This window comes from Netta rufina (genome assembly GCF_964035555.1).
Source record: "Netta rufina genome assembly, chromosome: 3".
Lineage (NCBI taxonomy): Eukaryota > Metazoa > Chordata > Aves > Anseriformes > Anatidae > Netta > Netta rufina.
The window spans coordinates 66,791,055-66,935,233 of record NC_140125.1 but is presented as its reverse complement, the minus strand read 5'-3'; the positions used below and the strand labels follow the sequence as shown (position 1 = coordinate 66,935,233).

General features: G+C 37.9%; 3 protein-coding genes across 3 annotated transcripts; 1 reads left to right on the top strand and 2 right to left on the bottom strand.

The window, feature by feature from the left end:
• Positions 1 to 1,243: 1,243 nt before the first annotated feature.
• On the top strand, positions 1,244 to 2,503 carry GPR63 (G protein-coupled receptor 63; the record flags this gene model as incomplete). Its single annotated transcript, XM_084283364.1, has 1 exon — positions 1,244 to 2,503. One exon carries the CDS (start codon positions 1,244 to 1,246, stop codon positions 2,501 to 2,503), a length of 1,260 nt encoding a protein of 419 aa, XP_084139490.1.
• A 57,041-nt stretch (positions 2,504 to 59,544) lies between these two features.
• FHL5 (four and a half LIM domains 5) lies at positions 59,545 to 88,457 on the bottom strand. Its single transcript, XM_084284987.1, has 6 exons — positions 88,383 to 88,457; positions 70,487 to 70,668; positions 67,805 to 67,979; positions 65,467 to 65,636; positions 61,986 to 62,172; positions 59,545 to 60,978 (listed from the first exon to the last, which is right to left on the bottom strand). The coding sequence occupies exons 2-6, from the start codon at positions 70,643 to 70,645 to the stop codon at positions 60,827 to 60,829; spliced, it is 843 nt and encodes a 280-aa protein (XP_084141113.1). The 5' UTR covers positions 70,646 to 70,668; positions 88,383 to 88,457; the 3' UTR covers positions 59,545 to 60,826.
• A 3,295-nt stretch (positions 88,458 to 91,752) lies between these two features.
• UFL1 (UFM1 specific ligase 1) lies at positions 91,753 to 114,350 on the bottom strand. The gene is made up of 19 exons (XM_084284093.1): positions 114,237 to 114,350; positions 113,453 to 113,598; positions 112,667 to 112,695; positions 111,843 to 111,940; positions 110,875 to 110,989; positions 109,590 to 109,720; positions 108,975 to 109,033; positions 106,597 to 106,743; positions 105,241 to 105,416; positions 104,391 to 104,570; positions 103,900 to 104,020; positions 101,064 to 101,186; positions 98,621 to 98,741; positions 97,810 to 97,973; positions 96,268 to 96,398; positions 96,043 to 96,123; positions 95,210 to 95,295; positions 94,612 to 94,792; positions 91,753 to 93,893 (listed from the first exon to the last, which is right to left on the bottom strand). Exons 1-19 carry the CDS (start codon positions 114,311 to 114,313, stop codon positions 93,690 to 93,692), a joined length of 2,370 nt encoding a protein of 789 aa, XP_084140219.1. The 5' UTR covers positions 114,314 to 114,350; the 3' UTR covers positions 91,753 to 93,689.
• Between the last annotated feature and the right edge of the window lie 29,829 nt (positions 114,351 to 144,179).

Below are 144,179 nucleotides of genomic sequence, written 5' to 3'. Positions count from 1 at the left end.
AGGGGATTGAGTGCACCCTCAGTAAGATCACAGACACTGCAATGATCACAGTCAGGTGGGGCTGTCCATCTGCTTGAGGGTAGGAAGGCTTTGCAGAGGGATCTGGGTAGGCCAAGTCCAATCGAATGACATTCAAGAAGGGTAGGTACCGGGTCCTGCACTTGGGTCATAACCCCATGCAGCAGTATAGGCCTGGGGAAGAGAGCGTGAGCCAGCAGTGTGTCCAGGAGACCAAAAGGCCAACCTTGCATGCAGTATTGGTGAGCCTGCACCTCAAATGTCATGTCCAGTTTGGGCCCCTCATTACAAGAATGATGCTGAGCAGGCCCAGTGTGTGCAGAGAAGAGCAATGAAGCTGGTGAAGGGACTAGAAAAAATAAGTTATGAGCAACATCTGAGGGAACTGGGGCTGTTTAGTTGGGGGAAGAGGAGGTTGAGGGGAAACCTCATTACTCTCTATAACTACCTGAAAGGAGGCTACAGCAAGGAGAGTGTCAGTCTCTTTTTTCAGGTGACAGGTGCTATAGCATATGAGGAAATGGCCTCAAATTGTGGCAGGGGAGGTTTAGGTTGGGTATCAGGAAGGCTTTCTTCATGGGGAGGGTGGTCAGGCATCGGAACAGACTGCCTAGGGAAGTGGTGGAGTTCTCTTGCCTGGAGGTTTTTAAGAGATGTGCTGATGTGGCACCAAGGGTTTGGTGATGGGACTCATTAGGTCAGGTTGCTGGTTGGACTTGATATTGAAGGTCTTTTTCAACCTGGATGATCTATGATTATATTGATTTGAATTATTCACTCTTCATCAGTAAAGTTTTGGTTTTGAACGCAAGATTTCCAGTCCTGGTTATAGTAGAGAGAAGCATGGTGAGTCAGAGTATTGTACAGTATCAGCAAGGCTACAGGAGCAGGATCTTTAAGAAAAGTACCAAATAGTGCTAGACCCTGGCATGGGTTCATAAGCAAAATATCAGTCTGAAGTGTAAAGCTTTGCAAAGCTTAAATTGTAAGGATACTTTCGTCGCTGAGGAAAGCAAGTGATCATTTGCTTCACATTGATTTTAGAGAACCATATTTTGTTTCTTTATTTTTTATTTTTTAGATGGAAATACTGACATGAATTTAAGAACTTTGATGCTTTCGGATGTTGAACTCTGATTTGGTAAATGACCAGGAATAAGATACTGCCTGAACAAGCTGAAATGCCTTGAAGACCTCTGGTTGTGCTTTCATTCTTCCTGAAGCAATGGTTTTCTCAGCAATGTTGACACTGGCCAGTCCTGGGACCTCAAATGCTACTTTTATTGTTTATGAAAACGCCTACACGAATTTTACTACTCCACATTTCTTGCTTCGTAGTGGCACAACACAGCCATTGAGATATAGTTCAGGTGCCGTGCTAACCACTGAGAGAAGTACTTTTCTGGTAAATGCTACAGCTATCCTGCCATCACAAGAAATTTTCAGGAGCTTGAGTTTGCCACTCCAGATCATTCTTTCTGCTGCTATGATATTTATCCTATTGGTTTCTTTCCTTGGAAACTTTGTTGTCTGCCTCATGGTCTACCAGAAGGCAGCTATGCGATCTGCGATTAACATTCTCTTAGCAAGCCTGGCTTTTGCAGACATGCTGCTGGCAGTGCTGAACATGCCTTTTGCTTTGATAACAATCATTACCACTCAGTGGATTTTTGGGGATATATTCTGCAGAGTCTCTGCCATGTTTTTCTGGCTTTTTGTCATAGAGGGGGTAGCCATTCTTCTTATTATTAGCATTGACCGATTTCTTATCATAGTGCAGAGGCAAGATAAACTGAATCCATACCGTGCAAAGATTCTAATTGTGATTTCCTGGGCAGCATCCTTTGTTGTTGCTTTTCCGTTGTCAGTAGGGAATCCTAATCTGCAGATACCCTCGAGAGCACCTCAGTGTGTTTTTGGCTACTCTACCAACCCAGGTTACCGAGCGTATGTGATAGTTATCTTGCTAATTTCCTTTTTTATTCCATTCCTGGTAATGTTGTATTCTTTTATGGGCATACTCAACACCGTCCGCCACAATGCAGTTCGTATCCATAGCCACCCTGATAGCATATGTCTCAGCCAGGCCAGCAAACTTGGTCTCATGAGCTTACAGAGACCTTTTCAGATGAATATTGATATGAGCTTTAAAACTCGTGCCTTCACGACCATCTTGATTTTGTTCCTTGTCTTCATAGTCTGTTGGGCACCCTTCACCACTTACAGCCTTATTGCCACATTCAACAGCCACTTCTACTACAAGCACAACTTTTTTGAGATAAGCACTTGGCTCCTTTGGCTCTGCTACCTCAAGTCTGCACTGAATCCACTGATTTACTACTGGAGGATTAAGAAGTTTCATGATGCATGCTTAGACTTGATGCCCAAATACTTCAAATTTTTGCCACAGCTACCTGGCCATACAAGGCGGCGCATTCGACCCAGTGCCATCTATGTGTGTGGAGAGCATCGGTCTGTAGTGTAAAGCTGCAGTTGTATGACAATGATTGATTGTTATTTTCTGGGATTATTTGTTTTTAGGCGTTAGGTTGATTTTTGTTTTTGTTTCATATGGCTTCTTCGGTGTGGCCATATCTTATAACTTGATTAAATTTTCTGTGCAATTTTGGGAGGAAAGACAGAGGGAGGGGATGTGATCGGTTATAGTTGGGTTTACTACCAGAATACAGTCTACACAAAATAACAAATGTTACCTCTAGGATTCCATGGAAATCCATTCTTTTAAACAAAAATTGCATTTGTAACATTTTGTCAGGTTTATGCTTACTAGACCTGCAATTGCATCTAATTGTAGGGATTTTTTATGCTGCTAAGATACGGTATATTCGGTTGGTGTAATTTTTCTGAAAAATGTTGCTGCTGTCTGCAAATATATTAGAGCCAAAAAGTCTCATTAGATAACTTCTATTTAATTTTAACAATATTTCAGAAGTTTTGGTGGTGACACTATAAAACTTTTTTTCTTTTTTAATATTTCCACAAATATTTTTGTGCACTTTAAAGAAATTGCTATAGAATTTGTTCATTGGAATATTTTGTTCTGTATTGAAGGGGTATTATTGTTGTTATTATTTGTTATATTGGTGAATTTCAATGAAAGTCCCATGTAAGCTCTAGGAGGGCAATTTATGTTGGTATAGCTACAATTACAGTCATAGATTTGATGTTTTTCAAATGACTGATCAAAAATAGCATTTTCTGCTTATTTCTGAGGGGAGTTGGAAGAAGGAAAGAAAGCGATGGAAATATCGTATCCTGAGGTTTAGGCTAACAAAAGATTTAGAAAAGGGGAGTTCACTTGAAAATTGTTGGAGGGGGAAAGGGTAGCTGTGGTGTGGTTACCTGAGGTTGTTAGATGCTATCCAAGCCTAATGACATGCCTGAAAAGCTATAAGAAATTGTGACTGTGCTTTCAGTTCACAGTACGTTGGTATAATGCTGTTTCTGCATGAAGATCATTTAAGGCTAGGTATGCTCTATATGGCTGAAATCATGCTATAAGGTGTTCATTGGGATAGAATTAGGGATAGTAGGGGAAGCCTATGTAGCCTACATAGGAACAACTGTGGGGGACAAAAATCCTAATTGCTTGTTTTCCAGTTTAAGTGTTAGGTTGAAATCATAATCTCATAATAATGAATAACAGTTGGCCAGCAAAGTTTGCTAGGGATGGAGTAAAGTTCCCCTTTTACCCTCGAGACTTCTTTACATTAATTTTTCTTTGCCCCTTTCCTTCTGTAGTGGCTGTTACTTCAAGGGTTTGCTCTACTGTTCTCATGCATTAGGCATCAGGTTCTCCCCCTGAAATGCCAAACCACCCTTTTATTAGTACCAGGCTGTCTTGATACCTGCCTGGAAAGTAGAAAGACAAACGTCTTCCTTGACCGCAGCAATCCAGGCTCAGATTTTTTTTTTTTTCAATCAGCTAAATAAATATTTAATGAGAGGCAAGTAAAAATAAGAATTAGGTTTGGGCTTTGAAGTGAGATCCCCAGTTTTTCTGAGGCTAGGGAAGAATGCTTGCAGAACTTGTGTGTTCTTGCAGCAGGTTTTTGGGGCTGTCTGTGATGGGATACAGGAGGAATAAGGCACAACGAAGTTGTCAACCAGGGCTAGGGGTTGGGCTCCTCTTGGTTCCAGCTGTCTTTCAGTACTCCAAAGCATGGGGCCTCTTCATTGTTCTTGTTCCTGAAGAGCAAATAGGAGCAATTTTATCTATTGCTGCATGAATTCTGAACTGAGTGTATGAAGGAAATGCTCTGTACTGCATGGATGTCCAGGGACTGCGTGCTTCTGGAGGCCAGCTAAGCGTTTCTAGCACAGATTTTATTCAAGTCTTCAGTGAAGAACTACTTAAACTGTAATTTCTGTTCCTCTCATTGACAATTATTGGTAAAAGTGTTGGCAATTTTTACATTTTATGAGAATAAAAGAAATGATTCTGAATTTTAGTAATTTCATTTTTTAACAAAAAAAGGCTTGTTAATGCACTGCTAGTGGAAGTTCTGGATTGCGAAGGCACCCTAGCAAGGCTGATAATTATTGATGTCCATGTCAATAATTTCTATTCCTTGTCAACCTCACTGATGATACGGATTTTTCTGATCAAAATGATAGGCGGTAAAGGAGTTCTGCTGTAAAACAGAGTGTTTTAGTGTCTTTTCAGTATAGCTTTTATTTCTCAATTACATTTACATTGATGGCAAAAGTTTATGACCTGGGTTGTATGGATTTTCTGTTTCAGAGCTGTCATTCTTGTTTATCTCTGAAAGCAGCAAAATTGTGCTTACAGTTAATGTAATATGGTAAGAGTACACACTGTCGAAGATGGCAGAACAGGTATTTTTTGCTGTCTTCCAGAGGTATGATATAAGGGGCTTGAACAAATGTAAAATATTGTAATTCAAAAAGGAATGAGAATTGAGTAATACAGGAAAGTGAGATGGCTTTTTTGAAGGGGAAAGGGAAAAGATTGTTGGGGGGATTTCATAATCTCTGTTACGTACTTGCTGTGAAGTATAAATTGCAAACATCAAAGAAAGTTAATCTGTCTGAATAACTTGTTTGTTCATTACTACTCTAACAAGGTTTCTGCTTCAGAAAGGTTTCTGTTTCAGAGCTGGGCCTGCTGATACCTGGAGAAAAGAAATGCTGATTGTGTAGCCCAAATTCAAAAGCGACTGAAGTGGTGATACAATATTCACATTTAACCAGGTTTTAGAGATGATGAGAGCATGTAGTGAACAAAGGGTGTTCAAACAAACAAACAAAATGGTGTCAGAGAATAATCCCCAGGATAACTGTGTTTACACATTCATTTGGCCTGTTGTGTCTAATACACTGTCTTTAGAGCAGTGCCTTGATCATTACAGCTGAAGTTCTAGGACCAAGATAAATACCACTAGAACTGCTCAGTCTTACTGTCTGTGATCCCACCAAGATAAGCCTGACCTTGCAAACATCTGTAATGTTAAAACACATACGTTTGCAGAATTAGGGCTACTGAGGCATTTTGGTGGGCTTGATCAAGTCAGGATTTTAAAAAAATAAAGTTGATCGTTCTTGATTCTACTGGAAATTACAATAGTGTTCTCCAGAAATTATACATGTTACTGAACTGCATTCCCTTATGTTACATTTTCAGAAATCTTTCATATGGATGATCGAAATGAATGTATTTTCATTTATGTTTCAGTTTAATTCATTCTGTGAAAGCATGCTGCTTACACAAGGCTCATTTGTAGAAATCTATTGCTAAAATGATTCTTTTGTACTCAAAGTTGTGTATTTTTGACATTTGGTACTCATGTAAGAAAATTTATGTATATAGATAAGAAAATTGTTTTGCCTCTTACTGTTTTCTGTTACTTTCTTAATTTGTATGCCACATGCTTTTATATTTTCTTTTGAATTTGGGCACATGCATAAACAATTGCAAGACTTCAGTAGTCTTTATGTAACCATTTGAAACTTTCAGTTCTCAAATCATTCAACAGTGCCCTCCTAGAGAGAGATCTTGATTTATTTTTAAGTGAAAAATAAAAATTCGGAGCACAAGTTTGTGGTTGCACTGGTGACAAGTTTCTTAAGTCCAGTTTTCTAGGAGCCACCGCTTCACCTTTATGAACTTTTAATTTTTTTTATTTTTTTTTTGAGAAATAGTCATTTTCTGAAGAAAACTTGAATTACTCTTTTAAAACAACTTGTTTAGTAAAATGGTATTGTCTTTTCTGTGTCTGTGAGCATACCTGAGAAACAAACAACAAAAAATACAAACATTCTCAAAAAAATGTGGCAAAAGACTATTCAATTGCTATGTATTTGTATATTCAAAACCTAAGCAAAAGTTTTCTGTTTTGATGTCCAGCTTCCTAGTTTCAAGTATTGTATTTAGTTTGTAAATTAGAGTATTAGATTGCTTTTCAAAATTGCAGTTTAAAACCAAATATTGTTTAAAAAAATAGAAAGCTCTCTTAAGAGCTTGCGTGTCAACATAGCTAAAATAAAAGTGGTAATATACGGCAAAGGAGGAAAAAAAAAATCCAAAAATACTACCTGTACCATGTGCTATCTCTTAGCTGGGACTAAGTACTTTAAATAATCTTATTTTACAATAAATGAAGCAGGCAGTGGTACTGCATGGCATGATTCATTTCAATATAAGACAGTGACCTTTATGATTCAAATGCTGCTTGTTTGTATGTGATGAATTACTTCATGTATTAGTAGAATGAAAAATGTTCAGCAGCTTGGCTGTTTTGGGGAATTTTTTCAGTCTGCTAATGATTCAGCAGAAATTCCACTAGAGTAATGCAGAGAACAGTGTAAAGAGTCAAGGCGTATCCCTAGAGAACCCCTGCAAGGGGATGGGTATTCCAGGTGCCAGGGGATGGCCTTGCTCAGCTGGCCACACAGCTAATTGTAATGCTCCATCCCTGACTTCATCAACAACCAATTCTTCATATCATCTTCTCTACTTTTGCCTTCTGCCTCCCCTGCTCTGCTGTGTTGTGGCAGGTGTGGTGGTGGCAGGAGGTGCTGGTGTTTGGATAAGTGGAGGAAGCATAGGTGCCTGGAGCAGCTGTTGGACCACCTTGAGTATGGTTTGGAGCATATGTGACAGGCTGAGAGAGAGTTTTACCAACTTTACCAAGATTAGGGCTGTCAGGGAAGAGCTATTACAGGTCCACATATATTTGCTTCTAGTGTTAGTGCAGGATTCTGCTCATATCCCCAGTAGTTCCAGGTTTTATTCAGTTTTTGTCCTGTTCCAACTGAGCTGCAACAGTCATCAGCTCATTGCTGAATTTGTCCCTCTGTTTTTGTGAGTACCTTGGGCACATAATTTGCCAGTGAGTATTAAACAGAACTGGAGTTCCTACTGCTTGCTGTCGATCAAAATGGCATTAATGAAGACAATCAGGTCTGCTCTGTTATGAGGAGGAAAAAAAAAAGACTTAAGTCAGTTACTGCACTGTATGATGGGGGAAATTGTCAGCTGTAGTAGGTGATGCTACTTAATTCTCAGCTGCTCCTTACGAAACTGATCTGTGTTTGTAAAATGGAAGTTATGGATACTTTGGGCACAGTATGTCTATTTTACTTTATTGTGCAACAGTGAGTGCAGCTTGAGGTAAAATCACTAAGTGCTGCAAGCAAGTGCAGATAGTATTCATAAATATCAAAGTAGAACTTGTTCCTGTTCTATTCTGTCTCGGTAACTAACTTTGCTTGTGTGTGGGAGCAGAACATAGCAATATTGAGGCATGCTCCTTGTTTAATTGGTGCTGTGCCTTAAATAGATGACTGCAATTCGAACCTCTGTGGTTGACCTGGAATAAAGGTAAGCCTTTTCACCACTGTGAGTAGGAATTCTACTAACGCTGTCCCTTCTGTTGAAAGAGGAGTTCTCATCAAATAAATGGCAATAATTCCTCCAGGAGTGAATTAATCTGTTCTCCAAAGGGGCTGTAATCACTGCTGTGATAAACATCAGTGTTGTCTTTCGATTTAAGGGACCTAGGCTCTGTGTCAAAGATGGGAGATTTTGGTGGCTGTCAGTAGTTCATAAACAGCTGGTATGGCAAGAGAGAGACCCTGTAGCTTGGAGCAAAGTCTTGGTGCTGAAGTACAGCTTAAGTCCTGCTGTTCTTTGAGGTGCCCGTGCTGTCTCTCTGAAAAAGTCATGCCTTTCAAAGGCAGAGAGAGTGGCCTGTCTTCCATTATCTCCTGTTCGTTGACTCTTTGATGGTGAGAACAGTCTTAGAATTTGGTTCCCTGGATTTGGATGTCCTTCCCTTCCTTACAGGAGGAGATTGAACCTGTCATGTATTGGCCTGTAAACTGCAATATGTCCTAGAGCAGGGAGATGCTGTCAGTCCCTCTTGTGGATGCTATCACAGTGAGTGATTTCATATTTCTTGGGCCAGAGGGAAAGAGCTGGCGTATTCACAAGGAAATGGAAGGATGTGCTCCAGTCACCTTTCATATAAGGTGGAGTAGAGTTTTGCAGTTAGGTTTTCAACTGCTGGAAGCCCCATTGCTGATACATGCAGTAAGTATGAATGCCCCTTCTACTCTTACCATATATAAGGTAAGAATCCAGTGGTTACAGCATTCACGAGAGACAGAAGCTGTGGTTTAAAATCCTCTTGGGTCCTAAGTTGAACTGATACGGTATTTCCCTCATAAATATATTCACCACTGAATAACTAGCTTAAGGAGGTAGTGGTCTGCCAAGAAATTTGTCTTGGTTATGTTTTTTTTGTTTGTTTGTTTTTTTTCTCTCCAGTCTTAGCTGTTGAATGAGCCCTGACAATGCCCGTGGATAGAATTTCTCCTGATGTGGGTAATGTAAAGCCTGTTCTATAAATCCTAGTTTGAGATGGGCACTGCACTGTTCACCACTGTCAGTGCTGCAGCACTTATGGACGTGTGTAGGAGCAGATACATATGATGGGATGAATGTATTATTTTAGCTATCTCTGACAAAACCTTTGAAGGCAGATGACTTTGTTTTCAGTGCAAGTACTGCTAGTCTCTGACCCTCTGAATGAGAGTCTACAAATGGCCTGTAAGTTGAACCTCTGGATCTTAACCCCTCCTCCTTAACACATGACTTTATTTTTTATGTTTTATTTTTTATTTTTTAACTGAAGCAGGTCTCTAAGGGAAAAGAAAAATTCAAAAAGCATTTCATGTTTGAGATTTTTTTGGGAGGTGTTTGTGTTACAGTAATTAATTCACATGACTTGTACAGGAGGCCAGACTATATGACCACAGTAATTCTTTCTGACTTTTTTTTTCTGTATGAGAGGCTGATTTCACTTACATAAATCTTCACTTTACTAGTGCCATTGTCAAGGTGAGCCTGGGAATTGCTAGAAAGAATCTTAACTATAATTTAAGGGGTACAAATAAATGGCCCTTTCAAGAGCATTGCTAACCTTTGTAATTCGTCTTAGGTCAACGTTGGTGGTACTTGATTCTAGAAGGCTGGCTTTTCTAATCAACTTTCTCAGAGGAATTCATTATCTTAAAACCTGTGACTAACGAAAGATGTTTTGTTCTTTTGAAGTTCAAGCTAATTTCCATGAAGGTTACTATTACTAAGCAACAGATTCTGTTGAGCGTCTCTTGAGGGGCTGAAGCTACAGCATGTACAAAAGTAAAGCAAAACACAGTGAAAATATGATGAAACAGTATCCCCGGTAGAGTGGCCACAAGTAGTGCCATGCACAGGGCATTTCCAGGAGTTTCCGTGAAAGCTGCTGTTTGACCCACGGGAGCTGAAGATCAGTATAGACTGATCATAGCATTTCACCGTCTGCTGCAAACACAAAGCAAGATTCAGCCTCTCATCAGACAAATACACCACAGCATGACCATTCAAAAGAAAAAAAAAAAAAAGTCCACGATATAATTCAGCATGCTCGACTGTTCTGAGAAAAGGAATCAGATACAGTATGTTAGTCATATTCAAAGAAGAGCACTTATTCTACTTGTGTGAGGACAGAGCGAAATGAAATACAGGAATGCCTTCTTAGGTCACAAAAGATGCTATCTTTCAGTATTATTTCTGTGCAGCTTTGTGTCTGAGTAGAAATATATATTTGCAGCTTCCTTAAGTTAAAAATAAAAAGGGGGGTGGAGGATATTCAGCTTTTTGAGGGAAAAGATTTCACTCTTCCCTAGCTTAGTTAACAGTTTTGTTAAATACAAGGTACAAATGATAGGAGAGCCCAGAAGCAGATGTGTCCTCACTTCAGTTAAAAAAATGCCTTGGTGTTTAAACCCCTCCGAACTTTCCCATCCAGGGTTGTACAGGAGCTTCCCAGCTCTGTTTAAAGCTCTTGTGCATCTGCTTACATCTATCAAGAGACTGAATGGCTTTTAAAAATTAATGTGATTTTTAGAAATGGATTCTGTTCTTAAACTGCATCCTCATTTTATGTTGCAAGCTCTAAATCACTTTAAACAGGGGTTTGAAATCAATAAGTTGCATGAAGTCTGATTAGTTGATTACAGAAAGAATTAGTTTGTCTGCAGCAATTAAGATTTTATGATGTTGCCATAGGTCAATTACATTATGGTTTCTGTGGGAAATGCCAGTGTTTTGAGAATGTTTTGATTTTCATTCAAAGGGCAAGCTAGTGGTTTCAAAAATTCTCTCAGCAAACAAAGAATCAATTCCTTTAGAAAAGTAGGCAGCTTCTGTTTTGGCATTTCTTCAACAAAATGCTGCTGTTTTTCTGTTCCAGAGACTCCTGCACTATCCAGGACCCCAGGCAACCTCCAGAGAATCAGACTGGAGTGTGAAGGAGTCTCAATGTAAAAAGGGGTGTCAGTAAGCTTGAACTCTTACATTTCCAACTCTCTTAATGCTTTTAGGGGCTCTGTTGCAGGGACCAAGCCAAGCAGACAAAGCCTGAGTTGAGCCTGGTCTCCAGAGACAAAGTCTTTTATCTTTGTGTCAGCAAACCTGGAGATCCAACATCCTTAGCTTCACAGCACCTTGCATCAGGGTCAGCCTAAAGCTGCAGCCCCTGAACACATTAGGTCAGCTAGTCCCGGACATGGCGAGGGAGCTGCAGGAATGAATCTGCACCACTAGATTTAGCATATACACTGCTAAATGGTCCTGGGTATAGTGGCTACAGCATGGCTGAATTAAGGGACTGGAGCACCTCTCCTTGGAGGAAAGGCTAAGAGAGCTGGGACTCTTCAGTGTAGAGAAGAGAAGGCTCGGGGGGAGAATCAATGTTGAGAAATACCTGAAGGGAAGGTGCAAAGAGAATGGAGCCAGGCTTTTTTTAGTGGTGCCCAGTGCCAGGACAAGAGGTAGTGGGCACAAACTGGAACACAAGAGGTTGTGTATGAACATCAGGAAGCACTTCACTGTGTGGCTAACAGAGTGTTGGCACAGGTTGCCCACAGAGGCTGTGGAGTCTTCCTCCTTGGAGATCATAACGTGGTTTGGGTTGGAAGGGACCCTAAAGCCCATCCAGTTCCAAGTCCCCTGCCATGGGCAGGGACACCTCCCACCAGACCAGGTTGCCCAAAGCCCCACCCAGCCTGGCCTTGAGCACCTCCAGGGATGGGGCATCCACAGCTTCTCTGGGCAGCCTGTGCCAGGGCCTCACCACCTTCATAGTATCTATCACACTCCCCGATAAAGGGTCCCTCTCCAGCTTTCTTGTAGGCCCCCTTCCAGGCCTTTTCTTCAAAAGCTGCCTGGACACGGTTCTGAGCAAGCAGCTCAATGTGGCCCTGCTTGAAGGGACCAGGTGGTCCCTTCCTACCTCAACCATTCTGTGATGCTGTCAGCACCACTGCACAGTCCTTGCTGTTAAATATTTGACACGCTTACTTTTTTATGGGCCAGTAAGCCTTTTCCCTGACACGGCTCACAGGCTACTACAGGGCGAGTTCATTGCACTTAACAGTTTGGGTATGGAGATCATATTTTAAGGGAAGACCTTAATCCCTTATGGGGGAGAATGTATGCTGAGCCATGCCATTTGGTCTGAGAAATAAATCCCTGGCTTGTTTCATTCTTGATGTAAGCAGGAATTTTGGAATTCCTACTGACTGTGATGTTTTTACCTGCTAGTCCTTGAAATGGTAGGAAGCATTAAAATTTCTCATCCACATACTGATCTTTATGCAGTTTATCCATCAGTGTTTGAATAGATGATATGCAGATTTTTTTTTGTCAAAAAATATGTACTTAAAAAAATCCCAACCTCCTCACCCCTCATCGTCCTGCAATAAATCAGAGAGCATTTAAAAAACTATCTTTTCTCTGAGGTCATATATTTTACTATAAAACTGTATGTATGTTCTAGGTGATCCTGCTCGACAGGGGGGTTGAACTAGATGATCTTCAGAGGTCCCTTCCAACCTCAGCCATTCTGTGATTCTCTATTTAGGAAAGATGGCTTGCAAACATGATTAGTAAAGATACTGAGCTTGCTTATGTCTTCAGATTATTAATTCCAGATCATTCCGTAATACCTCAGTCATTTTTTGCAATTCTACTGATGTTACATGAAAACCATCTTGGAAACGTTTCAGATATTTAAAATTAATTGGACTCTCCATATCTTCACTTCCATGGGGAAGTGAAGATATTATTACAGGGGACCAATTTTTACTCTCGTTATAGCAATTGTAAATGTGAAATAAATCTATTCATTTCAATAGAGTTGCTCATAAGAGACTTTGCAATATAATTGCAAATCCCACAGTATTTGGCTCTACCAGACCAGTACAGAACATATCTGAAGAGGAAAGGAAATAAATTAAAATGTTATTTAAAATTTAATATTAAAATTGCACGATGTGTGTCCATTGTCACAAGTGATCTCATTCTGAAGTCTGGGGTAGAAACAAATTCTGTGCATTCAATTGAAGAATGGGCAAGATTACTTACCTCCCTCCCACCATCCCCCCAGGCTTTTTCAGACACATATTAAAGGTTTGAACCTCTTCGCTCATCCAGAATTAAATATTTTTTATGGAATTGTACTTCTGGGAGGGATTTATCATGTGTATGTGTACATATGTATCATCGTCATCCATGTATGCTTACAGACCTATCCACACATATCTCTGTATAATGAACAGCATAATTTGGAATTGGTCTTCAAAGATAGATGCAGCCACAGAATAAAGAGAAGGCTCTGCTGATGTATATTTCTTACTGCTTTTTATGTATGCAGCAATGATAATGGGATGACTAGCCCTTTGTACTGGCCTTCGTCCCTATTGCAGCTGCAAATGACCACGTTATCATTTGTAGTGCTGGCAAATACATATCTTGTCTCAAATAAGGTGGTACCATTTTCAGATGATTTGGTTTGCAATACTTGAGTTATTTTGTGGTGTAGGGTGAAGTAGTCTTTCAGCGCCTATATCCAGAGTCTTCTGATTGTTCAGTGACTTAGGAAATTACAAGACTTAAAGGGAAAATCAAGCATGCTTGCAACATAAATCTGGATGAATATTTTAAACAAATAAATATAATAGTTCTCATAGAGTACCAAGTTCTTCTATCTGCGATGCACTGATGACTCTGTGTCCTTTTTCATATCCAAAATTTGTTAATATTACCTGGTAAGTCTTTGATAAATCAGATTTTGACATTTTTTCCCAATAAAGTTATCTAAGCCAGTGGTAATTTATTTCCAGCCAGAAATCACCATCTTCAGTATGAGACGTGCCTCAAACAGTAAGATACCCTACTGAGCTCACAGTGCAATAGAAAACTTTGGTTTACTTGTTATAAAACAAATGTGTCTGTCTGTGAGTGCATATAGTAAAATCTGTTTTTATATGGCTTTTCTTAACCTTTCATTAAATTCTGGTAATGGAATCACTACAAATGCAGAAGGGCAATTATGGCTTAGGCAGTAATGTAGTTAAATTTTTGAAAGAAAAACTATTTCCTAAATATGCCTGGCAGAACGTGTGGCTGTCCAGAGCATCGTGCTAGTCCCTAATATTGCCACATGTTTGAAGATTTAGTTCAGAAGGGTTTGCCATAATTTGGGATTATTCTTTTTCAAGGGAATACTGAAAATAACAAATATGTGAGTTCTTTACCCAGCCAATCTTTCCTTACCACCAGCATCAGTATGGAACCAGGAATGTGGTCTACACTTGCTGTCTGTCTGTCCCACTAAAAGGGTTATATGGCTATGCAGACTGAAACTTCTTCCAGCTGAAGAAACAATTGGAGACGTATTGCTATGAAATATCCTCATGTGAAGGTAATATAGAGGATGTTTTATTTTGAGAGTGATGGCCAGTTAATTCCAGTTTCTGGCTATTATAATGAGATACTTCAGAAAACAAGTCATTCTAGCTCCAAGATGCATTATGAGCTGGGAAGCATCCACAGTTGTGAAAACTGCAGGAGGTATATCCAGTTCTACCATGCTGACATATTAGCTCAGCAAGGCAGTGAACTGAGCTTGTTTTGTCTCCAAAGTTTTTCTTTGTCTTCACATAGGCTGGCAGGTTTTAAAAAAAAACAGACTCTATGCTTCTTAAGCTTCTTGATGTCAGTGTCGTGGATCAGCATGATTTTTTTTTTTATTTTTTTATTTTTTTTGTTTTATAGCAAAATGCACATTGCTTTACTGGATTTGTGTTTGAAATGTAGTAATGGGACCCATTATGGTTTCCTGAACATAACTACACTTCAAAATCACTTTGTGTCTCCTTTCTGTAATAGTGATGTGAGAAACAAAAGGAACAGAAAAATGGTGCCTTGTTACTGCACTTACTTGCTTGGTGCATGTCTTTTCGTGGCATTTGCTTTGAATTCTGTCAAGAATAATCTATAACTATTGTCAGTTTTTAAAAAGCAATGAGGGTATATCAGAGTAAGCCAAATTCATGTATCTTATGTTGTATATTTTTCTTTCTCTAGATTCTGAGAACTATCAGGTAGTTACTGTATTAGAGATTCATTTTACCTAACTTTCAGCACCAATAAGATAGGCATCTAATCTGAGCTACTCCCATATGCTCTCTAGGTACCTTCAGGTGGTGAATCATCCCTTCCATCCAAGAAATTTATTTTGGGAGAATGAGTCATTCTCCAGAAATGCCTGCCTGCTTGCAGCGACAATAGAGGCGGGTAAACTTAGGTTGGGGGCCTGTCATATCTATAAAGTATGGTCAGATGAAGCTCATTCTTTTCTACTCTTATCTGATGTGACTTGTTTAATAGCATGGTCATGGCTGTTTTTTAAAGAGAGAAGCATAAAATCACACCATGATTATTCCATGACATTTACTGTATGGTTTTTGAATCAAATCCTTTGTGGGCAGATAAATTAGGTATCTCACATGGCATTGCCCCCTGCATTTGTGCAACAAACCAGTATATTCAGAGGTATAAGGAGGGAGTAGATTGTTTTAGCTCAAAATTTGGCTGGTGAGCATTGCGTCCTCTTGCTTCTGGTTAAGTGTATGAGTGATAGAATGAATGAGCACTTTGTTCCTCTCTTGTAGGGCATTACTTAAAACACACAGATTACACCCCAAGTTTTTAGATAACAATTCTCAGACTCTCTGGCATGATACATATGAAAGCTCTTGCAGCTACTCACCCTCCCCCTCTTTCCATGACTAGTCACATTTTGCATTCTTCCGGTAACATGCTCCATTAATTTTGCCTATAGCTAACTCATTGCACATTTGCATCATTAGCATAAAATTTTGACTTTCAAATTAAAAAAAAAAAAGTCAGCTTTTGTTAAGGCAGATATTCATGTGTGATTATTATTAATATTGCTGCCATCAAATTCTGAATTTAGTAATTGTATTGTTACTGCTTAGTTACTATTAGACTGCTATATATGACTCCCTGTTAAGGTACTGTTATATGATACTATTTTGGCTCTTATTTATTTATTTATTTATTTATTTATTTATTTATTTATTTTAAATAATTAGTAACATAAAATACAGCAGGAGAAAAGCTTTTCTAAAGGTTCATCTTTTTTTAGCTCCAAGCTGTGTCCAGCAGCATTTCTCTCTTTCATCTATTCCCTCCAAGGATATTTTTAATATCTTCAGCAAATCAGTCTTTCAATTCCTCTTTCAGAGAACTGTCCTTACAGTCTAGACCAAAGGGCCTGTGACATCTACAGTTAGGCACTGTCTGGGACCTAAATATAGGTACAACACACCTTGTAATGTACTGCGGTGCATGGCTACTGTGTTGTACTATGGGATTGTGGTGCTTCATCCAGACTATTGGTACTATGTTAAACAAGCAGAAATACTGTCAAATGTCATAGCATATGGTGTTGTTCCCAGTAAGCCCATGGGCTAGGCCAGAGGAATTTCTAAGAGCTCTTCTTAAGCTCTAAAAAGCTTCCATCAACAGTGGCACTTATCTGTCAGGGCGCTGCTCTGCACGGTCTGCCTGCAACACGGAACTGCTGATGCCTCTGCTGCTTACAGGCCAAAATTGGGCTTGCTGACTTCTGCTGCATTCCCAAGCAAGCTGTTACATCTGAATAAAATCCATGCCAGTACCACATCCAGAGTCTACTATATACCTGGGGCACAGGAATAAGAGAAGGGCATCTGCAGTAAGGCAACAGACTGAGGCAGTAAAGCAGTTGTTGCCTGTGGCAGGTCCTGGGAGGCAGGCTGGGTGCCGCAGCAAGGCCAGCTTGTCTCTGGGCAGGTAGCTCTCCCCAGGAATGGCAGAACTGTAGGCAAAGAGAGAGCTACCTGCAGCTTCCTTTCCATGTATTCCACTTCTTCACATGGACATCTTTCAATTTTGAATGTAGTGCTAATGGCTTGGTTACTTCTTCAACAGCTATTTCATTTTCTTAGCTAACCTAACTAACTGGAACTGGAAACCTAAATATTTTACCTTTCCTTCATTTTGTTTCTAGGTATGCAGAAAAAAAGTACCTTTTTAGCCAGGTCCATTTTCACCTCACTTAATACACTGGGTCATGGTGTACATTTCCCCTTGATTATATTTTCATCAGTAAAATGGTTGCTGTGATTCTATATGCTTTTAATACTTAAGCTTAAGATAATTTAATCATTTTTAAAGAAATCGGAGGTGATAAGTTTATTTGTTTCAAAGTAGATTTCTGAAGTTATCAAATAACAGGTGGTTCTTCAAAACTTAGCATTAGTCCATTTTTTAAATTAATTTTATATTGCTTCTACTATGCCAAACAGAAAATACAGTCATTTATTTGAGATGCACTCATTTACTACAAATGCAGTAGATTTATTTTTAACCTTTTATAAATGACGTTGTTTTTAAGAAATCCTGAAAGTTAGGTGATAGAATTGAATCTCTAACTAGGGCAATTGTTTGGAGTCCAAACAGGTCATTTGGATTAGAGATGTCAAAGTCCTAGATGAGGGTGGCCTTCAGCAACTGCTAATGTTCTCAGAAATAGATAGTAAGATCCAACTATTCTTTTATCAGAAAACTCCAGAAGTGGAGATTTAAGTTTTTTCTTAGAACATGATGTGGGGAAGAGCCAACTCATGCTGTACCACGTTTTGTTTCTGCTAAACAGCATATTGCAGGCCTCCCCTGATGAATGCAAATGATCACAGATTCTTTAGCCATATTGTAAGGCCTCTCAGTGTTGTTGCACTTGCAATCTCCATTAAGGATTAGAGGTGCAGAGCTATTTATGCACTTCCCTTTAAGCAATACATCATTTAACATCTTACCTTTTGAATTCTTGTGGAAAAGTATAAATGAGAGAGGGAGGACTATTTTGGGCTAAATTTATCTTTAGATGCATTGTAATGAGACTCCTTGCCTTTAGTTAACAAAATCTGTTCAAAATGAGAACAGAACTGGACATTACTTTACTGGGAATGTGCTAGGCCATATTTGAGATGGGAATAAAGGGGCTTTACAGAATTTTGAAAAAAGAGTGGAGGTGAACAGGCGGAATTTAGGCCTTAGACTTTGTGTAGGTAAAGGCCTTAATTCTTTCAAAATGTTCTCTAACATCCAGGCAAATTTATCCTAATGTCAACACTCATTGTCAGCTCTGTGAATCAAAACACTAGCTGCCAGTATGGAGGAACACAGCACAAAGATTCCAATATGCTCAGTAGATGAGTGAAAACAAGTTTTCTTAAGTATTTCTTAACATCATACAAATGTAGAATATAAGTTGGAAGGGACCCACAAGGATCACTGAGTCCAACTCCTGGCTCCTTACAGGACCACCCAAAAGATCAGACCATATGTCTGAGAGCATTCTCTAAACACTTCTTGAACTCCATCAGGCTCAGTGCTGTGCCCACTGCCCTGGGGAGCCTGTCCCAGTGCCCGAGCACCCTCTGGGTGCAGACCCGTTCCCTAACTCCCAGCCTGACCCTCCCCTGTCCAATCTCCATGCCATTCCATTGGGTCCTGTCGCTGTCCCCAGAGAGCAGAGCTCAGTGCCTGCCCCTCTGCTCCCCTCATGAGGGAGGTGCAGGCCGCTATGAGGCCTCCCCTCGGCCTCCTCTGCTCTGAGCTGAATAAACCAAGGGTCCTCGGCTGCTCCTCACACGTCTTCCCCTTGAGACCCTTCACCATCTTTGTAGATAAAACTATTGTATTCTTCCTGATAATATCTGACATGTTGTGCAAGTGTGTTGTGGGATTTCCTGTGCTTATGAAGCCAGATGAAACACAAAGTGGATTATTTTGAAATCAAGAAAGGGTTTTAGAACATCTATCAAGATTTGTACTTCAGAGAAAATGTTCTGTCAACTAGCCAGAAGGCCACTAGGATACGTTGGTTCACAAGACTGATGCAACTTGAACCCTGTATGGCTTTGCTTCATGTAGGGTAAAAAATCATAGAATCATCGAATAACTCAGGTTGGAAGGGACATTTAAGGTCATGTAGTTCCAACCATTCTGCCTTGGGCAGGGATGCCACCCACTAGATCAGGTTGCCCAGGGCCTCATCTAACATGGTCTTGAATGGCTCTAGGGATGGCACATCCACAACCTCTCTGGGCAACCTGTGCTAGTGCCTCACCCCCATCTGAGTGAAAAATTCCCTCCTAGCCTCTAACCTAAATCTCCCCTCTTTTAGTTTAAAACCATTCCGCCTTGTCCTGTCATTATCTGATTGAGCAAAAAGTTGCTCTCCATCTTTTTTATAAGCCCCATTTAAGTACTGAAAAACTGCAATGAGGTCACCTCAAAGCTTTCTCTTCTTTAGGCCGAACAGCCCCAACTATCTCAGCCTTACTTCATAAGAGAGGATCATTTTTGTGGCCCTCCTCTGGACCCGTCCTAACAGGACCACCTCCTTCTTGTGCTGGGGGACCCAAACCTGGATGCAGTACTCAAGGTGGGGGATTCATGACAGCAGAGTAGAGGGGCACAGTCCTCTCCCTCGACCTGCTAGCCATTTCTCTGTTGATGCAGCCCAGGATGCAGTTGGCCTTCTGTGCTGCAAGTGCACACTGCTGGCTCGTGTCGAGCTTTTCATCCACCAGAACCCCCAAGTCCTTCTCTGCAGGGCTGCTCTCAAAGAGTTCTTCTCTTCAGTCTGTACTCATGTCCAGGATTGCCCAGACCCCAATGCAGCACCTTGCACTTAGACTTGTTGAATCTCATTAGGTTCACGTGGGCCCACTTCTCAAGCTTGTCCATGTCCATTTAGATGGCATCTCTTTCTTCTGTTGTATCAACTGCAGTATTCAAAACTGCCTGTAATATCATACAGATGTTATGTTTTCTAATTAGAGAACCAGATATTAAGTCCCTTTTTTTTTTTTTTTTTTTCCCTGCACGTTCAATAGATGGTGGCATCATATGATGCTTTTTTCACTTGTGATACCTTAAATTAGTTTGCCCAGCAGCTAAACAGTGGATGGAGAATTTATACTTATCTGCCAAACAATGACTTAAACACCACTGTAGATAATGGCACTGTTTTTTCAGAAGAGATATTAGGTAGGGCTCTAGGGAGATTTTCTTATCTTTCTGAGAACTGCTACACAGGAAACAAATTTGATGCTATATTAAACCTGGAGTGAATACATTACTGTCAAAGTAGTTATTACTAGTTTACCCTGGTGTACTTCTGAGCAGAAATTGGCAGTATAGATTCTGTCTGGGTGGGTGCTAAAGATGAACAGATGGATGCTTTTTGCCACATTTTATCTTAAGCATTGAATAAAATGGTAATGACGTATTTGGCTACGACAATTTCTGCGACTGGAAGTTTCTGAAACTAAAAATGTTTCATCTGTGCATCTCTCTTCCTCTTTTATAAGCTATTCTGGTTTTGGTTCTTGATGACTGAACTTTTCTGCTTTATGTGCAACTCTAAATTTACTTGTTATTAATGCTACTGCCTAGGCTAGACAAGAAAAAGACTAATTTTAACTCTGCTTGACACCACGGGCAGCGTTTGGCATCATGTTGGAGTGATTTATATCTCTCAGATTAAACTGCATACTTCTGGTGAGAACTAGATTGTCACCTGCATCCCAAATTAAAGCAGTTGCACTGCCCTGAATGTTGGTGTTTTGTTTGTTTTTTGTTTTTAATAGGAACTAAGGTGCAGAACTTCCCAATGCTGGGATGAGAAAAGTAAATGCTCCTTTGTCAGGGAAACATTAAGTAACTTTTAAAGTGGATGAAACTATTCTCTGTTAAGGTTGTTATACATAAAAGATTTTCCAGTGCCTTGTTTACTTATTTTGTTTTCTTTTAATAGAACAGACTAATGATAAAATAAAACTGTACCAATTCACAGTCTGTTAAAATTTTCCTTAAAATTGAGTTCATCATTCAGAACGGCTATCATCCATTTTAAATTAAATTATATTAATGTAATCTTTTATGATTATGTTCGTGAGATAGCTCTTAATGGTTGCTTTCCTGGACTGCCAGTACAGTCTCTGTGTATGTCGTGTGTTAAAGTGTCAGACAGATGATACAGATGATGCAAATTGGGCAAAAACCGTGAAGCTGTAAAATTAGCGAACCTCTGCTCTTGATATTTTTATCTTTCATGTGTCGCATTTTTAAAGAGGTTTCTAGTCTTGTTAGAATTGGCAATGACAGAATGTGACACCATCACTGAAACAGAGACAGTGAAACATATATCTGCTTATTTTAGCTATCTGACTGTGTGTTTTTTTCTCTTGAGGTCCATCTGCTACCACTGGCTCAGCAATCTGATTTAGATGCCCCACAATGCCCTTCCATCCCAGAAACTGCATAAATGCAGCACTGATTCACAATCTTAAATCTAAGTGGGTGGAAAGTGCATTTCATTACACTAGGGCTTGAATTCTTCAATTTCTTTTCTCTTGCTTCTGGGAAGATTGAGAGCTTTGGTATTCTAGCAGTGGGATTAGATATAAACCTTAAAAAGCCTTCTTTCATTGAAGGGGGCACTATGGGTTTCCTGGCTCTCACTCTGGTCTGAACTTGCCTTAGACACAGTCATTCATCTCCAGCTTGCTTCAGTTTGGTGCAAAGCTTGGCAAAAGTAAACTCCATCTTTCTATTTCTCTCATTTTTCATGTCTCACCAATGTACATTTTTCTACTCATATGTCCCCTGGCTTGTCTGCATCACCTCCGTGACCCCTCTTGCATTAACTCTGCCTATTGTTGCCAGCATAGGTTACAAAATCCTCTCATCTTTGAGATGCTGTTCAGGGGGCTGGGATGTATGCTACAAGTCAAAATGGCTGTGGTCAAACTTGGGGCTTCCATTCAAACTTTCAGGAGCACAACGTCATTGTCTTGAGTTTGGCATCTGTCACCTCAGGGTGAACAAAAGAGTCGTAGTTGAATAAAGTTTCTGTAGCTCAGCAGGGGCCACTTACAGACCTATCTGCTGTAGCCCCCCCAGATGGGTGCCTGATTATACAGCAAGAGCTACCATGACAGTGCTAACACAGGAGCTGGTGGAATGTCAGGATGGGCTTGCTAATGAACACTAACAACCCTTGGGTAAGCATGAATCCTGTCTTCACAGATTCAGTGCCAGAAAATGACCTTGTCTTAGCAGCAAAGGAACACTGACAATGTCAGGCTATCAGCCTGTGATGTGCCAAATGTCACAGTTACTTCTTCCCTAGTTTCCAGTTGTGATAATACGAGCTCCACAGGCTCTCTGCCTGAGTATCAGCTCCTTGGTGTGGGACATGCATTTGGATGCTTATCTATAGATGGGTGTATTTTCCTTAATCTCCTGGTTGCCAATGTCCTGAATGGTATGCAGTATGCCACAGCCTTTGGGAGGCCTTAGGATGAAGAAGACAGGGTACTCAGATCTTCCCCAAACCCCAGAGCCAGCCCGCTGGCACAGGGCACTCTGTAGGGCCAGCATCCTGTGAGTGTCCTTTATCACCCAAGGGCAAGGTACCTCTCTTGTCTTTTCTCCCAGACTGAGTACTGGCTTATCACAGACAGACATAAGACATACACCTAGACAGAACCTTTTTAGTCCCTGCCTTCCACATATGGGAACAGGAACTATACTATGGTCACAGAAGTCTGTGTGAGGTGACTAGAGGAAACAAACTCCTGCATACCATCTCGCTGGGCAACTTTTATGAATTTCATGTCTGAATCAGGGGAAGGAGGTGTCCAGAGAAGCTGCAGTGACTGAAGCCTGGCTCTCTAATAAGAGTTTCAAAGGGATCTTGTAACAGAGAGTAGATGTCCTGTCAGAGACTTGTAGGGATTTCCTTGGAAGGGTAGCTGTGGTGTGTAACCTCAGAGTGATAAATGTAATCCTAGCCCTTGAGATAGGAGGTATTGATTTTTTAACGATTTAAATCTCTGTCCTGGTGTGCTCTACCTGGATTTATCCTAGACATGACCTCATGCTGTCCAGACATTTTATGAGAAAAAACACTGTGTTTGATGGGTTTCTTGTAGGCAACTGGTATAGTAATGGAAAAGAAATGCGTGTTGCTCTGTAGCTCTCCTCAAGTAACACGGAGCTGGGACCAAGTCCATGTGAAACCATGAAGCTTGTTGGAGCCAGCTCAAGCCATTTGGGTGCTCAAACCTCCACTTTGTTTGAAGTGTTGGGTCTAAATGCCAGCCAGAACTTACCCCAGCTGAGCCAGAGCTGTGCATGGGCTGTTTGGGCAGCTGGCTGTTACCGGCCCATCTGAGCTCTCCTTGCCCGCTTCTCAGTGGGGTCATTTTTTTCTGGGTTTCTTTCTAATATATCACGATGCTTTGTAATGTTTATGAGTTGAATTTGAGTGCTGTTTCCTAAAACGCCTTCAAGTAGTGAATATAACCTGACAGAACACGTAACACAGATTTTCTGAAAGAAATTGATGATGCTGCCTAAAGCCAGCCTAATCCTTCCTCTGCAGATATTAACCCCAAGCAAGTGGTACTTGCCCAATTGCTGTTTCAGGTTAAGCAGCTCATCAGAAACAAAAAGATAGCAGTAACAAAAGAAGATTGACAACTTAAAAACAGTGTCCTGCCACAAACTTTAAAGGCACTAAAACAACACCACTATGATTGGAAATAAAAATTATCATGGAATAAGTCCCCTAGAGAGGTGAGTTATCTTGAGGCTTAGTCAATTAGTGTTTGAAAGCAATCTGGGAAAATTTTTGAATATATGTCTCCGTTCACCCAGCTGTTCTGAAAACTAGGAGAAAGTGGCTGTGGCAAAAGACCACAGAATTGGTTCCCCTGTGCTCTCCTGAAAGCCAGAAGCATGCACCCATGCCTCCTTCAACTTATCTTTAAGCCAGTCTTTCATACTATTTTCTGCTCCTCATCTTTCTTCAGAATGAGCACAGGTGAAATTACAGATGCTGTACAATAAGTCCAAAGATAAAGTACAAATCACTTTCTGTTGTATGTCTAATTCTGGCTGCCTCACCTCCATGCAATCAACAAATGATTGCTTTTAATTTTTTTTTGCCTTTTTTTTTTTTTTTTGCCTTTTTTTTTCTTATTTCATTTATTTATTTTTTCCATCTGAAAGTGGCATGTAGAGTGGAGCTGTAGCCAGAGGTACATTTTCTGGAAAAGTTTCAATGTAATTGGGCAATGTCTGTTTTGCAGACAAGGAACCCTAAAAAAAATCACCCAGGTGTTTCATTTTTTGAAATGCCTTGTGATATTTTCTGTAAAAATCTTATCTCAGAATCAGCTCGACCTAGAAATGTCAGTACATTGGAGATGCTTGCTAGTGTGGATCTTGGCAGTCCAGAGTGTCTCAGCAGGCTCTAATGACTCTGCCAAAAAGTCTTGTGGAGAAAATTAATCTCTAGCAGAGCCAAGTTGCTTCAGAAAATGAACCAGGAACTTAGATGATTTGCCATAGTGAAGCATCTTCAACAATTATAAATAACCTGCCTTGCTCCCTCTCTCTCATGCCTCTCTGGATGTGCACTTGACTCAAAGCTATTTCCAGTGCTTGGAAAACCCGGCCACCATCATGCCTCCTGTATGCTGTGTGCAGGTGGTAGGAGGTAAGACCATGAAGATTTTTCTTCATTCACTATTCTTTGGTGCGCTAATGACTGGATTTAAACCAGGATTAGGATTGCCTTCTGGAGAAGACGGTGCCTCTTGTTTCCCAATATCTAGTCAAATTGAGTGCTTCTGCCTTCTCCTTGGGAAAACAGTGCCATAGGGCATGCTATGATGAATCCAAGGGTATGGGCTAAGGAGAGGGATATATGGAGGGAAGGAAGATGGTAGCAATACACTGAGAAATGGATTGAATCAGAAAACTCTGATGTCCATCCCTGGCTGCTGTGCATTGATGTAAAGGTGCAGGGAGTGGAGCACAGCGGAGCTGACTGCACGTCAGCCACTCATGACACAATTGCAGCCCTACTGCTGCCATGTGCAGCTTGGCAAGGTCTGGCAAGCCCTGGGACACCCAGGGCAAACAAACCTGTGCTGTGCTGTGAGCTGTCACGTATAGGAAGCTATTGGCACACAACAAGGTGCCTTCTATAAGTAACGGAAGGGTAAGGAAAGCTGATCCATGAGCCCTGGTTCTGTTTTGCTTCTTTGCCTTCATGCAGCCCAAGTACCGTCTTCCCAGGATTACTTAAGCAATAGATTCGTATTCTGAATAAATTTTGCCTGGTTTACAGGCTTTGCCTGGGTGTCAGGGGAGGAAATGTTCAGTGTGGGAGAGTCTGGGACCAAAGCTTTGTCTTTGGGTTTATCCTGTGTTCTTCTCCCCTCTGAACAGGGAATAGTACAGCTCATGAGGAAGGTTAAGACAGAACCTGCAGAAAGGTTACAAAATTAGGCAGTCGACTTTTAGCATTCAACAGAACCTGCTACAGTAAAAAAAGAAAAAAGAAAAGAGGAAATCTGGGTCCCATTTGGCAGCACTGGGCTTAGGGAGAAAGGTTGAGTGAGTCAGTAGTAAATAAATGGGGTATGTGGCAAGACAACAGGTGGCTGTATCAGCAAGAATATACATGACCTTCTGTTGTTCCTCTGAGCTCCTGTTTGACAGAAAGCTCTAATCATTTTGGGTAAACAGAGCTATAAGCTACAGATAGACAAAAAGGCACAAGAAGGAAATTATTCAGTAGGCAGAGAAAGCAAACCTGCTCTCTTCAGCTTTTTTCCATCTGTTGGTCCCCATTGAGAAATTGAAAAGGCAGTCGCTGGGGAGTCCTGATCTGCTGGCAATCCAAAGTGATTATTTGATTTGCTTTCACGCAGTTGCAGTGCTGAATCTCAGTGTTCCAGCAGGAGCCAGCTTTATTATTTCAAGGTATTTTAGCTTTCACAGTCACTATTTTTCTTGTAAAGCTTTAGTTTTCAAAATATGCTCTAATGTAACATAGTATAAATTTAAAGATTATCGAAATTTAGGTAATGTTAAACTGTGATGGGGGAAGGGCAGTGTACAGCAGTTTCCAATTTGTGCTATTTTTTTTTGCAGCTTTGAGTTGCAGAAATAATAACAGTATTTAAAGGAGTCAGCAAGGGGCTGTAATAAGAAGAATGCCTTTCATGGCTATGAACATGCTGTCCATGTAATGTGTGTGATTCATCTGGATTCACTATATTTTTTTTTCACTATATTTTTTTCCTTATTATGTTAGTTACGGTTTGCACTCTACTTTGTATCAGAAAAATCCACGTATTTACTTTTCCTGAGGTCCTCATTTCTGTGGACCTCCAATACTGACTTGAAGCAGACCAGCCTGGTCTGACTGATGTTAATTGGAGTTGTCTCCACTCATTTCTTACACTGCAATAGTTAGAGCACAACCCCACTACATATGTCAAGCAAGGAATTATTAAAGAGATATTCTTAGAAAGAAAATATTGCCTTCCCTTCCAAACAACACCTTCTCTCCTGTACTCATACTCCCAAGAATCAAAGTCAGAACAGAAACAAATGTTGGCCTCCACAGAATTCATACTAGAGGACACTGATGTCTTGGGGGACCTCCACATTCAAACTGGTGCAAAAATCTTAAACCTCACATGGCACCTCCTTGATGTTGCCTCTGACTCTGCTCTCAATACCTGAACTCAAAGTCAATATGCAGATTGTACAATGTATGGATAAGCTGTATCATTTTGAACATCAAGCTATTAACTCCATGACTGACTAGGACAATCCAGGCAATTACTATCATGACTAGCACAACTGTTCATATAGATCTTTTGAAGATGAGTAGAGAGAAGAAAAGAAACTTGAGAAATAGGTAAAAAATAAAAAATAAAAAAGGGAAAAAAAAGAAGAGAGCTGAAGAAATGAATTTTGCAAATATCTGCAGTAGAAGATTTCCAGGCCAGCGGATCATTCCTCTCAGAATCCAGAGACTCTGCCAAACAAGCCATAAAAAAAAGACGGAGGAGTTGCCCTGACAGATGTTTAGCTATTGCAACAGCATGTATAGTATAAATATTTAAATAGCACAAAATACGACAAAGATATCAATTATGGACCAAAGATTATTATACTTCTATATTTTCTTCATGGTCAAGATACTAAAACTGGTGTTTTGGTTAACTCTCTATATATATATTGTGATATGAGGAGAAAACAGTTTGAAAAAATGTATAAACATTTCAGGCTTTTCCTCTGAAAGTGACAACTAGTGGGGGTTTTTGAATATACATTATTCAAGGAGTCAATGGATAAGAAGCAGGGGTGTGTTTTTCTTTTCATGTTTGAAACACAAAAAGCTTAAGAATTCATCATCCATATCTGAGCTGTAAAGCCCTGAAACATTTAACTATCATCTAAGTAAGACAGGATGAAAATTCATGACAAACATCATAGTTATAAGGACTTGACAAAAAATAAAAAATAAAATAATGTATGGCTCTTCTATTAAGGTCTGGGATAAAGGAAGCGGAGAAAACACAGGATACCTCCTGACTGTGATAGCAATAACATCTTCATGACTGTCTTCACGTCTTGTCTAAAGGGAAGCCTTATGATACTTTGTGGGCTTTGTACAGGTGAACTCTGCACATATGCTAAGCTTTATTGGTTGAATTCACAGGTGGAGGTGCTGATCTGGAAGCTGCAATAGGATAAGCAATTGATTTGAGATGTCTATGAAAAGAGATGAAGTTCTTCTCAAGAAGGGCAGGCAACACTGAGTTTTGCTGTCCCCTGGCCAAGGACAAAGTAACTTGTCACTTACTGGCTGCGAGGTGGAGGTAAAGATTTTTGGTAAGGGCAGAGCTGCTTTTCTTACTGATGCCAGATATGCTGGTGAAGCAGTCAGCACCCTAGAAAACTGCCAGCTCTGTTTGTGCCTAACATCATCCTCGAGATGCCTGAATTAGAAGCTTAGTCACACAGTCTGCCAATTTAATCGGTGAAGAAAGGCAGACGCCTCCAGAGAATGAATGGCATAAATCTTTGTGCAAGTGCATCCTAAAAATAGTTGTGAGGAATCCACACCTGAGCCTCCTGTGTGTATGAGTGGCTTTCCTTAAGTGGACAAAGGAAATTTAGTGAGGAATTTAAAACCCCATGACTATTGCATATGCTAGGAAAAAGATAATAGGATAGTCAACAAAAAACAACATCTTTCTGCCTTGGGTAAATATATAGATGCACAATAGTTAAGAAATTAATATAAAATAGCAAATAATAATACAGAATGATACATTCACATAGAATAAATGTAAATAAACACATACATACATATGCAGACCAAAGGAAGGAAATAATATTTTGAATTCAAGAATTAATGAAGTATGTCAGCTGTACTAGAAATGGGTGATCACCAGAGTATAACATATATATATATATACCTGTGATCAGTGTGAGGGGGTATATGTATGTGTGTGAATTTACAAGCAGTTTTCCCTACTTCCTCACAAGGAAAACATACCTAAAGGAAGGCAGAATATAATTGTATGTGCAGACTGAAGAACCTCATAATTCAGGTACCATTTCTGTGATTCTTTGCAGACATAGTCCTCCACGTTTCAAGGTAAGGTCCTACATATATATGTATATATTTAAATAAAGTACTCAGACCACATTTTTCCTCTATTAAATATACATGAGTATTTTTATGTGCTGGTAGAGGTGGTTGCAGACGTGCCAATGCACATAAAAAGGCATAACAACAAGGTGCAAGAAGCCTCAGGAAATCAATAGAATGCTGTAGTTTTGTGTATGAAATTTTTGTGTTCTTGCAGCCTATCTGATTTCCACTGTTTCAAACCTTGGATCTCTTTTTGTTATGCCTATTAATAAGCTGTCAATCTAGTACCTCTATGCAGCCTTCAAAAGTAAGGCCTTAAATTAGGAGAGGAAAGTAGGGAAGGTGTAAATTGCAATTGGTAGCGTAACTCTGGTGGTGTGAAAGTCTTGCTAATACAGAGAATCTTTTTTTCTTCTTCAACTAAGAGAAATATACCACTTCAGTGCTTTTAGTTTGAGTGAGATTGTTAAGTCTGTGACTGACAATGATATTGTAAGCTTCTTAAAGCATATGTAGACTTCATAGCATCCAGGGAGTTAGCAGAGAAGATGAAAAAATTACCATGGCTTTAATGACATATTTGACATTTGTTTATGCATTCCTATGTCTGATTCACATGCAGCTATGCTCAGTACTCTTTTAACAGTTGCTTGTCTTCACTATTTAAAGAGGCAATAAACCTTCTCTTTAAACCAGAAGGGGTTCTAGTGAGAGCACAGTGGAGGAGGATTGGGGGAGGTGGCAAAGCTGGGAAACCCTCCCTAAAGCCTTGCCCAAAGATGCTTGAGATAGGGTCAAGCTTCAGTGGTTCTGAATGGCATTTTGAAACTGTTGTGCTTGTGCCTATCTTCAGGCCCCAGCCCTAAATTTGATGCTATTGACCTTGAAAGACATGGAGCTTTTGTGCACTCACACAGAAATCAGCTTCTGAAATCCACTTACCTACTTGCCACCTTGGGGGATCACCTCTCTCACACCAAGCTCAGAAGTGGTGGTTAATGAAGCCCCACTCTCTTCAATAATGATAATAATGATAATAATGATAATAATGATAATAATGATGATGATGATAATAATAATAATAATAATAATAATAAAAAAAAGATACCATTGACCACAAAGTCTGATCTTCTTTTACCAATTTTTAACATGATCAATTCACCCTATAAAGCTTTTCTACTCCTTAAATCTAGGACAGCATAGCTGCCATCCTGCCATCACTGCAGAAGTCAAATGTCACACTTAGAAAGCCATCTCAGCTGCTGGAAGGAACAAGGTAAGGAGAGTATGCAGTGAGCATAATGGCTTTCAGGTTGAAGTTGTTTCATACTGACTAGAACATAAATCAGTAATGCAGAGTAGAAGAACACCTCCTGAGCTGTTAAGTCCAGTCCTGTCCTCTGCTATCCCAGGTAACCATGCTATGTAGTTTCCTTCAGAAATGCCAGTCCGTATAGCTGATCTGTCTTAAAGCTATTGACTTGGAGGATACAACAGAAAACCTTCAGGCTAATGTTCTCACAAAGAAATGGCATGATGAGGTCTAAATCTCTAATCTGAAAATGGAAGGCATCAGGTTTGCTAACTCCAGAGGAAAATAAGCTATGTCATGTGGAAAAGGAGAGATAAAGCAGAATGTTTTGATGAATGTTATGCAACTCCAGCAGTTTCATTCAGTGTATTATTTTTAGTCATAGCTGCAGTACACAATATGTGCGTATGATCTGCAGAGGGATTTATTTTAAATAATTGTGGATGGAAGAACCAGGAGCATTGTTCAGAGAGCTATCTCAGCTCATCCTCAGCTTACATCTCTAAAACTGCAGAGAGGCAAATACTACCCTATAAACTTCCAGAAACAACAATTAAAGTCATGATTACTTCCATATATACGGATTTTTAAAGTAACACCTTCTGGAGGGATTTTTCTTGCACACACACAACAATGCTGACTTCCCACTGCCTGCAGCCTGGCTCTGGGACACTGCAGAAGCTGAGAACCTGAGCACCATGTGGTAAAACAACATTTCTTCATGAAAAAGTATAAAACAGAGAGCAGGCATAAAGTAATTCTTCCTGTTTATGTTCTCCCAGCTGTTGCTACCAGCAAGTTAAAAACCACCCACGTTGGAGGCTGCTTCAGAAACACTGTCTTCAGTCATGCTAGGCAAACCCAATTTAACTACATGGTGTGAACAGGCATTTCCTTCAGAAGGTCAGCTTAATAGTTTCAGGGAACATCATCTGGTTTCTGGGTTATGGGATGCAGACAATGATTGTTTCTGATTCACCCACTCTGTTTCAGAGGGTACTCATTTGTATCCTCTCTCAGTTTTGTCCTTTTTAATCAGTGTTCAATATAGTCAGTATTTCCTTGCTAGGAACCTATTCCAAAGCTCTTGGGCAGCCATTTCCCATTTCCCATCATCTCTGACATCCTTTTCTGTACCATTTTCTGTTATTTTCAGGATGAAGTGAACATAGCCATATACAGTGTTCAGAAATAATCTACTTTTTTTTTTTTTTAAATTATTTTTCCCCAAATACAAAATTCCATTTAATTTTAATTTAATTTAATGCCATTAAAACAGAATCTGTGCTTATGTTCAAATTTTGGCTTTGAAAAACGGGAGTGCTTCGAATTCTCTTGCAAACTTTGAAAATGTCATATGGTTTTATTAACTACATTTAAAGCAGTTGCATGTTTGAAGACATTATCTGTCATATTTATAGCCAATACCTACATCTCTTAGAAAATAATCCTTGTCTCTTGATGGTCCATGACCTACAGTAACTGAGGCAGTCCACTGCAAAGATTTTTTCCTACTTGAAAAACTTACATCCATCATACAACATCTCAGATGCCTACATCTGGAAGCAGCAGCTGAACAAACAAACAAAAAACCCTGCAAACTGACACTTATAAAGTTAAGGCAACAGAGAAATCTGGGCATTCAGATTCATTCACACAGTGGCTTTATCATTTGTGCAAAAAGGTCTCTGATATTTTTACAGCAACCTCATGAAACATGCTCTAAGGATTTTCTCGATGCAAGCCTTGGTGTATTGCTGGCTCATTGGCACAGCAGATGCTAACACCGCAGTTCTGTGACCCTCCGGATGGGAAGGAGAGTGGGCTGTCAGCCTGGCACACCAGGAAATGTTTGATAGGCACTGATGTGGCGAAAGGTGCAGACAGGCATCTGCCCTGATGCTTAGGAGGAGTTAGGCACTTAATGCGAGAAAAGCTCAAGTACGTGCCTCTCTACATTACTGGAAATTTTCAGACCTCCAAAATCCATCCCTGGATCCATGTGTTTGGGGGAACACATCTTCTCTACCTGTGTGAAGGGGGTAATAACACCGCCTTATCTCGGAACAGGGTCCACAGACCAGCCTATTTAAGGCTTTAAACTGGATAAACAGCAGAGCACGACACTGTGATACAATGTCAGCTGTTAGACATGTCTGACTACCACAGGATTTTCTCAAGGTTTGTTTCCTTTACTGAGATTTGTGAACAATCACTAGCATTTAAGTGGAACCGAGGTTAAGATTTTTTGTTTGTTTGTTTCTTTGTTTGTTTTCAGTTAGAAATGACACTTTCCTATGCATTTTATTTAAAGATATCCACATCACTTCTGGCAGCTATGCACAGTTCCACTTATGAAAGTATTTTGAACATAGAAACAAGAACTGTGCAGGTTTTATGCCCCAGAAGCATGCACTATTCTTCTTCTCACTAGATGGAGGTCCAGTGCCATGAAAACTGCAGCATTCTTGATTCTTCAAGTTAGTGATGAAGTTGAAATCATTGCCACAACGATCTAGGCAAAACTTTGCAGTATATCTGTGCTCTGAGTAGAGGACACAGATAAAGGAATGCATATTTATAGATCTGTTAAAGCCTATAATACCCTTTGGTAATAAAACATTTAGAAAGGGGAATTTAAAAATGCCATAAAGTTGTAGATGTTTAGATGCAGATGTCTAGCTGTAATGAAGACTTTATAAAATCCAGTTGTGCTGAATAAATTTCTTTTGGCAAAAGCAGAGCTTTTTAATAGATCACATCTGCCTGGTCGATGCTGCATTAATCCTGACAGTAAATTGCTGTAACTAATCTGTTTTAATTAGGGAGAGTAAGGACTGCCATTTATTTTGCTTTTCAAATTTTTCAGTAATCATGCTGCATCATGCCAGTGCATTTAACACTTGCCAGTCGTGGTACCAGAACAAATGCAGGTAAGACCTTTTTTTAGGGGTACCATCCATTTGCACGAAGGAGTCCTATTTAACCTCCTCCAATCTTCCATTAGCTCTGCCTTTCACTTCTCAGAAAATCTGTAGCCCCTTTGTCCTAAAACACTCCTCTCTATTGTCATGCTGTACTTCTCTAAGAATCATTTCTCAGACACTTAATATGAAAGAGGAAGTTGAATCTGCAAGACAATATGCAAATAAATAGATAAATAAAACAAAAAATCAAGGAAATAGGGACTGAGTTAGAGTTGACGTGTTTTTAATTTGTGAGCCAATGTGCTGTAAGAGTGGTGTGGGTGGTCACCCACATCATCCAGTGCTTTGGGTGATGGGAGAAAGGAGTTTAGTTTCTCCCTATCCGTAAGACTTTATTTATGACAGATAAAATCCATTCAGCTTAAGCATATATCGGATGTTAGTTCCTAAAACATCATCTAGATCATTTAACTGACCAGTTCAAAATCTATGTCCTGAAGTCCAAATGTTCCTTAGCCTGTCAGTGACTTTAAAATCTTACAAAATTCATCACATGTCAACAGCTTCTAGTGCTGGCAGTATCTTCCTGGCAAATGCTGGACAGAACACACCTGGTTCACAGATTTCACAGATTTGGAGTCCATACAGTATTTTTTTTTATAATGCTTCTGCCTATTCTGGACTTGTAATTTAGTTATATATTATTTTATATTTTATATTTTGTATTTTATTATGTTATTTTTTAAGATGTTAAAATCTCATCCAAGCAGAGATTTCTGGTGACTGTGAATTCTCCTACATATTGTGAAATGTACGTCATTTACAGTGGAACTTAGATACATAAATGTAGCTGTCTAGCGGTATGTTTGGAGATGTGTGTCTTCCTGGAGAGGCATCTGGGGGCAAGACGGAAACCCTAAGGCATCTCAAATGGCAACCTTTGCCAGAGCCCTGTGTTTGGACTCTGAAATTGCTCTTCTTTGCACAATAAAGGAAATCAAGCACCTGAAGAATAATCATGTATTCTGCTTAGGAGCCTAGCATCTGAAAACTTACTGCAACAATGCTAAATGCTTTTTTAGTCATCTTCCTTGGTGGAGGTAGCTTTAGGAGTTACTGTCTGGGTAAAGTAGGGGCCTCCATACTTCACAGAGATAAGAATATATAACTTGCAGTTTATGAGGTGCTAAGCTACCAAGGAAATATTGTCTGAGTAAATATTATCATTAAAACAACCTAGGCAAGCAGCTCCACGTCTCTATCCAGGAAGTTTCAGCCCTGCTGAAACCTGTGGGGCTTGCAGCAGACTCAGCACACACTGCAAGTTTGGGGCTTGAGTTATGAGCTGTGGAAAATGTGTTAATTTTGGAAATTAATGAACATTTCATGTTGATGAATTTTGGATGGATAAATGCATTTAATCATAAAAAGGAGCATGGATGCTTCAAAGTATGTTTCATTTAGGCCTGGATTCCAGGAAAAAAAAAAAAAAAGAAAAAAGAAAAAAAAAGGTCGTTACATAATATTTGCCATTGATCCCTTTGCCAAATCCCTTCCCCCAGTTATTTTTGATGCTGACTAATTTTAACCAGATTTAAAAAAAGGGTAGAGTACTCAAGGATATTTATGTTCCTACTGGTCTAATGGAAATAAATTTCAGGATAAACGATAAATTTATGACCCCTCTGAGATAGGCACAACTCAGTCATTATAATTCTCTTTCATAGCAACCTCCTGGTTAATAAGGCACATAACAGGTTGGCCTAACCACATGGACCCAGCTCCAGATGAGTCATAGCCACTGATTTCTTTTTCCCAGTGGGTGTGTTATAAGTGTATGTGGACATGCTGGGGTGAGAAGCAGGACAGGGAGAAGAGGCACAGTATAAATTCATGTTTCCAGACCTCTTCTGTTTCTTTGCTCATGAAGCATTTTATTTTGTTATTGCTTCAGCCAGTTACTCTCATGGTTACTCATAAATTTTATCTCTTGCTCATTATACTGTATTTACTTATAGATGCTGGATATTTCCCATGATTTATAATGTAAGCCTACTCAGAAATGCAGATCGCTCAGTAGGTATTTGACTTATAAAGCAGGCTTAGATGTCTTCTGGGGAATAGCACAGCTATTCTTAGTGCTATATGCTTTATCTTTGGGATAACATATACCAGACGTATGCCTTTAAAAGAGAAAATTTTTAAAGTTTTCCATAGATAGTCAAGGCATCTCAGTTTTTATGACCCATTCCCAGTTGTTAAGATTGTATTTTTAAAAATGATCCTGAACCTATTAGGTCTTTGTCCTGATTTATAATTTAGCCAATTAATATTAATTGTAAAATTGTCTTTATTAAATAAATATGATCATAACTTGCAATTAATTATTAAATAATAAAAAATTAGGAAGAGCAAAGTCTTCTTTGGTTTTGACTCTGCTTAATAAGGTACTTGCTCAAATTTGAGAACCGTTAAGAGAGGTAGGAAATTATTAGGATTAATATTGAAAGAATCACCTTAAACAAACACTTTTTCTGCACAATGGATCTACATGGTTATGACTTCAAACACAAGATTGCAGGATTGTTCACTGTAAAGATAAGAACTAAAATTCCATTTAAAATATACATACAGTTAAACAGCCTGAAAAATATTAGAGCATTCCCAAAACTCAGATAAAATGTATGACAAAAATTGGGAATTATTTCATCAAAAACAATTTGCGATAAATATATCTACCTCCAGAAAATGTTCTCTATAAAAAGAGAGAAGGCTTTATTTTTTTTTCTTTTTTTTTTTTTCTTTTTTCTTTTCTTCTTCTTTACCCAAGAAGAAGCCATTGTGAAAGAAAGATCCTTGTGGAGCTTACATCACCATCTTCTCCTGCTGAGCTCTGGAGTCCAGCACAAAAAAAAAAAAAAAAAAAAAAAAAAAAAACAAAAAAACAAGCACTGAGCTCATATTACTGGAAAGTTGCTGGATTGTATCTCTGGTTTATGTGGCATAGCTCACCAGAGTGTTGTGAAGGTAGAGGGAATTTCCAGAACACTTAGTAGAATCCAGTGCAGAAACCCATACAGCAAAAATGGAGAAAACTGAGATGTTTTACTACATTCAGAGCAATTTTTGGCATATTTTTTCTCACATAAAGGGGAAATCTTGGTGTCTGCTCCCTAGTCCTGGGCCGTTTTGGTGTTCCAGGTATTGGAGTATCCTTCAGCACTCTGTCAGACTAAACTGTCTTCACTGAGCATAATACGTTTAGGTGAAGGAAAGAATGAAAAAAAGAAAAAAATAGGGGGATTTAACATGTATAAATTCTTATGCAATTGAAGTAACAGTCCATATCCTATGCTCCTTAAAACACCTAACAGGGAAATGTTAAAGCCAGGAAACTAGAAAATCTAAAGCTCATGTTTCCCTCATGCCCCTTACAATGAGGTGAGAGTTACAATAAAAAACAATGAAACACCTCATAAAAAAAATAAGAAGTGACATGATTTACATTTAAAGAATGTTTTCATTATACATTCTGTCATGCTTCTTCCTACTCTTCAGTTCACTTTAGGCCAGAAAGGTTTAATTTTCTGTGTTGACACAGAAAGGGAGCTATCCTGTCAGTGAATGTGCAAGGGGAGTCTCCAGGGAAGGAAATGCAATTATGTTGAGTAACATTGTTTTACTTTATTTGTAATAAATATAAAGGCTATGATGCCAAAGGACTGCAGTATAGCTGCATAAAGATTGAGTACGAATGATAAAAGAAATAGAAAATATAGCTTGGATATACAGTGAGCTTCTATTTTTCCCCAGTTGCTATAGTAATGTTTGGCACCTTTGTTAGTTATTCCAGCAAGCTCTCTCATGCTACGTCCCTGGGAGATTTGTCAGTTTGGGAAGACTGAGAACAATGAGCCTGCCTCGGATCTGGACAGACCTCATTAGCTGTGAGGATTAGACACAATACCTAGCACACGCACAGCTAACCAACCTACAGGAGCAGGGGCTTCTGTGGAGAGGGATCCCAGGATACTTTTAATGAGGCCACTCAAACTGGAGGTAGGATTGCTGTTCGACACTCCAAAGCTGCCTGACCCTACAGAAAGTGCCATCCTAATAACTGTTGTTCATGTTTAAGCACAGACTAAAAGAGCTCAAAGGCTTCTACAGCTTCAGGGGAGTTGCACTGATACTCAGAGGACCACAAAAATATGTAAGTACCAAAAGGCTGCTTTTTGCAACCAAACCAAGTTGTTGAAACAGTTTTGCTCTCAGATGTGCAACTTCCAGAGAGTTAAGCAGGAACAGTTCTTTACAGGTGTTGGTCCTTTCCTTTTGTCTTTTCACTGTCAACTGAGTCCTCAGCATTTCTCTGCTCTCCTAGGAGGGGTGAGAAAGAAGTGGCAAGCAGCACTGCCACTCTTCTCCATTTTCCTGCCTGGTTTGGGAAGCAGGTGTTTTCTTAATAACAAGGTCTTTGGATGAATCAGTGGAAATATCTGTATCTATCTATCTATCTATATAGATTATGATGATTATTATCATATTTTTTTAAACAAAAGATCTTTCAATTTCTCTGTGCTGCAGAAGCACCCCCCAACCATAATCAAATCTCTGGAAACTTCGAAAGCTGAATATAACAAAAGTAGCTACAGTAGCAACAAAAAGGATGTTTTTGTTATTGCTCCTGTTTTTAACATTTTTAATCTTATGACAGGTGCTACAATTTTGGACTCTGGCATTGGCTATACTTCCTAAATATATATTTCCAAGTTGCTTGGAAAGTTGGCAGGAGGAGCAGAGAAGAAAAAGGCATACTGAAACCTCTCCTGTCAGAATCAACTGCAGTTCACCCTCACCATCCCCCCCCCCCCAAAAAAAAAAAATGCTCTCTTTTATCATTTCTTGAGTGTATATATAGACCTGCCTGGAATCCTAGTAAATCTCTTGAGAGTGCTGTATTTATAATAATCCCACTATAGCACTGAATTAATTAACACCGCACATGCGAATTTGTGAATTCACAAATGACAAGCTGCAAATAGATCTTTTTTGTTCTTGAGAAGCATGTGCTCAGTGACTAGGAAAATTACAGGTCTGGAAAACTTTGATTACTTTGGGTTTCTCCATGAAGGGCCTAACCAAGAGTTTAGGGAGCAGTTTCGCTGAGATCAGAGATTTCTTGTAGGGCTTACCTTCCTCGTCATGTGCAGTTAATGGCAGCTCTGTGCAATGGGAACTATTTTTAAGAATGTAAGTTAATGATGAGCTGATTATAAACTTTGTCAGGAACCATTATAGGAATTATAGGAATACAGAAGTGACTTTAACTTGGATTAATCCACTTGGATTATCTCTATCCTGGATCTGTTTTTATCATTATTTATTTATTTATTTATTTATTTTTCTCAAGGGATTAATGCAAATAAGAGGTTATTAAGTGTAATCTACATTCCAGTAGACACTTAACCCTGAAAACTCATGCCAGACTCAACAAAAATTTGTGCTTTTGCAAAAATTCTGTTTGACAATTTCAAAAATATCCTATCAATTACACTGTATAAGTATCCAAATGACAGAGTGCTCCATGATGTTGTCAAGATCCTCACTCTGATGTGCTTTTTGTTTTATGGGTTGAGAGAAAGACAATTTCTTTCTTTAATAACACTTTTTTTCTCTTTCTTTAAAAATAATTGCCAATTACCTGGACATCTGCACTCCATACTGCCTATTACCTGAGCCTGCCCTCATCTTGGCAGTTAACAAAGTAGATGTAGCCCAAGGTAGAACACTTGCCTGATGTGGCTTTTGTCAGTTGATGTGGCTTACTGCAGAGCTGTATTACTTTAGTGCCAACAGTGGAGAGGCAGTGAGAACAAGAGGCCCAAACGAGAATGGGAGAAAGCAACATAAACTGCTCAAAAATTGTCTTTCTTGCTCTTTAGGCATGGCATCCGATACTGTCTGTATGTAGCAATCAATTTGTAACAGATGCTATTTATTTTGATATTTATATATATATATATATTTCTACCAATACATGATGCCATGAACTGTAGCTAGATCTCTTTATCTGGAAGGGAGGAAAAAAAAAGGAAGGTTTGGTATGCATTTAAGAAGTGAAAAACCTGCTAGAGAAGGGCTCTGTGGTTAGAGAGATGTAAAAGCCATGTCAAGTCTCGGCTAAGCAACACTGGTGCTTATGTATAGTGTCCTGTATTTCCAGAGAAGGCCTAAAATGTCACAGGATCAGTTCCTCTACCCGCACCCAAGCTGAATGATGGTTGTAAGACACCTGGCTTGAGGACTCTCTAATTAGATGCGGATGCTAAAAATCCAGTCACAATGCTAAACACTAAGACCAATGCACCACCAAAGTGGGCTTTTACAAACTTCTGGAATGCTATTCCTGTTTGTTGTACAGCCAGTTTCAGAAATAAACCCAGTTTGGTGAAGGACTGACTGCTTCACATGCAGGTGGAGTCACAGTCCCTGGGGGTGTTCAAGGAAAGGTTGGACCTGGCACTTAGGGACATAGCTTAGTGGGTGACATTGGTAGTAGGGTGATGACCAGATGACCTTGAAGGTCTTTTCCAACCTTAATGATTCTATGATTCTATGATTCAAGTTAGCTCTCAAGTTTGTTGACACCTGTTTGGAAGCTGGGTGGTATATGGCTTTGAGAGCACTGCAAGAAGCTGCAAGAGAAATGAGGGACATCCAATTAAAAAAAACTGTTAGCAATTAAGCTGAGGCTAAAGGAATATGTGAAGACAAGAACAGAGAACTAAGGTGGGTAATCAGAGCTGTCAAGGTTTTAGGTTGAACATATTTAGTTGAATGCATTTAGTATAATCTACTGCATTTGGTATAACTGAACTGAATTGAATTATCCTTTGATTCATCTGAACTTTTGAGGAAGCTCATATAATCTGGAAGGGTGTGTATTTGTTCAGTAGAGCTGAATAAGGTAAAAAATGGGTTGTTTCACTGAAATGAGACTTTATATTCTACTTACGCCTTTCTCTAGGAACGTGGTGACAACAAAAGTCTCTTTTTGTTGTTCAAACTAATAGCATTTGCATAGTGTGGAAACAAAATGTACAGAAATGATATTATCCAACTCTAAAATTAGAATCCAGTTAAGAAACCAGGAAAACACTTACTGGCAGGAACAAATGCTCTTATATACAAACAGACATGAAGAATTATTTTTTATTTTAGTTCAGTTGTATTTAAAACACAACATTTTTTTCATTACATTTTGTTGCATCTTTTCTGAGATTTGTTATAGAACTCTTGTGCTTAAATTAGGAGAAATGTCATTGTAGGTTAAACGGTACAGCTCCCTGAGTAAGTGGCTTGAAATTGGTTTTCATTAGTTCAAATGTACACTTAACATCAACTGGTTCTGTATCGCTTGCCTGAAGCTTGGTCACCCCTGTCTTACACATTTTTTCTTTGGTTATATTCAGATTTTTATTATTATTATTATTTAAATAAGGCACTAGCTAGAATTTTTCAACTGTTGCTATTTTCCTGTTTTTACCATTACCTGCTTTTTATTTTTCTTTATGTTGTTTCACTGCATTCCAGAAAAAAATTAATTATATCTGACTCCAAAAGGGAAAAGCAGAGACCTCAGATTTTATGACAAATATACCACTGCATTTCCAGGAGTGTTATTATTTTTTTTTCCTCCACTTAATCTTTCTTCTTTTCTTCTTGAGGAAGAATGACAGATCTTTAGAGGAGTTGGTTCCACTGGCTCTAGAAAATGCTTTCTCCACTATATTAGCAATAAACTGGCAGATTTCAGTTACAGCATGCTCTGTTATCTGCTTTAGATCTTTTCTGCTTTTTTTCACAGACATTCAAGCTACTGGTTTAATGAGAGAGACACTGGACTTACTGTCCCAGAAATCACAATTGATTTTTAAAATTATTTTGATTATGATGTAGTCCAACTTTTTCTTTAGTGAATGCTCATGGCCACTAAGAATCCATTTTTCTCATCCGTTTTCCAATATATTCCTTTATCTTGGCTAAATTTATATACTTGTTATTGTTTTCTATCGTCCATCAGGCCTTGGATGTTTATTTTTCTGCAATTTTATATGGGGTATAGTGATGGCTCCAAGCTGTGATTTGAGTAGTATGATCCAACCAGACAAAGGGATTTTTCTTTCACTTTAGTAAATACATGGGGTTGTTTACTCAATACCACATAAACTGCATCCAAGCAAAACTTAATTAGGTGTTCTGCCAGGAAAAACCTGTGAGAAGAGAGGAATGGAGAACAGCTGGTTCTGTCAGATGTTACAGTGCTCAGACCTACAAAGGTAAGAGAAGTGTGACTGGCTTATTTCCACCAAGAGAGTAAATATGTGAACAAGTATGGATCTTTCACCCAGGTTATTTTATCTAATAAGACAAGAGGGAAGACAAGCTTATTTGGTGGTAGGTCAACTTTAAGCTCATTTGTTAAGTCTAAATCCCTTGCAATTTCATTATGTCAACAGACTTCTGACCACAGAATTTCTCCTGCATCAAGGATGTTTACATTTCTAAAAATCTTAACACAACTGTACTGACTAAATAATGTTGTAGTCTTTCATACAGTCATAAAGTACATTGTATTCTGGGGTGACCAAGTCCTGGTCCTTCTATTTTACATATTTTTACTACTTTTAAATATTGATGTATTTGCAAAAGCTGTTTACATTGCAGAACTCCTCTTCTTCTCCTCCCCCACCACTCACACGAGAAGCTGCTACTTTGGATGGCTTTTTCCATGGGCATGTATTGTTGCTGCTGTCTACTCCATGGAAATCTGTCACTTGATTCTTGGTATGTGATACTTGATCAGGTTTGTGATTTTTGTGGAACTTGGCATGAGCTGGAGTATCACTGGGTGAGAGCCAGCTGTGCTTTATTGCGAAAGAAGTTTGTTGTCTTTGAAGTACTCCAACTTTCTATCACATCCTGATTTACCATCATCTAGCACATGGGTATTCTTTATTAGGTAGCTGAAAGCAAGACGTGTGCTGAGCTTGCTTAAGCTGGTTCTTACAGCATAATAGAGACGGCTTAACTGCCTTTAACTTTATTACTCCAGAATTAGCATTAAGTTCAAGAGACCAGTAAGTGTTGCTCAACAATGAGAAAATAAGTGATTAAAACTATACAAGCTCTGGTGTGGTAGCGTAAATGTAGCATTGGTGTGCTGGGCTGGTATAGATCAGCCCCTGAGGGTGGCATAGCTGGAAGGCAAGGATCTCATATTGACAGACTATCACTGAGATTACCCTGAGGATGACATCTAAGAACATCTAATGCAAACGTGGTACTGTGGTCCAGAATGTATTTATTTTGTGGCTTTTCTCCTTTTTCAGTCAACCCTCCTGCACATCCATCCCAGCTTGATTGTCACAAGCAGCTTCTTGTTTGAAGTTTAAGCCTTAGGTAACAAATTATTTTCTCCCATGTGTTTGTGCAAGTGGTTCTCCCTATAGTGAGGTTTTATGTGGTTCTGCAGTGAGAAAAATATGTTCTGCTATGCAGGACAATGCTTCTCTGGCTCAGTCCTGACAGATGTTTGCTGTGTCCATAATGTCAATAAAGACAAATTTCTTGCATGCTATAAAGTACTCTGATATGACTATAACGGAAGTGAAGAATTTAAAAGTTGACTCTCTACATATTGGTCAGACTGTCAAAACCCAAAGAACTGCCCCCTTTGCCTTCCTGTAGCACTAATTTGAGAAGGTCGAATAACATTAACTTCAATGAGGCATGATTAACACCGAAGCATATAAATGCAAGAAGTTCAAAAAATGTGAGTTTGCACTTAGTTTTTATGTCTCACAGATATTAGGTCATTTGGAGAAAATTATTAGGGAGGTGAAAAGTGGACTTTCAAGTTTTCTAAAAAACGTCAAGCTGACATGCCATTTAGCGGCCAAATACTCTGTTCACATATAGTGGCAGCATAACAGTTGCTGACATTTTTTATTTCTGGCCATATGCATTTATAATGCCAAGCATAATTTATATCCTTGCATTTTGCATATTTGAGAGGAAAATTAAGTTGACAAAGCCTCAGAAATAAAAAAGCAATCAAATTGTGTTTCTATGTTGGTGGAATAGCTCTTGAGGAGACAGAATGTTCCCAGAAGATGCTAAAACAAACATGCAAACAGAACTCTAAATTAGGACCAAGGCAAGAGTTCAAGTGTTTTATTTTTCTTCTGAGACAGGCAGCTTAACTATTTGCTTCAAAGATACAGATCAAATAAATCTGGAAAGTTACATTGCCTTGCTGAATCACTGTCTGAAAGGTTATACTAAATATATTGGAATACAAACGAACCAAACACACTTGAGATACCATTCAGGGTAAGATTCTCACTGTGCAGATAAAAGAGAAGTCTAACCCTTGTATATCAGTAGAAATAAACCTGAAATTTTTCCATATGGAAGAAGGTGTCAATATTATTTGACACCAACTGACATAGCTTCAGCTTTAGTGGTGTTAAGCAAATTTTTATTATCCCTAGATGCCAGGATCATTTCAGATGATGTTGGCTGAATTAGCTTTGCAACAGCATCTCTTGAAAATACAGTTTCTCAATATTGTGAGTGTGCATATATGTATGCACGTAAGCATTTTGGAGTGGAGAATGATTAAGTTCAGCACGGGAGGAGTTTTTATGGTTTAATTTAGAAGCTGGAGATAAACTCAGGGGGTTAAAATTGCTATCGTGAATGTATATCTGAAATGAATGGCATTTACAAGCTTTGCACGTGTATGTAGGAACAAAAGGTTTTAAAAAAAAATTTTGAAAGCAATGCATCATCCTGCAAGGTCTAATACCACCTATAAAAGAGGATCAAAAGACAGCTGCTAGCTTGTTCACACTTGCTGTATATGGCCAAAAGCATATGCACAATGATTAATCCAGGTCAGAGTCAGTCTGTCTGGCAGAAAACTGAGTGCAGCTGGGCTGACCACACGGAAGCCATTTCTCAAAACCTGGGCTTTGAGCACAGCTAGCTGAGGGTCATGTACGCCTGCCTTTCTCAATGCTACTCATAAGAGAATCAGCCCCAAACTGACCTAATTAAATGTCTGCAGTGGGAGACTGCTACCTCTGAGATATATCTGGAACAAGCTACAGGAGGAAATGATTAATCCTGTCTATTAGCAGACTGTTGTATAACATTCACTGATTTGATTTGTCAAAGCTTCAGTAACCGGTGTTTGGGGCACAGCAGAAGACATAACAGGAAGGTTCTGGAGAATATTGCTGTCTGAGAGGAAGATGGCTGTGTTCAGTGTTGGTGTTTCCTCCAGCAAAATCATCGGTGCTCCCAGTTCGCAGCACTATTAGAATGAATATCTCTGCATTATCCAGGAAGCCTGCAGCTTAGCTGTGGTACCCACAAGAAGAAATGACATTCAGATAGAGAGCTAATAGTGTGTTCGTACCCCAAACCTCATCAGTCATAGCTGTCATGCACAACTTCCAGGTAAACATGTTCTTGTAGTATGGGGCAAATAAAAAGCAAACTAAACATTCCCACTATATTTTCAAATGAAAATAAATATCACCAGGATATCAGAATGAAATTGATTAATTCTCGTTGATGTTTGGATAAATACTCTTTATGGTAAACAATCCTAATTCTTGTACTATCTTTTTAGAAAAATATACTTTACTAATTGTTTTTAAAGTAAAGATTTAGTAACAAGTTCTGAAACTTCTTAAAGAGTTAGATCAGTGCATTGCCACCACCAGTGGCTACCATTACGGTAGCTGTTGATGCACTTGTTCATTAACATCCCCTGGAAAGCCATCTGAGGATGTAAGTATAGCTGAGGGCCATTGACTGCTCCTGTTGGATGTGGGCTCTGCTTTCTTCTCCTCTCCCTGCCTTTGAGAGGACATAATGTATTTTCTCTTTTCACGTGGATTTGAGGGAGTTTTGGTAAGAAGTAAGGATGAGCTTTATTTATTTTTCTTTCTGAAAGAATGAATCAATTACATGAAATTATTATTTGGTTTGGATGTGGGAAATGTCTTTTTCCCAGTCCATGTTTTGAGCTTGGGTTGCCAGTTTCTATTTTGTTTGTAATATTGTTTTTTCTTGGAGTGGAGAGAGGGAGTTAAGTCTTTCCATGCTCTTTCCAGTATCTTCCTGTCCAGTGACTACTTTCCTGCTCTGATATGGCCCCCTCCAGGCCTTGGGCTTCCTTCCTCTCAGCCAAGAGCAACAAGACACAGCTCTCTGTAGTGACAGGAATCAGTTGCTCCACCACACATATGTAGGAGTGATATCTCATGTGCAAAGGTCTACTCAGTGCTACAGCAAGTGTGGATGAAGGTTGGTCAAGGACATGCGCTGCTATCTCTGCTCTCTACTGACTTACTTCATAGCTGATGAATTGCAGAAGGTATCTGACTCCCATAGTTGTTTATTTCAGAATTAAATGCATTCAGTGTGGTAAGACAGCCACACAAATCTCCCCCTAACAACCTGCTTAAAAAATCAAAAAATCTGTTTAGGAAATATGAATATATATATATATATATATATATATATATATACACATATATATATTTCTCCAAAAGCTTTTGCTTTTGGAATGCATTAGAATATGTTCCTCTGAAGAGGAGAGTTAGTAAAAGGTTTTTGCAACAAGTTGGAATGTGTTAGCAATATCATCATTTCAAAGGAAAATAAACCTTTTTTTTTATGAAGTGTGTTGGTTTCTCTGTGGGCATGATTTACTGTTATGCACAGACAATATATCTTTGAAAACTCTTCTGGCACTTCTAAAGCATCAGCTAAATAGTTGTGCTTCACAGTGGTGAAAAATACAAGAGTGAAATAATAAACTCCTCAAAATCCACGTTTTGTACAATATTATAACTTCTAGCCAATGGTTTTATATTACTTGTAATTTCACCTTTTGTACTCTCTTTTTGCCAGGCAAGGAGAGCTTATAAACAGTAATTTATGTTCCAAGCATGTGATGAATAGGTAAGCCTTCCAGTGGAGTTCTTTGTGTTGTTGTACACACCTTGGTGGTTATGAAGCATGGACTTGTTAGAAAATAATGTAACAAAATTGTATCTAACTTGAGAAGTTTCATAAGTGGCTGTAATTGAAAATTGTTGAAATCAATAGGTTATGCTTAAGGGCTAATTACAATGGCATCATGAATCTTATCTAGAAGAATATGACAGCATTACCACTGGGTAGAAAATATTTGAAACTTTCCAGTCATTTGAGTTGGGGTGCATCTTCTGTTACCTTGTTTTGTGTCTTTTTTTTTTATTTTTTTTTTTATTTTTAGTCTTCATTTTTTCCCCTCTTGGAGACATGATTAAAGCTCACACAAAATTTTTAGTAGGAGACTCAAACTCCTTGGCAGTTGCTACCATTATAATTGCATGTTTAATTAATTGCATGCTTGTGACTATTTCAGAACAACCGTTAAGCAGTGTTGATACCAAATATATCACCATCATGTTCCATGTGGTCTCCCTCAGCCTCTCTGGTTTGACATACTAATATATACCTGTGCCTTAAAAGGATGCTGTGAAGATCATCAGGTTACTAACAGATGCAGAGGCCATGCTGGTTAGAAAGACTCTCCAGAAGTTGTACAGTCCAACGCTCTGCTCAGGGAAGGACCAAGCAGAGCAGGTTGCTCAGGGCTGTGCTCAGCTGAGATCTGAGCACCTTGAGGGATGGAGGCTTGACAGCCTCTAAGGGGCAGTGCCAGGCTTTGACAACCATTATGGTAAACAAACGAAATTTGTACGCAGGTTCTGAGTTTATCTTATTGCTGCATGCCCACTGCCTTTGATCCTGTCACTCTTCACTCAGAGAATAGTCTGACTCAGTCTTTGGTACCCCCTGCCTTTAGGTGACTGTAGGCAGCAGTGAAATTTTGCTGTCTCTTCTGCAGGCTGAACAAGCTGAGCTCTGCCAACCTCTCTTCACAGGACAAATGCTCCAGCCCATGACCTGGGCTGAATTCACTCTGGGTTAGCAAGGTCTCTCCTGAATTCTGAGTCCCAAAACTTCAGAGTATAAGAAGGATACAGCAGGACTCTGGATGCAGTATCACAAGTGCTGAAGGCAAACATCACATCCCTTGACCTGCTGGTAGTGCTCTTCCAAACAGAGGGCAAGATATGATTGGTCTCCTTCCACACAAGACTGTATTGATGGCTCACATTCAGCTTATTGTCTGTCAGGATCCACAGGATTATTTCTACAAAGACAGTGTCTCATCAGTGGTCATCAGCCTGTACCAGTGCAAGGGGTTGTTCTGGCCTACTCTGCACGTCCCTTTGTTGAATTTTATGAGGTTCCCATCATCCTGTTTCTCCAGCCCATCTAGACTCTGAACAGCAACTCAGCCATAATTCATATCAACTTCCTCCTCTGATTTGGTATTGTCCACATTTTGCTGGGGGTATGTTATCTCCTATAGCATAGATCATTTAAAAAAAAAAAAAAAAAGTAAGCAACTCCTGTTCCAGTACTATCTACATAGTAAAGGGATCTGTATTCTTGTGCTTTATGCTATTCTTGTTGTTGCATCTAAAGGTTTTGGTTTTGTTTATGCTGCTTGCTGAAGTTTTATGAAGGTGAGAGTTCTGTTTCACCGCAAAAGAAAGAACTGCAGCTATGTGCCTATTTTCCCCTCTTCCCAACTGCCCATGACTCTATAAATATGTCAATCAATTTATTCAGCTGTTATTCTGTACCTTGAAAATGTGGTTAATGTTGCCAAAGCACTATGAAGTAAAGTGCTGCACTGAAAAACTGCCAAATATCATTAAATACAGATTTGTGCTTCTGGAGTATAAAAATAACAGCCTAATATCTCAGATATGAAAAGGGGAAAATCCCAGCTAAAGATCTGTGTTCATGATCATAATTCCAATTTAAATATTAGTCAGAGAACTGTTTGGGTTGGAAGATACCTTAAAGATCCTCTAATTCCACCCCCCTGCCTACCCTACCTCCCACCAGACCAGGTTGCTCAGAGCCCCATCCGGCCTGGCCTTGAACACCTCCAGGGATGGGGCATCCACAGCTTCTCTGGGCAACCTGTGCCAGTGCCTCACCAACCTCTGAGTGAAGAATTTCCTCCTAACCTAAATCTCCTCTCTTTTAGTTTAAAGCTGTTACTCCTTATGCTGTCCTTACCCTCCCTGACACAGTCCCTCCCCAGTTTTCCTGGAGGCCCCTTTTAGGCACTGTCAGGCCACAATGAGGTCTCCCCAGAGCCTTCTCTTCTCCAGGCTGAACAAACCCAACTCCCTCAGCCTGTCTTCATAGGAGAGGTGCTCCAGCCCCCTGATCATTCTCATGGCCCTTCTCTGGACTTGCTCCAGCAGGTCCATTCCTTTTTTATGCTGGGAACCTCTGAGCTGAACACAGTTCTCCAGGTGGTGTCTTATGAGAGCAGAGCAGAGGGGGAGAATAATCTCCCTCACCCTGCTGGTCATGCTGCTTTTAATGTAGCCCAGAATATGGTTGTTTTTCTGGGTTGCAAGAGCAGATTGACAGCTCATGTTGAGTTTTTCATCAATAAACACCACCAAGTACTTCTCAGGGCTGCTCTCAATCCATTCTGTATTTGTGCTTGATATTGCCCTGACCCAGGTGTAGGACCTTGCACTTGGCCTTGTTAAACTTTGTAAGGTTTGCCCAGGCCCACCTCTCAAAACTGTTAAGGTCTTGATGGCATCAAGATGGATGCTCTGGATGTCATCCCTTCCCTCCAGTGTGTTGGCTGAACCATGCAGCTTGGTGCACCATTGTCAGGAAAGTTTCCATCATCTTCTCTCTTATGATGGTTCTAATAAAGCAGTCTCTCTCCCATCCCAGGTGTTAAGCTGATTCACGGGCAATTACTCTTAATGATCTTTAAAAACAAACCAACAAACTCAGACCAGTCAGTCAATACTGACAGGCCTAAAGAAGTTCTCTTGACCTCCAGTAGTTCTCATGACTTGTCCAGATGTCTGCAGTTTTTGAGGACATCCCCAGACTGTGTTTCTTCCTTCCCAAGCAGAACACATAAATAGAACCTAGGTGTGCTGATAGACCATCAATGAGAGTTTGATCCCAAAGAGGAGATAGGTTCCTAGTCCATATTATTAGCACCTGACCTCCTTGCAAAGCAGTAGCTCCTGGATCATGATGGTTTTCTACTTGATTTTGGTGTTAGAGACAGTAAATGTTACTTACCAGTAATTTTACTTTTACAGTAATTTTACACAGTGTTGAGTGGTAAACCTTCAGGTAACTGGCAATGTTGTCTGATTATATGTGGTGTTGGTGTGATATACTTCTCTGATGTTTGTCAAGTACCATGTGGGAACACTAATCAATTCTGTTTCAAAAGATCTGACTTTCAACCCCAGAAATGTAGAGATAGAAAAAGTGTGTCATGTTGAATACTAATTGTTTACAAAGAAGTGGCACATGATTTTTGATGAACTTAATGCTGAAGTTAATGAGAGCTAGCAGCAGTTGTTTAGATAGCCCCTGTGAAGAGCCCTTTGTGAGGGTATCATAGCTGACCTGCGTGGTACCTGAACTAGATTCCTGTGGTATGAGAGAAAAACTACTGTGTTGCAGACGATGTTTAACCAACTCTAATAGATCATTCTTCCAACAGCTTTCTTTAGTGAGTTTTGAATTGATAAAGGATAATGGCAAATGACTTGCATTTCTGCCTTTTTTTTTTTTTTTTTAATGCTAAAAGGTGAGTTTCTGGTCATTTCTGACAGTTGATATGAAGAGTGTAAAAGCCATTTGCTCTGGTTTTCCATTAAATCTGTCAGAGAAGCCACCTCTCTTTCGTGACCTGACAAAACAGGTTTTTGAGTTCACTGGAGAATGAACTTTGGAAGGTTTGCTCAGCACAAGCTTGATGGGTAGGACAACTGGGAGCTGAGATGCTTTGTGAGCTGTGCATTACCGGGTCAGGATGGGAGCTCTCATCACTGCTAGGTGCCTGGTGCACAATGCATAACAGACTTCAGCTCTAGGTTCAGTAGATTATTATTATTATTTTTTTTTTTTATAGATTCATTTGAGCACAGTAGAAGACTGATTGTGACCTGGTGGATTAGAAATAGCCTTGTTGGCTGTCTTGCTAACCTGTGTGCTGTATAATGGCAGAGAAGCTGTGCTAGCTACTTGCATCCTTGCTAGTCATACTTTCATGCAGTGAGGTAAGAGATTTATTGCAGTCTCATTGAGATCTTCTGTACATGAACAAAAAAGCCAGTTCTCCTATACTTTGTAGATGCAAAACCTTTCCTGACTTTTCATGACTCCAGTATCACCAAGGACTGAGTTTTCTACTGTGAGTGTGGCCTTAAGATGAGGTAACCAAAACCTCTAAAATCTTGTCCTGCTTCTGTTGGGCACAGGAGTAAATCAGTTGAAAGACTTGCTTCCCATAGATTCATAGAAGGAAAATAGCACCCTTCTTTGTTTATGAACAAGTTTATGGGACAACTAAGAAATAAATGCGCGCGCACACACCTATTCTGTCCTGTTAACAAGATACGGAAATATGTGTGGTAACACAAAATGCTTTCATCAAGTGAAAATAATCGTAGCTACCTTGGATTATAATGTCGGGCATCTACACAGACTCTACTGTATGTGGCCTAAGTGATGTAAATATTAGATATGCTGAAAATATATCAATGATTTATGGAGAAAAATGCATTGAAAATTGTTACTGCATTTTATTGTGTTAACCTGTCACCTAGTGACTGCTGTGGCAATACAGTAGATAATAAAATCAAATATTACTGATAACTCTATAGGCTAAAGTACTTTGCTTTTCAAATATATATATCTTTTTTTTTTTTTTTTTTTACAGAGATTGCTCCCTTTAATACCTGATACATATAATAAGTCTTTAGATTTAACATCTTTCCATGACTAAACTGCTGCATCATTTTAGTATGAGGAAGTTTTGCTGTTAATACTGATTGATCCATTACTGCTATTTTCCTATATTTCATTTGCACCTTTTCACTTTTCTGTTCCTATGCTTGTCACCCTTAGAACACTGTATGCATGTTTAATATTTGATATTCAGAGGAATTGCACTTATACTTTTGATTTAATACTTATAAAGATTATTCTGATCAATAAAGCTGGAGCCAACAGACCTATTTGTTTTCTGCCTCATTGTGTTAGTTCTTACTGGATTTATTTTTCCATTACTATGTCTTCTTTTAGTTGCTTACACCATACCCTTGCATTTCAGAAGTTTTCATCCAGCTGTTACTAGTTATATCCACATTAGTACCCACCAGAGATATTGTTAAGGGCAGTCTATCTCTATTGTATCCAATCTTACAGTAGAGTAAAGTAATCCTTCTTATCCTAGCAGTTCCTCCTGGAATACACCAATTGAGAGTTATTTTTGACAGTTTCTGTTCTATGTAATTTTAAAATTCCCATCTGGCCACATAGAAGAAACAGTAGAAAGCGGATGGGTTTGAAAGGTTTCCCAGTTACTTGATAGCATCTATTATTCACCTCCTCCGGAGTGCCCATGGGAATGTGGCCTAAATGTAGCTCTCAAGTTGTTTGACCAGAAGTACTTAAACTCCCATCAGAGGGCTCACTGCCCCTTGTCTTGCTGTTGTCCCAGTCTCTGGGTGTCCAGCAGCATTTCTACAAACCCATTTCTCTATTGCTCCTCAGGAGAGGGACAGTTTTTGTCAGGGCTGGTCTCTGAAATCACAGTATTATTGGTAAAATCAATGAATGAGCTAAGTATCTTGCTTCCCATGTTTATTCTTCCAAGAAAACAAAGTAAATTGCTCAGAATACGGCATGCTGATTAATAACCCTGACTGTGTACCACCATGCTGAAAGTGGCTGTAATGGTACAGGATGCCCTTGTAGTGCAGTCTCAAGCAGACAGAGGTTAACAATGTCCCTGCCCTGTGAACACCTGCAGAAGCAACCTCTCCTCTGGAAACTCTGCATCCTGACAAACCCACATCTGATTCTTAGATAGAGCTGATATAGTTAAAGGGTGACTGCATTTATTTGCTGCAGCTGCAAATGGACATTCAGGATTCCCCAGCTGAATAACGTGACTATGGATGTTAGAGCTCTTCTCACGTGCTTGAGCCAATGAATATTTAATTACATCATGTCATATCAAAATATCTTTGGCAAGAAACATGCTGCTTTTCTTGCATGCAGGATGTACAAATTACCAAATAACCAAAACTGGATAGAGCAGATGCTAGGTTTTTGACATTCCTGGTGAGTGTGCTCACTGCTGCTCTCATGTCTAGAAGGGTGGTAATGCACAAACTTCCTTCTCTCAGGACTGTGTGTGCTTGAAATACTTGGTAGAGTGCTTCAGTACCTTGGTAGAGCTTTAACAGCTTTGAATCTAAGCAGAAAACGTTTGTAGCTTTCCTGTCCTCTAAGTAGCTGGAAGTGAGTGCTATGATTTAGCCTATAACCTTTCAAACAATATTTTCTTCTGGATAATTTAGACACTCCTCCTCTCAGACCAATGGCTTCTGTGAATCCTGGTTTTTGTTTGTGCAGCCTCTCTGTGCCTCCCAAAAGGAAGCCTATCATAATTCCTCGGGACAGTGAGGCCCTTAACTATTTGAGTTGTGCAACTCCTGCACAACTGCTCCAGGGTGGCTGGAGACAGTGTCAGTGGTATGGTTTTTCATCACATCCATTGCAGAAGACAGGCTATTTAGCAGTCTTTACCTCTGCACTAAGTGTCTGTTGGATATCACATTTGAAAGGAAAGCTTGTGTTATTCTGCTAGCTGGTATATTCTTGCTTTAGGCAGTAAGAAAGTGGACTCCTGGTTCCCTTCCCTTTCTGTGAGTCTTCTGTTTGCTATAGACTCAAACCCCTGCTTTCTGAGGGCTCCCACTGGAAGTCAGTAAGTGTGAGGGGTGGAATAGGGATGTGACTTTGCTTCCCTCCCATGAGGAAATGGCGACTGTTTTTGTACCAGGAATGCAGCTGACTACTTGAGCCTCTGGGCAAAGGGGAAGTAAGGCAGGAATCATGTTAAGCCTTAATTCCTCTTTAATAGTTGTGGCAGTTTTAAGTTACTGTTGTTTAACTGTCAGGCTGCAGTTGCAGCTGAATTTCTGCCCTTGACCATTGCTTTTCGTCACACAGGGTGACTTTAATTTCAGTAATGAAAAACAATTAGAAGCACATAAAAAAACAGTATCACAACCTTATGTTCTGCCTGAATCTTTTCTCTGCAGTAAACAGTCCCGTGGCTTGCTTTCTGATGGAAAAAACTCCGTGTTCCTGAAACAGCTCTGCGGAAATCAGTGGGGGTCAGTTAAGGGGAGGAAGGCAGTTGGGTGTCATGCACCTCCCATGCTCGTCTCTGACCGCAGTGCATAAATCTGCAAAATAAATAACACTACAGTTGCTCAAAAAAGTGCAATGAGCCTGCATCCAGGCAGATCACCCCTGCCTCAGACGTGAGGGCAACTTTTGTGGATGCTTGTGACTGCGATGGTTTACGGAGGTTGGCTGTTAATGTCAGTTTTTCCTAAGAGTGGTTGTAGGACAGGAACATGTGCCATCTAGTGGGGGTTGGCAGGAGGGGCCCGTGGGCCCAAGGTATGGGCAGAAGACAGAAATCCTGCTAAATCCTGCTTTAGACAAGGCTTGCGGGTTTTGTCGGTTTTCCAAAAATATGAAATGAGAATAAAAGCGACTAATCCTGGCTAATTCTGTTTAGGCTTTTCAGAGCTTGTCTCTGATCCCAGTGAGGAAATACCAGAATTAGAACTGTCCCTGCAGCTCTCCTGCATATTCAGGCAGACTCAAAGCCTTTACGTGAAATGGCCTCTGAGATGTTTTTCCAGGGAAGCCACTCCCCATCATCACCTGTGATCCTGGAGTGGATTGTGCCCTTGCAGTGAGCCCTGGCCTATGTCTGGGCCTCGCAGCCCTGCTTGCTTTATGGCTCTGTGCTGAATGCCTGGCCAAGACAGGGACCTTTCCTCTGAGGCTGGCCTTGTCAGGTTGGTACAGTTACCTCCATTTTACAGCTGATGGCCTGGAACATTGCCCAACCTAAAAAGCTTACAAGTGTATTTCACCAAGCACCTACTATTACACAGGGCTTTGTACAAGCAAGGTAGGCCTCTGGCGTAACCCCTGGGTACTGGGGGCATGCAGCAGCTCTGCAAGGTGGGCAGCATGCTCTCCTGCACACCATGGTGAGATGGGTACAGCGGGGGCTGTATGAATTAGCCAGCATTACCGAAGTGGACCCTAAGGCAAATCTCTGTGGGCACTTAAGTAACATTGCCAAGACCCGTCATTATCCTGCAGCCCCAATCTGCACCATGCATTTGCTTGCCAGGAAATGTGTGTGGAAATCGTTAATGCAGAGGAGATCTAAGTGGACCAGTGGATCTTTGCAGGGATGACACGAGGCATCTCTATGAGATAAAGTTTCACTTTTTATTGTCAATTAGGTTCTTGAATCAAAATCAAGCAAAGCACATGACCTGCTCAATGAAAAGGTTCTTTAGTATACTGCAAACATTATATATATATATATATATATATATATATATATATATATATATATTTCACTTGCTTTGTTTTGTGAAATAATTTAATTTTGACTGAAATCTTCTAGAGATGAAAAAGGGAAAGAGGAGAACAGGAGATGGCCTGAGAAAGCTTGGTAAAGAGCTCAACCAAAAGCATTTAACTTTGAGAGTGTTTTATAGGCAAATAGAAATATGCTTTAAACTGAAGGTCTCACTAAACAGTACCACACATGTTCCAGAAAAAAAAAAAAAAATAAATCAGTCAGGATTGGTTTACCTTTCAGTGAGTTAAGAGTTAGGACTGCAGTAAGGATTTTGTAGAAATTAAAAAAAGAACCAAGCTAACAAGGCATAAGTTGGCTATCACGAGAAATCTAGGACATTCAAGAGTTAAAGGTTAAAGAAATTCAAATGTTTAAAAACATTGGAAGGTGATATTCAGATGACCCAACTTGTCAGTTCTCTAAGATGGCATGAGAACAGGCCCTTGACAGGAGACTGGGAGACTGGTGTCCTAAGGATGGTCCTCTGTCACATACTCACAGAGAACATGCTGGGCTACCATTTAGTTAACAGATTTATTACCAGTTTCTTATTACTTGGGGTAGGTGCTATTAACAACCTTTTACAGACATCTGCTTTCATAGCCATAAATTTCTACTCTGATTGCAGCCCTTCCAATAAAAATGAGCTTGTTTGCAAGAAATGAGCAGTCTTTTTTTTTTTTTTTTTTATATATGTATATATATATATTTCCTTTGAGAAACAAGAATGACAAAAAGTGAAATTCATCAGAAATGGATAAAGACATTTACATGATTTTGCACTTTTTTTTTTGTTGTTGTTTAGTCTGTGCTCAGGTGGGAAATACGATTTTTTATTTTTTTATTTTTTGCTAATTAGTCTAGCAAAATCTGACCCCAAGTCTAAGGTGAAGATAGAGATGGCTAAATGAGGATCTTGTTAATATGCCTACCTGAGGCAAGCCTTTAATATAAAATTACTCTAAGCTGAACACTGGGGTTCAAATATAAGCAACTGTCTGAGGCTGTTTGGATTTTGTTACCTCCTGCTGGGGCAGTGCTCTATTTAGTAACTCTCCCAGGAAAGGTTTGTGACTGTGCCTTTGTGCCAGACTGAGATTCTTTCCCTGTTAACTGCTCTTCTGGTCATGTGTGGACATTGCGCGAATACGCCTGAAGACTACCAGGACGTGAGCAGTTGGGTGAGTGGGAATAAGTGACTTGAGGAGGAGCTGAGATGCTTGAGTGAAATATTTGAACCCCTCAAAACCTGCTCTGTTTTTTAGTTACCTCTGTATCGGTGCCCAGTCTATAGGCAGGAACCAAGTGTTTGTTGTTTGTCCTCAAAGCCTCACACAGACAAAGCATTAAAAGGATTTGTGGCTCATGCTTTTCAGGAATGTGGTGATAATGCAGCCTCTTGCGTGCAGGAACTTTGAAGTTTAGGTAGTGCGAAAAAAATCTGCAGTGAATGAGATGAACATCAACCATCTTGAATATCTTATGGGAGAGGACAGTAAAAGAGCAGAGGCACAAGCTTATAAAACCAGATACATTATAACCAAGACAGAGATAGGGTTCATTATTTTGGATGTAATTCTGTACAATGGTTGTCCTTCTGACACTGAGTTAGTTTGCATTGAACAGATCCAGCTTCTTATGTGGCGTATTTGCTCACCATTGGAGATATTTGTGTGGCTGTGCTGTAAGGATATTGCTATCTGGTCTCATCTTCAGGGAGCCGCAGTAAGAACTCAGTTTAAAAATGCAGGATGTGGGAAGGAAACTGATACATGGGGCTGGAATGACCCTGTGCTGGAGGTACTCTGGATGTTTCAGCAATTCCTTAACATTTTTTTTTAACAGTTCTTGAAAATAACAACTCACTTTAATCAGTTACTTCATTGGCAGATGTCCCCTGCACTATTGAGTAAAGGATATCAGGGGAAATGGAGGCCAGTTGCATTTGTCAGTAAATCTGGAGGAGCAGAAAGGCAAGCCTACAGAAATATTGAAATGGATATTATTGGACACACATTCTTTCTAACAAGCCAAGAAAAGCTTACTGATACAGGCCAAAGCAGATAATAATATCCCTAGACCTTCCACTGCAGCCACCTATTGCCAATTGTATAACACCCCTGCAGTATGATAACTGCAGCCATGTCTGTCCTCCAAAGGTCTTATTGCCCTCTTGTACCTCAAAATACTTGTACCTTGTACATCTGGATATGATGAACTGAAACTTCTGTTTAGAAATAGTAGTCTGTAACCTTACTAGGTGTTTTGTACTTTGATTTAAGTTGCCAGGTTTCCTGGTTTCCTGTGACTCAGTCCTTTAAAATTTTGGTAATTTGAGGGTAAAGAAGCATGCAGGCATACAAATATTTTCTCTATGAGATATTATTAACAAGAATGTAGAGGCTTTATTGCAGCATTCCTGCTTGATTTGTAAACAAGTTTGTTCAGGGTATGGACTTGAATTCCATCCAACATTTTTGCTTACAGAAATGATCTCCCAGCTTCCACTCAGGCAGTCAGTTAACATCACTTTCTTTCAGCTATTGATATTTGTCATTGTATAAATGTCACTGTTGCTTTTACTTGTCTTCCTAAAATACAGTATGCTGCTCTAGATCCATTCTGTTAAATGAAGCATGTTTCACAAAAGCTTTGACCAGGTGCTGAAACTGATGGTGAAGTCAATGAGGTCTTAGCAGATATCTCTTTCTGTTGTGATGAGGCCCATGAACTGTTTGAAACAAGCCCGGAAGATCTCACAAAACCTTGCTGCTCCCCCTCTAATGCACCTGGGGCTAGACTGTGCCACTCTTACCATCAACAACAAGGCTGGGGACAATATCCACTGGTAGACTACAACAGCCAGTTGAATATGCATACGCTGAAATACTGCAAAAAAACTACACTGCGATGTAGCACCCACTTCACTGATGTGGCCAGACCATGCTGTAGCTCTTCCCCGGTCTAGGTTCACATATCTTTCCAGAAAACCAGGGGACAAGGGAAGAAGAGAATGGAGGATGTCTAGCTGGTTTCATCTTGCATGTAAGTCATGGGTCTGGAGCATGTGCCTTGGCCTGGAAATGCTGGGAAATGATCCCACATTCCAGAGTTAAGTTACAGCTCGTGTGCATTGCCTGCAACAGCATCTGCTGAAAACATGCCATGATTTTAAAAGTAGTAGTCCGGGGAAAGACTGACAACTTCCTCTCACTGCATGAACTTGTCTCAGACTGAAAAATGTGACATTCAGAATTATGCATAGATAAGGGTCACTTGGTGATAATACTGCAGGGCTTGTCTGTGTATTTTAAGCATGTTCTTTCTGGGTGTTCTCTTAGGATTAGGCAGTGATTGAAGAACCTCAGCCTCAAGCACTGAGGGTGGTAATAGGGCACCTACTTCAGTCTTAAGAAGTTAGTCTCAAATAACAGTCCTCCTGCTTCCCTGAGGCAATTGTGAGTACAGCAGCATGTGATCAGGACATCAGAGACACCACTGTACCTTGGGACAATTTAGCTTAACCATAACAAAAGCAAGGTGATTACCTTAGAGTTGGGCAGCTGGGGAAGAAATAGATATATCTGAAAATAAAACACTACAATGTTAAAGAAAAGCACAACATTAACAAAAACAAATTGACCTACCAAAAAATAAATCCCTCAAACTTCCATCCTCTGAGGTTTATTAAACAAAATTGAATTGCATTGGAGTCTGTACGCTGATTATCCAGCAGTAAATCAAATGTTAGCAACAAGAACTGAAGCTGACCATCTGGCTATTTTGCCCAGTGCTTTGCTAACCCAGGCACTCATGCTGTATCTGCTGTTTCATGCAATGATCAAACAACACTTAAAACTGACCACATAGTTCTGCCCCCCTTGGTTCCAAGCTCACCTACAAGCCTCAACATTACTTAGAAGCAGCCTTCTAATTTCCAGTTTCCAATACTGAGAGGTTTGCTTTCCTTTGTTCTTCAGCCAAATATAGCCTCTTAACTTACAGCAGCCTTCTTATACCCTCCATGATCTGTGGTCCTCTACAAAGATATGTGGTTTATTCTTGTAGCCCTACTAGGCTCCTATTCAAGTTGGGTTTCATCTATCATGAGCACAGGTGACCCAAATTGTGCAGAGTATTACTGTATTTATGTTTAGACATCAGCAGCTGGTGACAGAAACTAGGAAATATCAATCTAATACGTTATATAACTTTTATTCCAACTATTTATAGTGATCACATTTATTTCTTTTTATTACTCTGAAGTGAAAAGGCTCAGTTTCAGATTTGACTGTAGTGTATTTACTGCAGGAGAGATAAATAATTCAGTTAGTATTTCTAAAAATATAATTGGTTGATGAGTCAGAACAGAATTTCATTTTCATAAATGTTAAGGCTAGAAGATTGGGATTATCGTGATCAATGTGTGTGATCTGTGACTCTGCCGTGTCTTAGGATTTTGCCTGATAATTCCTGCGTCACTTCATAATTAAGCTAGAACATTGCTCAGACAAGAATGAATAAAGGGCCTGAGCTACGTTCTTGCAATTTGCTGAATGTTATTTCACACAACAAAAATAAAAGGTATGCCCCACAAACATGTCTGCATTTGATGATTCATTGTTTTCATTTAAAAATCTAAGACCGTTAACATTTACTAATGGGATAATTTGTAATAGTTCAGTACACATTTTTAGAGCATCATACTTAACTGCACCACTATATATGTGTGTGTGTCTATATGCGTGTCCACACACAGTATATGTGTGTGTATATATGTATGTATACATTCATATATATATATATATATGTACCTTTTCTTAAGGCAATTTCTATTTATGGGAATTCAAGTTTTACCAAGAACCTGTATCAGCCATGTGCAATGTGAAAATAGAAAAGGAAGCAGCTGGGATTAAATGAAAAGGCATAAACCAATCGAACTCCAAACCCCAATAAAAGTTGTTGTGAAAAAAGAAACTGAAAAAAAAAAAAAAAAGAAAAAAAAAAAAAGAACAACACATAGAGCAAAAGATCAATATTTTATTGACTGGAAAACAGACTGCTATGTACTTGTTGGTCAGTCATTATCCATATTGATTTTACGCCACTGCAGTTCAGCTCTGCCTTACTTATGCTCACATGCTCTTTTTTTCTCCCTTTTATACTTAAAGTAGTGTCTGACTTCAATATGAATAAAGCCCTCTCAAGTCAGCCAAATAACTGTAAGCAATTAACATCAGGGTCTAAAGGAGAATGCATGGTTTTAAGAGATGTGAGATGACAAATAAAACAGCGCTGAGTGGTGCAGAACCACTGTACCATTCACCATGGCCTGGTAGATGCTGTAACATGAGTCAGACTGTTGTAACATAGAGTGTGAAACAAGGAAGAGAAAAAATGCTTGTAAATCAGTTCTAGATGACCTTTAATAATAGACAATTGAGCAATGAAGCTCAGCAAGGTATAACCTTCTCAAAGCCAGCTACCTAGAAATGAATACCTTGTACTGCAAGTGAGGACTGCCTAGCTTGCAATGGCAACATTACAAATTCTTGACATAATATTGGCAAATGCATGTGGTGCATGACAAAATGAATCAGGTATTGGCTCTGAAGAGCTTATAGCCTGCTACTGACAAGCATGCATTTACAAGAAAAAAAGCAGACTGAATAAAAGACAGCAATGTGGAAATGTCAAGGCCTTTAAGTGTCTTGATTGCTGGCAAATGGGTTTTGTGGGGAGCAAGACTGCAAAGTACAACTTTAAAGGGACAACTGTGAGTTGGTTCTTGTCCCTACTAATAAAAAGTATATTTTAAGTATGCATTTGAAGCTCCAATGAAAACAATGGAGACAGAGTTTTAAGGCATATTCCACTGGAACAGGCTGCCCAGGGAAGTGGTGGAGTCACCATTCCTGGAAGTCTTCAAAAGACGTTTAGATGTAGAGCTTAGGGTTTAGTGGAGGGCTGTTAGCGTTAGGTTGGAGGTTGGACTCGATGACCTTGAGGTCTCTTCCAACCTAGAAAATTCTGTGATTCTGTGATTACTTGTATGCCATATAGACTTCTCATACTTTTTGGTTCATGGGAGATGAAATGTAAATTTTTAAGCTTCTAACAGCAGAGTGCAGTATGTTACAAGGAAACATACTGTAGTTACATTTTAAATATATACTAATATTTTCTGCAGTTTTCTTAGCCAGTATGTGGCTATTTATTATTATTATATTTTTAACAAGCAGTTCAGAACTATGATAGAATTAAACTGCTGTTTGAAAATTATGTGAATGACTAAATAAGTAGTGTGCTGTTTAGATGATTTTCTTATTACAAGTAACAAAGAACATGTTTAAAGAGTGAGAATAATGCATCTGTATAGCTCTCCACAGAACTATGAAGCAGAGCCACATTCGTTACAAAGGACATCATCCTGCTTAGTGAGGAATTCTTCGCCCACCAGTGAGACAGAGCATTTTGCACAGTTAAAGCATTCCCCATGCCACTGGCGCTCTTCAAATGAAATAAACTTGGCACCTCCAAGAGCTGAAAGAGATTATGAGAATGAAGATGTGAATCCGGTATTTCTGGACATGGTTCAGAAACGCAACAGATTGTTTTCAGATGTATGATCACATTGTTATTCATACAGCAAACAAATTAATGAACAAAAATCCATAGTCTGAAATGCCCTTTTTTAGCTGAATTGAAAAACAAAACAAAACAGAAAACACAAAACAACAACAAACAAACAAACAAAAAATAACAACAACAAATAACCAACCACTTTAAGATAGTGAGATAAAATAATAATGAGATACTGGGAAATATTTTAAGTAAAGCTATAAGTCACTTGATTGTTTTCATATCCCATTATGAACTCTGAATGGAACAAGTTTATCAGAATGTCCATTAAGGTTTGCAGATCTTCCCAACAAACTCTCATGAAAATTATTTGCAATGCATAGATACATATAGTTTCTATACAATACTGAGTGAGATTTAATTATTTTCACCAAGTATCTTCAAGATAGTGTCTTTGGGAAATTTCCAGGTCATGGAGTTTCCAGACCATGGAAGTGCACAAGGATGCATACAATAGAGATTTGTTATGTTTGGCAAGCTCTCGAACTTGACAGGTGTGCCTTACCAGCAGGCAGTTACCTCACATCCAGTTTTATCACATTTGTATTTAAAAACAAAGGCAAACCAATTACAGCCATGAGGGACTTGTGTGTATTGGCTGAATAGGAGCCAAAAATGCCTTTTCATATATTCTTGGGATTCTATGCATTTTTAGTGCATAAAGTGCTAAGTCAAGTGATGAGAGAATGTTTGGCACATAAAAGAGCACAGCATTCAGGGAACACGTGTGATCAGTATGTCCTAGTGAGACGTGTTGCATTTGACAGAGAGGGGGTCTCTCCAGTACCTAGCTCTCTCTGTCTTTAATTATGATGGGACTATTTTTAATGCCATTTTCTACAGTAAAGATTTTGAGATGAGACTGATGAGTCCTCAGTGTCTAGTCCCTTCTAAAAGATAAGACTCACCTGTAATAGGTTTCTTGCAAGCAGCACACTTCTCAGCATAAAATCTGCTGTAACAGTCTACACAGTATGGGTACTCATCTTTGGAGATAAACCTTTGTCCAGACAGTTGAGTTTTACATCCAGCACAGACAAAGCATTCTTTATGCCAAGGCTGGTCATGGTAGGTCACTCCCCCAGAAGTTATTACCTAACATATTGATAAAAAAGGACATAGCAATAAAACAAAGGCATGAATCATGAAGGATTATCAAGTGTTTCATAAGTCCTTCCACTTGTTTTCTCTCTTCCAACATGCACAAGTGAAGAGAGAGACAGTATGGTTATGTTGACTATTTTTCATCTGGAAAACTCAACTAAGACTTCATCTGAAAACCTGACTGATATGAATATACCAGTGTTCTGTTATTTTTGATTTCTTATCACAGAATAACCTTATGGCTAGTAATGAACAGGTTGGCTTGTCATGAATTTTTTCTATTACCCATCTGGGTAAAGGCTGAGCATCAGGCATACTCTCAGTGCAACAATTCTGTGATGGACAGTGGCTGATAGAAATGACGATGCGAAAAGGGCTAATCTCCAACTGGAATCGATATTTTGCTGTCTCAAAATTGAAGCAGCATTTTAAGTAGGAGGAAAAAGACAGTAAAGAGGCAGAAATGAGACAGAAAGGAGATCTACACTGTCAGAAAAAGGAAAAATAGTGTTTGTCACTGTCATCAAATGTCCATTCCCTGCAACTCACTCACAGCTCTCCACTGGTTATTTCTGAAGAAGGAAATTTCCAGTTGCTCTAAGGCTTCCATATGCGCAGTAAAGAGTAAGTTTCACAGAAGTTTTGAGGGACTGTTTAAAGGAATTTCTCTAGAAATAAAAATGAGCTCTAAGATGGTGTTTCTACCACCAAGACACGTATGACAGTAAATGAATAGATCAGTGAGTGAATAAGTGAGTGAATTAGTATAGTTAGAACAGGAAAAGAAAGACTTGGAGAAACTTAATTAAATAAAAATAAGGCACCATGACAATTTCCTGGGAAACACAGCTTCATGAAAATAAAGAATTATACTGGGTGATGTCAGGCAATAAGAAATTTAAATGGTTCCCAATCCTCTTAGTATTCTAGTATTGGGTTACAATAAAAGTTAATCTGTCTTTCCATTAAAATCTCAAAATTTCAAATGTTTTTTCTCTGGCACAGAATTGAAGACTTCAGCAATTCAGTCTCTTTGAGCTCACTTATTTATGGAAACTGATGTAGTTTTATTTAGTAAAATTGTTTTAGTATGCATGTAGTCTATTTGCATTCCTATAATTTTTAAGAAGCAAATCCTGATTATTTCATATAAATGCTGTTAACCTCAATTTCTCTAGTAAATATGGAGCAGAATTACTATATTTGTCATGTGATCATTTAATGCAAATAAATGGCTATATATAGAGGCATAGGAATATCTGGAGGTATTTTCTAAAGTTTAACTGTTGAAGAAAAAACAGGAAACAGGTTTTGCTTAAATTAAAGTGTTTTGTTAGAAGTGGAAGTTTACAACTAACCAGTAAATAAATTTAGAAGTTATAAGTCATTTGAATTGAAAAAAAATATTTTTTTGCCTCTGGAGTGGTAGAGATACTAAAGAATAAGTGAAATTCTACCATAAAAAGCAGATTAAAACATTTGTTAGGCAGCAGTATCACACCAGAATAATGCAGTACTTCAATTGTTTTCACCACCCAGAGAATTTTAAAACATGAGAAACTGAGGGAGGGAAAAATTTATTTATTTGTATTTGGAGGAAGAAAGAAAAGCTCATTTGAAAACAGGTTTTCTGGTAACCACAGTGGAAACCTCATGTATTGAAACAGTGTTACTCTTGACTTGTATTATCACAACTAAGTATTACTTATTCTGATTATTGCCTGATACATTTCAAGAGAAAACAATGATTGACCTTGAACACCTTTGTCAGCTAAGGTGGCCGATTTTGCATGTGAAAACATCTGACAAATGTAAAGAGAGGCATATTTATCAAGGCAAGGTCAGTTGTTATCAGGAACGAAGGGTTTTAAAAAACTTTCTGTAAAATTTCAACCTTTGTTAAAAAAATCACAACTAATAAAAAAAAAAAAGTATTTGTTTTTGTCAACAAATATAATTAGGCTTATATTAATATTAGCTAGAATAAAATGGCAAATGCTGTCACAGTTAGTTTTCAGTGTCTAATATCAATACCAAAAGGAAGACTTGGCTCTTCCTATCCATTCACCAGACATTTTGCGTGATCCAGCATCTTCCTCCATGAGCAATAATGCCCCACTAAGGAGCACAGGCATCTTTGTTATGAATTTAAAGTTAGGTGGTGTGACACCCTCGTTACATCCTATTTCTCCAGTGTTAGGAAACCTAGTGTCTTGATATAACTTTGCTGTCAGGAAAAGAATTAATGTCTTCCACAGGAGTAGTTATTTAAAATATAGCACTGTTTCCCATAGATCCTGAATTACTGTGAACAAGTCACTAAACAGAGACACACCATTTTTTTGTTACAAACGCACATCTCTTTTTTGTTGTTTACCTCCACTATTCCCCAGGCTTGTTTTACTGAGCTATCTAAACATACCATAATCTCTGGTGTATTTATTGCCATAATTTGCACCCAACATTTCCATAAATTCAGAAAGTTAACTGGCATTCCTATTCTATTGTTAAAAGACTGAAACAGAAAGGGAAGTACTAAAACTTCCTAACTTCCACATAACTGGGGGGTCAGATGTGGGAGCTTAAGCTCTTTGTATACTCACAGGTGCTCTCCTGAATATCTTGAGAGCTCTACTGATGAAAAAAGACTAAAAGCTTCTAATTTAAGCATCCACATTAAATACTTTAAAACAGGTGATATGAATACCTGTTGGAGAAACAAAGCAAGCTCCAGGTGCTCCTGAAAAGCAGCTAACAGCAATTATAAATAGCTGTAGTTACAGGCAATAAGAGTTCTGTTGATCTCAAGATTGTTTTCCTCTGTTCCTTATCTGCTTTTAGAAAAGCACTTTAAAGTACTAAAAGCATTATTTGTTGACAAAAACTGTAAGGAAACAGGGATAAAAGAAATATATTCTTACTTTATTAAAGCTTGTTAAGCATATAGTCTGAACTTTCATCCAGCTATGTGACTTGTCCTCATAAGCTCTAATGTGTAAATTTTTTATTTATTTTTATTTTTATTTTTTTAAGCTTTGGCTTTTTTACGGAAAAGAACTCATCTAAGAATTCATGTTCTCTACTGATAATCTCTTTTGCCCATTATGACTTAAATTTCAGACTTCTAGATGAGAACGGAAGTAAGAATTTACATAGGTTATTTTAAGCCTGAACTTTAAAGATTGCAGAAAAAACTGTTAGCATAGTTTTTGCTGTTGGACAATCTGGTCTTGACTTGACCAAAAATAACATGCCAGCACAGTGAAATTTCTCCATTGTAATTACCTTTTTGCAAGAGTAGCAATGGTGAGCAAATTGCTTCTCAAAACAGGGCACACAGTAATTCTCATTGTCTTTGGTGATCAATGGTTTTGTTCCCAGTGGTTGCCGGCAATACTGACAAACAAAACAGGATTCATGCCAGGAACTTCCCTTAAATTCCATTTTACGAGAACCTGCAAAAATCATTACAAACAATGGTCCCAAATACAGCCTTGTAACAAGAGTTTTAAGTGTCAGGAAGACTCCTATTTTTAGTATTTTTATCTTAGTATCGCCTACCTCAAAAAACACTTATCCTTAACGCCATAGGTTTTACAAGAGCATATTTAATCTCTAAAACACATTCAATACCATACAGTCACATGGCAAAAGACATACGAAACTGTGACTTTTTTTTTTTTTTTTTAGTCTTTACTTATATGACTCTTAGAGTTTCTGTTCTGTGATACAATTCAGCTGCTCAAAGTTTTTCTCACTGCAAGGACAAATGCAATTCCAAAAGGAAGTCACTTAGTTAAATGTCTGCTACACCAGTTTCAGAGCTTTTAAGTTGTGTACAGGTGCACTGTACACCTTAATGTAGATGTGGAAGCCTAAAATATGCACACATGTCCGAAAATGACTCATTCAGTGACTCTCCACCATAGCTTCCACCTCTGCCAGTAGCATCAGACTGCAAAGAGAGGTGCCAGGCACTTTACCATCCTTTCTCAAGGAAGGAGAGAATTGATGATGTAACTGATTAATCATGGAATACTTGCTTTCTGGACTGTGGGTTTAGAGGAAAGAGAAACTATTAGTTGCACTTAAACATAAAGGGTTTGCAGCTTCCTCCTGGTGATCAGAAGGCTAAATTTGCTATCTTTGCCTACAGGGTCTTTTCAATATACAGCTAGCAAGCTGAAGAAGAAGTCAACGATTAACAAGGCAGGAACTGGTTAGCATCACTTCAGTTCTTTGCACTGTTATTCCTACCCTCAACATTTGCTGTGAGGATTTAGTCTCCTAGACTCTAGGACAAAATCAACAAGTTGGATAGTAGAAGAGGGTGGGTTGGGGTGGGGGGAAGGTGTTTATTTTGAGTTTCTCGCTGCTCTAGTCTGCTAGTGATAGGCAGTAGGTTTCATTAATCTCCCTGTGCTGAGTCTGTTCTGCCCACAACGATAATTGTTGAGTGATGTCCCTGTCCTTATCTCAAACCTTGAGCCCTTTTCATCATATTTTCTCCCCTTTTTTCTTCAGAGGAGGGGGAGGGGGAAGAGTATATTGCCACAAATACAACTTTAACCTGCAATGAAAAAGAAAATAAATACAATAGTACAAGTATATAGTTTTATTAACTCTACAGGTTAAACCAAGACATGGGTAACCTAATATCTATATTAAGATGATAATTCTTCACAGCCTGGATCTTATTGTTTGGCATGAATCTGAATAATAAACTTCCTGTGTTGCTGGTAAGTTTACTGATGTTCTTGGCCAGAGGTTCCCAATCTGGTAGTTATGAGACCAAGGCACATAGCTTGCTGCTGGTATTTGGACCTATATGCGTGATCTGTAAGAGGATGTAAACATTGCGGGTTTCCAGAAGTTTGCGACCCACTCTCCTTGGCAGACTACTTCATTTTGGCACACAAACTGCTCTTGCTTCTCTTAGAGGCAGCGTCTGAAGAGGCAGATTTAAGCAGTGTCTCTGTCGCATTAGCTTTACTGGTGTGGAAGCAATGAAAGACCTAGACAAACAACTACCAAAAACTGAGAAGTGGTTCAGAGGAAAGTGCAAAATTTTCAAAGTTGCTCACATTAGGAAATAAAACTATTGTAAACACATCTGTATGTGTTTTTTAGTAAAAATGTTGATAATGATTTGAACATAAAACACCATGTTTTGACAATTAAAGCAAAAGATATTTCTGAGGGAAAGAAATGGTTTATAAAGACTGTGAGCCAGGTCTGATACTCAAGGTCTTGCCAAGGCGACAGACAAAATGCAGATGTCTTGTCTAGCCCTGCACTCCTGCTAACGATCTCTGTTTGTCTACCTACACTCACAGTGGGATACACTTCCTAAGAACTGCAGGCAGAATCAAGGACTCAGCATGAACACATCTTTTTCTATTTTGAACTCTAATATTCTTTATAAGGATTCATAAGCCCTGCTAGTGCTAGACCAGAGGTGTCTGTCTTGCCTCTTTAATGCTGGCAGGGTACTACAAGAGGGAGATGCAGTCACCCGCAAGCTGTTTTGAATGTCAAGGATTTTATAGGTGGGTTATTAAAGGATGTGATTTTAATTAAAAATGCAGTTCCATTTTTCAGTGAAAAGTCCTTGTTGTCTTACCAGGCATAATGGTCTTCTGACAGTGGAAACACTTAGATGAATACTCATTAGAGTAGCATTCAGTACACAGCAAGAGCTCATCCTTTGCAGCAAATGGTTTCTCCACCAGAGAGCGACTGCATTTGGCACAGTTGAAGCATCTCTCATGCCAGTGGCGGCCTTTGTAGGCCAGATCCTTGGAGAAAGTATGTCCATGTTAATGAAGACGTTTCTTTACAGTGTTCTTTTTTCCTCAGCTCCTCCCAGAAATAAAGTGAAAAATGCAGAACATTTCGATAACAATTCAAAGAGAATACAGTTGCATCCAGGAGAAGGTGTGTCAGCCCTCATAGTCTCTGTGTTAGGGTATATTGTAACTCTCTCGTACAGGATGTTAGGATCTGCTTTGGCACAGGCAATTGAAGCAATTGTTCTTCCCTGTGCAACATCAGAGCGATGTTTATATTGGAAGACCAATCATATATTTTTACAGTTGGCCTTCAAGGGAAAGCAAGTAATTAACATTTTTAATGTGCACAGGCCACCTGACAAGAAATGCATTCTCTGTAGACTTTTAAACAGAACTTCATGCATTTTTTAATGTTACTGCTTTTTCTTCCAGCTGACTCTACATAACACTAAAGAAAGATCATATTATTGCAGAGAGCAAGCAATTAAAATCTCATTAATTGAGAAAAAAATGATTCTTAGGAAGAGTATTAAAAAATCTTTGCTTTTGTTTACACCTAATATAAGTCCTCCTAAAAAGCTGGCAGAAAGATGTTTGTTTAAGACTCAGCAGGCTTAGAAGATGAAAAAGCTAATAGTATATGTATGAGATTTCCACTAAGAATTCACAAAAAGAGCAAACACCAGATTTTATTTTTCCAAGGTTAAAAAAACAAGGGAAAAATGCATCACCAAAAAAAAAAAAAAAATCCGTAAAAAATAAACCAGACCCTTCCAGGTCTCCTTTATAAGTAAAAAGCTCAAAAGGGCAAAAAGCCAATCTCATTTTTCTAGTTTGTCAGTTCCCCACCCCTTAAAATGCTAAAATGAGAAATGAAATACATACCAGGCGTCATTTTTAGGAGGTGCTGAGTGTTTACCACTTTCATTTGCTTTAGCTAGAACCCTGAACCATTTAGAAAATGGGCTATCACCCCAGAGCAGCCTGAGGCAAAGAACTGGTAAGACGGAGAGGAAGAGATCTAAGTTCTACATGTAGCACCTTGGCAGAATTGGTAAAACCAGCTGTAGGCCTCTGTGGACCACTTCTCATACTGTGGCTCTCCTTTCATGTTATCTCTGCTTTTTTTTTTCTCTCAATTTTTCCTCCTAGTCAGTCAAAAGACATGATTTATTTTATTTTATTTTATTTTATTTTATTTTATTTTATTTTATTTTATTTTATTTTATTTTATTTTATTTTATTTTATTTTATTTTATTTTATTTTGTTTTATTTTGTTTTATTTTATTTAGTTAATGATCTTTGATATCAGTAGCCCTGCCATTTAATTTTAAATTGTAGTAGTAGAGTTATTGAGGGCAGAGTGTAAGTTTTCCTGGTGACCCTGACTGGAGCTGCACATAGAAGTTTGCAGTTGAAAAACACTGGTGAGTGTTTGAAAACAATCATCATCCAAATTAATGTTTTCCTTTGATTCCTTTATGGAACTGAGCTATACTCAGATAATGTACTTTGAAAACCATGAAATATGTTGACCAGGGAGACCTCCCAAGAGGCTTATTTTATTAACTTTATGGCCCAGCATTCTTTGTGACACAAAGGGAAAAGGTTTAGTGATGAGACTCAGTAGACCAGGTTGATGGTTGGACTTGATGATCTTGAAGGCTTTTTACAATCTAGATGATTCTATGATTCTTTTATTTCAAAAGAACATAGACAAAATGAGCATGGGGAGAATGTGAGCAGTACATACTGACCTCAGCAAACCAGGGTGTTTTGACAGGTTTCCTTAAAAGTTAAAATTATATATAAAAAAAAAAAAAAAGATGTCTTGCAGTAAATTGAATTCAAGAGTACTGGAAACCCTGTGAAAGGCCACAGAGGAATTCATAATATTAATTATTCTCAGAAAGGGGAGAGGTGGAAGGAAAGTCAAGTCCAGAAACACTGCCTCTAATGTTTTCTCTGAGAGACAAGCAAAGTGGAAGTTAAAATGAAAACACAGCATTTCCAAAATTCAGAAGGCACAAAATACATATTATAAATATTGCTTCTTTTCAGCTTGACATCTGTAGGTCAACACACCTGCAGTCAAAGTATTTTATACAATAGTTGAAGTCAATTTTTCCAATGCATGTCTCAGATATTCTAAAGCTTCTCTCAACCTGACCCACTGAACTCCTTTGGCACCCTGCTATTCCTCAAGCACTGTGGTGAACATCTTCTGTTTGTGAGTGAGCAGAGATGGATAGAATCCAGATGTGGTCCATGCGGACACCACAGCTTTAACTCATGCTTGAAGTGTATGTATGCACAGATTTCATCATTTAGAAAAAGCCCTGAAGCTTTTCTATTCTGGGAAAATAGCTCTGCTGTATACATATGTACAATCACTATGCTTAGGTTTCTTCACTAGCACAGGAGTATGTAGAGGGACTGATATAGAATCCATCATTTAAAAAATGGGATTTGTGTGTAATCTAAGAAAAGACCAAGGAAGTTAAATCCTTACCTTAGAATCACACTCAATAGGTTTCTTGCACTCTTCACAGGGGTTGGCAAACAGGTTGTCATAACATGTGACACAATAAGCATTTTCTTCCCTTAATGCATACTTCCTTCCACGAAGAGACTGCAGGCAGTAATGACAGTCTGTCTGATTGCTGGTCATTCTGGTGGGGTTTTCCGGGTGATCTGGAAAGATGGAAAAATCATGTAATTGAATGAATGGCAGTTTGCTTGCCCAAATAATACATACTGCTGCATTACCTGTGAAAGTCAGTATAGGTGTGTTTTAGTCCTTTGCAGTGCTCTGGATTTCTAATTCTGGGCTGTTCTGTAATAAAATGACAGTCTTTAATGACAAATACTATATAGTTTGTTACCTAAATAATGGGGAGCAAGAAAGTTACTTCAGCTTAGTTGACTGGCATTTACAATGATAAGTCAGGTACCTGAAAACGAAGGTTCCTTTGTGTTCTGTATCTACAACTACTGATGTCACGAGCATTATGGATGCTGGATGGTGTGGCATGTTTTATTCAGAAATCAAGGAGTTGAGAGAGAAATGAGAATTCAAAAATTAATCAAACTGTGGAGTTAAAAGGCTGTAAAGAAATGTCAAGCACTTTCTGGTGTTCTCCTGGCTCTCCCTTCTCATTCCTGTCTTTCTGCTCATTCCTGTATTTTCAACGTGTTCCTCCCTACCCAAACCAACCAACCAACAAAACAGAAGGAAGACAAAGGTCTCCAAGCTTTATGACTATTTTTGCATAATCCCAACTGTGCTGCTAATACTTGATGGCAGTGTAGGGTAATAAAAATACCCCTGGGTAGCAAAAAATCAAAATATAAAAAGAAATAAACAAAATAAAATCCAAGCAAAATCATAACTCAAAGCAAGTTTGTCTTGTTGTTATTGGAAAAGATTGTTTTTACTTATACATTTCTGTATTGCCAGATTCCCTGTTGGCAGAGCCAAGACACTGTGAGATAGATGATATTTCTGTGCCAGCCAAGTGCAGGAAATACCACAAATCTATTGAGATCCAATTGTATGAATTTCCCATCCTTCAGTTTTTCAGGCTAAAGAGGCTTGGATAAGTATCCAAACTTTAGCTGCTTATAGTTCAGTTACTGATGAATGTTTTAAGGATTGTGGAGATGCAGACTTTTTTCAGTCATCTTGTTACTGGTTGGATCATCAGCACTTTGCTAAAATTGGGTCTTGATTCCTGGGAATGAAGGACGAAGAATCCAGAAAGTTCCCAGTGAAGCAAACCCAGAAACATCTGCTGGATTCATTGGATTGCACTCTTCATTAAACTCATCAGTGATTGTCACTGCATACAGTGCCAGCAGTCATAAATTTTAGATTGAAAACAACTGGGGAAGGTCTCCTAAAATACTTACATATCAGTGAATTTGGGCAGCTGAAATCTTTTTACGCTGACTAATGGTGCAAGTTAGTTTATCTTAACCAGATGCAAGGCCTGATAGCAAGGAAGAGAAACATATTAGAAACAGGATTTGAGGGATCACTTACCACCACAGAGCTTACATATAATCCACTTAGGAGAAGTCACTCATACTTGTTTGTATATATTCACTAGCTATCTTATACACATGGTTCAGCTTTAAAAAGGCAATTAACTTTTTCTGGGTTTCTGGTTTGTGAGATGTAATCCAAACTGATAGCTTCAACTATGAGAAGGAACAGTTACTGGAGGTCTCCACTGGCACTAATGCATATAACCAGGAATTTATTAATCTATTCCTAGAGGGGCTGTAGTAAGCCTGTGGAAAAAGTGGCAGGGAGAGAGGCTATAATGCTTATCTCAGACCAAAAGTAATGACTTGTTTATTTGGCACAAGCTATGGAAAACTAGTTCCTGTAAATTGAAAATCTTTGGAGTTGAATTGATTTACTGTTTTTTCTGACTGCCCTAAATCTTAGTGCTAGCCAAGACAGAGTGTAGTAAGGAAATCAAATAATCTGTAACTCAGATCAGTGGGAAATATGCTTTCTTAAAAATATTAAAGATGTATTTTACGTGATAACCTTGGGATAATAGTATTTCCTTAAGATCAAAGAGAGCTTTGAGTGTGCAAAGAATAACCAAAGTATGAGTGAAAATGACATCCATCATGCAACACATATAAAAACCAGGCACAGTGCAGTAATTCAGTGCATGATCCATACACAGTTTTCACTAAAACCAAAGTTAAATTTTGCTCATTTTCTTCTATATTGGGAAATTCTTCTAAATTGGTGGTTATAGAGACAGTCAAGAAGGAATGCTTGTGGTTAGCTGGGCTCCGCGTTGAAGGTCATAGGACAGGCTTGAAACTGTGTTTCAGAGGAATTTTATTTATTTATTTATTTATTTATTTTGGGGGAGTTAGAATCATGGAATGGTTTGGGTTGGAAGGGACCTTAAAGATCATTTAACTCTAACCCCCCTTGCCATGGGCAGGGTCATCTCTCACCAGACCAGGTTGCTCAGAGCCCCATCCAGCCTGAACACCTCCAGGGATGGAGCATCCACAGCTTCTCTGGGCAACCTTTGTCAGTGCCTCACCACTCTCGTAGTAATGAATTTGTTTATCATATCTGATCTAAATCTCTCCTCTTTTAGTTTAAAGCATTATCCTTTGTCGTATCACTGCACTCCCTCCCCAGCTTTCCTGTAGACCCTCTGTAGTTACCGGAATGCCGCAACGAGGTCTCCCCAGAGCCTTCTCTTCTCCAGGCTGAACAGCCTCAACTCCCTCATCCTGTCTTCATAGGAGAGGTGTTCCAGCCCCTTGATCATCCTCATGGCCCTTCTCTGGACTCGTTCTAATACATCCATGTCCTTCTTGTGCTGGGGGCCCCAGAGCTGAACCTAGTTCTCCAGGTGGGGTCTTATGAGGGCACAGCAGAGGGGGAGAATCACCTCCCTTGTCCTGCTGGCCACAAATCACCTCCCTTGTCCTGCTGGCCATGCTGCTTTTGATGCAGCCCAGGATTCGTTTGACTTTCTGGGCTGCAAGAGCACACTGATGGAATTATGTCAGAGTTATGAACTAGTTAGTTATGAAATGCCTCTGAGGATAACCCTGACCAGACTACCTTCCTGATTTCCTCTCTGCTGAATCAGTTCCTCAGCTTCGTAACAGTTTCACCTCAGCCTACAAGTGGTGATGATAAAATCCTAACAGGACAAATATGATGAACTTATCTATCAGTTATAGTGGGTTGTGTTGCACAAAGCTCATCAAAAAATAGCTTCAGATATCTGCAGATACATCTCTTTTGGTGCTGTTGTTGTTTTTCGTAATGAATGGCAATAGGTTTTAACGTTATTGAAACCTCTCTATACTGAACTATTTTGTTCAAAATGTGGCTCTCTTGATTTTCTTCCCCACCACCCCAGGCCAATCTATTTCAGGAAGCCCAGGTTATGCGTTTGCACAAGATGCACTATTCTAATAGCTAACAACTTCCAAATCTGTAAAGTCCTCCTTAAAACCTATATGGGTATGCTAACAAAGTCCTATTACTCTTGTTTTATAGATGACAGTGGTTGCTGAAGAACATAAAAAGAGTATCCCCAAGACCAGATTCAAAGGCAGAGGGTACCCTTAGGCTGCTCCTCAAGTAAAGCCCTCAAGTCTTTGAAAGTTTTCTTCAGAAAGTCTTCAGAGTTTGACCATGATTAAATAAGACCATGTTTGGGTATGAAGCATAGATGGTATGAAAAAGAATTATTATTATTATTTTATTTTTTTTTTTTGTAAATCCTTTGGCAAAGGTCTGGGTAATCTTTGTGAACTGCTTTTACCCTTAGACAATACAATAAAAAAGTGAATCTCGGCTCCCCCAGCCCATTTACCCTTGCTCCAGTAAGTAAATCATGTTACAAGCACCATGTAGTTAAGTAGAATGTTTTTCCTGTGCTTTGATCCTGATCTCTAGAGAAATGTGTTTACTTTAAGTTTGCTGGAAGCTAGACTCCGTGTTTTGAAGGTCGGTTCAGAAATCTCTGGAGGTCTGGTGCTATTCACTCTCATGGAATGAAATGCTGACTCCAGCATTCCAGCTGCTCACTTGCATCCTAAGCACAGGGAGAGACTGCCATTTCTTCATTCCTTGGGAAAAGATGATTTTGTTATCTAGATTGGAGCAAAGCTAAAGTACAGCAGATTTTTGTGTAGATAGTAGGCACAGTCATGCGACGCCATTTGTACTGTTAGGATACTCCTAGGGCTGCACAGAGATGTTGCCAAGGATGTGAGGATATTGCAGCTGATGTCCCTGGGGTCAGATCTGAGAATGCAGCAGCCTCATGGTATAAATTATAAAGCAGCTGAAAATAAAACAACAGAGTTGACTAGTCTGCCTAGTGTTCTAACAGATTAAGCTAGAATTTAGCTACGACAAATTAGGAGAGGGACTTTCTGTAGAGTCGAATGGTTTCTTATAAGATGTAGAGCACTGGAAGTCTTCTAGCACAGAGAGCCATAATAAAATGGTTGCCAAGTCCACCCAAACCTAAATAAATGGTTCCATAAATGTGGAACCATCAGGAAAGGAGTGCTAGTTTTCTCACCGGACCTAAGAAGCACATCCATAATGTTAACATATCTCTTAATTTATTTTAATATTCTCTGTAGATGTGATAATACACCTTAGATTATGTAAGCATAAAAAGCACAAACATTAATCCTACTTAGAAGGGAATGAATATACATATGTATTTACTTATATGCATGCATGTAAAGATGTATCTTCTGCTTTGAGGTGATTTTAATGGATTATTTTTTGATCTAAATAAGGCTGCCATTAAACTACATCATCTTTTTCATTAAGAGCATACCAGAAATGGAACAGGGCTCTCTGTTAGGCTCTAAAACTGTCATGAATAAAGAAAAATGATAGCAAAATAAATTATTGCAACAATGAAGGGTAAGTAAAACAAATCGAATTATTACAAGGGTGACACCCCTGCAAGCTATTCCAGACACACTTTTACTTTCAGTTAAGTACATATTTTCATCTTGGAACATAATTTTGCTTATTCACATGCACTTGCTGATTTAATTTTCCCTTGTGTGTGTGTGTCTGTGTGTGTGTGTAAGCTGCTGGACAATTCATCGCATACTTTTACAAAATACCTTAGTGACTCAAAGTTACAACTGCATTATAAAGCCAACATCATTATGATGAAAAGTACCTAAGAATGCCATTATTTTATAAATGGAAGTTTTCAGCAATGTTCTCCAAGAAACATTTCAGAGATTACAGTTTTTGATTTCTCTGCGTGATTGCTACCCCCTAGAAATTTGCTACTTTATTGTGCTTTTTTAACCCCCTACCCCTCAAAAGGAAAAAAGAACAAAACCAAACCAACCAAAAAAAAAACCAAAAACCACACACACACAAAAAAAATCACAAAAACCAAGGACAATTAAATGGATGTCTTATTTTCAAAACATTTACAACATCCTTGCTTTCTCTCCTCCCTCCCTTAGAGTAACTGCAGTTTTCCTAGTGATACCCTGAAGTTATATTTGAGTGTTCAAAGATACCAGAATATTTGCTCTTCTAAAAATGACTAGAGAAGCAATAGGAACCAGTGACATAAAGCACAAATCAAGTCAAACCGTGTACTTACAGGAAAGTACAGACAGATGTTAACTTTGAACTAGCCGTTTTAGCTCAGTGGTGCAGCACACTGGTTCAGAGTCCAATCCTGAAGGCATTTGAGCAGGTGCAAAGCTCTCACTGACAAAGTCCTGTTTTCAGTAGCCAGGATGGCCATGCTAAGCAGGGCTGTGCTGTATTGACATGACTACAGTGCTTCAAGGTCCACCAGTGACAGTGATGTGGTGGACTGTCTTGGCAAAGCAGCTCATTTAGAGCTTGATCTAATAGTGGCACCATACTGCATTGTACCATGTTCGCACATTCTGTGACCATGAGCAAAAAGGGCAAGAGCTCTGGCTTAACTGGGGGATTGATCACCCCAAGTACTGTGCAATTTTCTCCTTAATTGGTATTGCTGTCTGCTTTGTTTACGCCATGCAAATTCAAACATTGGTGTTAGTCATCTAAATTCTTCCTTCATCCCAGTAGTGCAACATAATTTACTACTTACTTACTCAAACTTCAAGCAAGCACACCAGAGCAGTGAAAACGCCTGGACTAAAGGTGTGCTGTCTTGCAGACATATAAAAATTCTGTTGCAGCAGAGCCATGACTAGCCTGTGTCTCTCAAAGTCTCCTTTCTAGCTACAGTGTGTTGGAATGGCCTTGCTCCAGTGTTGCTACAGCAAGCTGGGTATTTCCTTAAATTCCTCCACAGAACTTTCACCAGCAGCACCCAGCTTGTCCAACACCACTTGTATGTGCTACCAAGGTCAGCCTGAGGGATTTAGTTGGCAAAAGTGAATTTATGTCTTTGTATGTTTCTCTCCTGAAGCATATTCTTCCCCTATTGCGAGCCTTGCTATCAAAGATCAAGAATTACCATCACAGTAAACCCACTGTACAGGGAAATCACAGTAAACCCATTACAGTAAACCCAGTGTACAGAGGTCAGAAATAAGCATATCACATGTAATAGCTGAAAGCTTTTTTCTTTTTTTCTTTTTTTTTTTTTTTTTTTTTAACAAATCAGCATATGAAAGTCTGAGAGTGCAATTCATCTTTTAAAACAAACATTACACCGGATCCCAGCAATTCTAGTCAGAACTGGCACCATTATTGTGAATGCAGAAGGCTCAACTGCTCATCAGTATTGCTGTTCTGTAATGCTGCTCTGTGTTTAAGCTGAGACAAACTGTCTGTGGAGTGCTCGGTATTGATTCAAGTCTCTCTCAGGCTGTTACCCAGGAACACAAATCCTTTCTATCTGCTCAGATTCCTGGGCACTGTCAATATCGTCAACAGCAACCATTCAAGAAAAAAAAGTGAGGTTAATGCCAAGACTTAGATTGCTGCTTTTATTTTTCTGGAATCATTCTCACCCGCACATTTTTTTTTTTTTTTTTACAGGTTTTCACAGTCTGGTACAGCCAGAACTTTCTCCAGTGTGCACTGTGGATCTCAGCGCTTTATGGTTACTGTGAGATTTACAGAAGCCATGAAATGTTTCAGTCAGGTACTGGTATGCCTTTTCATGTAAAATCATGGCAGTATTCTCAGTCATACTGTATATATTTAGCCATAGAACAGGTTTGAGGATTGTATCTGGCACAAAAGGGCCATGTAGAGAAGTATACCCACAGTACCTGGTGAGTTAGATACTTAAAAGACATTTAGATAGTTTAAAATAGATTAGCTTCAACTGCCCAGGCTCAAAAAGCAAAGCAGTCATGAATTTAAGACGTGGATGAAAAATCATTAGTGAATCCTAGGTACAACATTAAAGGAGCAAGTTTAAAGTAATTTAATTAGTGGTGTACTCCAGGAGCCGACACTGGGACCAATAACATCATTAATGACCTGGATGATGGGACAGAGTGCACCCGCAGCAAGTTTGCAGGTGACATAAAACCAGAAGGAGTGGTGGCTACACCAGATGGTCATGCTGCCATCCAGAGGGACCTTGGCAAGCTGGAGAAATGGGCTGCCAGGACTGACATAAAGTTCAACAAGGAGAAATACAATGCCTTGCACCTGGGGAGGAACAACCCCAGGCACCAGCACATGGTGGGGGTCACCATCTGGGAAGCGGCTCTGCAGAAAAGGGCCTGGGAGTCCTGGTAAACAACAAGTTGAACATGAGCCAGTAGTGTGCCTTTGCAGGTAACAACAGCAGCAGCAGCCTGCAGGACATTAAGAATAGCACTGCCAGCAGGTCAGGGGAGGGAATCCTTAATGTCTGCTCAGCAGAGCTGAAGCCACACCTGGAGCACTGCGTCCAGTTCTGGGCTCCCCAATGCAAGAGAGACATGGAAAGAGTCCAGTGAAGTGCCACAAAGATGACTGAGGCACTGGAGCCTGATGACAAAAGGCTGAGAGAGCTGGGACTGTTCAGCGTGGAGAGGAGGAGGCTGAGGGGATGTTCTATAAATGTCTACAAATACCCAAAGGGAGGGCAGAGCCTGGCTCTTTTCAGCGGTGCCCAGTGCCAGGACAAGAGGCAATGGGCATAAATGGAATACAGGAGGTTCCCTCTGAACATCAGAAAACACTATTTCACTGTGATGGTGACAGCACTGGAAGAAGTTTTCCAGGGAAGTTGTGGAATCTCCTTCATTGGAAATGTTCAAAACCCAACATGGTCCTGGTGAAACAGCTTTAAGGGGACCCTGCTTGGAGCAGGGGGATGAGCTACATGTCCCTTCCCACCTCAACTATTCTGTGGCAGAAAATGGAAAGGTTTATCACTGCTGAATGATAAAAGAGGCTGTATGAAACAGTCCACAAAACCTGTGTTCTCTTATAAGCATTTGGGAAGAAGTTGGGTCATTCTCATAACAGAAATAAAGGTGTCCTGTAGGTGACTTGTGATTCCATGTATAAGCCACCCATACATGTAGTCTAAACACAGGAGAAATGTGATTGCTTTCAGCTGGAATATTTACATGCTCAAAGCTGAATGCGTGTTTAGTGCTTTGCTGTCTGTATCCTTGAAGCACAGATTTTGAAAGATATTTCCAAGGATAAGCAAGAAATGGGATTTTAAAAAGTATAGAAGCAATTAGGTTCTTCATTACCATTAATGTTGATGTTTCCTAATATTTCAGATCTGATAAACACAGTCTCTAAATCTTTCTCAATTAAAATACAGTCAGTGGAATTGCACAAATTTGGTTACAGAGGAAACAGCAAATGGAACTAGTGATTCTAAACAATTTCTGTCAAAACAAATAATAATAATAAAACAAACAAACAAACAATCAAACAAACAAACAAAAAAAAAACAGAAACAAAAAACATTTTTCAGTAGATCCAGCATTTCTGCAGGGAAAAATCACTTCCAGCATTCTCAAGTCCCAGCCATGTGTGAAATTAAGAGACTGATATTACTTCATATTGTCACTGAGTGTGAAATGTGATCAACATATCCTTTATCAACCAGCCTGATATTTAGATCTGAGTATGGCCCAAAACCTTGGCCCTTTCTGATGAAAAGGAGTTACTGGCTTGTCTGTGGTATCTGGTTTACCATAGTAAGGAAGATTTTGTTATTGTGGTTGTTGCAGGCAGATGCAAGAAAAAAAACTTCCTTTTTTCACCAGTTTATATTTCAGCTGATGTTAGTACAGACCAGGCTACAGAAGAGATGTGGAGGTCTGGATGCCTTCAGTCACCTTGACTATTTTGACAGCTTGGCTCAGAAGGAAATGTAGGCTGAGCTCCACTGCTCAGCCTCTGCCCTGTATGGTACAATAAGGAATAAAGGACTGACATCTACATTAAACATAGTCCATACTAAAAGTTACGAGGAGAAGCAGATCTAAAAATAATTTTGTGATGCTAAATGACTACAGGGGTACTTATCTTTTTCAGTTCAGCAGGCAAAAATACCCTAAGGAAGATGCAAGAAACCCTACACAAGGTGCCTAGGCAACAACTTGCTCATGAGGAAAGTTTCCTAATCCTTCTCAGAGGTTTAAATTCATGCTCTGAAACCTGAGCATTTATAATCTTCCAAAACCAATATAAATTAAGAGGTTATTGCATAAGGGTATTTTTTTTGGGAAAAAAAAAAAAAAAAGAGTTTTGCAGAAAGCTTATTTGAAAATGCTGTAGCAGTTGTTTTTTTATTATTATTATCTTTTTTAATTTTGATGTATTTTAGTAGCAAATATTTGTGAATAAAAAAAAATTAATGGAAAATATCAATTTGATTTAGAAAAGTAACATTCACAAAAGTGAAATCTGAAAAAGACGTTGGTCTAAAATGAACCTTAAATTCTCCAATGAAAATCTTTTAGTAAAAGCTTACTTTTTGGCTTTTGATAGAGAGTTGAATATTTCACTGGGAGAAACAATTTTATAGCTAGCTGTATATTTTATTCTAGGAAAAAAAAAGATGGGAATCTGAGTTAGAGTCATCTCAGTTTGAGGTAAGAAATTCTGTGGCAAAAAGACATTTGTGCTGGGTGATAGTTTCTTCAATTAAAATGGTGGAAAGGTAGAGAATAACATATTGTACTTGAATGGAAATATTAATGTATTTTCCTTCTATCAACCCACAACCCAGCAAGTAATAAATGTCTTTGAAAGAGAAAAAGGAACATTAATAATTTGGGGTTGAAATAAATGGTCAGGATAAGAACTGAGGTCACAGGTGATCTCTGGCAGTGAATACAAATTCTCCCCAGCTTTTCAACCTGGCTTTTTTCAGTCCCCTTTCCTGCCTCCACTCTCACCTAGAATCCCCTAATTGTTGAAAGTACTTTAAAAGTGCTTGAATAAAAAGAAAATGAAAGTTACAAATGGAGAATTGTATCGAAGTGTTGATCCAAGACTTTTGCCAGTGAATTCATCTGCAGCGTGCAAATGAGAGCAGCACTTCTTACTGAACTCTGCTAGAAGTGGGTCTGCACACCGAAATACCCCACCCAATTCCTGTATACAGTGCAATAAAGCCAAAGGTCCAACAAGAAAATGGCAGCATCTTAGCAATGCATTAACACTACTGGGCAGGAACACATTTACCTGAAAACACAATAAGCTTGTCTTCAGGACAGAAAGCTTTCCTGGGGAAAGCAATAGCTGTAGGCAATGATGCCTGTGCTTCACAGGGAGTGACATGCTTATAAAACAAAGCAGCCTTGTTGCTTACAAGAGGTAACAGAGCTTCGGTAGGCAACATTGATGCTGACTGCAGCCTTCGAGATCTTAATAAGAAATAAGCTACGTCTTTTCTTTGCAGATGTATCAGCTGCAGACTGGATTTCTCCCACTCTCACATTTTAGTTCATGGACAGAAGGGAGGATGGAGAGTGTCATGTCCTGTGAGAACAGGGACACCACATGAATTAAAATCCTTGTGAAAGAATAACGACAATTCCCTACTCACTATAACTTTGTCTAGCTGGGTTCTTTAAAAGCTGGTGACCTACTTTAGGAATGTTTTAAGAAATAAAATGAGCGATAAGAAGAAGATGAGCAACAGCAGCAGATACGTTTTAAAGCAAGCTAAAATTGGAAAGGGTTTTCATTACCTTTTTTTTTTTTTTTTTTTTTTTTAAAAAAAAAAAAGACCTCCTTCCTCCAAAACCAAACATAAAACCCCCAAGTGGTAACAGCATCTGCTGCAGCAGCATAGCCTTTTACTTTTCTCTCCCAACAGTACTGGGCCAATCTGACCTAGTTTTCTGAGGAAAAAATAAACTGAGCTGCAGCGCTTTTGTAATAAAAATATGACACCTTATTGAAATGAAAGAAATCTAAGGATTTCTGATCTCAGCTCTGTTAAAAGATTGTTATGAGTTAGGTAGCATTACAGCTTAGGAAGAGCAAAGGCTACTGGTAAGGAGTATCAGTACATATCTAACTGAGAGAGTTGAGATCCCTACCTCAATTTCATTTTTCCCAGTTATTTATTTATATTTTTAGTCCCAGTGAACAGCCAGTTTTGTTGGGGCTCCATCGGTTTTGGCTGTCACCTTGTTACCAAACTTTACACTGAAAACAAAAATGACCTGGTTCTGCAGGCAGACTCTGGGCTGCTGACTATGATTCAGTCTGTGAAGCCACTGCTGGGCACAGCCTAAGAAATTCCAGCAAAAACAAGCGTAGCATCTGCAGCCTCCCTTCATGTTATGTGGGAGCTGTTGTGGGTGACCATTGAGAAGGAATGGGCAAGGACATTGAGTACAGCCACTAGTAGCCTCACCACAAAGTGAGGACTGCATATGTACTCTGGGCTTTTACTGACAACAATATAATATTGTATTAGTTGTAATGAATAGTTAGCTTGTACTGCTAACTATGTGCATTAGCAGTAACAATCCTCTATAACTGCAAACTCTTTAGAAAGCAGGGATGCAATAAACACAGTCTGGTTAAAATATGTATGCATATGTTGCATCTGCTAGGTGCAAAACCTGAAAGGTGCGATACTCTTTGCATTCTGATGCTTTTGCAGCAACAAATTGTTTATAGAATGTAATTGAGACAGGGGTAAGAAATGTTGCCAGGAAAACACACTGTGGATGGTCTTAAGTAGACTTATTTGACTTCCTCTCTTTCCCCTAAGGGTTACATGAATGTGTGGTTTGTCTTCTCTTAGAAGGGGACCCTTAAAACACTTACATATATATACAACTTAACATAGCCGAGCAATTTCGCTCAATTTATGGATGTTAAATTAGGTGATTTAATATATGCTGGATCAGGTTTTTAACTCCGCATGATAGCACTGGTGCTCTCGTATCTATTGGGCACAATTCACTTACACACTCTGAACATTTGCACCAAGGCTGCAGAAAAAACTAGCGCAATATGGCTGTTTGTGCATTTCACCGAAGATCTGGAATTGTGGCATAGTAACTTCTTGTTTTTATTCTCTGCCCTGTATTTGTTTTAAACATACTGTAAAGCTGGAAAACCAAATAGTTATCTATGCAGATGAATAAAATTCAGGCTGCTGCTCTTAGCATTCTAGGAAAAAAAAAAAAAAGACAAAATATTTGGATCTATGACATTCACTGTAAACCAGCATATTTCATTCCAACACAGTAAAAGGGTAAATGACATTCACTGTAAACCAGCGTATTTCATTCCAAAAGTGTAAATGACTCTCAGTGTAAGAACTCCCTTATGGAAGACAGTTCACTGCAGGCCTTTCAAGGCAGTGAACCCCTTTAGGAGTGGAGTGGCTGATCAAAAGAGCTGGGAGCAGAGATCTGTGACTTCTTGTTCTTCCTTTAGCAGGGAGGAGGAAAAATAAAGGAGTGTTTCTACGACTGAGTATAGATTAATATAAAAATATTTTTTTATATGTGGTTTTGTGAATTAGACATTAACCAGAGTAAAAATATTAACTGAAGATTTCTTGAATCTGGAGCAGTTGAGTAGATAACATCTTGCCAAACAAGATGAGTATCATGGCATCAGCTCTGTTTTAACTTCAGTTCTTATATGATGTGAGCAGCACCACTGACCAGTCCTCAGATATTCTCAGCTCTGGGTTTTGTTCATGCCCTGCCAGTGACTGCAGTACAGTCTTTCTCATGTACCTGAAATCTGCGTGCCTCTTTCTTTACCTGTTCTGCCTACTTAGGAGATAAGGTCTTCAGAATAGTTATGTGACTGGGCATCCTAATATTTCCTTTAAGGCTTAAAATCTCTGTGCTAGACATTAGACATATTTCTTTCTATTTTAACATAGTCTATCCTCCTAAAAGTGGCAATGATTTAAAATTAGACCCAGAAATGAATAGATCTTGGTATTTTGTCTTTATTATGATGTGAGGTTACTGACCTTTCAGTTACTGCTCTGCTGGGAGTTTTGTAATGTCCTGGCATGTGAAAAGGTCCTTTTTAAAAAAAAAAAACAAAAAAACAAAAAACAAATATATATATATATAGGCACTGTGACTTTCACAGTGGATTTCTTTCTGTGATTACAAATACATGCTATCTTAAAGCTGGTTCCAGTGTGGGATTGCCTTACTTTCATTGAAGGAAAATTAAAACTAAAGATTATCTGAACACCTCAGACAGCCAACATTTGACTCAGATGAATTACAAGGAATAAAAACCATCAGTTAATTCTCATACTGCTGGAGGAAACAGTAAGAATGAAGAAATTCCTTTCTAACATTTAGGAACATTTTAAGATCAGGTTATTTAATTCAAGGATATTGTGGAATAATAAGCCCATTGAAACCATTAAAGTCTATTCAAATGATAACATGAAGCCTGATACCTAGCAATAGCAAAGCAACCATCTTAGTGAACCTGGAATGGAAACTACCTGTTTCAATAGGGGATGACGCTCAGAGTCCCTGCCTGGCCAGCTATAGTGGGTGAGGCTGCTCTTGTTCTGAGGGGGGCAGGGTGACAAGAATTAGCAGGAATTGTTAACAAACAAATACAGGTTTGCTAAATTACAATGAAATTGGTAAATGTTTCCAGTAAAAAGTGCAAGACAATGATTAAATACATCTAAAAATTCCATTCCTGCATTAAAAAGACAAAATACCCCCCCCCAACATTTTGAGCTTTTAATTTGAAATGTTTCTCAATGCTCTTCATTTCCAAATTAAACAGACTCTCAGCTCATCGCATTAAACAGTTTTCCTCTAATCTTTTCCTTTTTTTGCATGCAAATAGCACCCCAAACCCAGATACTCAGAAAACTCTAATTATGCCACAATTTCACATTATAATACATAAATGAATCATGTTGTGGTTGAATTAGAAACTTGCAGCGCTCACTTGTGGAAGACTGGGCTCCTGGTTATACATTTATAACCTAATACTGTTCTGGGCTTCTGATAAATAGAATTATAAACTAATACTCTGAAGTATTTTACAGTCTTCCTTTCAAAGATTTCAGAATGATTTTCTAATGATAATAAAGCAATCCCAAAACACAGCTGTGAGATACTTGTCTACAGAAAAGGTTAATGCTTGTCCAAGTAGAGCAACTGGCTTGCTCAAGGTCAGAGCGCAGTCCTGGAGGAGTGGGAAGACAAGCAGCCAGACATTACAGCTTTGCCACTTGGTGGGTCTGCTCATTAGGCTGTGGGCATGGTGCTGACCCAGGGTAGTTAAAAGCACTGGACAAAGGTTGCCAGGTGGTCAGCTTCCAGTGCTACAGGTAAAAGGCATTTCAAACTTAGCTGAAGCAATAAAATGTTCCAGGTGTGAAAATTACAATTGTCCTTAAGGACTCTGAGGTTATGATCAGTATTCTTACACAATTGGTTGAGAGAGTTCCTGGTTATTAAGGCTGTTTCCAGTCAATAAACGTGGTTTTGAACTCATTTTTTCCTCCCTGAAGTAACAAACTCAGTTCGACATATGGGGAACTGAGGCAAAGAATATCTTGCTGAAAGTGGCTCTGGGCTGAGTTGTGGCCTCCCACGTACGTTCTGCCCACAGTTATGCCACGCTGTCACCAGTATCCCTCCTCCTATCAATTCTGTTATCTGCATACAAATACAGGTATAGGAAAATGAGCATTGTTCTGAGTCTTAAGAGCATCTCCAGCAATGAACCAGAGCAGCCTGCTTAGATCCCTTAACCATAATATGTTGAGATGTGCAACAATTTACCAGTACTCATATATGGACCTAGAACAAATTCAAACTCGAAGGCAACCATGACTGAGAAGGAAAGTAACTTACTAGCATGAATGAAGCAAAACCAGAAAAACCCTCTTAGTCTGAGAAAGGGAAAAAAGAAGGGATAGTTGACGTATGCTGTTCAATATCAGAGGAAAACGGGGATATTCACAAAAGCAAACCTAAGCTTACTGAGGCTAATTCACAAGACACTTTTTATAGGTAAAGGAGAGAGAAATTCCTCTCCAGGGTGATTCCTAGCACAAGCTTAATTTAGCCATTATTATAGAGGCAACCAAGGGAAATTAGTGAGCCTTTGTAATAGTTTTGTCCCTCATTGTATCTCTGTTACATAAAATTAAGTCACGGAGTTTTATTAAGTTATTTTTAGGGTGTTAGTTCAGTGTTTTGGAATAACATCAGTGCATTTCTACAAAGCTGCCCTTATTTCATCCCTCTTACATTTTACTGGAAAATATAAGTATATGACATCAGAAGTTCACAGCCTCCTAACTAGAACTGCGCAACATGTTCCCAGAAGAGTGAATTCCTCTGCAGGAGCAGAAATGGAGCATTTCGTCATTCCAACTTCTGAACTTTGGGCTCTGGAGATTTTAATAGAAAAGTTGAGCTGGAAATCATTAATTTTATGAACATCATAGAATTAGACTTAAGACATCATCTTACCTTTAACTGGCAGGGAAACGTGCAGAAAATCTTAGTTTTATTCCCAGATGATCTAAAAGCCTGAAATAAGTTTAGAGCTTGTTTAGTTGTCAGGAGGACCACTCATTTGAACAGGGTCAGGATTTCATCCTCTGAGTTTAGGGTTGAGGTTAGTAAGTATACTGGTTAAGATTTTCACATTTCTTTCTGTCTGTCCATGGTTAGGCAATACTGATTTATTTATTTTTTTTCTTAAAAACTCAAAATTTAAAAAAAGGTATGCAGAAAGCTGTGATTATTGGTATGCGTCCCATAGAATTTACATTTTACCAAGTCAACTTACAATTTACCAAGTCAGCCAAATGCACACACTTAGCAAAATATGATTGCCTGAAAATAACCCGGAGATACCACAGGTCACAATAGATCAGAATCTCTTTCAAGCAGCTTCTGCTTTCATGTTGCTCTAATCTTGCAAGACAATTAGTATGTTATCTTAGGTTTCTACCAGTTACACAACTTTGAATCAGTGACTTTTATGGCACTGCTATCAAATTGCATGACAAAACCATCAGCAATTTCTTATAACACTAATACTTTAGATACATTCTGTTTTGTTCAAATACTCTAGCAATGTCAACCCATCACAGAAATAGAAGAAAAATGGGTGAAAAATATTAAAGAAAAACAACACGGGCATCTGAAATTGATTTTCTAAATAAAAGTCTTTGTGTCCAGCTCCAGATATAAAAACAGAACTTCTGAAAACAGAAACAGTTAAAGAAAATATTTTCAACATTGGTACTATTTAAATATTTTAATTCAGTTCTGATAGTTTCATCCAAATTTAATTTTGACCCAATTATTCAAAAAAAATAAAAAATAAAATTGCCACTGTGAAATCAGGTAACAGTACAATTAATATATGTAGACTAAAAGGAATATTTCCACCCCATTACCCGTATTTATTTTTTAATTCTGTAGTATAGGCCCACATTTCCAGCAAAATTCCAGCAAAATTCCAGCAAGCAGTGGCTTAGCCTTTCAATTCCACTCTCTTCAAATTCCAAACCAAGATTACGTTCATAAAAACATGACAGATTGAAAATAATAATTTATAGAATTGCAAAATACTACTTGATTTCTGTAACAAGTCCAAATATTTCTGTAAATAGCAGCTTGGAAACTGGTTTTACTTCAAAGGAAATGCAAGAACAATCAATATTAGGCGATGATATTATTTGTGACTATAGAAAAAGTGACTTACATGAAAAGGCATTAGTTAGAAAATTTTCTTGCAATAGCAAATAGCTATGAAAGCTTACTAAGAAATGAGAATGAGGATTGAAATGTCATAGGAAACAGCACACTCTTTATGTTGGCTTGTTTTGTGGAGTAAACAAAATTAATCCTCATCTCATTACAAAGGGAACCATAGACAATCTTCCCTTACATTAATGAGTGAGCCAATTCATAAAACAAAAACTATTGCATCTGAAAAAAGTGTGGTATCTCTTTCAGTACACAGAATCATTTTTTTAAATATGTATAGAATTCTGCATAGAATTTAAAGAAGCAGTATCCATGTGAATTAGTAGTTCTGTGTCTTGAAAAAAAATACTTCTGCTTCATTTCTCAAAAAGGTAAGTTAGTTACCTTGTACAGTACCACACCTAAGCATTATCATACAAAGGAATAATGGAAAAGAGCCTCAATACTCACATTTGGTTTTAAGCTGCTTCTCCTGGTAACTTGTGCAGCAAAATGAAGAAGAAATAATTACACGTCTGCACAGAAACAAGCATTCATCAAGTCCAAAAGAAACAGAACACTTTGCCAGAGCTATTTGAGGGTCCCATCAGAATTTGGCTGGATGGAAGAAGGCTGAGGGTCAGTTTGTTTCCCTGAGACCTCATGACATGCAAATAACTAGCTGCCTCACCACTTAATCAAATATTTTTTTTTTTGACATACTCTGTTTACAAATGGCAAATACATACCGTGTAGGAGGTTCTTAAAGGACTGTATTTCAGACAGTTGTCAAAAAGGAAAAAGGCACTTCTGTTAAAAAATTCAAGAGTTAAACCCCCTAATCCCCTAACTGTTCAGCAGAAAATGAAGAGATGGATCATCGTTCATCCCCGGCTATGCTGTGGTCCACGCAGAATGAATCCAACAGCCCTCAGTTGGGCTTGTAATTCAGAAAAGCAGCAGAAAAATCATGATTACTAACGTATGACTGCTGCGTACAGGAAATGGGCGGGGGGGGGAGCAGGGAGAGAGACTTCTCCAATTAAAGGAAAGATTTTTTGGGGACCGAGTTGAATTCCTCTAACACTACTAAAGCAATTTCTGGGCTGGAACAAGTCGCCTCTCCTCCAGCATGCAGGAAGTTGCACATACAGCATTACCATTCGTGGTAGGCACGGCCTCGTCAAGGCTATCCCTCAATATTTCTCAGTTCTGGCCTACCTCAGCTTGCAGTCATCTCTTTTTGTTTGGACACAGGAGGGGCCAGCTAAGTTTTGCAGACAGTCTACTGCATGCACGAAGCACACAGAAGAGCTTGTAAGCAAAGTACTGCATCAGGCTCTATGCAGCACTTTAATCAATTTTAGCCGAAAGTAAGTATATTGTGTCCATTTAAAAGAGGAGGCTCAAGCTAAGCAGAGTGAAAAAAACAAGGATGGGTGCTTGTGGTATGAACTACTATTGACCTCCAGGCAGATTTTTCCACTGCTAAGAGCCAATGCATCTGAATCATTTAGTCTATAATGTCAAGTGGGTGGGACCTGCTTCATATCACAGGCAGAAGAAAGAAGGAAGCATTTAAACGTTAGATGTATTATGTTCTTTGATAAACTGGCAAATCTGGATAATGTGTTCTGGAGGTTATCCTGGGTAGTATCTTGCAATTACGACTGATCATTTGATTGTTATTGCCGAAAATTCATCATTTCTATTTGTGGCTGACTGGTTTCTTAAAACTCTGCACACATTTATTCTGTCTTCCAGTAAAATTGGATTGAACTTTTACCTCCTACTGTACAAACTATAAGCTTTATTTATATTGAGCACTTCAATGCTAATTTTTCAAGCTTGCAATTTTTGTAGATTGGGAAGTTAGGCCTGAATGCATGTCCAAAGGGAGAATCATGAAATTTCCTCTTGCCTTTACTACCAAAAAGAAAAAAACTGAAAATACATTTTTTGATCAAGTACATTTTGAAACCCGCAACTATGAGCAAGACAAAAATATTATCCAAACTGATCTGTCAGAAGACCTAATGACACTTAGTTCCAACACAGAAGGTTCTTTCCAGAAAGCACAAAAAACACAGGAACCTCCTCTAGCCATATCATCTTCCTTAAAACTTCAAAGACCATCCTTTTCATTTTTTTCTAATTGGAGAGATAATTGCTGTGTTAATAGAAGTCTTGCCAGGAGAAGCTCTTAAAAGAAAGTATTTTTTGCCAACAGGTGCAAATTGAATACAACAGAACAAAAATTCTGCTGCTTTTTCATATCACAGTAAGATGATGTCTCATACAGCTCTCACATCCTTTCCTGATCTTCCTGAAATAGAAAGCAGCTTATTTTGTGTGACCCCAGATGCAATCTGTCTTGACCTAGCTTCCTCTTCACGTTGAGGATTTAGGAGTTCATAGACCAAATGATGTTTCTGTTTAAAAATCTCAAATTGCTCTTCCCATCTCACTGTATTAAAAACAAAACAAACAAACAACAACAAAACAACCAAGGTATCATTCCTTGCTTAAATATTTAAGCATTCCTAAAAAAACATTATCAAATTATTTGCTGTTTTCCTGAGAAAACGTCTTCACACTTTACTGAATATGCTACTATTTGGGCCAGCAGAGAGAAGGATTCCTGTTCTCACAAGTATCCTGTTTACCCCAAAGCTTCAGATCATTACCATTTTCTGTGTTTAAAGTACAACCATCATTCAAAATGTTTGAGTAGCATGTATTTGGAGGCTCCAGAAATACACAAGGGAAAAATCTCTACGTACATCTCTTATGCTTATACTCCTCCCTAGGTATCCCCTTTTGGCCACTGCTGGAGAAACAATACTGGGCTACACAGACAGTTGATCTGACCCAGTACAATCACTCCCATGTTTTCTGTGTAAGTACTAAACTTCCTATTCCAATAACAGCAACAACAATCTACTCAGTTTTTTAGATATTTCCATTTTCGTGGCCTAAGGAAATGTAACTGCTAGTTAAAAAAGGAAAATCACAGAGCAGTATTTCAGAAGAAGCCTAAAAGACCCTAAAAAGCCTGTAGCTTTATCTGAGCAAGCTGTTAAGATGCTTTAATCCAGACAACAACCCCCAATACTAACTATTATTTGGAAACTTGTGCCAATTCTTGTTTCAAAGACGTTGCACACCAAGAGAACAGGAAAGAAAGCTGCAAGTTCCAGCAGACCTGCAAATAACCAGCTTAAAAAGTTGCAATTTGCCACGTAGTAATGGGGAAAGGAAAGGCTGAGAAAAATATTTTTCTGCCTACAGTTAATGCACCTACTCCAATTTGCTGAGAGCAGCAAATGAGACTACAAAAAGTCTGTTTATAAATGTTCGTATGTATGTACATGCATTCACAGAAGCTATAATGGTGGTGATTAAGGTGAAGGTTACAAGAGGCTTACACTACTTAAAGCCGAAGTAACAATGTTGTAATTGTGCATCGCTTCTCATTTTCCTAGATATGCCAATAGACACTTTTGTTTTGTGAACTGAACCTCTGATTTCTAAGACAAGAATACTCTTACATACAAAGAACCATAGAGTTATTAAGGTTGGAAAAGACCTCCAAGATCGTCTGGTCCAACCTTCACCATACTACCAGTCACCCACTACATTGTGTCCCTAAGCACCAAGTCCAACCTTTAATTTCTCATATGGAGAGGTAAAACCCCCAAATTAGCATAATATTCAGGAAATTGTAAATATTCTTTTTCCCTCTCTTTCAAGATAAGTCTACTTCATAAACTAAAGACTGTTTTTCCATATCTAAGAGACTACAAAAGTATCTGTGGGAAAATTTTCCAACTTGTGTGTCCTAGAATTCCATACAAGACCTCTGAATTTTAGCGTCTTTTTCTCATCTACTTAGAAGAACACACATATTTTTATAATTCTTATAACAATGGCTACCATATAGCAACTCTAATGCATGGTTTAGTAGATTTTATAAGTTATTATTCCAGCATAAAACATAATCAAACAAAAATACAGGGACGCTCAAAACAGCATGTTATATAAAACAGTGCATATAACTGATTGCTGTTTGAAAGCTTCAAGTTGCAAGATCATCAACCATTGGTTAAATCAACAAAGTGCATTTTAAATACTTCATTTAATGTTATTAAAATATTTTCATATTTGCATACAGAATGTCATATGGCATATTATTTACAAAATAGATCCATGTTATATAAAATCGTTTACATTCAGTATAGGAAAATTGTCATTATTCTGGCTAAATAACAACAAATCAAGCCTGTTCCCTGTATGCAAACTTTTTCTTAAACAAAGCTGAACAGCCAGAACACTACTTTTCTCTTATTCCTCACTGTCCTTTAATGTCATCTAAGATAGCCTCCATCCAAAGAAAAACAAACAACTACCTTTGCTTCTGCCTTACAACTAGCACACTGCTTTTGTCTTACAGTGGGTAAAAGACCAGAATTATGATGTGAACATCATTAAATATAAAGTAAAAAACAATTTTAAAGATATAAAAGTACATTATCAAAATTAACTCAACCTTGGTTAATCTGAGTTTCCATACCTCACCTTGTCAACTTTTGTTATTCTAATTTCAGGCTTGCAGATAATTTTGATTAAGCATGTAGAATACATGAATGGTATTTGTTTTGCTGACAAAGTATTTAAACAAAGTAGGACTTGCACAGAATCTAATTGCTTTCTTTCAGCATCAAAGAATTTTGGAAATTTGGTTGAGCAACTTTTTCAGTGAAAAGAATGCTTTCTTTAGTACTCAAATTTAATTTTATGCAAAAACCTGCAATTACACACGTGAAAGCAATGGGCCTTACTGAAGTAATATAAATCTAAAAAGGATTTGATACAACTAAAATATTTATGGTTTGAAAGTGACCTTATTTAATGTGACAAATTAGAAATTAGTTTGACATAGTGTTATGACAAGTTTTATGTCATAAATAGTGGCAGAACTCCAATTTATTTAATCTACACATTTTCAGCTTTACTGAATACATAAAGTACTTGTGAAAATAAGGCAGGGAAAACACTTGAGTGAAACACTTTTAACAATATTTTGCTATTTCAGGTTAGAAAAACAAATTTCAGTCCATAAAGTTTATGTAAAAATATCATAAAAGTTAACTTTAATTTTTTTTTTTCAAGAAACTCAGGGTAAACAGAATACTAGAAGTTCCCTCAAGGCAGCTGCCTTCAAACTGCAACTAGAACTGGACTGAGAAATCAACAGGACTGCTGAATAACATGTAGTATGTTAAATATGGCTGGTGCAACATTATTTCTTCACCCTCAAAATATTAGTGCAAAAGATTATTGCCTCTTCTGTCCCAATTACAAGTTTCAAATGAGCTGCTATTATTGATGTTAATACATGAATAGTATGGGTGTGCTGATTTTTGAAAGCTTTCAGTACCTTTAGAAACTCACATTAATACTGAGTCACTTAAGTTTAGGAACATAAACTTGTACTCAGTGTTTTTACTCTTGCAGTTTAGTGAACAGAAGCTGAAAATAACCACTCATGATATCAAAAAGTAAAAGTGGCCTTTCATTTGTACACCATTTATGGCAATATTATCATTTCAAAACTAGTCTTTGAGATTGATACATAGGCTTATATAAACTTATATGCAATCCTTTTATCATTATAAATCAAAATCAGAAGAGCATAACTAGAAGCATGTAACAGAATAGTGTTACAGGAAAAATAACCATTTCTTGAGGTCTCATATGAAGTTGCCAATTAAAAAAACACTGTTTTCATACCCAAAGTACCCACAGTTGCGCTCTGTCATACCTACATCTAATACATTATTATGCATGTTACAGGTATGCTGCAGTAGTACATAAACAAAACTCCATTTGTCACTATCACACAACAGCTGTGTTCCCTGGCTGTGATTTGCGAGAAGCCAAATATTAGAAGTTTTTCAAGCATTTTCTCCTACCCTTCCCCTCAGGATAAAAAAAAAAAAAATCAAAAAAAAAATCTGAGTATATCACGGATGTGGATGCACTCAATAATCATTTTATTCCTCTGTTACAGAAGATTTTCTAGGTCTGAGAACAAGATCTTTGATAGAGGTAGTGATTTCCTGGAGCTCTTTCCGAATGGCATCTGCTCCTTCGTCCTCTTCTGTTTCATCGCTGTCCCCCTGTTCAGTCTTCTTAGTCTGACTGATCAATTGTTTCACTACTAATCCCTGGTATTTGACTAATAGAGAATGCTGATCCTGAAGGGGGAAAAAAGAACAAAAAAAACAAACAACAAAAAGAAATGTCAACATTATGGAGAAGGTACACAAACTTTTAATTAATTGAAGAATAAATGTTAAAAAACCACACACATTCTTCCATTCTTGTCTAAAAAAGGTTAGTGATGCATGTAGTTCCATCAAGGTATTTTGCAACCTAACCTAAATTCTGTGAAAGAGATAGAAAAATAAAAGTACACCCATACTGAGGGAACAAGACAATTAACCACTGCAGCAGTAAAGCAATGCAGTCAGTAAACACCATCAGTTTGTGCTGATTAGATATAGAATTTGAAACTTTATTTTTGAAGAGGTACATCTTTTGTAAGACTGAATCAGAAAAGTTCAAAACCATCCACGCTCTAGGTAGGAGGAAAGAGAATTTTAAGAATTTTCAGTAATTTATAACATTCCGTAATGGATAGCTGACTCTACAGATAAAAGCAAAAGCTACAGTACAGACAGATCACTTAAGGATTTTTAATTTTATTTAAAAAATGTTGAAAAGAGATTCCTGAAATGATATACTTGAATAGAAACATAGATCAGACAAACTGCATACTCTGCACATAAAAATTAGACATGAAAAGCAAAGGTGCTAGTGTTATACAGCAGAAGGAGTCAGTATGAGGCACAACTCTTTATGTTTAGTCATAGAAAAAATGTGCTTTCCTACTAAAAGGCTAGAAAGGAATACCTCTGGGATCTTGCCGCTTAGGAAATTAATGATCTGTGGTACAGATCTCCCTGGTGCATGAAGCATACAGTGGGTTGAAAACTGAAATAACAGTACTGATGTCAGGTGCAGAACAAGAGCTGGATCTTCTGTTACTTTTAGCTGTTCAATCAGAGCTTGTCTATGCTGAAATAAGACTTGCCTAAGAAACAGGAATATATTAGATTAAAATATGTTTTCCATTCTGTCTTATAATAATTAAAATAGACTCTAAAGCTCTTCTAACATTAATAATGCTACTTTCTCCTCTGATCGACCAGTTCTTGATTAAAAAAAAGCACTGTTGTAGCTCAGATTTTGAAAAAATCCCTAGTGAACCTGAACTGGTATGTTGTAGTAACCAGCCAGCCAAGCAAGTTAGCTAAATACAAACTCTCCTCTCTGACTTCTCCCATGGAATTAAGGCTGCCTGACTTTGTATTTTTCAGTTAAACAGTCTGGAAAGAAAGATTGCCTCTCACACTTTCTGTGTGACTGCTACCAAACTACCATCTGACATTTGTGCATCAACAAAGTTACATTTCACACAGTGTAAACAGAATAAATAAAATTAAGGTACCTTTCTTTCTTTTTGTCTCCTTTTTTCACCATAATATCACAAATATCTGCTGCAGAATCAAGGTATGAAAGGAAATCTTCTAAACTCTATTAAAAAAAAAATAATAATCTGTGTAAGCAGGTTAGAAAATAAGCTAACTACTGTTCATAATTAATCATTCAAATAGATGACAATGAATACACTTAGAATAAACCATGGTAGAAAAACAAAAAAGTATTTAGTAAAAATTAAGTTTATCCACCTTCCAATAGTTAACGTATTTAAATACAAGAACTATACTATCATGTTAGTATTAAAAATGAAATACTAAATAGGAATTCATTCTACAATTCTTTATAGATTTTTCTTCTTTAAAAATGGTCTTTTGCATATAAGAAATTATAAATTGCATTTCTTTATACTTACACTGCCATAATCTGGTTTTTATTTATTTATTTATTTATTTTTAAATACCCAAGAATACTAGTTAAGGAATACATGGGAGAACATCAGGAGCTTCAGAAAGTAAATACAAGAAACACCAATCACTTTAAACTGCAGATTCTCTATCAGCTTTTGTTTTTCTTATAAAAGATACACTAGAGTCCATCTGGAAGCAAACAGCCAGGTGACTATCAATATCAGAATGTGAGATCACCTTTTCACCTCTTAAAATTCACAGATATGAAAATGTACTTACTCTCACTGACTTACATAAATTTGAAAGATGACTTTGCCTTCAGCCTTTACAGCAGCAGCACCATTTACGTACTACACTATGTGTTTCAGCTGTTTATTAGCATAATATCACCAGAACAGAAAATGTGAACTCAAAAGATTCTGGAATACTTTACCTTGCCATTCAGAGAAGTATGCAGTTTAGTTAAAGGACCTTTGGTGTCTTCTGGCAATTTACCTAAAATCTTGGTCCTGACCTGTATGAGAGAAGAATGGAAACAATCTGCAATACGAATTACTATTTTAACTGTAGGCATATTTAAACAGAAGTTTATTAAATATTAAATAGGTATCACTGATCTATTTGAGACTGTCAAAAAAAGGAACTGATAGCTGCATACCTCACTTGTGATAGCAGAATAATTTTCTGTTGTCATCATTGAATCAGATGCTAGGAAGTTGAAAATAAGATTTGTAACGTCTGTACAGACAGTCTTCAACAGGTGCTTGACAAGGTTAGTCTGAGTTTCATCTGTTTAAAAAAAAGATTAAAAGTTGGAAAGTAACTTATTACAGCAGATTCATATGAACAGTTATCACAACACTTCCTAAATCATGGACTCTATCAACCCAGAGCAGTACAAGAAAGTCATCTAGATACATGAAGAGTATCTTCCCTCATTTACAGTTCTTCATTCCTCAGTGAAAATGTGGACTTTCGGGTCTGTAAGAGCATTTGAATGCACTGTTAGTACTTCAAAGGTGTATCTGTATGAGCAAGAACTGCTAATGAACAAACACTGTTGATTCTATTAATCAACAAGTAGAAGTATGAAAAAGAAAAGTCAACAAGACAAGCAGTTAAATGAGCTGGCATGCGACAGAAGATTGAAATAGCAGAATTTTAAGAAAAAAAGAACCAGTGTACAAGAACAGAGGCTAATGGGAAATAACTAAATTTATTTCAAAAACACGTTTATATCTATTTGTTCTGTGTGTGTTAATATTTCCTTTTGCTGTAACTTTCCACAGGGAAAGTTTCAAAGAAAACTGAAGAGCACAGAATCTTGGAAACATTTACAGCATTAGGAAAATGCTGTAGATATATACATTATATATAAATACATAAAAATAACATACATGTAATTTACATGATTATACATAAACATAAATTTTATATATATATATAATCTATAATATATATATGTATACGCGTGTGTGTGTATATATATATATGTGTGTGTGTGTGTGTATACACATGTGTATATAAAGCACCTATGACCATGTTGATAAACACTCTTCGGAACCACTCTGATGGCAGGGGTAAGAACAGGAGTTGGCCTGTTAGTAATTCAGCACTTCTGTTTCCAACCAATAAAAAAAAAGAAAAAAGCCACAAGTCTTTGCTTGTAAGAGAAGTCCTTTCTGTAATAATAATAATAATAATAAAAAAAAAAGGTGGATAAAGAAGACCCATTTCAGAGTAACCCACTGCAAAATGAACCTACACCTTTTTGAAAAAGTACTTACAAGGAGCAGTTACTTTCAACACCAAACCAGAAGAAGGTTGAGAGGTAAGTTCTCAAGAGTCAGATGCTATTCATTGTTTTCACTAGTTACACAGGTGACAGACTGAAGTCAGTTTAAAAAAATAGTAAAGAGACAACAAAAACTAAAAGGGACGCAAACACTTTGGAAGAAAGGCCAAGAACACAATGACCTGGACAGAATGAAGACTGTGGATATGAAATAAAGAGAATGTGTTTCAGTAAGTGTGCAAAGCAGTGCACCCCAGCAGGAGGTCAGTTTTAGACACCGTAAATACATCCCTAAGTTTTAATTTTCTTAAAACTGTTGCTCCTCTTTGCCTCTGAATATAGATTCTGGAATAAATTCAACATCCTTGAAGGAGTGTATTCATTTTAACTATGTATTTATTATACCTGTGAAATGCTTTGTTCCCTTTTCAAATAACCGAATGTTGTTGTACAAGTTTGAGAATTCTTCCTGCAGGTCCTTCATAGTCTGTCTTCTGCTAGCTCCAGAGGAAGATGTTGAAGATGTAAAAACGGAACGCACAACTTCCTGGTAACTTTTTGTTAGAGGTCTTAGAACAGGGAAGATGAAGCAGAAAAAAAAAGGAATATTAAGCAAAATGTAAAAATGCTGAAGATTTTTCCAAACATACCAATAGAGAAAGCTATGTCACAACAGAGTGAGTGGGACATAAAAGCCACAGAATGATGATATAAAGCAAGCCCATAAAGTTTATGGTTTTCTCATGTCCTTATGGTTTTCTCATGTCCTTTTTGCCCTGAACACATACACTCTCTCATGGAACATCTTTTAAAATAAATTATTCATCTTTGCTGACCTAGCTTACCATCCGGTTACACAAGTGCCAGTAGTGCCACAAAGGACAGAGGACATACAAGAGCTGTACATAAGATGGCACTGGTGAAATCCCAACATAGATCAGTGTAAGGATGTGGAAATATAACCGTGACCCTGAAATCTCTTCCTGACACAGGACACAGAACTTCCTACCGCTTGGCAGAAGCATTATTTCTCATTACTGTGACAGTACAGCTTTCTAATACAAAAGGAAGTATATAACACAGATCTGCACAGAAAGAGAGTATCGATTCACTTCCATCAGTAAATTTGTTTTCTCTTGATTCTGTTTTCTTGCTTAGAAGATTCATCTGAAATGAATCACAGACCTTCTAACTCTGTTTGAATTACAGAAGTTACCTTATTAGATGTTCAGCAAGTTCTGTAATAAGCTCCTCAGGGCAGTCTTGCATACGGGTCTTTAAAACATCCTGAATTTCCTCTTGGGTCATGAAAGGGAACTCCATGTGCTTATTCCTATCTGTAGTAGCCATAAACAACATTCGTTGTCAAAACTCTATACTTAACATTGCTTTAGTTACTCTGTGTATGAGACATTGAAACGCCTCATAGTTCAAACATCCTCAGAAGAAATGCATTACCAACACAAAGAAAAGGATGACTACAGACAACAGTAAAATTTTGTACATACGAAAAATTGATGAAATCTCTTTTGATCACAGTTATTTTCTGTTACAGACAACTTAAGAAATATACAAAAACATTTTGGTGGAAGATTTCAAACTGTCTGGCCTATATATATGGGAAGGATGACCTTACCAAGACCAAACAGATATTTTTTTAATGTAAAAACTGAATAGAATATTATTACTTGATATTCACAAGATATATATTTTTAACCCAGTTAGTAGTGTAGATGATCATGTAACAGAGAGTATCTTCAACTTGAGGTTATAGTTCAAGATTACATAAAATTTCAGACAGGATACAGTAAGAAAATTAGGACGAAATTTGGGTATTAAGATCACTTTCTATGCTGCATATAAATTATTGCATCTGTATTTTTGTTTTGGGCAATATATTAAGTTCATCTGCATGCTGCAGATGTTAGTTTTTACACTTAAGAATGAGATCAGGATGACGACAGGGAACTGGAAAAGCAGAGGCATTGCATATTCCAGCTGCAGGATAAAATAGGGTAATTCTGCATGTAAGGTAACTGAAAGGAAATCAATGAGTCTTCCAGTCCTGCTACAGTAGCAATGAAGAACATAGACTATATAAAACAGATGGAAAGGGGACTTAGATCAGTTTTTGGAAGGGTGTTATTTATATTTGAATGGTTACATCTGAATTTATCTTGGGATTTTAGTTCATGAATATGATGACTGAGTATTTTTTCTCCTGTACAGGAAGTAACTCAAAAATGAAGTTAATCAAACAGCATTCATGAAACACTATTTAAGTCAGTCTATTTATTACAACACAGCACAACTAGCAACAACTGTAAAACATGAAAGGTCACACACACACACACAAAAAGGTTGATTTAACGCTGTGTTACTCAGTAACTCATCAATCTGGAAAAATAACTTCATTTATATGTGAATTACAGGAAACTATGAGTAGTATCACGTAAAATTAAGACACTGTGCCTCAAAACTTCAAATATGTTTAGAAGTGTTTTGCAGTCACTATTAGAAATCTAGATACTACATATAAAATGGAAGCACACATCTGGTACTTGAATTAAAGAAGTAACACATAATTATCACTGTTTAATTTGCAGCCACTGTTTAATAAAAGTCTAACCATGTAGGCATCTGCTTATGAGGAAGCCTCCATGCTCCTTCTTCTAACAATCAGCAGGGAGAAATGGGCACCAGTAGGGAATGATTCAAACTCCTCCTATAATACACATCTAAAACTAGTCAGACTGATGGGCCTTCATAACACCTACTTTCTGCCACTAAAACGTTGGCTTACAAAGGTAGCTAGCTAAGATGTAAAAGTCTCATTAATACAAGATGAATCTTACTTTAAAATATTAAACCTGTATTTTCATGCTTATGAGGACTAATGTCTAAGTAGTATTTCAATGCTATGAATTGTTTAAGTTAACCAGGCTTTGGAAATGGATGGGAACTACTTTATTAATCATACACTATTCAGCGTGAGTTAAGAAACCAACTACAATATCCCTATCACAGAATCACAGCATGGTTGAGGTTGGAAGGGACGGACCTCTGGAGGGTCATCTGTTCCAACGTCTCAGCTCATGTGGAGCCACCCAGAGCTGCTTTCCTAGTACCATGTCCAGATGGCTTTTGAGTATCTCCATGGAGGAAGGCTCCACAACGACTTTGGGAAACCTGTGCCAGCACTTCATCATCTGTACAGTAAAGAGCGTTTACTGAACAGATGAAACATCTTGTGTTCCAGTTTATTCCCACTGCCTCTTGTCCTGGCACTGGGCACCACTTAGAAAAGCCTGGTTCTGTCTTAACTGCACCATCCCTTTAGGTATTTATATACATTAATTTCATCCTGAAATCCATACCATTTCCTACATAAAATCAAAATTTAAAAATATCTGTTTTATTTTCCATTACTTCGGTTTCTTTTTCAAAGACTAAGTTAGACTATTCAGTGAATATGTATTTACATTTCATGTAAATAGCAGTATTATATCTATTGATATAATTCTAACTGAATAGTATTCTCATATTTTTTGAGATTTTACCTGACCTTACCAACATAGTGGGGAAATTAGAGATGATGAAAAGCAGGTGATATAAACATGTCTCTACAAGTGGACAGTGCCCAAAATAAAATGACGTACCTGTGCTAGTTGTTTGTGACTCTTCATCACTGTCAGCATCCTTCCTTCCTTTCTTCTTGGTTTTCTTAATCTTGATCTCTCTAGCATTACCACCACCACCTCCTCTCACGCTTCCACTGCCCTCTGGTGGAGAATTACTTGCTTAGTTCACAGTTCTAGCATTTAAAAGTTTATAATATTATGGTAATTTATCTGCAGTCCTTGTTAAAGGTAAATTAAAAAAATGAAAAGTCAAAAACTTGAGTCGAAAGATAACCTACAATACATATGCCAGAATACTAGTGTTACAAGTTTCGTTCTTTAGAAATAGAAAAACATACTAAGTGAAGGCTTCATTTTAACTAGTGTCACAAATAGACACAAATACTAACCACATATGCCATTAAAAAAATCAGTAATACCTTTTTCCAGATGAAAACTGATGAGATACTAATTTCACTCATGTAATGGGAGATTTTCTAATGGCTGAAAACAGCATTTTAGTAAGCAGTTAGCATTTTGTTCAGTGATGCTGAATAAATAAGTTACTCAAAAATATTCCACATAATGCAACTTCATTGACTTTCATAGAAATAATCCTCCAGGCATTTACCCCAAATATTCTTGAAAATGTGCATTCAATTAATACTTTTTTCAACTGTTCCTACATGACTGTGAAGCAGTAAGATACTCCAGTTCTGACAAACAACAAATTACTTAGTTCATAGGTGCTGTAACCCACATATTTACGCTGCAGATAGCATCTCGTCTTACAAAACATTCCCTCTGCACAATGCAAGTTGCTTAGTTGTTTGCTCCCTTTTTCATTGCTCATTCCCTTGTTCTTTGACTTTAAACTCCAGAATAATTAGTTCTATGCACGCTCTAAGTCTTGAGAAAGTAATTATTTTTCCAGTTAAATATAAGGTCCAAGGTTTCAAGTTACTATGTTACCTAACAGTACTATCATCATTTGACAAAAGGAAACACAAGGGCAAGATGCTACCACTTAGAAAGCTAACTGCATAGCATTACTTTACAGGAACAATAAACTTGCCCAGTAGCATCTAGCAGCACACTGTGAGACCTGAGTTTCTGACCTCCCATAAAGCAAGAGTGGATGTTTTTCACAAACTTATTTAATACATGACTTTGTCAAGTTTGTCAAGTGCGCAACATATTAGTTATTTTGAAAGCAAGCTACATTCATCCTGCATTTTACTTGAAAGCCACACAAAAAAGCCACAATCCACAGTCAGAATCTCATTCAGAGAGCAATGAATTAAGTGAAACTACAGCTGGAAAAGAAGCCATAGTTTATGACAACAGGATGGACTGTAACCTACAGGAAGGATCATTTCTGCAGTGTCCGTATATACTTATTTGTAAGAGACTGCTACAAATGGCATTATAAGTAGACAACTGACAATTTATTTTGAAATCACTAAGTATATGGCACAATCCATATTTGTATCAGTGGCGTTAACACTTAGGCCATGCCACACTGCACTTGCACAGCAGACATACGTGCACAGACAAGACGTTAAGGCAATGTGACATTGGCCACATTTTGCCATTATGCAGCAACACCTAATCCTTAAACCATAATTTTGAATGTTGTGAGGTAACACATGTAACAATCAATACAAAAACACTTCAAGGTAGTCTTGCTTATTGCACAGCATATGTTATCTGTGGATATGAACAAAACTCCAAATGGTACATGCTCTGTAGAGACTTTAATCCTCAGAAGGCTGGAAACTGAAGTCATTCGATTTATGACAGTTCAATTAAAGTTCAAGCTTCTCTACTTCAGCTATGGCCTAGAAAAATCTACTGTCTCTTGTGGCAAGAGTAAGTTTAGTTTCCATGCCAACTCAGTCATGGCCTTTTAAGAGTAGAATCTTATGTTTTATTTTTCAAATTAGTATATTCAATTAAGCTAGATGCATCAATGCTCTGTTGCTTTCAACAGCATATAAAACTCTGCATGTGCGTTCAACATAGATTACTCAGCTGTGCCGTAGCAACACAACAGTCATGTAAAATCTCTGGAACTGAAAATACAGTGTTTAATCCAAAAAATGTTTTAAAAACTAGAAAGATTTCAAAGGGTTTTTTAAGCTACACATTTTTATTGTCCCTCAAATTAAAATTTATTCCAAACAGCCACCACACAAGTGGAATAAAGTATAGAATTAATTTAACACACAATATACCATAAAGTAAATTGTGTGAATCTCCAAATGACTGTTATGTATGCAAACATAAAATTATTGGCATGGGATTCTCAAAAAGAAGCATAACATTCTCAAAAAAAAACAAAAACAAAAAACAAACAAACAAAAAAACCTTAGTATCTCATTTCTGAAGTTAGACCGAATGATTTTGGAAGTAATTTCTGAACACTCTTAAGAAATATTTTAATTCTTCTGGATCCCTGAAAGTGTAGAGAATAAGAGTGTATCTACACTGTGTAGTAAAAAATGGTACAGATGTCTCTGAGCTGGTTCTACGGGACCTCACATACAACTCATTCTTGTGTGAATATACCATATACACAAACAAATGAACACAGATTCCATTTCTAGAGCCATGTGCTTTGTTCTGGACTAATTCAGGATTTCTTTATGGTACTTCATCTGTACTGAATCTGAAATGACATCTCAGGTACATAGCTCAGATACATCTACAACTACAGTATAATCATGACAAGTGGTTGGATTGTTTCCTAAAGTATCTTCAGCAATGGACTGGAGGAAACTAATGGACTACAAAACAGAATAACTTCATAATTAAATATTTTTAAGGCTAAACATCTTTTTTTTTTTGCATAAGCAAAACACTGATGACTTACCAGTTGCCTTCTTTCTTCTATCATCTTTTTTGTCTTTTTTATTAGCATTTGAATTTTCTAAAACAGAAGCCTGTTTTAAATCTTCTTCAGTGATTAAGTGAACAGGGTTATTTTTCATTTCCTACAATGAAGGACATGCACTTAGTAGGAAAGATAAAGACAGCAACAAAAGATACATACAGGAGTATTTAAGCCATTTAGCAATTTCAGAGTATACTAATTTAACATTATGTTTTCCAAGACCAACACATGAAGACGTATTTAGTCCTCTATCCAAACTCAGTATCTGATCATACTGTTAACTGTGATGGTGTTCCTTGAATATACACTAAACTACACCAACTGCATACACAAACTCTTTCCTCATTTTTTGCTTGTCTTCTTAAGCTGTATTTCAGATGAGAAGTAAAGAGATGGTAACAGCAAACAGAAAGACAATCAAACTATGCTCCAAAATTCAACGTAGCATCTTGACCAATGAAAAACTGTACCTTTTCAGCTTTCTGTTTCATCATATCAGAAAACAGATCAGTACAGCTGCTTAGAAATTTCTCACTGACTACAATGGTGTCGCTGAAGACTACACCTGAAGAGTTTTTGTTCAAAGATCTCATCACTTGCTGAAGCAAAATTCCACAATCTTCTGCTGATAATGAACTTGGCAGAAGAGTCTAGGGTAAAGAACACAGAAGTCATTTACATACAATAATGTATTCTGGAATGGACAGACATGTGGATAAACAGATTTGCTCTTAGCTACTTAAAATATATTTCATTTATAACATTAAATGAGTAATTCAAGAGTAAACACTACTTTAAATCTCCTAGCATCCCAAAAACATCGCTCAAGTTGATCAGTGCTACATCAGTACACCAACTTCAAAATGCAGTTCAACAGATGCAGAGTAACACCAGATACAAAACAACAACACACCTCCTTCCAGGAGACAAAGTGATACTCTAAAGCCTAAAATAAGGATTTATCTAGGACAAAATGGCTTATATCCCTTAGTGAAATGAAATTTACATAAGACTTCAGTTTAAGGCTTTTCCCACAAGAGTACCAAAAATATATGTTGCTCTCTAGCAAAAAACATTAGCATTAAATTTAAAATGAAAAGTTAGTCTTAGGTATCTATCAAATGAGTACTGACATGGCCTTCCTCTGCTTTTGTTGAGTCTAATGTAAAGGAAAATAAAGTCTGTTTGTTATGACATTTTGTCTGAATATTTTTGTCTGACAACATGGGATTTACATTAATGTAGCTTCAAGAAAATATCATCTGACACAAAAATAAGACAAAGCAGTTAAATCCAACACCAACAGAAAGGATCACTTACTGCTACATCTATCCAGGTTCCAGAACTGACGGCTTCTTCTACAGAAGCTTCAACCTGATCCACAATTTCTTGACCAACACAAGCTGCTCTCAGAAATAAGAGTTTTGTGGACTTGTATCTTTTTTTAATGTAGCCTGATGGGTCAGGGATTCCAAGTCTGTATAACGCATCAAATTCTATAACAGTCAGAAATGTATTAAATTTAAATTCCTTCTTATACTACTCATGCTACTTACAGTATCTTATATAGCAATTTTCAAGAAAAGCAGGAAAAAAAGAATTACATATAGTTTCTATATGCCCAAGTGCAACTTCAAGCTGATGCTGACCTAAAACTTGCTTCAATACAAGCTACAGCTAAACGCAGTCAACAGAAATATGAAGAATAAACCGTGGACATGACTTCAGTCCAAGTTTTAGAAAAAAATGCTTCTTTCAGATTCTTAAACCACTACATTTATCTTTGCAATGACATCTTCCCAAATTATTCTAACATAGCATGAACAATATTTACAATATGGAAAATGTCAAAATCTTATGTTTTCTAAAATTAACCCAATATACTCGTAGAATTGTTCAGTGCCTCACAAGCAAAGCATTTAAAGTATTTGGCAGTTTAAACTTAGATGTTCTGAAAACATTTAAAGACTCTGACGGATACTCTAAGTTGAGCAATAGTATGGAAGCACTTAAAAGTACTACAGTATGTAGCAAAGTATGTTGAGCCTATTCAAAATGTAAGACTAATAAATGGCCCTCTGGGACCATAAGGGTATGCTCCCCTTTTTATTCAGGTCCACATTTTCCCACAGCTCCCATTTTAAAACACCATCACCAGGCATCAGCCAGCTTTAAGTCATATAGACATATCTGGATTCATACCAGAACATGAGTGCTATCCACTCTAGTTCTGCAAATCTTACTGTGGAAAAGGTTCTTCCTGCGCACTGCATACTTGGCTATCAGGGCAACGAACAGTCAAAGTTTGTTTGCAATCTGTGTATCTGACCTACAATTCCCAATTATGTGGGCCAAATACAACCACCTGAAAAGTCCACTACAAGCAGTCTATTTAAGAAATGTTTTCAGAAAAGTAATAGAAGTAGCATTTTTAACACCCTTTGTGTGAAATAAAGTTACTGTTTAGCATCATGGTTCTCTCTGCTAAAATATGGTTCCTTGTGCTGAAGTAACACAACTATAACCAAGACGGTCTTTTAAAAGGAGTATTAACTGTACTTATTACCACTTATACTTGCAGAGCTTCACACTAGATAGTATATATATTAAAGTAAGACTAAATACCTATGCTAACTTTAGAAAGATATTTTATCCAAGAGAACAAAGATTAATTACCTAAGTAACCATTCTGCTTGAAAAAGGAATCCACCCAGTTGCTCTGTGTTCTGGCATAGATGTCTGGAACAAACACAGCCTTATCCTGTTTCCCACCAACCACGGTGCCTTTTAGACGACCAGCGTTAACAAGTTCTTCTAGCACAGCTAAAAGAAAGAAAAACAAATGAAGCGACATTTTGCACTTTGATGTATCCATTAATCTAAACATAGCAATTATTTTCTCCATTTTGTTTCTTCTTTTCCCCCTCATTAGTTGTTTTTCTTTTTATTATTAATTGAAAGAAACTAGAGACCAAACTACAAGTGCTTGTTCGAATGAAACATTATCAAGTTCTATCCATTATTTTTAGCACTTCTAAGAATTTCTTGACAAAAGCTCGCAAAATCATCCAACGTTCTGAAAGAGTGCGCCACTACGGAAGGATCAAAAGTCTCTTTATTCAACATAGATCTGGACAGTTTCAGCTTTTAATTTAAGAAACGGAGTCATAAAAGATTTGTTCTCTGAGGAGACAATACAAGAGTATTTTATTAATAGTGTTCTCTTTGCATTCACTGTTTGCATATTAGACAATATGGAAAATAGAGAGATCTGAACATACTAAAAGACATGAAAAACTGCTATCTAAAATGCATAAATGTTAGCACCTATCATACGGTTTACAATGAGTAATTTTACAATTGTACTGTCTTTATGGTTTAAAATGTTCACAGTGTTGCCAGTAATAAATTCCTTGTAACGAACAAATATTGCTTACAAAGAATGTACTGGTATCTGGTAGAACCAAAGTACTAAACCTTTCTTCATGCTAACTACGGTATTTTCATTCCATTTGAAATGAAACACACTGCTAATAATGACAAAGATAAAAGGCAAGGAGTATAAATAATGTCACTGAAAAGATATTTTCAAGTTTCCAACATTTGTGGAAAGTTCCAGTGAAACATTACTGAGTTCTATTGATTATTTTAATATTATCAATAATAATCAATTATTTTCCCTGGCTATGGCAAGGGAAACCACAGCAGGGGTGGGTAGAATTAGTTGGTCATTAAGGTCTCTTCCAATCCAAACCATTTTCTAATTCTATGAACTGATGTGGTACCTCTGAAAAATTGATCAAATGAGCTCTGGCAATAAATAAAAACTTCTTTGAAACCTATGAAACATCAGATGGAATTAAATATAGTAAGAAGAACTAAAGAAAAAGATGAACTAACTCATTAAAAATAGAGACAGTACTAGAAACACACTTAGCCATTGTGCTGACTATTGGTGACAGGAAAACACTCGAACTTCAATACAAATTAACATTGTACATGAGCAATACATAATCATGTACTTGCAGAGCCTGTAAAAAGACTAACTGCATACTGAAATTTGTTGCCTACTGCAACATTGCTGTAATGCAGTTTAGCAGATTTTCCTTTTAACCTACTGATAACTGGACAACACATTCCTAGGGAAAAAAAAAAAACAAAAACACCTTAATTTGATTATATGAAAGCCGGGCATTTATATGATTTGATTTAACTGCTAAGATTTTCATTTGTAATGAATATACTTGTAACAAAGCAAGAAGGTAAGCAGAGATTTTCCTGGGGAGCTCAAGTATGCAATGCCCTAAAGGCAAAAAGACTCAGAAGAGAGAGATCAACTTTCATGAGAAGAGATGGAAAACCATTAAAGGATTCTGTACAGCTACAACACTTGGTCAGCCAACACACAAGATTAATGATGCTTGAAGCATCATCTTGAACAGATGGGAGGGGATTCCTCGTAGTCAAAGAAAAGCTGAAATATTAGAAGTGAGAAACAATTAAGTACTGCCTACAAGTTTCAGTAGTTGGATAGGAAATCTTTATGAATTTCTATTTAAAGAGCTGCAGAAAATAAAGGTAAACAGTTTAAGAGCATGCTTTATCTCTCAACACATAAAGACATTTAACTATGACTGTAACAAAAGCTCTGCCTCTGCTATCACAGAGAAAAGTCAATAAATGAAGTCCAGAGCAGTTAATGCTGTTTGGATACACAAAATCTGTCCCCTTTTGTGTGCTTCACTGATAAAATTGCCAGTAGCTAAAGGCAAATAACGTAACAGATGACAAAACGAGTACCGTACTTCTTGCATCAACCAGCCCCCAGAGGCATTTCATTACTATATGCTTTCATTGCTTTAGAAACAGAGAACATCTCTTCAGTTATGGATAGCACAAAATGTTTAACACTTTTTATACTAGAGAGAAGCATACTGTTCTTTACTCCAGAATTAATAGTATATACTAAAATGCCTCTTTGAAGGTGCACTTCTAGTAACGAAGCATCTCTGAATTAACTAATGAAAATACAAAACAGTCTGAATGAAACTCACAGTAAAGTAAATGTTCTTGAAATCCATACCGAGTGATCAAGTTACTTATAGGTGTAGGCCTCGGAAAAAAGAAAAACAAAACAATGTGACTAAATGACCTGAAATGGATGTGAAGAATCTAGAAACAAGAGGTTATTCCAGACGGACAAAACTATGTAGTATCTTTGCCCCACTCTGCTACACTGACAAGTAACACAGGTGACAAGGTTTTAATTGTAAATTACTATGATAAAATATAACATAGCTATGATAATTACCATAAGCAACCTTTTTTTTTTCTTCATGCAAGTTGACACAAAAATTTTCGATCTATTAAGAAACATTTCCTACAGAAATGTGTACTGGGTAGATGTTAATACATAACTGACAGGGGAGCAGTGGAATGACAGTAAGGATAGATATTCTCCAAACAAACCAACCAACCCTTTTTTTTTTTTTTTTGTAAAAAATGTAAATATGTCTCAGTTATACTTTCCTTGCTCTCCTGGAACTGAACTATATCTGAAGAAACCTATCCATGAGTTTCTTTTCCTTCTCAGTCTCAAGTGAATTTGGTCTTTAAAGAACTATGGAAAAAAATAGTTTTAATACGTGGTTGCAGGTGCTGCAATTTACCGAGTAATCGCACTGAAGAGACCACGAATGCGTGCTCGATGCCGGGAAACAAAGGCTTCTGTGAAAATCACCCCACGGTTTTCCTGGTCTAGTCGTCCATGAATAATTCTACCCAAACGCCTGGATAATACCTGTAAATAGAAGCAGGGATGATTGCTAAAATTGTAATTTAGCTAAGCAATGTTAAACAGAAATTATTTAAAAAATCTTTATTAACAGACAAAACAGATAGTTGTGCTGAAAAAGGTAAATCTAATTATTAGATATATTGAGAATGTGTCTAACTGTATGTAAGTTGATGTCATTATGTTGATGCCATTATAGCCCACACTTCAAATCAGTGAATTCAGCTTTCCTAATAATGCTCTCTTCTGTCTGTCTTAAAAGGATTACAATGTATGTATCCAATACAGAAAACTTTGCAAAAGAAATCCATGTGGTTTGGAGATGCACAATCAAAACTACGTTTTAACGTTTCTATTTATTTTGTATGAACTAGAGGCAGAGAAATTCACTATCAATTTTTTCAAACAGTCAAGAAGTAAAATAGCAATAAACACAAAAAAGGTTTTCATAAATGTGCAAAGTGAACTAAACCTTCAGCATTGCCCAAAAAAGAAGGAAAAAACATACAATAATTTTCATTTTTAGAAATGTTTTTTGTAGAAGCTAACCACGTAACAAACATTAGAGGAATTCTGTTCACAAATTAAGAATCAGCAAAGTTGTAATTAATATGACTGCTCATTTAATACACCACAGAACTACCCTTTGAAAAAAGCATCTTCCAAAAAATATCCAACCTTGACTGAAAGTCTCTGATCCTCCCTAATCCTTTTAAACACTTAAGATAGTCACTAACAAAAGTTTTTATGAATGCCTGGCTTCAGCTACAAAAAACTATGTTTACTTTACCCTTCTTGAATAAACTGAAAAGTCTCTACCATTGTATTTCTGCCTCCTGCCTAGCTAATGGGACTGATTAATTTACCCTTACATCTTCTAATATGTCAAACAGTGAAATTTTCAGATCTTCCACGAGTCTAACTTATCCCTCTGTTCCTAACACTCAAAAAGACCCTGAAGAAATGTTGCCCAATACTGAAAAGGCAAACATCAATCTCAATCTGTCAATAGCTGTCACACTGCAACCTTTACATAGTAATTCTTTTCTGCTTAGAATGACAACCAGCCTGTCACAATTAAAGCCATGGATATTGCAAAGATGACAAAAGAAGGTGAACACAATTGATTCTATGTTTGATAGGTTGGTGGGTTCCATCACCTGTGTCAGGAAGTCTCCTGGAAGGTCATATGCCTTGCAGAGTTCGGATATTGTCACCTGGCCAGTTTCTTGTAGTTTATCATTTATTTCTTCTGCTAATTGGTCTAGGTAACTCCTTATTTAAAATCAAGGGAAAAAATAAGAGATGAAATTGATGTGAAATTTAAAGTCAACCTGTTATCCACATGCACTTCCCCTGATGAATTATTAATTGGCCTGGCACTATACCCTGTTCGGGTGCATATTCTCAAAAATAAACTAGAAGTTATTTTACTTGAATAAAAGAGAAAGATGTCAGTGAAAAAGTGTGTTTTTAAAAGCAGTGTAATCACGGCAGCTAGTATTAAAATTGGTGGTTTACCTGCTTGTATGAATCTGTCAAAGAAGAAGAAACTGGAAAACATTTTATGACAATAAGACTTAGAAAAAGGGCTTTAGTAAACATAGTATGTCTTAATTATTTCAAGAAAGCCATGAACTACACATTCTTTGCCAAGAATAAATCTTGCAATGCAATCAATAACAGAGACAGCGCCATAACAGTATTACTTCAGTGTTTGTTGGCATGTTGAAAGCCACAAAATAACTCATACGTCTTAGGCTTGTGAGGTAATGCAAGAGGTAGGTGAAAATGAGAAGGCTTGTAAACAGCTGAGGCAGACAGCAAACCCACAGAAAAAATGAGATCTGTCTTCTGAGCACAAAAACATGAAGAAGTAAGAAATAAAACCTCTGAATACTGGGCAGAGACAGTCAGAATGCCTTTGTCCCATGGCTTCAATGAATACCTTCAGATTGGCATCACTAGCCATTTTGAAAATAAACACTTATCACCAAGCAGCTGTAATAGCAATCAAGAAAAATATATTTTGCCTCAGAAACAACAAAGGCTGACTCTCATTGTTAGCCTGTGTTTCAAAAAAATAGACGAGATTTGAGTTATACATGTTGCTCCTGAAAGCACTCACTCATTTATAAGCTGTCCCAGCACAAGCTGAATAGTTTTGTCTGATTTAACGATATCATTAGCTCTGTTTTCTATGTGCAGAAGGTCCACATTTATTATCTGAAAACAAACAAACAACAAAACTGTTATAAGAATTTTAAATTGAAAATCATTCTTAAACATTGAGATATTATACTTACATATTCTTAAGAAAAGGTGCTTTTATTTTTTTCTAGTACTGCATACATATACTGCAAATCTGTGATTTGGAATAAAGCTTCACTGGGTAAAAATACTCTTTTCAACTGTGACAAGGTTAACAGAAAGCTATGCAATACAAAATTGCAGAAAGCTATGAACAGAAAATACTAAATTGTCTTTCAGAAAGGTTTTCTGATTCTAAGTGATTTTTCTTTGCCAGAAGGGAAAATTAGTCTCAGAGGAAGACTACTGGAGGATAAAGGTTAGTGGAGACAAGAGATTAATGAAGGAAGAGGGAGGATCCAAAAAGGCATATGCAAAGTTAATTATGCATGCTCCCGCAGTTTTAGATTTAAATGGGAAACAATTCTTTTTTCCCCTTAGTCTGCAAAGGAAGAGACCATCAAGAAAATCTGTTTATTTTGGTGCTGATTTCACAGATCACAGAGTATCATTAAGTACAAAGGAACTCTACATAAAACAGCAAATGGGTGCGTTAAATAACCTGCAGTGCTCTGACAAGGGCTACCAGCTCTTCATAAACTGTTCTCTTATTAAAAAATTAGTGTGACTGATGAAGTCCACATTTACAATAAACATGATAAAAAAAGGAAGAATGTATTTTTTTTATTACTAAAAAGTTACCTGTTGCAGGTCAACAATGTTTATTCGACCTTCAAAAAAAAAAAAAAAAAAAAGTAAAAATATACTTTTAGTATATAAAACATACTTGAGCAGGTTTAGTATACAGCATAGTCCATTGTGTACAGAACACTTCACTACTTTGTAGACTAATTAAACCAATTTCACCTTTAAATATTGACAAATCACAGAAATCACTTATGGTAAGTGCAGGATATCCCATGCTGTTCTACACTATGGCTTTGCTAACAACCCAATACAGAAACTCCAGGAAAAAAAAAAAATCACTTTTTCAGCTCCCTCCTGACTGGTTTTGCCTTGATGCTGATCAAATTTGACCATTAGTCCATGAGTATTAACACAGAGGCTGTCAAAGCTTCTTACCTTTGCATGATGCTACAGTCAAACATCAGCAACGATAATTTAAAAATGTAATTATTACAACTAATGATGTGAACAGAGAATGGTTTTGAAATTCTGAGCCCAGGGCAAATATCTGGGCCAGATACTAAAATGCAAACTTCCCTTCAAGTGGGTTAGTAGACCATTTGCACCTCAGAAATTCTACATAGGCAAAAAAGAATCAAGTAACGTATCTTGATATGTTTAATTTAAAGCCTAATACAGATTTGAAATAAAAAATTAAATAAACAAATTCACATGTAGATGAAGCAAGAGGAAGCATGACCACTTTTTTGAAATACTCTGGGTACTGAAAAAAACTATCAAATTCTTCCCATAGCCTTCAATATTAACTTCCAAGAGAAGGAAAGCAGATGTGACACTTACCACCACAAACATGAAGCTCATCCCGAATCTCCCTACAGATCTGTGCTGGCGTGACATACTCTTTTCCATCCAGTGTATGCACTACTTCCAACTGCTTTTCTGCGATCAGTTTAGTGACGATTTCTATACAGTTCCGTTCTGACAACCTATCGGCAGCATGAAGAACAATAGGTTATTCCAAGCACTCACAAACTTTAAATGCGTGTTTTAAAAATACTGAACAGAGGGAATAAATTGATTACTCGCTGTTCTGTGCGTTAAATATTTCTTATGACAGTCACTTCGTGTTCCTACTTTTCTGATGCCCCACAACTCACCCACGCAGCTTTTCGTGCCCGAATCATCGCTGGGAGGTGATTTCCACTGCCCAACAGCTGTCAGCCTCTTCCACAATAGGATCGCACCTTCCTGTGAACGCGGACAGCGCTGCGCTTACAGGATTTCTTTACTACCCTTATATACTTCTTTATTTTCTTCGTACTTTATTTATTTTTTAATATAAACGAGTTCTGGGCCACAGAGTCTACTACTGAACTGCTGACGGATCAGAGCGCTGGGCCTGAGGATGTTTACCGGCCGGGACTCCGCGTCTCCCCCGGACCTAAATACGCCCCTGGGGACCCCCAAACCCTCCCCACCCCCCACCCCCCAACCCCCAAAACTCCCCAACACCCCCACCCCAAACCTTCCCCCCGCCGTGCCGCCGGGCCTGGGGGGAGGCCGTGGGGCCAGTATCAGAGCCCTGCCGCCGGCGGGCTGCGGGCACCGGCGCGGCGCCGCTCACCTCTGGGCCACCTCAGCGAACTGCGCCCGCTGGAAGTCGGCGGCCAGGCGCCGGATCTCCTCCCAGGCGGCCGCCATGGCCGCCCTCCCCTTCCACGTCGGCCCAACCGGGCGAGCTACGGGCAGCCAGCGTGGACAAAGCTCCTCGCCGCACCCCCCCCCCCCCCGGCCGCCCACAGCGCCCCCTCCCGGCCCGGCTGCCCCCGGTCTGCGGGGTTACATTTATTTTTTTTATTTTTTTATTTTTATTTTTATTTTTATTTTTATTTTTATTTTTATTTTTATTTTTTTATTTATTTTTTTATTTATTTTTATTTTTATTTTTATTTACTTTTATTTTTAGTGCGGAGAATGTAAATTAAACTTGGTTTAATGCATGAGCCAGGCTTTTGGGGTGTTTGTGGGGACGTTGACGGAATTAGAAGAACAACACTACTGACAAATTTAGGGATGCTCAGACTGGTGTGTGAGGCGCACAGATTATACAGCTGCTCAGTGGCAACTCCATCACATAGTGAGCCCAATCTGTGTAGCTGTCAAACCAGCAGCCAACCACGCATTTTAAGGGCCCTTCTGCCCTTATGTGGCATCAACGCGTCCATGGGAGCAACTGAGAACATGGGAGGGCTGACTGTGCTCCTCCCTCACGCCCACTGGTGAAGGGCCTGGAACACAAGTGCTATGAGGAGCGGCTGAGGGAACTGGAGTTGTTTAGTCTGGAGAAGAGGAGGCTCAGGCGAGACCTTATTGCTCTCTACAGCTACTTGAAAGTGTGGGGAGCTGGGTGTTGGCCTCTTCTCACAGATAACTAGGACTAGAGGGAATGGCCTCAAGTTGCGCCAGGGGAGGTTTAGGTTGGAAGTTAGGAGACATTTCGTCTCAGAAAGAGCAGTCAGGCTTTGGGACGGGTTGTCCAGGGAGGCGGTGGAGTCACCATCCCTGGGGGTGTTTAAGGATAGGTTGGATGTGGTGCTTAGGGACATGGTTTAGTGGGTGACATCGCTGGTAGGGTAATGGTTGGATCAAATGATCTTGGGGGTCTTTTCCAACCTTAATGATTCTATGATCAAAGCTGCCCACCGTCAGCATGAAATGGAGTGTGGAGACAGCCAGCCCCTGTCCTGGGCAGCCAATGCCATGCTGCTGGGGCTGCAGTTATCCACCTGTGTTTCCTGATGGTCATTCCCAGTGTGAACATACAAAATGGTACTGGCATAGTATAACAGCATGTTTATGGTGGGATAGATACATGGTTTGGATTTTGATGGCCATTTGCTGCGTGAGGAGAAACTGGAGGCAGGATTCATTGAGCTCAGGCATCTGAAATTAGCTGTTGAATTCTAGGCTTGGAGTCCTCCATAGGCAGGGATAGTCTCACAGAGTGAGATAGTCTCTTCAAACTGTTGTGTAGCTCTTCCTATTGGGAAAAAGAAGTGGGAACTTAGATCTGGATTCCTCCTACCTAACCCTAAGTGTATCTGAGGTGCTTTGCTTATGAGTATAGCCTAGTCTGTGGAGAATCCCCCCTAAAATCTGGATCTCTCTTTGGGCTGGCCAAATTGGGCACTGTAGTTAAGATCCAAAAGTGTAGTGTAATGAATTAGACCTTAACGTGAATCTGTGGATGTAGTCATCTGTAAACGTGTTATTATTTTTTTTTCTTTCTTTGAAGTTTAGAGTTGTTTTGTTTTCCCAGTGTGCAAAGAAGGGGCAGGTGAATCATATAAACACAACAGTTATATGTATATTGATATTCATAAATTGCAGGTTCTGAACCCTTTTATTTCTAGATATATGTACATGTTCACAATATACCCCTTAGGATTTTCCATCCTGATTGTTATTCAAGTAGCTCAAGTAGCTTTCTTTTTTTTTTTTTTTCCTTTTTTTTTCCTGTAGAAATCAGTGTTTTATTTGGACAGTTTATAAATTAAATCTTCTGTTGTTAAAATCTAGTAAATGATTAATTTTACTATATATGCTCAAACCTCTTGCAGCTAACTGAACTGTAAAATGTTATTTTCAGCTGAGATTTGAGTTTTATATGATATGTGTGTTGCTTGAAAATAAAGTTGATACAATTAATTTTACTAGTGTTCTAAATTTTACTGATTCCAGAGCCACGATGGTTACAGAAGTATTTTTATTTCATTGTTGCAGGTATATAAATGAAGTGTGAAGATTTTTATAGCTTTAATGTTGGTAAAGGATTAAATAAACCTTTATGTAACTATTATGGTATCAATCGATTGCCACATTTATTGATACAGTACAAAGCAACTAATGTGTTATGAAGGCCATGTACAATATTGCATTAGTTCACGCTGGCAGTATCAGTTACCCTTGTCTTAATTGCAGACAATAAAAGAAAATCGTGAGGTTATTAATACTGTCAAAATGAATCAATGCTGTATATCTGACGTAAAATGCATTATAAAAGTTCATATTGTAATATTTATATATGTTTATACATACTATACTGAACTCTCTTCCCAGGGAACTTGGAATTTCTACCAGTCCATTGAAGGAATATCAATTAATAGAAGAGATTTTTCAGTCCTACTTGATGATGCAATACATTAACGTCCAAAAGACCAAAACATGAAGAACCGCATAGAGTGCTGGCACCTGGCTGCCTAGCATTACAGAAAGTTATAACTAATGGTTCTACATTCTACTCAGTTGAAGGTATCATTTTCAACTAAAAGACCAGAAAAAGTCTGTACATTCATTGCAACATTTAGAGCAGAGACAAGCATTACCCTCAAGTACACAAACTCCTGTACTATTTGTGTAGAAACATCTAGTTCTGCTTCCGAAACTTCTGTCAAAAGATCCCAGGCACATATATTTCCATACTCTGGAACATTGGCTCCTAAGACTGAGTAGGAGCATCTTTTATTTTTTTATTTTATTTTATTATTTTTTTTTTCGAGCTCATCTTTCAACTTTAGAAGCTTTCCTTGAAAGAGGCAGGAAATCTGAAAAATACATGCATTTGGATTTTCTGTTTTGATCTCTGTGTTCACATATACTTTTATTGCACATTTCATGGCATCTGTCTGTTGATGTATATCATTATCCTGAAATAGAGATTAATTAATAATAAAATAATTGAAAGAAGGCATCGATACAATACATGTTTGGAGTAACTGGTGATCCCTAAAATTGCCCTTGGTGCATCCTTTACTGCAGAGCAGGCTATTCAGATATTAAAGATTTTCAATCTTGGAGGAGATACCATGAATGTATTTGCAGCAATGTGTATACTATGAAGACAGTGATAACAATGTCTTGCGCATCATACAGTCTCACTTGTAGACCCACCAATTTCAGTCTGTGTGGTCATTCTTTTCTGAATTTGTTTGTAGTTATTCAGGAAAGAAGAGAATGTAAGAGCGTATTCAGTCCTCACATATTAAACCTGTCATGAAAAAGTACTGTTATTAATACTGTTGAAATCTGGTTAGCTAGGTGTAATAGGTTAAACGTCTTCTGTGTCATTTGATGTAGCTGTTGTTCATCTCAAGATAGATTAGGAAATGAATCTATTGATGAAGGAAATCCACAGGACTAGAGGACAATGCTACAATATTAAATTACTGTGCAAAGGTTATGATGTCGTGTGGAAACAATTGTACTAATAATATAGTAGGGTTGGTTTCTTTTGACATAAAGGTTTTTTAGCAGTATATATAAAATACATAGAATGGATGAAAAATGTGAAGTAGCAAAGAATGAAGTTCCTAAGAGGTGTGGTTCCTGCAAAATATTTTCACTTGGCATAAAATATCAGGAGAACAGTGATATGCATAGTGTGTTTTCTTTTCACTCAGAAGGAGTAGTGTAGCATCTTGTTCATCTGGGAATTAAATGTATCTGATATTAACAGAGCAAGAAAGCATAAAAAAGTGATTATTTGGTAGACTGGACTGTGTGCAGACTATATGTTTTTTATCTGGGGCATTTTGATAAGATAACCTGCATAGACAGGAGATAACAGTGTAACCACAGTAATGATTAAAAAAAAAAAAAAAAAGTAAATATGTAAATGAAAATGAGTAAATACTTGTCCAACAGGTTGTGTGGGGAACATTTTCATATTTGCAGTCCCTCTTTAATGCACAGCTATAAATAACAATGTTTTGCTTTTCACTGCAATCTTTTTTTTGTGTTTTGTGCAGCAGTTGTTCTGTGTGCTGATGAGAGGGTGCTTAGTTCAACCTCAGGCAGCCTTTTCTATATACTTTACTTACAAAACACCATACGTTCAATTAATTAGTATGATTATCTACCTAATTATAGGTAGAAGAAATTTGTTCATTTGGTTCTTCCTTTGCACTGAATGTTTATATCAATAAGAAAGGCTTCCCGGAGTAAAATATTTATAAATATACAGAGCATGAAACGGGACAATGTGGATAATTTCACTACTAAAAAAAAATAGTAAATAGAAAAAGAAATCGTAAAAAGAAAATAGCTGCACAAGCAGCTCCATTGTCCATATACTTTATGAATGTTGTTTGGACATACTCAGAAAATTATATGCATATAGATAAAATTTTTACAGTTTTAAATAACTCTTTTATTGTCATTGGTTTATATATAGGGCTAATGAAATTCTCTCTGCTAAAAATATTAAGTCTAGCTTATATTGTTTTTGACAAGTTTTTTTTCTGTATTTGGCTTAGAAGAGTAAATGTACTGAAGTGTTTAAGTGAGCGAGTTCCTATACTGTGTTTGACAAAAGTGCCTTTGATTTTTTTTTTTTTGATAAATAGTTAGATATAATAAGCAGAATTCAGAATAACCATTTGTTTCACCTGGTATTTGAACATATTGCAAAATATTTAGGGGAAGAGAGAGATATTTCTGCAGGTTTTCGGCCATATGCCCAGTTAATGTACTGATGCATAAAAAATGCTGCTGTAAATAGCTGTATTTTAAAATAAATGTTTTGATTAATGCTAAATAGAAGACCAAGCTGTCATTTGTGGCATAGTGTGTCATAGTGAGGTACTGCAAACATCAAGTATATCTTTCTCTGATATACTGAGCTGTCGGGGAACAGAGCATTGAAGTAGTATATAAAATTTCTATTTATAGTAAATCAGAAGCACTTGTAAAATATTACAGACAATATAAAATATATGCTGTTGCATAAATACACAAGTATTTATACTACTGATGGCAACAAAGAAACTTTTAAGAGGTCTGTCAACAAAATCCAATACCAAACAAAGACTTGAGTAGCAACTAAGACCAGAGAAATCAAATAAAAGCACTTGAAGATAGAAAGCAAATGCAGATTTATTGTTAATACACTTTCAAAGTTCAGTTATATTAATGAACATGCTAATAAAAAGAAAGCCAGATATTTTTATCCTCATAAATCTTTTTCTGCAGGACTATATTTTCAAACAGTTTTTCATGATGCTTTCTCTGTATTAAGCTTCTGTTGCAGCTAAGATGTCACTGATTTTATCTTAAAACATCTGTGAAAGGAGCTTCTGCATATTCTTGACAGGCATTGAATTATCAGCAGAGGTGTAAGCTCAGGGCATAGGGCATAGTGTGGGTTCAAGCATTACAGGTGCTGGAAGTCAGCATAAAATCGAAGAGTACTTTATACAAGTATAGTATTCTGTATTTCAGATATGGGGGAATTTTAATGTGAAGAAAAGAGACAGGTTTCAAGCCTGCCTGCCTTCGTGTCACCTCATCACCTCCAAGATCATCCCTTTGAACCACGTGGTTTCTATCACTTTGCAAGGAGGCAGGCTTTTGACTGCACATTTTCTCTCCCAACCTCCTCAGGCTGTTTTTCAACCCTGAATGAGAACAGAGACTTTAGATCATCTGTTCTCCTTTCTCTTTGTTCTCTGTGTTGATACACATACAGGTTTATTAGTCAATCACAGAATCAGTGTGGCCTCAAACTGTAATATTTGTGAAAAGGTGCAATAATGTGACACTTAATGTGCATGGGGAAAGATCTTTCTGGTGAAGATGGAAGGGTTAATGCAATAGAGAAAGACGCTGGTTAGACTTCATGAGAGTCATGTACAATTCTATGTGTCCAATTAAAGAAGACAAAATTCTTGTGAGATCTGTAGGGACAATTTTTGAAGGTAGAGGAAAAGAGGGTCCGTTTTAGGAGAAGGGTCTGTCCTGTTCAGTTTAAAAAGGCTGAAATATGGTTTATCCTTTAATCAGAAGATATGCAACTGTAAACCTGTAATTAAGTTAGAGGCTAAACTGGCACAAAACCCAGTAACAATGATGCTCTGTAACTACCTTAAGATGTGAGTTATGAGGCAAAAAAATCAACTGATTTTCAGTTGGAAGGGAGAATATGGTACTTGGTTGTCTAAAATATTCAGGATCTGGGTCACTTTCTCATGTTTGTGGTCTTATATGTGGTTATGTGGTTTTGTAGGAAAAATAAACTACATATGATTTAGAGATCGTATGATTCAGAGATCTGATCATTGTTTAAATACGAGTGGAAGAAATGGATGGTGATCAGCACATTTCTAGATTTAATTTAGCTTAATTATTTAAAACATATGGTGACTCTATTCCATAGTAAATCATTCTGCTGATTTAAATAAATTGCATAGTTTTGTGCTATATTTGAATCAGATTCTGTGAATGGAGACACAATCAAAAAATATGATATAGCATGGACAAACATGCTCCAAACCTTTCCAACTGTGAAAGAAGGTAAACTCAGAGTTGAAACAACTTTATTTTATGTTGCAGTGGAACCAGCTAGAAACTTGTGGTGGTCAGTCATCACATCCCAGCTAATGTGTGGTAATTTGACAAGTTGCAGTAGCCCAAATGCTTCTGACTGTGTTCTTGCATATTATTTGCTAATGCATTTTCTCTCTGATGTTAGCAAAATTTTATATACAGTATTAAGCTAACTCAGACAAAGTGTAGGGATATTTTTCATTTATGAATTGAGCAATAAAATTCTTTTAAAAATTTTATTTCAATGTCTTTCTAGAAAAATAGTTAAATTGGCACAAAGAAGTAAAAGTGTGGAAAAAAAAAAAAAGAATTTAAAGAGTTAATGTGAATTTTGTATAAGCTTTTTTGTTTCAACCAAGCCTCTGAAATTATAGGCATGCTCAAGAAGAACAACTTTGTTCCATTTTAGCTCAACATATTAGTCCATTCCATTCTGTATATTTTCTTAGAGAGTGCCTTCATGTTGCACACACTGCAAATAGCACAGATGTGCTAGGATAAAAAAGCTCCACTGTTTTTCAGATGGATCTTTATGAAATGCCAATGTGTGCTGAGAAGAAAATTCATCCTTCTATTAGAAAAAAAAAAAAAAAAAACACAGAAAAAAAAAAAGGCAAGTAAAAATAAATCTACATCTTCTTTTCTAAATTTACATAAGTATTAGATTTAAAACAAAAATTCTTCTGAAGTGTTGAATTGGTAAGTATTGAGGCTAAGGAATCAAATATTTAGGTAGAAAAAATATCCCTTAGCTTTTGGCTTTCTCCATAGTATTATATTTATTATTGCACTACTTTTTTTCCAGGGCTTAAAATTTAAATATTGAAAAATTATTTTGTAGAGATTTTCCTCTTCCATTTTCTCTACATGTCACATCCTCTCAATATTTTTGATATTACATGATGAAATCTTTCCTTGCAGAAATCCTTTAATTCTGTTGACAACCTAAAGAAAAAATACAGAGGCAACTACTGAAAAAAAAAAAACAAACAAAAAAAACAACTTAGAATTCATTACTGATCTTACCTAACCCTTTTTTTTCTGGAGTGGGGAATTATGTCAAGAGAAGTGGGTTTTCTGGCACAATCTAGATACAATGCATATTTTTGTTCAAATCTGTTCAACTCTGTCTTTGTTTCTAAGGTAGATTTTTAAAAAAATATTTTAAAACTAGGAGAAAGCTTTCAGGTCAATATAGGAACTTAAGATGTCTGTTTTCTTACAGAATTTAACAGGTTGCTGGTATGCTAAGAGCACCTCATGTCTTAAAGTACAGTAGTGTGTCATGGTTTTATTGTGCTTCATCTGTGCCAGTCAGCCACCAGCTATCTTATGTCTTATGAATAGATTGCATGCTCCTAGGGCAGAGATTTGTCCTTTTGTTGGCTGTATATATCACGTACCAAAGTGTAGGTTCAGTTTGGGAAAAGAGTGCCTAATAGGGTGGTACAAAATAGCAAAAAAAAAAAAAAAAAAAGGTTATTTGCCTTTTAGAAATGGAGGATTGCACTGTTGTCTAAGCCACAAGTTACACTGATGTGCAGCGGTGCGTAACATCGGCTTACACAACACAAGTAGTCTTTTTACTAGCAACAGCAATATTCTTGAATAATTCCCTCAACTGAAGGTCCCTGACTATTTTGTGCTTTTTTGTTTGTTTGTTTGTTTTTTGTTTTTTGGTGGCAGCCTTTAGGTTACTTAATTTAAGTATTAGAAAAGGAACCTTGAAAGGGATTCAATCTGAAATTAATATAACTAAAATTTGTTATCTCTACATAGGTAAGGTATGCAAGGTGTCTAAGACACTTCTGTTGCCAACAGAGAGCTAATTAAGGGGAAGAAGAGTATTTTGAGATGCTATAAAGTATCCAAAATATTTGCATGGATTTGATAAGTATGACAGAATGCCTAAGTGAGACCTTAGTATTCCTGGGCTGACAACTGGAAGTTGTGGAAGACCTTTAGGCATCTCAAAAGATTCTCATGCTTGGACAGCTAAAATGAGCACCTAGTCAATATACCTACCCCAGGTTCAGGTTCAGGTGATCAGCGATGAGAGTTGGTTGCACATATACTTAATGTTATTTCAGGTACTAAAGAGCCACCCTACTGGCCTCCGATTTCCACTCCAGAAGGACACTGGTCTTCCTGAAGTCCTATTTTATGGTTGGCAGCCATGAGCCTGAAATACCTTAGGGCATCTGAAATAATAGATCTTCAGATGGGCAACTAAATCAAGCTCTCAATATCCACACAATGAGTTACTGCTTGTCCTGCCTTTTAAGACAAAGGGTAACACCAGTTAATTTAACACGACAAGTTAACACCTTCAGTCTGAGGTGCTTATGAGTCAACTCCCTACCTATTTCCATAACATCTCTGTGCTCTTTTGTTTTGTTACATGCTGATTCCCTCTTTCATGACACATGCTTATGGATTCAATGGTTTTGGCATGTGCTGTATAAGAAACCTGGAGAATTACCTTGTTTTACTTTGTAAATGCATAATTCTAACCATTGTGATACTAAAATGGATAATACATTTAAATAGTAAAACTACAAATAAATTGGGCACTTTTAAATTTCTCTAACTACTGCAGCCTTGTCAGCAGCTCCTCTCCTGGAAATTTCTGTTTGCTCGTTTTGCGTTTTCTGAGACAGGATATTTGAAAAGTCCATTAGCAGAGTTCTGCAAAATTGTGTTTGTTTGTTTGTTTGTTTGTTTGTTTTGCTGAAGGCTGATATGCATTATGCACTTAGTCATATGGTCTAAACATTTGGGTAGACCTGTGCGATGCCAGGACTTGTCCTTGATGATCCTTATGGGTCCCTTCAAACTGGGGGTATTCTATGATTCTGTGATTCTATATAGCACCATGTAATGTCTTTAGATATTAGTTAGCTACTATATTATATATATATATATAATATATATATTATAACTGTGCTGCATTCTGAAAGATTTGTACCAAGAACCTGTCACGATGGAACTTGTTTTCCAGGCATTTATGGACATACATTCTCAAAGAAAATGCCTATGTAGACGTCTGATATAGCAGAGTTCAGATATTAAGCATTTTATGCAGCCTTTATTCTAGCTGACTTAGAATCTTGGAAATTGTCTAAGTTTGAATGCCAAGTTTTTGTAGTCAGTGAAATGAATCAAGTGTCTGCAGAGAGAGATTCATCTTGTCTAAAACACTGGTTTTAGGATGAGATGAATTACTCTCTGGAGGTTCTTCGTTCATTCCTTTGATATATATATAGAGCTTAAGGTTACTCGTTTTGAAGTAGTCAACTAACTTCCAGGTGACTGAAGTTGATGATATTAATCTTCCCTTTCGTAATTGGAAAGTGCACAGCTGAGAATGTGCTAACAAGCTCTCAGGCTTTTCATCAAAGGTACACTGACACTGAACGCTCATATTTAGCTTATGGAGGGTGGATGTTTCTGCTGGTCTTTTGGTATTGTCTCCAAAGCAGCATCATGGGAAATGATTCATGTTTCACCATTACCCAGCCATAAGAATCCATAGCAAAGCTGCTTAGAACAGCTTAAAAGGCTTCTGGAGAAAAAAAAAAAAGTGTTTGAATATTATCGTGCACTCACTGAGACTATCCCATCAGTTAAAATTGAGAAGTATTTCTTACATTTGTAACCATTATCTCAGTTCCTTTGAAATTCCTTATTATTTCAGTTGAGGTTGCTGTGAGGTTATCATGGACAGAAGGACCACGTCGTGGTAATGGTGTTCATAAACTAAATGAGCTAAGACCAGGAGGCACATGGGTGGCACTTTTTTTTATTTTTTCCAGGAAGGAACTTGCCAAGGGGAAGTCTTGGACAAGAGTGGAAGTTGCCTCTGCCTGGCTGCTGTTCGCTGTTTATCTGGTACCTCAGGAGTGCAGTAACAACTTTGTAAAGGCAGCTTCCTCCATCTCAGTGTCAGGGGTCTGTTTTCACGGAATCACAGAACCTTTTAGGTTGGACAGGACCTCTTGTGATCATCTAGTCCAAACCCCCTTGCTCAAGTAGGTCAGGTAGAACAGGTTGCTGAGAATAATGTCCAGTTGGATTTTGAATATCCTCAGATGGAGACTCCACAGATTCTCTAGGCAATGTGTGCTAGTGCTTAACCACTCTCAGAGTAAAAACATTTTTCTTCTGGTTAAACAAAATTCCTTGTGTTCGAGTTTGAGCCCATCATTACATTTTATCATGTTACAAAGAATCTGGCTCCCTTTTCTTCATTTTCACCCTTCAGGTATTGATATACATTGGTTGAAACCTCCCTGAGCCTTTTCTTTAGCAGGCTATCAGATACTTCAGCCCCTTCATCACCTTCGTGATACTTCACTGGAGTCATTGTGGTATGTCCATTTACTGGGAAGCCCAGAAGTGGACACAGTACTCCCAGCGTAGCCTCAAGAGAACTGAGCAGAGAGAACCTTCATTGGCCTGCTGGCAGTATTCTTCCTCAGTGCAGCCCAGGATGCTCTTGGCTTTTTCTGCTTCAAGGGTGCATTGCAGGCATATGGTCAATTTGTTGTCCACCAGGACCCTAAAGTACTTCTCTGGTAGAACTGTCTTCCAGCTGTTCAGCCTCCAGCAGAGTGGTGCCTGGGATTACTCTTCTCCAGAAGCAGGACATTGCATTTCCCCTTTCTGAGCCTCATGGGACTCTACCAACCCTATTTCCTAGCCTGTCGAGGTCCCTCTGGATGGCAGCACTAGATGGCATCTATCTGGTGTATCAACCACTCTGAGGGTGCACTCTGTGTTGGCCCCAGCATCTGGCCCCACTATTGGCCTCAGTATTGACACCTAGTGTATGCCACAATGATTTGCTTCCATCTGGAGTTTATGCCCTGATCACTATCCTCTGTACCCAGCTCTTCAGCCAGTTTTCAATCCACCTTTATGTCCACTTACCTGATCTGTACTTTGTTGGTTTGTCTACAAGAATGATATAGGAGGTTGTGTCAAAAGCCTTACTAAAGTCAACATAGGCAAGATACACTGGTCAGCCCTTATCCACCAAGCTATTCACCTCACTGTAGAAGGCTGTCAGGTTGGTTAAGCATGATTTCACCTTTGTAAATCCATGCTGACAACTCCCAATCACCTTATCCTTCATGGTTTTGGAAATGGTTTCCAGGATTAGTTGTTCCATCACCTACCCGGGGATTGAGGTGAGGCTGACTGGCCTGTAATTCCTCAGATCTTCTTTAGTGCCCTTTCTGGAGATAGGAATGATATTGTAACACTTTACAGTTATCTTACACAGGTCAAAAAAATAGGCTGCAGTGGGTGAAAAGAGGTAGTAAGGTCCTCAGTGTTTCTTTATTCTATTCTTTATCCTTAGCTGTCTCACCATGTAGTAGTAGTAGGAAAAGCTTGTCAGGACAGCATCAGATTCTCTAATGTTGGTAGCAGCTTCTACCATAGAAATATAAAATATATGTGGAGGCAAAACCATCTTGTGTCAGAACTTTAGGGAATAGAATTTTAGAAAATGGAGAAAAGTTGAAGTGGATTTCACAGAAATTATAGAGAGACAGAATCTGATATTTCAAATTAGTAACAGACCCAGATCTGTTTTCTGCAGCTTTGAAATTTCAGAAATCAGCTGTGACTTCTTTAAACTATTTTTTTCTTTCATTGTATGAAAGTTTATTTAATGAATCTGGGGATACAGGAATTTTTTAAAATGACCGGCACTCTAGTTCTGCGTAGTAAAAAAATGCCTTATGGCATCAAGTAAGAAATAGCTAATGAAGTGTATGCATGTGAATAGATTAAATATGTTTTTATAAAACTCCGATTATTCTGCAATAGGCTATGTGATGTGCAGGTTTCATGACAAGAATGCAGCTTGCAGGTAGCTGAGGCAATAATCTTTTAATAGACTGGAGATCAGAGTGCACAGAAATCAAAGGCATGATTTACAACCAGCCAGCTGATAGCAGGGATGCACATTAAGTTCCACTATTTTACCCCTGCATTTTGCACAGTAGAAAGCTGTAATGTAAATGCACTGAGTAGCTGCAGCTGGCAATATGGCTTTTCATCCACAAACACTTTAGAAACTCATATATATCTGTATTATGTAATATATAAAATAAATTTGCAATAGCGAAGACTGCTTAAAAGTAGAGGAAAAGTGACACCATTTATAAATGTATACATTTTGTGTGAATTCTGAAATTGAAGAGTTATTCACTTAAACACACGTTCACTTTTCTGGATGAGGCAGCACCTTTAAATTGGAGCCAAAGCTTGTGTTCTCACATTCTATGAATCTAAATTGCATTGCTTATTTATTTAGAGTGAAAGATTCCTGAAATAGGAAATAGATTCCCTTCCTTTTTTTTTTTTCTTTTTTTCTTTTTTCTTTTTTTTTTTTTTTAATATTTGTCTTGTTTTCCAAGACCAATCAGCTGTTTTAGCTGAGTGACTTCAGAAGTAAGTAGTTAGCCAAATGAAATAGACTGGCATTGTATTAGAGGAATAGAAAGTGAAAACTGAGACAAAAAAAAAGATCGGACAGAATCATACATTAATATGATGGAAAGATTTACATCCCCCCAAAATGGGTATTTTCTTATATGTTTTGATATTCAAGATACATCAGATAGTAAACAAAGATCCTTTGCCTCAGAAACCGTAATTCCTAATTCCTGCAATGGTGTATTTTGTCCATGCTTCACAGAGGGAGTGAATCAATTTGGATCATGCATTCTCTACAGTTAGCCAAGATGCATAAGAGATGCTCCGCATGTAAGTGCTCTGTGTTTTTGTTAGTACTACACTGTCAGTAGTAGTAAAGCTCTGTGTGTTGAACAGGCACAGCTGGCCCAGAGCAGAAAAATGGTCATCCTTTTTTTTTTTTTTTTTTTTAATATATATTTCGGTTCCTGACAGAGTGCTTATCAGAAATATTGCAATTGTCTCAGTTTCCCTTACAGCAAGCCCAAAAGGCACTAACAATTTTATGCTGTTCTCCAATTCTTGGCTGAATAAAGAATCAAAACAACGATGAATATGAAGAAATAATAAATGTGCTAAAATATTGTAACCTTTGGAAGTAGCTGGCATGGGAGACAAAGAGTAGTTCAAATGCTTTGTTAAGGACATGCTCAGGAAACAGCTCTTTTAGTAGTTATTTTAAATATGCACATACATGTCCACATTAAGCACACTCCTAGGGCTGTACTCATTGGGGAGCTGCAAACCCAGACTAGGGTTTTCAGGCCGCGTGGCCCTTTCCTTGAGGACAGAGTGCAGAGAGAATGAGGGCCCATGAAATACCTTCATTCACATAACGTGTTAATTATCATTCCCAACACAAATGTTTTCTTTTGTATGACTGCAATCCCACTGAAATTGCTTTCCAGTCCCACGAAGAATGCTGTCTACCTCACCTTATTGACTGAAAAGGAGTCATTCCATCTTCATTGAGTCAAGGGTAAGTTCCAAAGGCTACCTGCTGCAAAACTGCAGCCATGCACCCAGACAAACACACATCAGTGGCTGTTGGTTTAGCTGGTTTCACTTGCTGTTTTAAAATACAAGAGCAGCAACTGCTTTTAACCACACATGGAATTATAGATCAAAATCATTATCTAGAACAGCCTGAGGAGATGATGCACTGAAATAAATACGGGGCATCTGAGTTTCTGAAGAACTTCATTATACTGTCATGTAGAATACAGCAGTACTGGAATTGCTAAGTGGAAGCAGGCAAGAGTTACTGGCAACATGAACCTACTACTCTCCTCTGATTCTTTAAGACGAAGGAAAATGAATATTCCTTCCAGTATGCGATCTTAAAAAATCCTTCAATTTTCTCTAAACTAAAAACAAACAAACCATACTTATAAAACTTGAATGTACTCCAATTAAAAGCATTAAAATTTCTCTGCATTATTGCAAAAATGATTTGCCACTGCTTGTGACCGCTGGCATTTAATTCTCTGAGGCAGCTACCTTTTGGATTTTACATGTTAATCCCATCACTGCATGAATCCCATCGTGTTTATACTTCCCTGTTTTGAGTTTTAACTCCAGAGTAAAGGGTTGAATACAGAGCATCTGTTTTAAACAGCGTGCAAGAGCATCTGTTATAAATAATATTGCAACATAAATGAAAGTCTTAGGAAAATGCTAAATTGGAAAAATCAGTTTGGTGGGCTGGTAAGAGGAAGAAGACAAAGGGGTGTTTAGGGTGTCCCTTTCAAAACTATTCCATTGGGTCCCCTGCCTTTCATCTTTCCATGATTTTGTGTCAATGCTACAGCAACAGCTCAATGTAAATTAAATGGAAGAATTCCACAAGCCACTTAAGGCATTCTTTATCAGTGTGCTGATCGCTTGTGCTACTCTGAACGTACTGGCCACATTACATATCAGACACTCAAGCTTGCTGTTGGTCTGTGAGGATCTTGAGGTCAACAGGATGCTGAGAGGGACAGAGATAGGATTATGAAGCTTTGCAGAATGCAGGATTTGGAGGTCAGGTCTCAGTTTCAGACATAAGGGAAATACCCTCTCAAGGAAGTACCTTAAGTACCTTCACCTGGTCTAATAACCCTAATGTTTAACTAAAATTATTTTACTTATGTCCCCTGACAATCATATCAAGAGTACCTCTAATATCTCATGCATTGTGATTCTAGAAAATGAGATACAGGTGGGTGCTTTTCAGAAACATACCTGTATCTTTTACAATTTATTTTCCCTATGGACTGATTTTCAGGATAAGTTAATCTCAGCACTCCCATTTGACAGTGCAACTCATCAGCCTTTTGTCCTCCCACTCACTCATTTGCTGAAGTAGTCAGAGATGTCTCTAGGATATGGCTAATTCCTTCCTACTACAGTTAGTGGTAATTTGTCATGTGAGTCTGTCAGGAGGCTTGGGAAATGTTTCCTGCATGTTTTTCCCAACACCTTTCTGCACAGTTTAAAGAGTGAAATGTCCACTTGGACTAGGACTCCATCTAATAAATAATTAGCAAGACTACATAATCAGTCCACACTAAGTGACTGTATCACTTTTATGCTGTTCTTGTAGAAGAGGGGTTTGATCTCAGTAGTCTACTCAATTCCATGGGTTTGTACTAGCTATAGAAAACATTGGTATAAAGATGCACCAGATACTCCCTTATGCTACACAACATAAATAAAACACTGATGCATCGACTGTAACTAGTGAACAGAAATATGTGAATGGAATGAATGGGCAGAATTTGTTGTATTTTGTTTTAAATTCATCTGGTCTAGAAGAATGTTTGCTTTCCTTTACAGAAGAGAAAGATGGCTTGAATATTATGGCAGATGCAACAAACTGATGATCCATTGCCCCATTTGGCAAAAATATAACTTCAGTGCATTGCCTGTGAATCGTTTCCATACTGTTTGCACCAGTGTATTGTCAGTATACACAAGCTGCATTTTCCACTACAGTGCAAACTGGTTCAGACTGGTTCTGTAGTTTGGAATAGAATCTGAGCAAGAGCAATCAATCCATTGACTGATCAGGCCAGATGTCTATACAATACTAAACATCACCAACCACAATGATATATGAAGAAAAAAGATGTGCTTTAGCCATTGCAAAGTCAAACCCATTTCTATTTGCTTTGTCTCCTCTCTGTTTTCTGGTGTCTATTTATTAGAATGAGAAACCTGCTAAAGTAGGACTTTTGCCATGTTCTGGCTTGCATTTATACACTTTGTAAGGAAGCAAATTATAGAAATCGCTATTTACCATCAGGTGGTGAGGAGAAGAGTAGTTCAGGTAAGCCATATCACTGAGCAGACACTTCTCTTGAACTTCAGTGTTAATGTACTCCTCAAAGTGGGATATGACTGCCTGAAATAACAGTGGCAATATACTTTCTGTTAAGAGTGTAAGTATGTATGTATTTATATATATCAGTCTATATGATTTATTGCATTTAGTAGTCTTTAGGAGTTTAATTTTCAAGAAATTAGATGGGATGAAGAAAAATAAAGCAATAGCTGCTGTGACATCCCATCTTCACCCCATTTCCTCAAGAAACATATCAGACAAATTGCTGACAGTTTGCTAACATGAACACCTACTCTCCTTGTCCCATTTCTTCCACCCCTGGAGGATATTTTATGGGACTGGGTGGATTTCCTGGCGGCGTGGCTGCTAAACACATGTTAGAAACTTACTCTCTTGCCTGTCACAAGATTATTATTGGTATCAGTTATGGTTATTTATAAAGCCCCTAGCAGGAAACAGGCAGAATAATCTGCTTTGACTTGTTCTCACCTTCTCCATTTAACGTACATATTGTTTCACAGGAGGAATCAGGGCACTTTTAAATGGTATTTAACAAACAATATTTCTTACCCACAGGACCAGCATCCTATTCAGAAATAGCTGTATTCCTATTCTCACCCTGTATTAAATTGGTGTTTTCTGAGGACAGAAGTCTACTCGAGACCAGGGCACAGATCCAAACAAAGCAGTGCAGTTAATGCACATTCTAGCATGATTTTGGCCCATGTCTGGTATCAGTTTCTCAGACTTCCCAAACACAGTTTGGAAAGATGTAGAGGCCAGGGACTGTTTTCCTCAAGCATTTTGAATGAATCTATCCTCTTTAGTGGAGAGAAAATGTAGCTGAACAGTTGCAAGTTTTGCTTTGGCACATGCTGCTGGGACAGCATTCTCTTTCTAGTTAGTGTAGGCAACAGAGGTTTGGGTTGACTTCTTAGAAGAGAATTGGCCACAGTCCATGCTGTAAAGCCTCAATTTTACACCAAGGAGTCAAAACAGCTTAAGCTGTAAAGCCCTCTGGAGAAGAGAGAATCTCAGTATGTGTGGTTCTGCAAAATGACTCTTTTAGACAGAATAGGTAGAAGTGAAGCTTAAATAACCTACTGAGCAGGATATATTTGGAGTTAGATTTTCCTCAGTTACCCCTAACTGTGAGGATGGAAAGAACCAGCATTTTGGGACTCAGTGAACACACACTTGCCTCTCAAGCCTCTTCCCCACCTGGCAGTGTAGATGCTACCCCAGGTAAGGGAGCAGTGGCTTGTTTAGTCAATCAGTACTCCTACTGACAGTATGAAAACAATTGGCCTAACCCTCCTGGCTGAGCAATGCATTATAGTAAAGATGTAGTCACTGTCATTCATTAACTGGCAGACAAGTTGCAGATCAGCCTGTTACATGGAATGTAGCTACACACAGAGCTCAGTGGAACTAGGAACTACCACTTTGACAGCAGGCCATTAAAGGGAAAGGAAAGAATAGTAAGGTTATAATGGAAACCAAAACCAAAACCAAAACAAACAGCACTTGAGTGTGAAGAAGCAGAAAAAAGGTAGTGGAGGGGAGAAAGAAACAGAAGACTTTTCCACCCTCTTCCTTGCCCCAGTTCAGCTTGTTAAAACATACATGAAAAAGTATTACCTTGTAATGATTGTGCCTTGCTCCTAATTGAAATCTATAATCCCATTACAAATGCATCCAGACACATTTAATCAAACCATATCCTGTTGTGCAAATTGAGATCCAAGTTCATAGCTCATTTCTAAGCAAATTACACACAGTGTGAGAGTCCAGGCACTGAATTAGGCATCTAGCAGCAAATGCTGCCAGCTCCTTCAGGTTATCTGAGAAACTGGGTTGCTGCTGTTTGCAATTTCTAAAGCATAGCAGGATAGCTCATTTTCCAGGCTGCCTTGGATTTCCAGTTAGCCTACCTCATGGGGATATTTTGTCTTCTGTGATATTCTGCTGGTGGAGGGAAGCTTAAATATACTTTCTTTAAGACTTTCTTGAAAACTGGCAGGTTTTTTCATCAAAATTGAAGGCAAGGCTGCTCAAGTAGAACATCGCTTAGTCTGCTGACCATTATTTTGCAGACTTGAAAATTGAACTGGAAATAAGTATATTTTAAAGGTATTCTGATAAATGTACAGAATAGCAACTCTGACTTTCTTTCCTGTGCCAAGTTCCACTTTTCAATGTAAGGTCTGATTTTTTCCATTACAGTTTTAGTAAGCAAGACACTTAAAAATTCAACTTTAAGATTATCTACAGATTGCTTATTTGCTCTTTCACCTTTTCCTGCTACATACTCCCCTAAATACCAGCACCTTCACCTTCCTCTACTTCTTAAAATAACCACGCAAATATGATATTTTTTCTTGAAAGCGAGTCTATTATCCATGGTTCCATAATGTCCTAATATTGGACTCTAGGTGGCAGCATATGTGAGTGAATATTAGATGTCTGTGCTAAACTACTGATTTCAACCTACTGTTTGTTAGTCATTATAGACTAGTCTTCCCTAATAGCACTTCTTTTTGCTCATCTTACTGTTTATTTTCATCCTATAAAAGCTATTAATGTACTTAACCTACAAGTATTGAAAGAATTCATATTAGCATGTTAAGATGCCAATGATGATTCAGGGCAGACTCCCGTGCTTTACTATAACTTGAGGCACAGATGAGGAAGGACTCCACATTGCTCTGAGCCATCCTGGTCAAGAACAGAATAGATAATTTTTGGATAGAAAATGTACATTTTTACTGCTGTCATAGAAGGTAATGTGCATCTCTGTGCCTTGGCTCTTGAGTAGCTGCTTATGTTGTAACAGATGATGCCTTGTTTGGGTAATAAAAGGCTGGGGGCATATATATGCAAGTCTTTTCCACCACCAAAACCAGTATCAGGGTCTTTTATATCTGTCCCTGTTCAAGCATACTGAAAATGAAGGGAGGATAAAGAGTATCTGTGGAGTATTTTTCTGCACAGTTTAAGTCACATCCTGATGTCAGGTTGGACAGATGAACAAGGATCTATAAAGGATTAAGTTGATTAGTACTGCAGAAACAGGGATCTCATTCTGTGTTTTTCCTTTCTTCCCTGTCTGAAAATATTTTGGGGGGATGAAAAGAAAATCTCCATTTCTTCTCATCTCTCTCCAGCTATCTGCCTAATCTGATATAGATCCAGGTTTGACTAATGAAAATAGTACTTCAGGTATCAGCAGCTAACAAACAAAGCTAGAAACATTTCTAAAGATATATGGTGAAACCAACAGAGTAGCAATGTATTTTTTTTTTTTTTTTTGGAGTCCATGTCCTTCTGCCTGTGTTTGGTTGATAACTAGCCAGCAGCTAAGCACCCACCCAGTTGCTTGCTTGGTCCTCTCCTGATATTCCTGAGGAATATCAGAGTAGTTCCAGAAGAGTACCAGTGAAAAGGGATAGATACTAGAATTATTATTTTTCTTTTTTTTTCTAAAATAATTTGAGCTGTATTATGGAAAAGATTTTCCTGTAGTACAGTCAAGGAATAACAAGGTGAAGTTGCTGCACAAGACAAAACAAGCCCTGAACAACAATGCAGAGAGGGACAGCATCCACTGACAGAGGCATAGGCTTGAGAAGTGCAGGGATGGTGACAGTAAGAGGACACATTTACAGATCAGTGATTTTGTATAGCTCAGATCAATGATGATCTGAGCTATACAAAACAACCTGTCAAAATAAGCCAGGAAGAGAACTGTGCACAAACATACCTGCAGGGTAATTCAGGCAAGGAGCCTGACTGAAGTTCCTGGACCAATGTGCAGACAGTGCATGGTGGAGATTGGTCAAAGCAATTAGAACCTATTGGTGCACTGGGGGGCCTGGCAATTAATTAGATAATACAGACCTGCTAAAACTTAATTGGAATAGTAGTGCAGTCTTAGCTTTGTTTATGTGGTATGTCCCTTTTGCCTTGATGGGTTTGGGTGTAATGGCATCTCTTTTAATGGGCTAAATGCAGCTACAGCTCCAATTATAGCCCTTTTGCCACAGAGCAAAGACATGGCCAAGCCTGTGTTCTGATACAGTAAAAACACGGCCACTCACTGCCTAGGTGAATCTCTTGGGCTGTTGTTTCCTCTGATACTGTGTAGTGATTAAATTGCTTCTTTAAAACATTTGTAGAGATATTGCTTTAGGTATGGACAATTGGATTGCTGGGTGCAGTGAGTACAGCCCCAAAGTAGTTTTGTTGTAACAGTCTGGTCTTACAACACTACACAGCAGTAGCATTACGCTGCTGGCACTAAGGAAAAAAAAAAAAGTGTAGAGAGAACACCAATCTGAACCTCTATGCACACATATATGCACAAACATACAGCCACATAAAATAAAATAGATGATTAAATTTACTTGCTTGATGTTCCAGAATGGGCTCTGAGAAGGGAGTGAGCTTGATATGTGAGCAAAATCTGTTAGACTTTGATTATCTTTAGCTATCATTCCTGCTCACCTACCCCCACATCTATGTAAATAGAAAGTTATTCTCTGTAACCTATAAAATATGAAATAGAGCATATGCTAAAATTCACATTTTTCCTTAAAAAAATAATTTGCCTCAGGAGATACCTCTACTTCTCATTAATACCAATCAGGCAAAGACTTGAAAATAGTGTTGATATTTTTTTTTCCAGCTGTTAACATCTGTTTAGAGTTTCTATTTTGATACTATTGCTTCAGTAATTAGCCCATGTCTGGGTACCTGTAGATTTACAGACTCAACTCTTCAGTATTCATATGCAGGAAGAACAACAAAAAATAGCTTTTACCTATGTATGCTTCAGTCTTATGCTCTGAGAAATTTTTCAGTATCATCTAGCAGTATGCTGCAGAATTGCATTTTCTCATTCTGTAGTATTTTCATTGTTGTCATTAGTGACAAGCCCAACAGGTACAGAACATTTGGATTTTATAGGGTTTATTATGTATATGAAGCAGAGTTAATGTATTTTCTACTTTTATTTAAATATGTACAATACTGAATATTATAAAGATGTTAAATATTTCATATACACTTTTTTGAATAATAATAAAGAGAGGTCAAATGGGAAGGTTAACAACAGTCATTTCTTGGGCTCATATACTTTATTAAAATATTACTTTTAAGCTCTAAAAATTGACATGCATAAGGTAGAAGAAGATTTCAAGTGATGCCTGACCAGCAGAATGCAAAACAGTGGACTGAATTCTGACTTAGCAAACAGATGTTCAAGGAAACAGTAACATAGGCATAAACTGGGTCAGATTCATGAGAAGAAGCTGGTCCAAAGAAGCAAACTAAATATGAGCTGTCAGTGCAGTACTGTTAGGATTATTCCCATAACCAGTATTCCCATAATTATCCTTATTTATGTCAGAGCCTTACAGAGAAGTTCTGTATTTTACTTGTACTGATTTGCTCATACCTAGAGGTAGATATAGTGAGGTAGGTTTCAATGAAGTTCTAATATAAGTGACTTACACTCTTTGATTATATTTGGATGTGGGTCTCTGCTGCTCTTAATGAACTAAATGAAGAACCAAAATCTGAATTCCCTCAAGTTATGAAAATCATATTTTTGTTCTCACTGAGGAAAGTAATAGGTATCTCCTTTCCTAAGAAAACAGGTTTTTATACAAAAGTCCTCCTAAATAGATGTGCTTAGGCTAGCATTGCTTAGTCATCCTCAGTTTGTTTATGAAAGACCATCTATGCAGCCAGGAGCAACAAAAAAGTTATATTTATGTTCCCTCAATTATAAGCTGTGTTGTGTGGGCTAGATTTACCATCCTGAAGCTGTTGGCTTGATGCTTTGCTGTAGCATATAGCACACATGAATACATAGATACTGTGATAATGGGCAAAGGTGCGAGGGTAATTATACAATGAACTAATTATGTAGAATAATTATATAGCATTTATTTATTTATATTTCCTTGAAAGCCACTGAAAGCACTTTCAATTATTTCTAAACACCAGTGTTGTTTCTAATGCTTTTTAGCTGGTAGAGATCTCATCAGAAAATTCTGGAGTAGATTTTTGTGTGAATGTGTGAGCATTCATGTAAATGCAACAGAGGATCAAGAGAACAGCATGATACAAAACAAGAAAATGTAATTTTTAATTGTAAAAATAATACTAACAGGATGAAAATATGTGCAGTTGTATGTTGGAAGACAGAAACAAATGCCTCTTCCTTTACAAAGGACCTGTTAGCTTTCTCCTCCATGCTTTTTGCACTTAGCCTAAGTGAATGTATTCCTGCCTACTTTGCAAGTGTATGGTTAGCACAAGGAAAAATTACTGATGGCCACATGCAGGGACATGAATACATCAAAATTCTGCAAGGTAGTTAAGGCCAGTAAAATATATGTATGGAAACATATGTTCAAACATATTATGATGTTTCTTTCCACCCAAACCCTAATGCTAGGGAAGCCTCAGAAAAAGCATGCCAGACCCATCACGACAAAAAATTCCTCATGTGAGAATTACAGTTTCTTTTGGCAGCCCATTTCCAGCGGCCATGCATGTGCAGTTCTGAGATATCTCTTTTCTCAGCCCTATCCCTGGACATAAATCTAGTTTAAACTATAGGACAGGGACAACACTTTAAGCAAAGAATCACTATTCTTGAAAAATGGATGAAATGAAAAAATGGGAAAGGATTTTAATGTTAGTCTTTACTTTTTAAGCTGCCTCCAATCTGTTACTTTAGGGTTTCTCTTTGTCACAACAGTGACCAAAGCCCTAACAACAAATCCTATACCTCTACTGAGTGTCACAAAAGGCCATACTGAAAAAAATTGGCTGAAAGAAATTTTACTTCTGCAACTCACAGTTCCCTTTGGCAGCCCTTCTCAAGAACCAGTCCCCCCCCCACCTTTTTTTTTTTTTTTTTTTTTTTTTTTTTATGCCAAAGACAGTGCTCCATCCAAAGATTCAGTGTTCCTTGGAATGAAATATTAGAGTCTGCTCATGGGTTTGTTTGTCAGCTGCTGACCAGATGCAATCAAACTTAACTGTCTTTCAGTCAAAATAACCCTAACCCGAACCCTAAAATGAACCTTAGAAAAAACATGCCAGTGAAGATGAAAAATTCCTGAGGATAGAATTATTTTTGCACCACTCAGTTCCTTTAACAGCTCTCCAATGACCAAGAGAAAGAGCCTAGAGCTACAGCTTGAGTGGTGCAGGAGAGGGTTCATTTGAAAAAAAAAAAAAAAAAAAAAAAAAGTAGGCTACATTTCTCCCTTGAGTAAATCCTTTTCTGGGCAAGATGAAGTTGGGCAACATTTAGGCTTATCTTTTAGTAAGGATTACATTTATGAACAAAATAACAGTCAAGAGAAAAAGACAGTGAAACTATGGGGTAACTGTGCTGGTGCATCTGGAAAATCAAAGAAAAGGAACATCTGATATTTGAATTTTTATCTCAGGGATGAAAAGCTGTATATGTGGCCCTCTGCTATGAGTAGTGGTTATGACAGATCCTTAGGGTTCAAGATAAAAGTACCACAGAAGTCCAGTCACACTTAGGTCCTGGCCTTAGCAGAACCTTTGTGCCCAGTTCTCTAGTCCAAATGAAAGATTCTCAGGGGACAAAATTATTTTACAACTTACCCTCACTTTTTCAGTCTGTTTGCAGCCCCAGTTCAGCTGGAGCTCTAGGCTTTCTCTTTCCCATAATGCTAAGGGAATCCTAATCCAAATCCTTAACCCCGAGGCATATCCTGTACTTTATACCCAGGCAAGGCAGAGCTGAGAAAATTTTCAGGGGATAATTCTTTCACCACATTCCCCCTTTATTCCATTTTCAGCCTTACTACAACTAAAGCTCTACTTTTTTCTCTTTCTCAGACCTAATTCCTAACCATTGCAAGTGGTGATGGTGTTGGCTTTCTTGTTAGTCAAATAACCCTACCAACTTCTGACCTTTTTTCCACAATTTCCACTTTCATTCCAGACACAGCTGTTTCCATATTGGAATTCTTACACCAACCTGTCCCTTATTTTTCTGTAACTTTTCCAGAATCCTTAAAACTATTCTGGTATTTACCTTTCTCTATTTCCTTACTCTTACAGACTGGGACACCTGTTCCATCACAGGTGCTATACGCTTGAGGACCATTCTGTCCTCAGCTCTTCCTTTCTTTCGGAGGGTCTTTTTATTACCAGTGGAGCTTTGAGTTTTCTCTTTGTCTCAACTCCAACCATAAACCTAAACTAACTAAACTAACAAACTAGCTCCTAGTTGGAGCTAGTGGCAAGGAAATTCAGCCTGCATCTAGACAAATTTTTCTCAGTACAGAGATCTCTTTACAGATCACACTTTGCTTTGGCAGCACCTTTCTAGACCCCTTCAACTGGAACAGTGTTTCTTATTTTTCTTTTATGTGTACAAATTTGTTAACCTACCTGACCACCTAACCAGTGTGCATGCTCAGTCCCATTATGCAGTGCTCATAGGTGTGGATACTGTGTTCATTGTTTCTTTCTACAGCCCCATCACAGGCTAATCTACAGGTGTTTTAACTTTCATTTAAACATGTTACTTGCATTTTAAATTTTAGCTCTGTTGGATTATGTAGCATTGTGGATAGATCTGAATGATAAATAAACATTTTAGGGAGAAACAGCTTTATGTTTGAGGTGACATCTTTGTTTCTCAGGTAAAATTACTTTCAGATTCCATATGGGCTGCATACTGTAAGAAAAAGTCATGCACGTAAGCCCTGAACAGATCCAGCGGGGCCCTTAAACTGATCAATTGTGAATGAAAGCATATTGCAGCACTCCGTTATAAGGACTATCTTTGAGTTGTGGAAAGCCACGCTTTTTGAATAATACTAACACTACTTGCTACCTTGGTATATGGGTAAACAGGTAAGCAAAGTATTTTATTTTTTTCTTACAATAAAACACACGTTCTTTGCTTTTTCTCTCATTCGTTGTCTGCTTATGAGTGGTTTTCAAATGCTAAATTATTAATAGCACTTTTCGTATGACTCCCAGGAAGTTAAATTCTCTCGGAAAGAGCAGGCCTGTAGGGCTATTGGTACCAGAACCAAATTAAGTATTCATAAATCTGAATCTATGATATTTTAAATTTGACTTGAGGGGATGAGTTTTTGATGGAATGTACTGTTGGCAGTGCTGGATGGCACTTGAAGAAATTTTCCCTTTCAATTATTAGATAAAATCAGTGTCATGGATAAAATTCTCTTAAAATTTTACCAAAGGTAGGCTATAGATTTGTGTTTGAGTCTTTAGTAACACCAATGAAAGTTTTGTTCAAAACTTACAAGAATATAGCAAATTAAACTATGGAATATTTTCCCTTTTCCTGCCCCACTTTCACATTTCTCCCTTTTGTATTGCTTCAAAATGTAATCTTCCTATCTGGAAGGGCAGTAGTCCGTTCCATAGTCTTAAGGAAGTCATCATTTCATCAATGGTAAATTGTCATTTCACCCTTTTTTAAGTTTTCCTAACTTGTTCAGATGCCAACATGTTTTCATGCATGCTATTCCTCCCAGTTAGTGTTCCTGGTAGAGGTTATTATTCTGAGCAAGCATTTTTTTTTCTCCCTGAATTATGTAGGTCCTTGCAGACTTTATACACTGTGTATATTTTCTGAGCTATGATATGACAGAATTGGTTTTCCTTGTTAGGAGGTTCAGGAAAATGCAGAAAAATGTTTCACCATCTACCTGAAGAAAGCTAGTTCAGGCTGGCAAGAGAAGCTTGGACTTTTCTAATTGGAAACTGAGAATGCTGAGTATCTTTCCTCCCCATTGCATTTCCATATCATCTTTTTAAATGAATATCAAATCTAACGTAACCTAAAGCATATACATGTTTCCTGCATTGTATCAAGGATTTCCTTTATTTGTAAATTGGATTAAATACTTGAGAAAAAAGTAAGAAAATCTGAAACTTTCAGCAAGAGAACTTCTCCTGTGATACTTTAAATAGTTGTGATTTCACCACGAAAGAGATGTAACACAATAAATACTTGCTATATGTTGAATCATTGTTCAGGGAAGCAAACAACAACTGTGTATTGTTTCACCCTATAAAATGTTTCAACATTTTAATGAAAATTCTGCATCCCTGTGGCACATCCATTCACTTGATAACAAAGATTTACAATATGAAATCCACTCAGTGCCTGGAGACGAAAACTTAAGCTGCTTTTGATTAGCAATGTTTGCACCCAGTAAAGCTTGCTTTTTTATTTTAATTTATTGGAGAATATTTGTAAAATGCTTTTTACACAGATTATTATTATAATTTTAATTAAAGTGGCAAATGTATTTCAACTTTCCCTGCATTCCATTTTGATTTTCAGCCTTTCCCAAAGATCAGTATATCTTCATACATTTGAACTACCTATATTCTGTCACTTCTGTTAACGCAGAAGTCTTAGTAATCAAAATTGGTGTAAATTCTTCATTTCTAGCATAATACAGGGAATGATCGTTGCAATAATTATGTTCATTTAATAATATATACTGTGATATTCATTTCTCATGGCATGAAATATTAATTAGATCTTATTTGTAGAATTATAATTCCCACATAAGATGACTTGACTTCTTAAACAGTTTCAGATAATAAATGTTCAACAAAACATGTGCATCTATTAAAAGTATACTTCCTCTTCAAAGGCTGTTTTTGCAAGAACTTGTGTAGAGGATTTTTTTTTTGGTCACAAGGCTTTGCTGTAAATTCGTGTATTCTATTACTCAAGAAGTATATACTGTATGTTTCTATGACACATATATATATGATCATACATACCTTTGTGCAATGAAAATGTCTTTATTTTAATTATAGAATTATTCCACAGAAAATGTTCATGAATTACTTCTGTTACTGAAAAAGTCTGCTGAATATCCATAGAAAAGACCTTGCCTAAGTGTGTAGGAGCATTGTCTTCTAATGGTGTTAAGTTCTGCATGTAATTCCCTTGGGTTGAGTTACTACTTGTTAAATATGAAAGAAAGACCTCTACTGGTCATTTAGACTCAAAATTATCAAGAATCTTTGTAGTTTTCTATTTCCACAGTAACATGCCTTATGTTTTTTAAATCTTTAATTTAATTGCAAATGCTCTTGCTCTGCTATGAAATCTTCCAATTCGTCAGTATCTGTCTTATTAATGTCCTAGGAGATAACCATAAAATCCACCACATGCCATCAAAGCAGAGCAGAAGACAGAAAGTCCCACACCTTGTTTTTCCATACTGTGGATAGAACCCTAAATAGTATAAATCTGTTTTGCAGCCATATCACATTGCCAACTTCTGGCTTTCACCCTTTTGGCTTTCACCCTTGGGAATTTCATATCATTTATCTTGCCCAGACTTATCCACCAGAGTGAGTACATGTATTTTTGTATGTTTTTAATTTTTTGTATGTTTTTTTTTTTAATTTTATTTTTTTAATTTCCCATTACATTACGTACCTTTTATATTTTTTTATGTTTGAGGAAGTGAGGAAACTCATTTTGCTCCTTTTGGCTCAGACTTATAATCCCTCTATGTCTCTTTGTGTCACATCATCTAACTCATTGGTTTTCACAGCTCCCTTCAACAAGACTGTTTTCAAATTACTGTCCTGGTCACGTTATCTGCCTGAACATTCCCAAAGAGCTAACTGACTGATCTCCAATCAGGCTGTTTCCTTTCGCTTCTGTTTAGGGTTTGTTAACCCACATGATATCCATTTCTATGCTACTCAATTTGAACGATTTCTCAAAGCAATTTCAAGATCACTTTTTTAGCCATATCCTTGTTCATTTCCAAGTATAAATCAATCAATTCAATTTGCTGAAATCAGAAGCACGCGTCTGAATCAGTCTTCCAATATGGACTGTGGACAGCACAGATTATGTCTGAGTTTCATCACCTAGACATCTATTGGTATGCTCTGGTTTACATACCTGCTTTGCAATTTTGTATTAGACAGACACTAAAATGAGTGAAATACTAGAAACCAAAACCAGAAGGTAGCAATCAAGAATTTATTATCTTCATTATTAGTTTATGACCACAAGTGATGATGAAATTGCTATTTTTTTCAGCACCAAAATATCTTGTGTCCAGTATGCTGAGTATCTAGTACGCTATATGCTTATAGTTATTCTTAGATGATTAAAATATAAATGGAGAGGAAATAATATGATTTGCATAATAACATGAATGACTGATCATTGTTTTTTGTACATCTGTGAATGGTAACGGCTTTTTATTTATTATTTAAAAATCATTTTTTCCTGGCATTTAAACGAGACAAAGGTTGAATGCAAAATGATTCTTGTGCTCTTCAGCTAAAACACTTACATTATAAAGATCTTTTTAGAAAGAAGAAAGATGTGGAAGGTTTATTTGACTGAATTATTTAAAACTTTTATCTGATTAATATTAATTGCTCATATTATTTTAATAGGATACATAGAAAGAAGTGAACAAAATCAAGTGAGATTTGAATAATAAAAGATATCTGTCCTGTAAAGTCAAATTTTAATTAATCTGTTAGTGTACTAAGCTTTTCATGACAGTATTTTACAGTTTATGAGTTACTTTTATCCAAAAGCCAAATAGGCTATTTTTCATTTGTAGGTGCTCCAAATCTTCAACTCATCACTTATTACTAGCATTCTTCAGTTTAATTCCTGTGCTGAAGTGAAAAGCCTCAAAATGCCCTGTTGTGTTAAACAATAATATGGAAATGATATCAGATGCTGACAAAGATTTTTTTATTTATTTTATTTCTTTCCTTCTTTAGATGCAGGTTTTGGGTTCAGACCTGCTGTAAGGCTGTGTGGTGCCTTGTTGCCATGCAGACAGGAATTTTAGTGAAGATGAATCGCAATTACATTCAACTAGACTGCCCATATTGCAGTTATCTACATGTGGAGTGTTTTCATTAACTACTCATTGGAAACATTCTGACTGAAATAAGCATCTTCTGCTATTTGGTTTGTGCCTATGTATGTGTATATGTGTGAATGTGTGATGATTACTGTGGTACTTAGAGGAGTGCCAGATAGCATGTAGTCAAATTCACCTCAAGGAAATTATATCCTGTCAAAGAAATCCGTTTCTATAAAACCCTTTAATTGCCAAATAGTCAGAGAGAAACCATCAAAACATCCATAGCAACCACCGTCAGGGTGGCTGACCAAGTGAAAAAAGTCTGGAGTGAGCTCCGTTACTATGGATATATAAGAAATACATTCAGTAGTTCCTAGTTAGCTTCATTTCTTATACATCCCAGACCTTTGGTGTACTGCTTATAGTTAAAGCGGAGAGCCAGAACTTTGTT

Coding starts and splice junctions, on each gene's coding strand:
- FHL5 (XM_084284987.1), bottom strand. CDS start 70,645: ATGACCAGCAATCAGACAGACTGTCATTACTGCCTGCAGTCTCTTCGT. Junction 67,980..70,486: donor CTATTGAGTGTGATTCTAAG/GTAAGGATTTAA, acceptor ACTTTCTCCAAG/GATCTGGCCTACAAAGGCCG. Junction 62,173..65,466: donor ATTGCTACTCTTGCAAAAAG/GTAATTACAATG, acceptor TCAATATGTTAG/GTAATAACTTCTGGGGGAGT.
- UFL1 (XM_084284093.1), bottom strand. CDS start 114,313: ATGGCGGCCGCCTGGGAGGAGATCCGGCGCCTGGCCGCCGACTTCCAG. Junction 111,941..112,666: donor ACATTGTTGACCTGCAACAG/GTAACTTTTTAG, acceptor GTTTGTTTTCAG/ATAATAAATGTGGACCTTCT. Junction 104,021..104,390: donor TGAAACAGAAAGCTGAAAAG/GTACAGTTTTTC, acceptor CCTTCATTGTAG/GAAATGAAAAATAACCCTGT.